The following is a 144,179-nucleotide window of genomic DNA, read 5'->3' on the forward strand; positions in this document are numbered from 1 at the left end:
TTACCTCTTTAAAAAAGTATGCTCCAGTTGGAATTTGATTGTAAGAACAACTTTCAGTAAGACTGGCAGAACAGAATATATATATATATATGTATGTATGTATGTATGTATGTATGTATGTATATGTATATATGTATGTATATGTATATGTATGTATATGTATGTAAACAATTTAATTTTAGTTCCCAAATCCCTAAATTTAGTAGAACATTAACTCTAGCCTCCTTTTAATGCATCAAATGTAAATTTTGTAGCTTAATGACCAAAATAAGGGACTTCTACTATGGCTCTCCTGTGATAAGTTATGATTGTTTCTTAAATATCTGACTATAATTAAGTTGAACAAACAAATTGTTTTAAAGCAAAAGGTCTATTCAATTATTTCTGTATGCAATAAGCAAATTATCAGATATTGAGATGGTTTTAAAAACAATGAGGTACATTTTACAATATATTTATAATCACTGTTGGTTGGTGGGGTTTTTTGGGGGGGGATAATGATAGTAACAGCAGCAGTAGGAGAGTTCCAATCTCAAGATAGACTGCAGGAGAATAATAGCTTTGTCAGCATTCCTCATTTTGGATATTTGCTCTTTTAGTAATCCTGTTCCTCCTGGTCTTGTAAGCTCTTCAATATAGCATTCCTGGCTAGATTTCATCCTAAACTGGGCCCTGCTCAAACTTGTTTTAAAATATCAAAACAAGGCGAAAAAGATATCATCAAGATCTATTGTGTTCAAAATCCAAGAAAAGGAAGCTTTCATTTAGCAATGATATCCCAGATTCCACTTCACAATTAAAGGATCATGAAATAACCTATCATATCAAAGGAGCAAGGAACATGGAAGGCTGCTTTACATTGCATGCAATTTAGCCCACTAAGGTCTCTGAAACACTTGATCTGATTAAGCAGAAAGTTTAAAAGATATGCTCAAGTTCTGAGGTAAAGTCCACCCCCCCAATAGTTTAAGAAATCCTGCTGTCTACATGACCTTTCATCCTATACCAGTGATGGCGAACCTTTCAGGGACCGAGAAGAGAACATGCAAACCCAGAAGAGGAGCTGCCCAGGAGGCATGCGTGGGCCAGAAAATGAACTTCTGGTTTCTGGCATGCATGCTAGTCTTCCTGTTACTGGCACGCAAGCTCACACAACAATCAGCTGGCTGAGGCGCATGTTCACGCTGGAAAATGGAAGACCAGCTCGTCCAGTTTCCGGTACTACAGTACGCACAAAGACCAGCTGATCATCGTGTGCGCATGCATGGCAGAAACCCAGAAAAGGAATGGGCAACGCCGCATGTGCCAGGCGACATGGCTCCATGTGCCCCTTCGGGCACACGAGCCATAGGCTTGCCATCATGGTCCTAAACAGTACAAATCCTATCAACTGAGAGAAGCAGAAAATAATTGGAACTAAGTAAGTGTTAAATGTGAATGTCTTATCCTGGTGTTTGGAGGCTGTGAGGGTCTGGATGGGAAACAATAGGCTTCAGCTGAATCCTTGCAAGACTAAGTAGCTCTGGGTTTTCAGGCTCCCTAGTTTCCAAAACTATGCCATTTTTTGTGCTGAGGTGGCATTGCAATAGACATGGTAGGCAGTCAGGGGCACGTCTCCTGCTCAGTCATGGCTAGGAGGGCCTTGGTACACTTGTGTGCCAGTTGCACATTCTTGGATCAGCAGGTCATACTCACCATCATTCATGCCCTTTATCTTCAATTTGGTCTAGTGTAATATACTCCACGTGGAGTTGCCCTTGAAGAGCTTCAGAATGTAATGGTACAGGCAGTTGTGTGCTTCTATAATAGTACTGCAAGCTGCATTGGCTGCTACTTTGCTTCCAGGTCCTATTCAAGGTACTGGTTTAACCTTTAAAGCTTTACATAACAGGGAATCTCCTCTCCCCAATTACATTTGCCCACCTTATTAGATCTGGCGGGGCAAGTTGTGCATACCATCAGCTAGTGATGTACATTTGGTGAGTTCCAGGCAAAGGGCCTTCTCTATCAGGGTGTCTTATGGAACATTCTTCTCCATGAGTTAATTCCATCTCACTTGACATTCTTGAAGGCCCTCAAGACTTGGTTATGTCACCAGGCCTAGGGACTCCCACAACTGGACACATTCCCAATGTTTCATTGCTGAGGCAGACACCTTCATTCTATTGCCTGTGTATTTTACCGGTTTATAGTTATCTTCGATACTGATTTTTTATACTGTTATATATATCAGATTGCTGTATGCCACCCTGAACAACTTTGTGAGATAGACATTTGAGTATAATGAGCTCTTTTTAAAAAGGTATTATATTGCACAAAGAGGGACAGGTGTCAGTAAGGAGGGGAGGGATAGCTGAGTGATCCAAATGGTTAGATGCCTACAGGTAATTCTTTGGGTTCTAAGAAAACATGTGTTGTGCAATTTATTGTGAATATGGACATGGCTCGGCAGTACTAATCTGGAAGTGAAGAAACTAGCAGATTATGGGAGCACTGAAAATCCATTGTTATAGAAAACTGTGTTATTCTGAAATACTATTCACGTAGTTTTGTTAGCTCTATCTTTAAACCTGGTGATGGCATAGCAACCTGCATCCACCCAAGGAAGTGAGGTTTCAGGAATATTAAAACCGGGGAAGGCCTACAATACATAAATCACGCAGAAAGGTTTCAAGATTCATTATAGTACTGAACCTATTGCTCTCCTGAGGGTTAATTAATCTGGTTGATGAAAGACATAAACATACACAGAGAACAACAAAAGGCAAAAGGAATACAGTGTACCTAAGTTGATTGGGGAATGGACCTACTATACCTAAATGGAAAACAATTTGGGACTGGATTTTTTTTTGGGGGGAGATAGATCAACAACAGGAGTTTATGATCTGGGGAATAAGATACAATTATTGGGAAAATTATGACTAAGAAAGTTTAGGTTTTTCTTTTTAGTTCTGACTCCATCCAGATTACTAAATTTCTTGCTCTGCATTCAAGAAACAACTTATTTGTAGTTTACATGAGCTCAGACTCCCTCCAATTTCTCCCCTTGCCTTTCAAAAATACCACAGGTGACAAGGGAAGACATTTGAAAAGCACTGTTTCAAAATATATTATATAAATGAGGAATAGTTTTTTAGGCTTTGGACGACAGCATTATTGCAATACAAAAATAAAATTACAATAGCAAACAAAACTGAATTTTGAGAGTTGCATAGGAAAAAGACACTGCAGCCCTGGGAGTATAAAGATGGGGTGATTCAGAGATTCCAAACCAGTCTGAACACTTAAGTACAGAGTCGGGGCAAAAATTTCACCTACTGACATTGTTATAAAATGCTTTAATAAATAGTTGTTCATCTGAAAACTACAGAAGAACATGTCAAACAAAAATGTACTGCACAGAACTTTCTGCAAAGCATTCCTGCTTCATGTATAAAAAGGTGTTCCAAAATGGCCAAGACATTGAAATATTTGCTTCTTCGCAATTACAGGATAACCCCACTTAACATAGGGTTTTATCAGTAATTAAAATAAAGGTATAGCTCATTTTTTAAAATAATAAAGCCTTTTTTAAAAAAGAACCCCACAAATGATGCATAAGCCTTCTATTAGGAATAACAATTTCTCCTGAGATTTTCCATCACATAAGATGGAACCAGATGTTACAACCAACGTAAAGCTGAGTGAGAAGAGCAGGCCTCTATTCTCTCCACATGCATCTAGCGACCCCAAACACATGACATGATGCTGCTGTGCTGTGGGTTTACCTGCCTCCACAAGTAGCAGCTAATGAATGACACAGAGGCAGGAAACTCAATTCAGTGGCATCACCCCATCTAACTCCAAGAAACACTAGTTATCAGGGATAAAGGAAAGAATCCCAGAGCTAATTGATAATTGCCAGGTTTCTGCTGCACCACCAGATCCAGCACATTTGCCAACACGTTTTCAGCGTGAATAAGCATAACAAACAAGAAGAGAAGATATTGTTCCCTTCATTAGGCCTGTATTTAAAAAAATGCAAAAAAGCAATACCACATGTAATAGAGACATTCACAAGAAAAAGAATATTGCCCTGTCATCTTTATGCTGTACAGGATACTTACTCTCTGTGTTCTTGAGGATGCGAGGAAACACCTTGGATCTATTTACATGTGAAATGGTTGCGATACATTGAAAAAAAGTACAAAAGTGACCAACAGTTTCCCAACATTAATTATAGTAACATCATTTTCTAATATGAACATAATACCAAAATAAGGTTTTGTATCTTTTTTTTAGAAACTGCCATAAAACTTCCCTTTCTGCACATAAATTAAAAAGGAATGACATTTAAAAAGATCAAAAATATTTTTTAAGTTATTAACTCAAATATACAGAAGTGATTCATTTAAATATGTACATATTTACAAAAATGCACTTGCACAATCTGAAAATAAACTGTTATCAGTCTGAGAGAACCAAATATCTTCTTGTGGTAAACTTAGATGGGCATGGCAGTCTTTGACAGTTGCTATTGAGACAGAAAGAATGATAGTTCAGGCACTTGGTATGTGCTTCAATACTGCATTTCTAAGGGTAATTAAACCAATTGACAGATTAAATTAAAAAAGGCCACTTATTCTAACCATCCCAGTTTGAAAGATCTCTATAGATTTTCTTCTGTTCACAGAATAAGGCAATCTTTTTTCAAGGGGACAAACTTGTAGAAGTATAGAGAGAAGTTTTTAGTAAATATTAACAAGGAAGACACTTCTTGTTTTCTTCCTTAAGTTCAGCAACTGTCCTCACCAGGAGGATTCCCAGCCACTGTTGTAACAATTTAAAAAAAAAAAAATCCCCTCCATTTGTAAACATGTTAAGCTTTCTGTGAGAAAGCCTTTGAATTGAAATACAAACTTCTCTCCTCTGCCTTACAAGTAGATTCTAAGTAAAATTTACAAAAATAGCAACTATCAAGATTACTCTATCACTGACAGTCAGTGAATAATTTATACAAGGTTAAAAGAACAAAATAAAGTTTTATTATTTTAATTTTTTTATTCAAATAAAGTAACTATGAATAGTTGACTTCAGACAGTAAGTGTCTTTTATGCACAATGGAGAGGCCAATTTCTCCATTGTTTGTTTTAAACGTAAGCAATGTAGTCATGGTCCAAACACAGATTTAGTCTCTTTCCACCTTCAAGATTTTTTGTGTTCACATTTTTTACAGATCTGTTGTCCATTTGGTTGTCTGAGAGTGTTCTTAACCGGACTATTCTCTAATGAGTCCATTGCTACCTTTGTTGTCAAAGGTTTAGAAAGTTTGTAGAGAGGAATTTGTCCTTTCCATAACCTCTTTTTCTTCTCCTCCTCTTCCTCCTCTGCCTCATACTCTGTGTACTCCTCTACCCCATCGTAAGTTCTTTTTGAGGAGATATAAAATTTTCTGTTCATAATGAATGCCGTATGAACTGTAAGGTCTATCTATAGGATTCCAATAGGGTTTAGAGGTGCCCACTGATTATTTGTATCCTCTTCACTGGATGGGCGGTTTCTTCTCTCTCTTTTCTTCTCTTTCGTGTCCACCACACACAAATTATTATTGGCAGGTTATCCATACAATACTAAAAACTACACACAGGATTGGAAACCAGATAATCTAGAAAGCAAAGCAAACACAACTTAGAAAGGGAATCCTGAAACGATTTGCAGTGCAAATGAAATCTCCAAAAGGCAGAATAAACACCATTTGCAGTGAGCCATGCAATCAATGAATTGTTTTGCAAACTAATGAGTCAGGACCCAGGAAGCAACTATCATATTTATACTGAATTTTTAATAAGGGCTGCTTTGAAATGCATTAAATGTCTGCTTCAATTATCAACAGTCACAAAATATCTATCTATCATTATCCGAGAAAATATAAGTAGATGAGCACATAGAACTCTTAATAGTCAAGATGTTATTTAAAAAAGGAAATCTGTATTATAACTATGTATCTAATTTGTTTGTCATTTGAAATACCTGTGCCAGTCATTTATGACACAGTGAGTTAAGCACATTTGGACATAGAAGAACAGTCTTTCAATGCAAATATTGGGATTATTTTTGAACCAACTCCCCCTCCCCCCCCCCAAAAGAAGAGTGGTTGGAATGTTATTCCTGTCACTGCTCCGTGCAGAACTGTAGTGAAATAGTCATGATTTGTGAAGGGGGCATCTCCACTTCTACAACATAACACAATCATAAATTTAAAGTGGAAAGTTATCTGGATAGACATGTGGAAAAGGCATTTATTTTAGTACTTACCACATTTCCTATTTAGAATTGATTCCTTCTTTCTATGGGCAAGTATAGAAGGAATAGGGTAACGCATTTCAATAAAAAAGGAAAGACAGAATTTTACTTACATTTTTAACTTAAGCATCGCTATTATAGAACATTAAAAAAATCAAACCAAACCTCAGTGCTTAAAAGATGTTCAAACAAAAATGAAACACAATAGTCTATTTCTATTTTACATTCTAAGCAAACTACTATGGGTTTTTTTTTTTTAAACATGACTGACAATTTGGTTAAGGGAAGGGATTGCTAAGTGAAACCATGATTATGCTTACAACCTTACTTCAATTTTCTTTTGCCTTACTGACCTGCAAAGGTTGTAAATGCAAAGCTTAGTCATAAAATTACTTTTTCATTACCACGGTAACTGCAAACAGTAGCTAAAGAAGTAGTACCTATACTATGAAATCAGTATATTCTGAGATAGGCACTCTGTCTCAAATGCATATTTCATCTTACCTGATGAAGAAGAATTCCCAACTACTATGGTCTCTATTTTGACTTCTGTTACTGCAAGCATAACTGTGCTGTTTTGCCGTCTTGTAATTGCATTTACTATAGTATTGGCAGCATTCTGTATGAGACTATTATCCGTCTCGTCCTGATGCAAGATGAAAGACTAGGAAGAAAAGGCAACAGGAAAACTTACATTTAAAAGTAACTAATTTATTGAGATTGATGATGGGGAACTTGAGAATTCCAGTTGACTGTTGTGGCATGAAGATTGGTTTCAAGCTAATATGAAAAGAAGATAAAAAGTAAGGTTTCCTTCTCTATGAGGTCCGACTTTGGGCACAATGCTTATTCAGTTGTTTGGCCAAGGGAATCAGTGTTGTCTGAAGACATTTTCATAGTCATGTGGCCAGCATGACTATACACCAAAGGCTGTTACCTTCCTAACAAAGAAGTATTTATTAATCAAGCATTCTTTCAAACTGCTAGGTGGGCAGTTTATAATATGAAACTATTATACTGATATAACTCTTATAATATAATACTTAAGTATATTCTTATGCTAATAGTCATCTTCCTTCCCTCCTCCCTCCCTTCCTTTCTATAGTAGCCTAATTGATTCCTCAATCCATTGACTCAACTGCTTACATACTGAAGATATCTTATTATTTACAGCAAACTAAACTGAATTAACATTTAAAAGTTTTTGATGTATTATCTAGCTAGATAGTTGCATTAATGTTATAATCTGATACATATACTACATAAACTTTCTTCAATTTGTATCATAGATGCAACCATAGTTGGGCAACTTAGCTAAGAATGATCAGCCAAAATTATTCAGTCAAAACAATGTCATCAAGCAGTCTTCAGTCCCTTCAAACCACTTTCTTAGTTTCTAGGCTGAACTCATCTTATTACCTTTCTGGTATTCAAGGCACTTTAGTTCAGCCAGACAAGATAAATCTTATTTATACAGCTGCCTATCTTGCAAATGTTATTCCGGTCAGTTAACAGTATTTTAAAAGGCATAATAAATGAAAAATTTTAAAAAACAGCAAAAGAAAAGGATAGGCAATATATAACCGAGAAACTAAACAACCAATCCAACTAGGCTCAATTAGCTTACCAATCCCTATGTCTGAAAAAATAGCTAGGGCTCAACAGCTTTCAAAATGGCTAATAGGGTCAAAGTTAGCCTAATATCATGTCCTATGGTGTCCCACAGGGCTGGCTCAACAGAAAAAAAATGTGCTTCATGAGTTGTATACATGCTATTATCTTATCAATAAGGCCTGGAACATATCCCTCCTGCAGATTGGGATAGGCAGAGACAACTGGAAAAAGGCTGTATGCCATGAACACTTTATAGATGGCAACCAGCACTCTGAATTGCACTAAGAAGCCTACTAGAAGCCAATGCTGTTTGCATAGTGAAAATATAACATATATCGCTGATTGCTTATGCTTCTGATTCTGGACCAACTCCACTCTTGGACGTTCTTCAAGAACACCTCCATGTAGATCACACTGCAGTAATTCATATGGGAGGTGACCAAAGCATGAGTGACTATGTGCAGTGCTTCTCCAGAGATCATCCATCAGCATGATTAATGCAGTCCCACACTGGGGACTGAAACCTGAAAGAGGTCTAAATAATCCACTTCCTCAAGATTGTGCTCTGAAGCTGCAGCACAACCATCCTAGGAACAATTTTCTCTAAAAAGGGAAGAGATGGGATGAATGTGGGCAAATGGCATGGTTTTTGGTTTTTGGAAAGGAAGTGAATCACCCACTTCTAGTCTTGTACACTGACTAACCTAATTTTAAGAGTAAAACAGTGGAAAGGTCAGTCTACCATTGAAATTTATTAATTAAAAGCAAATCAAACTCCTTCCGTATTGCTCGAGGAGTAAGTAGAAATATAATTTAACAGAGAAACACCCAGCTGTTTATAAGTACCCCATGATATAAAGAACCTTGCATTTCCATTGTCTTAGCCATGAAAGGACCACGTTTTGATATACTAACTTCTTTGTATCATTTTATTATTCCAATTTTGGTATCAAATTCTATCTATCTATTACAGGTAGTCCTCGACTTGTGACCTGTTGCTTAGCGACTATTCCAAGTTACAATAGATCTCCCCATGTCTACTTAACTATATATGCCCGATCATCCTATGGTGAAATCTAGAATAATTTTTATAAATTCTAAAAATACTTTTATCTTTTGGCCTTGAACAAAGGTATATCAAGTAGGTTAGCACCAAAATTAATTAAAAACAGGTGACAAATAATTAAAAATAGCAAACAGTCATGCTGAAAGCAAATCTAACACCCACACATTCTCTGCATTTTCTTCATCTCTTAAACTGAATCACACTCCATTTCCATTTGCATTAAGTCACACATCTGTCTTTAATAACTGAATGAACATTCACTTTATATGGACCTGAAGGGATTATTTCTCTTTCACTGAAGAAAGAGACAAACCCTTTCTCCTTCTGGGTCATATCAACACTTACGTTCTTTCTTTGTTCAACATTCTGCCCTTTTCTTGGACAGATTCACTCATAATAAGCCAGTTCTCAATAATAATCAGCTCATTATCCAAATCTTGGGTAGTTATTACTATATTACTAAGCAAAATACAGCATTACCCAGAAGGGACAGTTATTTAAACTTAACAAAAATGTAATACTTACAACAGCGACTTCCACTGCATTCTCTATGGAGGATAGGTCACACAACACTAACAATATTTTTTCACTAGAAACAGATCTAGTTGCTGGTAAATATCTTATTTCAGAGCATACATTTTCAACAGTAGTGCCCTAAGAGAAGAAAATGTAACAACCGGAAATAAAAAATTAAAGTGCATATTTATTTTATAGAAAATTTAAACTATTAAACAAAAAGGAAATCAGTGTTATAACTTAACAACATATGGAAAGTTCTTATGTTATAATCTGTATAAGTAATATTAGAAACACTATTCTCATATTCAGCAATCTCACTGGACTGCTATATACTTGACTGGAGATATGCAAGGAGATAGTGCATGACAAATTTTGACAAATGTATTTTTTTCCCCTATCTCTAAAGCAAAAAGAAGAGATAGTGGCCAGAAATGAGGTTCTGGTAGTCATCTGCAAAAGATGCACCCTTTTCCCTTCTCCCAGAAAACAAAACATTAATGCTTAAAGATGCTGGCTAAGAAAGCAGGAGATGGTGAGTTCTAATCTAGAAAATTGGCTGGGTGTCTTTGGGCTAGTCATTTTCTCTCACAGGGTTGTTGTAGGGTAAAAAGGAAGAAGGAGTATTGTGTTGACCATTGTATTAATACATCTTGTTAATAAAAGTGGGTTAAAAATCAAATCAGACCAGATCAAATCATAAATAAAGAAGTGTGGATGGTGGAGAATCTGAAAATAAAGTTTGGTGAACTGGAGGCAAAGCATAATCCTTATAACTAATTCTCTTAAGATAAATACTTTCCAAATAATATGGGTAGTCCTCGACTTACAACAGTTCATTTAGTGACCATTCAGAAATACAAACAGCACTGAAAAATGTGACTTATGACCATTTTTCACTCTTATGACCATTGCAGCATCCCATGGTCATATGATTTACATTTGAATGCTTGACAATTGACTCACATTTATGATGGGTGCAATGTCATATGAGTCATGTGATCCCCTTTTGTGACCTTGTGATAAGCAAAGTCAATGGGAAAGCCAGATTCACTTAACAACCATGTTACTAATTTAAGAACTGCAGTGATTCACTTAACAAATATAAGAAAAGTAAAATGGAGCAAACTTAACAAATTTCTCACTTAACAACATAAATGTTGGGTTCAGTTGAGGACTATCTATAGTGTGAATGCCATTACTTCTAATAAACAGCAGAGTAATATGAAATCTACATTTTCAACAAAGGGTAAGAATGAAGATAGCTGGCAAAGTTTCTATCACAAAGAAAATTAATATGAAACAGAGTAAATTCCTAGTTTGGTAACCAATTTCAACTTCTATCCTTTGAAGACGCTTTTAAAAACAAGAACAAGCTACAAAAGCTAGGATTTTGTCATCTAATTCAAGTGGACATAGTTTATCACCAAGACTAATAAAAGAAAGGTGACGATTCTAGATGATTCCTTCTGACACATATACTATCCTCTAGGTGCCCAAATCCAAAATGCAAAAGAGCACATTATATCTACCAATTACACATTTTTCTTACTCATCCACGTTGAGTACAGAAAAGGCAACACTTCCAGCATGTCAAAAGTGACATCACGGCTTTGAGGAATATTAAGTATTAGGGAAAAAAATATAGGATATCATAAGATGAGAGATTCATGACTTGAAAATGGAAAAAACACTTGGGTGTGGGTCAAGTAATGAGAGTTTTAGGCTGCATTAGAAGAAAGACTACCGTATTTTTCAGAGTATAAGACGCACCGGAATATAAGACGCACCAAAATTTTGAAGAGGCAAATTAAAAAAAAAAAAAGCTTCTGCACTCTGTAGACCTCCCCAAAATGGCCCATTTTTTGTCAAAAAAAAGGGCATGAATAGCCCTTAGGAGGTTTACAGAGTGCTCCTGGAGGCTGGGGAACAAGCAAAAAACAAGCCTGTTTTTCATGAAAACAGCACTTTTTGTCAAAAAAGGGCACCCATAGCCTTTAGGCGGCTTATAGAGTGCTCCTGGGGGCTGGGCAAAAATTCTGCCTTCCCTAGCCCCCCAGGAACACTCTACAAGCCTCCAAAAGGCTATGCGTGGCCATTTTGATGAAGGGAGCGGAGTTTCAGGAAGCCAAAAATGCTGTATTCAGTGTATGAGATGCACCCAGATTTTCACCCTCTTTTTTGAGGGAAAAAGGTGCATCTTATACTCCAAAAAATATGGTATATCAAAGATACATAAAAGTATCTTAGTCATAAAACATAAAACACCTTATTCTCTTCTATTCTAGTTTGTTGAGATCAAACCCAGAATACTATGTACAATCCAGGGTACTGCATTTCCGGTATACTGATGGGTCAATACATGTTCAGAGGATGGTGAGAGACATGTCATTATACTCTATAAGGGCAAGTTGAAGGAATTTAGAATGTTACATTTGGAGAAAAGAAGATTGTGAAAAGACATTTTATCAATGTTTAGGTACATTAAAAATGGCATAAGATCATAGTCAGGAAATTGTTTCCATTTTCACAGAATCAATCAGGATGTTGACTAAATGGATCAAAATAGGTATGTATAAAAAATACCTGAATTCTCATTTATATAATTTTTTTCCACTTAAGGATTCCAATTCTTCAACAAAGAAAATATTTTCAAGAAATGCAGAGAAGAAATGTACCAGTCACAGAGTTTTGTCCTCTACTCTCTTGAGTATCACAAGAAATTCCTCTAAGAAGAATTCAATTATTAAGAAACAATTTGATATTCCACCCAAAATGTACTAATTGACCATGGTGGCTATGAATGGGAAAATGTGAAGATCAGAACAAATTAAGTGTGATGGGGATAGGATCCAAAATCTTTGTAAAATTTGGCCTGCTTCCAAAATTGTTGCATTTCCTTTCCAAGTGATACAGATGGAATGGTAGCACAAGGAAGCTACACCAGCTGACCAAATAGAACCCATCCTGCCAAAAAGCTCATTCCACAAAAGGCCAAATAATAGGCAAATTCTGAAAAAGATATGCAAGTAAGGTCATTCCCAATAGACTTTTGGAAATTTTGAAGTCCCAATATATTCCAGGAAGAATATATAAATAATTTACTCAATACTTGTAGCAGAAGCAAACTTGGAACCAATTATAATAATATTTTACTATTTTTCCACACATCTACCTATTTTTTATATCAAAAGCTGGTGACAATCTTAAATAAGACACATGGAATCCTTCACAATTAGAAAAAATGATTTTATACAAGACAGCTGATTTTTAGTAACATTCCACATAACCAGACAGGAATAGTTTCCTAAGAAAAAGATCAGTACACAATACCAACAGACTTCAAAATAAAATGAAACTTTCTCTCTCACTGCCTTCAAAGCAGAGGACAAAAAACAGAAATGGTAAAAGTGCTACATACAATAACAATTAGAGTTTTGCTAGCAACATGATCAATTACAAAACAGTAGGATGTGTGAAACATTAGCAAAATTTAAACAAAACTTAAATGTCTTACCTGGGGTACTTTATCTCTGTTAAAAATCAGAGTAATTCTTGCACAGCTGTTGTCCAAGTGGCCCGAATTAGGGAAGCACTTGATGTTAACAAGTAGAGGTTCTGATTCACTGCATTCTCCCCAGTCAATGCAAGGTGGTTGGAAACATTTGATGTATGAATTTTCTTGGCATTCTTGGCCTCTAGGACATTGGTAACTAGAACGGTCCCCATGTTTGGTAAGCAAACAAGATTTCCTTCCACACCATACCTAGAATTTAATACAGACCTATTGATTTCAATGGACTATAAAAGGAAACACTAAAGGAGATTTACAATTAATTCCTATCACTGTCTGTTCATGCCATTCAATTCTTGTTTCTTATCTACATGTAGTCCTCAGTTAATAATGCTAACTGGAATTGAAATGGTGTACAAGTAGGCTGGTGACATGTGGCTTCCACACAGTTGGGGTAGCTGCTACTAGGCAGGAGAGGGTGCACGAGTGGTAGGTGAAGTATGGTGTGCTGCTGGGCAAATGACTGTATGTGGGTGGCTGAAAAATGCAGGGTGAGTGTGGTGGGGCTGGCTGCTGCTGGGAAGGGAAGATGTGTGGGTGGTCAGTGTGGCATTAGTACAGTGGGGCTGTAGCTGGGCAAGGGAGTGTGTGTAGGTGGATGGCAAGGCAGTGCTGGAGGCGACTGCTGCCAGTTGGGGGAGAGTGCAAGTGACTTGCCAGAATCACCTGCAACTTTGCCTGCTGGTTTCCCCATTGCTTGTGGGAAGCTTGCAGGGAAAGTTAAAAATGATGGTCATGTGACTGCATGATGTTGCAATTTTTGTAAGTGGGAGACAGTTGCCAAGTGTCCGAACACAATCACGGCTGCAGGGTTGCTGGAATAGCTGGTCACAAGTACCACTTGTTCAGTGCCATTGTAACTTTGAATGATTACTGAATGAATAGTTGTTAAACGAGGACTACCTATATATGAAACTAGAGGCTATTCTTTGTGATGCTAGACATGGACAGCTAGTGGACAGCTAGAAAAAAATCCTTGGAATTTTGTTTTTATATATGACAACTATAGAGAGATTACTATATGCTCAAAAGTAGAAAGATCTTACATTACCCACAATAAAGGAATGGTTAGAGAAAATGATGGAACTTGCAGAGATGGCTAAACTGACTTCTATCACAGAAAACAGTGTCTATATTTATGGCTGACTTGAACCCCCTTATAGATTTTTTTCAGGAAACTAAGAAATGCAGTTATGACTAGTGAATTTGATGACTAGAAAAAGATAGATGTGGTATTTTTTGTAATCACAGAGATAACTTTGTGGGCATTGTTATATTTGCTACAAAGGAAATTGGAAAGTCCTTCCTTCCATCTTCTCTCTCTCTCTCTCCCTCCCTCTCTCTTCTGTATTAGTTTGCATTAGTTTTTAAGTTCTCTTTAAATTTTTTAATAATACAAAATAGGACTACTTGTATGTCCAATTTGGCCATTCACAATTATTAGTACTACAATATTATGATTTAAGGACCCAAACAGATGGGACAAAAGTATGGTTCTGCACCCAGATAGGGCATATTCTTATTCTCACATCTGAAGTAGGGCTGCAGCCTACTCTTCCTTATTTGCTTGCCCAGTCCTAGCTATGATGGCACCTTGATGTAGTTTTAGGAATGTAGCAATCCTTCTACTAACCCTGTTTAGGTGCAAAACCATTTCGTCTCAGCTTGAGGGAGGATCCACAATGCCAAGTAAGCTGCTGCTATACTTCTGGCAGTCACATATTTTTGCTGTTTGGGTGGTAAGCTGAAATTCTCTTTTATCTTGTGTCCATCTAGTTTGCTCCCATTTTACTTGTAATACCCACTGAAATTGACAGGCAAGAAGTGCCACAGTTTATCATTCTTTTCTGATAGTTCCTGTAGGAGATGCCTGTCCCATATAGCTTACTTTTTCCTAAACAATGTTGCTGGTGACAGAATATGATTTAGAGGCTTGCACTGTGGTCCAAGAGCCATGAATTTTAAGATCTGAGTTTTAAAGTATTGTTTTATCAGCCCTAGCCACAAATCTCTGGGCATTGGAAATGTTCTCACTCTAAAAACATTCAGAGGAAGGTTGCCATAAAGATCAATACATTCATTTGTCATTGTTTAAAGTGGGAGAAGAAACCACTGCAAATTTACCTTGGTACAATCAATGTGTCCATCCAGACAATGGCAACTGTTGCATTCTTCATCCCATCTACTCCTGTGAGGAAAGGACTTTCCTTTAAACCAGCAAGATTTTCCAGAGCCTATAACTAAGAAGAAAAAAGGGAAGGAAAGGCAGCAATTTAAGAACAGGTAAATTTAACCAAGGAAGAAAATGTCAAGTTCAAGTTTGCAGATAGTGTCTGGCAATCACTGATATGCAAGTTGTAAACTTCAATATCTAATTTCTTACTTTAGTTTACAGCTTTAAATTACCTTCTTGGCATCTTGTTCCAGCTCGTCCAGCAGGACAAGTACACCTGTAACCATTTATTTCATCAATGCAAGTAGCACCATATGCACAAGGAGAGGACTGGCATTCATCAATATCTAAAGAAAAGGAAAATTCAAGGGATTTAGAAAAAACAAGTGCTCAATGTATGAGTGGCTACTGATATTAGCAACTTTTACTAGAATTTATTCAGATATTGTATTAGTAGCCGTTTCCCAAAATTATGGCTTTGAGATGCATTGAATTAGACTGAGTCGCATGACCATTAGTTATAGTGTCTGAAGATGATGGGTGCCATACTCCTCTATATATAGAGATCTGATGCTAGGAAACCTTTATTTTTTTAAAATGCCTCTTACATTTTCTTTGAGACTATCTTACTAAAGCAGAAAATATGAAAGTGAGTTTTACTTGTTAACCATCTCCTCCACATGGAAGCCAACTATTTCTATTTCTAAATAGAGAAAATCCAACCTCTGTAAGAAAATCAGTAGGGTTTCAATTATGGCAAAGAACGAATCTAACCTGCTTTCTTTTGAAACCAGTGCTTTTGAATATATATATAAATAATGGAATATATAAATTTATAAATTATCAATATTGTCTCGAGTGAGCAATATTTACTCAGACTCTGGGACTTAAAAAGCTAATTAAGAAAAATCAGAATTATTTTCAGCTGTAAAGAAAGCTCAGAGACTTTTTGTTCAAACACAAATAAAAACAGTTTGCCAGCAATTCTTATATAATGCAGTAATATTGCTGAGCATTCCAGAAAAAGAGCATTCTGTTCAAAATGTAATATCTCTCCAAATGGATCAAACTGTAATGTAATATCAAAATGTAATATCTCTCCAAATGGATCAAACTGTAACTATAGTCACTATAGTCACAGAGGCTGGTCATCTGTGAATGCATAGCTATAGAATACATAGAACTCTGTTTGGATCCACTTGGAATTAAGATTTATGTCTGTGCCTTTTAGCAGAGTTAGCAAACATTGACCTAGATATCTCCAAATACAGTCTACCATTTGTGCCTCATAGGAAATCTAGAGTAAATGAGTCTAAAAATCTTAGAACTTAGTTTTGTCTGATTTGAGACAAAACAAGTATCTTATGCCTTAGAAAGCTTAAGTTTAAAACAAAAGTAAAACATGTTTGCTGGGGATAGGTTAAGAGGCAACCTTTCCAGTCTAAAAAAAGAAAGGGATTCAAAAATATTAGCACTGCCCACTCTAATTTATTATGTTACTGGCCACATTCATGTTACTCCCTGACATGGTAGGAGGAAACAGCTGACAAATAAGATTAATGAATGATATTTGCCAGATACAGGCTTGAACCCAACATTGGCTTTACCTGATGCTACCACCTAGTCATCTAGAACTTCTTAGAACTCAAAATTCTAAATTACTTGGTGGTGCAGATCTTGTAAATCAGAGGTTCCCAAGCTGTGGGCCGCGGCCTGTTGACCACCCAGCTGCGTGAGTGGCTGGCCAATGAGCACACGTTCCCCCCACTCGCATTAGCATATGCGTGTAAAGGTGCCTGTACCTCTGCCTCAGACCCAAAAAGGTTGGGGAACTCTGCTGTAAATCATGGATCTGCTACCTTGAGTGGGGACCCCAAAGGAGTACACAGTTGTGAAGTTTGTTGGTGCCATTAAGAGCTCTCCCTACGCCTTACTAAATTTAACAGGGTGTAATTATTTTTACATTTAATCAATTTTTTTAAAAAAATTCTAACATTTTTAATTTTTATATGTTTTATATTTTGATGCTTTGTTGTGCACCACCCACAGTCCCTCTTTGCGGGAGATGGGCAACTCAGAATGTAAAATACAAATAAGTCAAATTTTTAAAAAACCACTAGAATTAAAACAAAAAGACCAGATACCTCCTCACCAGCAAATCAACACCCAGATAACAGGGATTAACAACCACGCAAACAATCACGCAGTAAACAATACCCTAATCAAGAAACAACCAATTCAGGCTAACAACAAGCAGTAAACAAAAAGAAACTGTCAAGGAGAAAACAATACCCCCATCAATGTTGACAAGGAAAGCTATTGTATAAAAACAAGAGAAAAAAACCCACTCCCTTCTAGCACTGAAAGTGTTCCCTTACTTAAGTAATCCCAAAGGTGCTGTTCAAAAGTCAACTGAACTTTGTTTTTTTCCTTGAAAATGCTTTGATGCTCATCCAAGAAGCTTCTTCAGTTCTCGGATCAAAATTGAAACATTTTCAAGAAGAATTAAGTCCAGTTGCCTCTTGAAGAGCATCCTAGGGGCAACCATGATCTGGGTGACTGAGAATCTCCATAGACATCTAGTCAGATAATGAATTTTCTGCAACAGAGCACCAAGAATTCCACAGTTCAAACCTGAGCTACTATATTCTCTTCTATTGTTAATATACTATGCTTGCAAGAAATCACAAGTAAAATGATGTGCTAATAGTCATACTTGGTGTAAAATACAGTGCAGCAATTTAAAGTAATAATTCACGATTGGTGTAATACTAAAATATCAGGGCTTCTCAAGACCTTAGTAAGGCCATAAACAAGTTTTTAGAGTGGAAGCTAGCTTGAGAAAAGCACTTTGGCTGAGAGAACAAAAGATGGTGAGTAGGTGAGAAGCTTTGGACATATGTGTCAGGGCTTTCCAGGGTGATTGTTCTAAACATAAGCAAGACAAAGTGTGCTTATTCAGTGAAGGGAATCTGTCCCTGAACTCCTTGTATTTGAAATAAAGCAGCATTCAAAGCTCGTAGTCCCAAAACAAGGGAGAAACCTTTTAAGAGATGTGTATCCCAATATAAACACAGAAATGACAACAGAGAGAAAATTGTAATTAGTAAAAAAATTAAAATGGAAAGATTTGAACTGCAAATAACAAATGGAACTGTCCATCACTGAAAAATAATTTAAAAGAAATAGAATTTAAATAAAGGACAGGACAAAATTCCTACCATCTTGGTTCTGGAATATTCTGAATGATCTCTGCAGAGGTTCATAACCCATGTATAAATCATAAATATCACAATGAAGAAATATATAGAGAAATATACAGTAATAATAAACAAATATACTACAGGACACCCTTAAGTTGAGTTGAATATAGAAATTCTCTTTTAAAGTTCCTGACTGGATATACTAGTATTATACATTTGTTTGGAAGTAGCAGATAATTTAAATACAATTTAAACCACATTATTTATAATTCCATTTATAAAATATATATTATAATTTATAAAAGGTTATTTATAAAATGATATCTAATAACAAAGAGAGCACCATTTTTGTAAGACAAACATCAGCATCAATGATTAATTCAATTAGTTTTTGCTTCATTATTTGAGGTACAGCTGACTAAAACTTACTCAATGCTTGGTTGAGGATAAGACATGACAACAGTGTGAATTTTTCACTCCTTTTCCTATACTGATACTTACTGATTCTGCAGTCAGGACCAGCAAACCCAGGTGCACATTCACAGCGAAACCAATTCACACCATCAACACAGATGCCTCCATTGTAACTGTAAAAATGATAAATCTATCATCGCAATGAAGGCTGTCAACAGTTTTTCAAGCTGAGAGAACATTAGTTCTTGTATAAAATAATGTGCTGAAATTTAAATTTATTTCTATCCATAATCACTGTATTACTTAGTCAACATGGCAAAATTCAAGTAGTGTAGTTAATTTATAATGTATGATTATTTAATAAAACATTTCTGTTTTCTTAATTTGTTAATTTAAGTTAACGGAATCTTAAATCACACTGAGCAAATGACTTCTATTAACAGAAGCAGTAGGTAAAGAATTTTAATAATGGGTAATAACAAACTTGATTTAAACTCCCCAAATTCTATTAAAATGGGTAATTACATACATTTTATAGGAATATATATATATATATATATATATATATATATATATATATATATATATATATATATATATATATATATTATTATTTCAAATGTAAGAGACATTTTAGCAATGTGACTATATAATTCAAAGGAAACTAATCCAGTCACATTGTTTAGATTTTACTTCAAAGAAGGATATGAAGTTTTAGAATTTTATGACTTAAGAAACAGGACATTTTGAATGCAATTATATTAAGTTGCATAATTTCCTAAATTCTGTAATCTCAAGGAACTGAGATAGGCATGAGAAAGCCTTTTAAGAACTATTCATTTTGTGGTTGCCAAGAATTGACAATGGCATACAATCAAGAGTACTGACCCATGAAGCGGACCATTGGGAAACTTTAATAATGAAGATGCAATTAAGAAGTATTTTCTCAAAAATACTAAAATAATGTGATAATTAAAATCTGGAATGAAGAGTCCCTTAAAGATTTCCTATTCAACAGAAAGGTTAAGCCAGTGTTTTTCAACCTTTTTGTGCAAAGGCACACTTTTTTCATGAAAAAAAATCATGAGGCACACCACCATTAGAAAATGTTAAAAAAATTTAACTCTGTGCCTATATTGACTATATATAAAGTGTTTTTCCCACGGCACACCTTACACTATGTCACGGCACACTAGTGTGCCGCGGCACAGTGGTTGAAAAACACTGGGTTAAGCGACTGGGGAAAGAAGCAAAGTCAAGCCCAATATTCAAGGGGTCATATTCCCAAGATATGAACAAGAGTTACCTTTTTCCTATTTGCTCTCCTACTCTAAATATGGATATCAAATAACGAGATCTAAATAATTCTATTTTAAATTGGATTATTCAAGTAATTGTCTTTTGAGCTAATTTGTCTACACAAAACTTTGCAGCTATCAATCTGATACAACAGATTTCTTAGGAGCAGAAATTAGTTAGTAAATAAGTATAGAGAAGTGCATTTGGTAAACCCAGCACAGTTGCTTAAAATCGATGAGAAGATTTTGAAACAAGATCATTTATTTTTATTGCTGTATTAGGGTATTTTTAAGAAGAATTATCATACTCACCATGGGTGTGGATTGCAATCATTAATATCTAAAAAAGAAAAAAGTGAAATAATTACTCATCTGAAGTATATAAACAGTATTCAATGTAGACTATAACTTAGCTATTCCATCTAATTTTTGTACATATTTCTCTATAGTTTCTCTATAGTATGTACAAAAACTTTCCCCCAACAACATACAATAGTAATGGCAACTTTATACATATAGCGCAATTTGTTTTTATATGTAGTCACAGTAGTATCAATTCTAAAGCTACAAGAAAGTGTTCTGGTGAAATAACACTAGTGCATTGTTAAATATGTAAACAGGAAACTCTTTTTCATGTTGGAACTTGAAAGTGGATGATGGGAGTTAAACCCTTGCTGCTAGATTTATATTCCAATTTTTCTCTGGGAGGTCTAAGTGGATTGTCTCTTCATCACAAGAGGTGAAATTAGTTGACTTGGGAGTTTGTTACTGGTTCAAAGTTAGTTTCATAGTTAAAGAGGTTATTGAGCCTTGATCTGCTCAGTCTCAGGCCAATATATGAGCTTATGTAAAACATATTTCTTCCCAAGCCTCATTCTTTGCCTCTAGTTGGCCAAGTATCAGAATTTAGGAAAAATAGTTATAGAAGTTAAACAAAGTGAGATCATAAACATTTTAATATTATTATTAAATAATGATAATAAAAATAATGATCTATTTAAAAATAGATTTTCCAACCCTACTTTATAGATACAGTACATGAAGAAATCCAAGTTTGTTTTTGATCTTAGAACTCTGGTCACAAAGACATTGAGATGACTTCTAGAGGTTTTAAAGTAATTATTCCACAACTGGGGTTCTTTTCTTATGAGCCTCTTCCCAGCATGTCTAATTAACATAGTAGACAGAAATGATGAGGTACGACAAAATGACGAAGCGTTGACTTGGGGAAGCAGATCTAAATGTACATCAGACTATTCACACCATTAATGTAGGGATATTCTCTGTGTTGCTATCCAATAAATAACTGGCAGAGATAATCGTACTTTTAAACCTTTACCCTTGCACCAATTAGCATAACAAAATGTTATGCCACAATGAAGAACCACAGGACAATGCAATTCATAAAGAAGTAAACTCTCTCTTATCTACTGTTTACATTGAATAATGCTAACAATCATCACTGCTCATACTTTATAGCACAAAAAACCATAATTTAAACACAGTTTATTCAAATATTTTCAATGCAAAAATTGGAAGATTTTGATCAAATGTAAAATTTTAAGCAAGTTTTGTCTTGAATCAAAAACTGAAGCTCAATCACACCTAAGAAACCTAGTACTATGTATAAGAATGCTAGTAAACTGCTATAATATTCAACTACAATTTTTTGATAAAATATTTAATTTAATATGTAAATAATGTTTAGTACAAAAGTCCACTCTTAAGCAGCTAGCATAATAAATTATCTTGGGTATGCTACAAGGCTAATGACATCATATTAATACAACAATAATTACACTTACTCTGGGTACATGTGCGTCCTTCCCAACCTTCTTTACAAATGCAAGAAAAGGAATCTCCACTGCCAACACAAGTTCCGCCATTCAAACAAGGATTAGGAATACAGCTGCTGTTTTTAGCTGTAATAGAAGTTTTTTAAAAAGGTTTTTTTCTAACCATAGGGACTTTCAGTCATAACATTAACTGACACGTCAAATAAAAATCTACATCATTACAATCATTTTGCTCTAGACTGTGAAGTGGATTAGCACAGTACTTAAAAATAATTAGCAAATAATCCAAGTGCAACATCAGATGCCACACCAAGCTTCTATCAAAAATCATTTATATTTTGTTTAATAGCTATTATCAAACCAGCCAGGCAGACTCCTTTCAATTGGCGTCCAGAGTTTGATCAAAGTCCTTGTTAGCACCATAGATTGGATTTTTGATAAAATTTCAGTTTTTCAATCTTACAAAGCAAACTTCCAACATATTATCTAAAGCTAGCAATCCTTCTAATATGACTTCCAGGAGCTCTGGGAAGTCAAATAAATAAATAACTACTTTAAGTTTTCTTAGTTTTAATTTATAACCCAATAAATATTGATGGATATAATGCACATAAACTAAAGCTCTTTGGGTCTTCAATCATTTTTAAGAATAAATGCAGAACCCAAGACCAAAATATTTCAGAGCCAATATTCTAAACTATTCAAAATATTTTAATTTTGCCAATTTATCGACTAGTAACTTGACCATTATTTCTGCCTATCTACAGTATACTGAGTAACTTTATTCACATTGTCATTATTTCAACATAGCTCCAACACTGTTATTGTAAAATGTAGGTGGGCATTTTTTTTTATTGCCAAAGAGATGCATTTACATAGAAGGGAAAGACAATGTTGTGACAGAGATGGAGCTCCATCATGCAGAATGGTTGTTTTTAGCTTCCACAGAATATGTGTGTGTGTGTGTAGCGTTTTGTTTTTTAAAAACTGCTAGACCCTATTTTTGAAGAAGGAAGAAACAGACTACTTATATTAGCTTCTCAGCCAAGTCATTCTCTCAATTTAGAGACAATGTAAGTAGATAAAGCACTTACCAATATTGCAAGTGCTTCCTTTCCATTCTGGAGGACAAGAGCATCGAAAAGTGTCACCATCATCGTAACATGTTCCTCCATTTGTACAAGTGTTTGCATCACACTGGTACTTACCTAAAATATCACAAAAGCAAATTAAAGCAGCCTATCAAATACACTATATAATTCATTGTTATAGAAGGTAGGGATATTCTTTGTTACATGGGATTATGTACACTATTAGCCCTATTATAATTCAACTTACTTTCTATTTCAGGTGTGCAGTGCTTCACACTGAAAGACAAGAACACCTCTCTTCTTGGGATAATTTTGCAACTATGTAGGGCAGCTGCATAATCCCAGGAAAATGTGAAGCTGTTTTAAGGAGCTGCAGAGAGGTGCTATTCAAGTGCTCCTACCTCATATGAAGCACCATTTTGTTTTACCTGATGTGAGGCACTATATTGCTGCATTGCCCTTTCTAAATAAAGTAATCTGTGAAAATTTCAAATGGCATTTTATAAATATTAATTTTAAATGGTTACTAGATAGAAAGTATAATTTATAATTTGATATTTTATTATACTCTTCCCTATACCCAGATAATTTCAGTTGTTAGACTTAATCTTACATTTCTTTTTTCATCACTTTTTTTTTTTGCAATTCTTTATAAGTTTTCTTTTCAACTTTTGAATATTTTAAGCAGTAAGCCACCCACTTACTTGAATGACATGTTTTCCCCTTCCAGCCATTTTTGCATGCACAATAGAAGTCATTCTCTAAATCAATGCACTGGCCCCCATTGTGACATGGATTTGGTGAGCAGTCATTAAAATCTGTGAAATGAATCAAGAATTGAACACAAAAATGTCTGTGAAAAGAAGAATCTTCATAAACAACAATTCATTAAGACAAACTTAATCTAGTCTCATTAGTCTGGATTTAAATACTATAGATCCCTGGATAACTTTGAATAAATTAATATGGGTCCCTATGATGCAAGTCCAAATTCTGTTAATTAAATTGCAATCAACAAACAACAACTGCTGGGTTAGCACAGTATGTTAAGTTAAAACCAAACTGAAATATTTTATTACTTAACTCGATAGAGAATCAGTGTAAAGGTACTGGATGAGAGCAAAAGGACCAATTTCAAATCTCCACTATCCATATGGCAATTCAAGGCCAATCGCTCTATCCAACAAACGCCAATCTCACAAAATAAATCACTTATTATAGAAAAGACTGAATGAAGATTCGCAACAAAATGCTATCATTATTACTGACACAAAATTTATTTGAAATTTGTATTTGAGAATTGTTGATTTGAGACAGGTATATTAGTCACAAACTGATCAGAACAAGAACATAACCATCCAAAATTCAAGATGTTCTTAACCTGAGATTTTAAAATATAAAATTCTGTCTGATTGCTTTTCAAGATAATATTGACTGTCTCAGATTAACTAGAAATTTTTGTCAACTTTGATGATTCTTTTAATTCTGGTTGACTTTTAATGATCTTTAACTTTAATAAATGTTTTTAAAATATGTTGATACATGATTATTATTAGGATATATAATCATATATTTATTATAATAGAATAATAGAGGGATGATTTTTCTTCTTAAAAATGCACACTTGTCTAATTTTTATAGTCTTTAAATCCTTCTTTGTATTTCTTCCCCCAGTTCCATTCTTCTGAATTTTTAAATATAAACTAAATTAGTTATAATATATCTTGACATGTGATTGAGAATTAAGAATAGAAAGCCAAATTTCTTTTTTCATTATCCTTAAAAACTACAAGTGACAAAAATATTTCAATGGCTAACTTAAACATATTAATATTTAGCTATACTCACTAATGTCACACAATTTTCCTTCCCAGCCATTCCGACAGAAGCATCTGAAATCATTGACTTCATCTATGCAGGTTCCACCATTCTTGCAGGGTTTCTCAAGACAGTCATTAATATCTAAAATATAATAATACAGAATTACTAGATTGCTAGATTACTATCTGTTTGTTCTACTCCAGTGAAATAAATTGGATGTGATTACTATTTTTTTTTGTTCAAAAAGCTACCATGTAACAAGTGTTTATTTAAATAGTCTAAAATCTAGCTACATTTAAGATGTTATCTGAGTGGGCTCTTGCTTTGTGAAGTTTTTATTACTTTGTGGGATTTTCCATAATCTAAAAATGTCAAGTTCGTTGCAGAACACAAATCACAATTATAAATGCTATTTATGTCTCTTAAAGGTTTTACTATAAAACTTAATTTTATCAAATATGGCCAAGTGTAAAATGGCAGGTTGTGGGCCAGGAAACCAGACACCAGGCTGCTCTGTTTCTTATTTTCTCTCTGAGCTCTCTTCACTCAGCAGTGATTTTATCATTGCTTCTATAAAGCCAAGACAAGCTGGAAATTCTTGGCAAAAATCAATCTAAAGATTCTGATTCATTCATAAACACTGGAGACCGTATATATTGAATAGTATAGATCTACAAATTTGTGTGCCTGTACATCTTTATCCATGCAATGTACATTTCACTACAAAGTGCTTTTTTTGAACAAAACTTTGATATCACTGAGAAAGAGAAAGAGTAAATTTGTAAATCTTGTAAATTTGCCAAACAGTAACAATCTAGTCATTATACAATAGATCCTTAAACAGTTCACCAATGAATAACTATAATTTAGTATTTGTAAAACAGAGAAGCTGTTTCTGCAAAGACACCTGCCCATCACCCTATTGAGAGTAAATGGCTACTACTCATAGAAATAGTCATGATCACACTCTAAGTCTTCAATTAACTTAGATCTCTAAATCCTATTATGTACCTATGGAATCACTTTAAACAGTTAAGAAATCATGTTTTATAAATTAAACCCAAATACGTGAGCCTTGTTTTTAATAATATATGTATATATATTACATACTTTCATGACAGTACGCTCCGGTAAAGCCCTTTTCGCAGGCACAAGTAAAATTTCCTCTTGGTTGACTGATGCAGCGTCCATGAGGTCCACATACACTGGATGAGATTAAACGAATGCCATTCTGAGTAGCATTTGTGAAGACTTCTATTGTACAGCTGTCTATTACTAAGAATAAGAGAAAATTATGCACATAAGCTACCCTCTAGGATAGAAGGCCCCCATAAACCTGTGGTTTCTTAATTCTGGCACAGTATCTAATATTTAAGTTGCACTAATATTTAGCAGAAAACCAACCAAAACTTCTCTTTGTAACACAACATTGCATGGATTAGGAAGTAGATATATTCTAAATATTACTTGCTAGTACTTAGTATATGACATATAATGGTCTTATAAAATACTAATTGGCTACCAATTATCATATGAAAGAACTTCTAACTGGATTAGAATTTTATCTCTGTATGATCTTTTAAATCTGCTCAAAATAGTTCCCAGTTCTCTGAATCAGATTTAGAGAGACAAAAAGAGGCTATAGAAAGATAGAAAACGTGATCCACTTCTACCGTCTGCTTCACTGGCACTCAAAACAGAATTCAATCTACTGCTGGGAAGCACGTTTGATAATGCAAACAAGGTAAGAACAAGTGTATAAGAAGTTTATCTCAGTTTTATCTTTAAAAATGACCAACAGATCCTCTATGGATAAGTAAAATAATTCATGTTCATCTCCATATATTTACTTTCTATGGAAGAAATGAGGCTTGTTGTTTTCCTTTCTTACAGTATTGATTTTTTTTAAAAAAAAATCAGATTTACATGCATTTAAGTTTGTTCTTCATATTTTTAAAATCTGTAATACCAATTAAGAAAAATCACTGAACATGATTTTTCTCTGAAAGAATCCTATTATTATTTCACAGGACAGACAGTACCTTTACAAGAGTTATTTTTACAGTGATCCTTGAGGTGAGAACAGTTCTTTCCATCGTAATCATCAGAGCAAGCACAATAATAGTCTTCTCCCAGATCATAACACTGTGCTCCATTTTGGCAAGGGTTAGGCTTACAGAGATCTATATCAATCTACAAAAGATTTAAACCGTATTGTTAGTTTTGTAACAATATTCCACAAGATAGTTACTCTCATTTTTATAGATGAGTTATGGGCTTAAAAAAGTGAGAGAAGTGATATGTCACTAAAATTAAATTCTAATTTATGTCAAGTATTCAACCTTTAGTTGAATATTCTGATATCTGGAGCTCAAAGTGACTTAAATGGGGCTCTCCCTTCATTTTATTGGCACAATAAACATGTGAATTAAGTTTGGCAGAGTGTGAGGGAGTGAATTTCCATGGCTAAAGGCAGTCTTGAATCTGTATCTTTCGAATCCTAATCCAGTTTATTAATCATTAAAGCACACTGGCTGAATGCATTACTCTGCTAAGAATTTAAATTCAATAATTAATATTACCATATTTTTCATAGTATAAGACGCACCAAGATTTTGAAGAGGCAAATTAAAAAAACAAGTTTTTGCACTCTGCAGGCCTCCAAAAAAGGGCCCGTGTTTTGCAAAAACGGACCTGTTTTTTGTCAAACAAAGGGCATGCATAGCCTTTAGGAGGCTTATAGAATGCTCCTGGGGGCTGGGAGCAAATTTGAGCAAAAAATGGCCCGTTTTTTGCTCATTTCTGCCCTTCCCAGCCCCCAGGAGCACTCTATAAGCCTCCTACAGGCTCTACATGGCCATTTTGGTGAAGGGCACGGGGTTTCAGGAGGCAAAAAATGTTGTATTCAATGTATAAGATGCACCCAGATTTTCACCCACTTTTTTGAGGGAAAAAGGTGTGTCTTATACTCTGAAAAATAGGTTAATCTATTTCTCTGTCATACAATCTCTAATACACCTGCTTTTTTCTATACATCAAACTAAGCCTAAATTCTAAAATGTAGATAGAGACTAATTCTTAACTGAAAGACTTCTAGAATTTCAGGTAAAATGCATCTCTTTTAAGTTTTATTTGGTACTGAGTTAAGTATGGCTTAAATGCTATGCATTTGAAACCACTACAAAGCTAATTTGTTTTTATAAAATCTGTAGTTCTGTGGAGTTTGTGGGACAATTTGCAGAAATTCATTTGCATCCTATTTTCTTTCTTTCTTTCTTTCTTTCTTTCTTTCTTTCTTTCTTCTTTCTTTCTTTCTTTCTTTCTTTCTTATTTATTAGACTTATATATCGCTTCATAGGGCTTTCAGCCCTCTCTAAGCGGTTTACAGATTTTTAGCAAATTGAGTCAGCAAATTGCCCCCACAGTCTAGGTCCTCATTTCACCCACCTCGGAAGGATGGAAGGCTGAGTCAACCTTGAGCCGATGAGATTTGAACCGCTGAACTGCAGATAACAGTCAGCTGAAGTGGCCTGCAGTGCTGCACCCTAACCACTGCGCCACCTCGGCTCCTTATGCAGCAGCTAGTATGTTTTCCAAGGAAAAGGGTAATTTGATTGCTTTTCAATCTGTTTCCTCAAAAGAACTGCTAGGATTATTTTTTGCAGAAACTATTGTTTTCAAACTGCTTTGGGATTCTGTGGATGAAAAAGGTGTGGAGATTATTATAGGGGGTGGTTCTTCTTTGAAAGTATTTGATTTCCTAGCTAACCATTTTAATTACTCTGCCAAACAGATGTAAATTTGAAATTTATTTTGATGACGAGAGCTGGGCAAGCCCTTTCACTCAATTGACAGTTAATCAAGCTTTGAGGTGGAAATATATTACTTATAACATGAGAAGCAAGTTTGTTTAATTGCATTAAAGGTATAATTAAAGCATCTTGAAGGTGATTTGTTACTATCATGATGAAGGTGGCAAATTTTTAAAATCCTGTAACTACAAAAAAATATTGAATTACACTTATAAAACATTATAAGGAACTGTAATCTTAATATAGTTCTTTATGTCAACTACAAATGTTTTAAAGAAGCAGCTATTTGCATTAAGCTTTTCCACAAATGTCACCTGTTAATCAAACTCATAAAAGCACAACAGAACTGTATTACAGCATTAAAACAGTTAAATAGTCAGATAAGGGACTATTTCTTTTCACTAAAAGATGTGGGAACTGGGATCAACCTTAGCTACATGGGACAAAGTCTTCCAATCTGATGGATACCAGTTATTTAGGCATACTTGAAAAAACTGGACTCTAAAAATGAAGGTGCCCTCTTCTACAGATCTGTTTGTTCCATTCATCCATAACAACAAACATTCAAGTTGCCCTAGAATTTAGACCATCCAAGCATTCTAACAAGTCTAAAGTATCCTTCACCTCACAGAATTCTCCTGAGAAGCCATGAGGACAAAGACAATGGAATCCATTGATGAGGTTAGTACAGTGACCTGCATTCTGACATGGGTTGTTCATGCAGTCATCAACTTTTTTTTCACAGTTCTTGCCTATGAAAGCAGGAGGGCATATGCAATGATAGCCATTCACGTCATCCTGCATGGACAAATTGAAAAAAAAATATTATAATCATTTCTAGAAGATACTAGAATTTTTTTAATTTTACCTCAATAATTTCTTTCTGAAGTACTTCAGAACTCTTCCTTATAGTCTTTACTTACATTTTGAGGATAATACAATCGTCAAAATGTAAACAATCCTTTTATTTACAGAAAGGGGCAATTAAGAGTCAGACAGTATCCCACACTACTGCTTTTGGTATACCTAGTCCATATTATCAAAAACTTGGATTTAATGTATCCTTTTATCTCCTTGATTTTACTGGATGGATTTATTTATTTATATGACTCCTATGGATGTCTATCTGATGCAGGTAGCCATTGCTTAACAAATATTTGTTCAGTAACTGTTTGAAACTATGATGGTGCTGAACAAAGGCACTTGCAACTTGCGTCCTACTGCAGTGCCTGCTGCTGAGACATGATAGCAACTGGGTGGTCCTCTCCCAATAACTGATGGGATTCAGTTATCAACAGCAATTGAGACTGTGATGTCACTTAGTAATGGAAATTCAGGTCCCAATTACTGTCACAATTCAAGCACTACCTATGTACATTACTGAAAGTATATTCTTGAATGGCTGCCAGCTATCCATTTGAATCTTGAACTTTGTACTGTATTGTCCATACATGAACAATTGCTACAGTGTTATTTGTCTACAAAGATATAAAGAATTAAAAGGGTGAGGTTAAGACAAATGCTGTCAAGATCCAATTATGATCCTCCTGATAAATGTTAAATTTAAAAGGTTGCTCAAATTATCATAAAAGAACACAAAATTACCTTGCAAGTCCCTCCATTTTGGCACTGCTCATGACAATAATTAACATCTATGGATAAAATAGGAAAATCATTAAAATAATGGAAAAATAATGGAAACTGAGTGAAGCGTAATTAATGATATCTGTTGATTTCAAATATTCAAACTGATGTTTTCCAGAGGAAAGGAAATAAGATTGTTATAAGTGATGCAAATTTGAAAAAGCTCAAATCATAAAGCCAAGCAATGTTTAAAACAAATTGTCCCATGTGAGTAATTTCTCAGAAACTTTCAGTTAGTTCATTCCACAATTCAAAAGCTAAGGCTTTAGATGCAAGGAAGTATGTGATAAAAAGTGTCACCGTAAAGACGTGTAGAAAGGTTAGGTTTGGAAATGAAATATAAGCATTAATTTAAGATTGTCTGCTTTTAGTCTATAAATAAGAGACCCTTAGGGTCAAGTGTATACACTAAATATTAAATACTGACTGATATGACAATTTACTCCTTTCCATCCTGGAATGCAGTCACAATAATATCCACCAATAAGATTTTTGCAAGAATGAGCATTAAGACAGGGTTTCCCTTCACACTCATTAGCATCTGTGAAAGAAGAGAAGAAAAGCAGAGAGTGAAGAACAAACTCAGAAAGAGCCTGCCCTTGCACCAAAGCAAAGCTTCCATGCTTTCCAAATATCAGCTGCATTTCTTTCACTACTTTGATACTGTTTGCTGATATTTGCATTATGCATGCTGCATTCTTTGCCCTAGGAAAGCCTCAGTGACTGTTTAAATAAAATCCAGGGAAATAGCTGTAATAAAAATTATCTGAACATGTTACTTCCAACTTTTTCAAATACCAAACAAAACAAAACCACACCACACCACACCACACACCATACAACATCACTCTTCTGGCAGCTGCATTAGGATTTTTTCAACTAACAACTTAATTGTGGGTTATATGCAGAATAGCCAACAAATGTGGACACAGGGGATAATGTATGGCTATCCAGCCTTTTACAGAAAGGTTAGATATCAGCTTCTATTCTACCTCTTATGCAACTATTCATTGCTTGCTCAACAGAAAATTGTTATCATATCTGAGGCATTAAGATCAGTGCTGTCACTGACCTGGTTCTCCTCTAATGCCATTACCTATTTCCCTAGCAAAACAATAATTGTAGGGTTCTTTTGTTAACTCTAGCCTGAATTATGCATTCAAAAAGAATCTGCCCAAACATCTGCACAGAAAGCTCCATGTTTCTGAGTAATCCTGCAGCATGCACATACTACAATCATGAAATGAGTCAAGCAAATGAAGCAATAAGGAAAACTGAATGGCCATGAAGCAGGAACAAAAACCTTTCTGCACTGAAACACAGTAGCTTAAACATTTATACATGCCTAATTTAGCCACTGTTATTTTGCCTCCCTATAGCAGGCAAGAATTCTACAGATAAGATTTTGATTAAATGTAGTATAATATATGAGTCCTGCATTCAAAAGGTAGTAACATTTTACAACCGGTTTCATAGTGATATGAACAGTAGCTAAGTAATAATTCAGCAAAGATGACTGTAAAAAAAAATCTTTAAAAATATTTTTGAAGTAATAATTTGAGATACTTTTAAATGTTAAGACTTACCAAGATGGCAGGTTGCCCCAATCCACTGCTGTGGACATATACATTCAAACCCATTAATGCGATCGACACAAGTACCACCACTAGCACAAGGGTTAGATGCACATTCATCAATATCTGGGGAGGGAAACAGTTGTTTGAGATAGCTTTAGAACTATAAAGTATCTTTCAAGCAAAGAAAGATACTAATTTAATTTGACATGTCATTCCAGAACTGTCTACAATGGCCAAAACTGGCAATAAAGTAAAATAAAAATAAAGATGTTCAAATCCTAAAACAGGGTGAACATAGTTTAAAAAAAAATCTCAATCAAATAAGAAAAGGAAAAATACTAGCCTGCTCATCCATGTGAGGAGTTCCACACATTTTGCATTTTTCTCTCATCTATTGTGCTTCTCCCCTTCATCATTGCTACTCATTTTCTGGGAAACTATTTTATTACACACATTTTTCTTAAAAAAAAAAAGAAGTTGCATCCAAACATTTTGAATTTATGGGCATATTTAGAATTTTGTGAAGGACTGTATGATGCAACTTCATACCACCATTGGGAAAAGAAATTAACTAATTCAGAAAAAGGCTACATGTTGAGCATTACAGTATTTTCTAGTAAATAAACTGATGATGATCCTTCCTATCAATCCTAACATGACTTATCTCTCTCATTCTTTCTCTCTTGCTAACATTCTTAAGCACTGTATTGTGGCAACATACCATAATAATTTTAAGACATATTTCTGGGTGGAATTTTAGTTAGTTTTAATTAGAAGAATCCAAAAGAAAATCATATGGATAAGGATGACAAAGGGGTGAGTTGTGTGAATTGCAGAAACAGGCACTTCCTTCAAGATATCTCTAAGGGAATGGCAATTGAGTTGCAAGAAATTTTTGAACACCAAAATTAGTTTTTTATCAGCAAGATACAAATATAACTTAGTCAGTACCTACCAATAGCACATGTTGGTCCACTCCATCCTTTAGGACACTGGCATTTAAACCCGGATGAAATTTCATGGCAAATTCCGCCATTAGCACAAGGATTTGAAACACAAGCATGCTCAGCTAAAAGGAAAAAAAATAGTTTTTAAATCCAGGCTGAAACCCTGTTTAGTTTTTCTATAAGAAAAATCACCATTAAATTTTATACATTTAGGACACAAGTGTTAAACTCGCTGCATCACATTGCCATCATGTGACATTTCATGTTTCCCATTCATGGAGCTAGGGTGGGCATGGCTTGCGCGTGACACATATGGCCTGTGGGTCACCAGTTTGACACCCCTGGTTTAGTGTGATCTCATATCTGCCAATTTCATTTTTTCTCAAGTTTCTTGTTTTTCTACCTCACTTTTTTCTTAATCATTGACATATTCAACAGAACTGCTTAAAAATTTTGTGTATGTTCATGAATATTTTGTAGATTGCCAGTTTGCTTCCGGGTCGAATTCAAGGTGTTGGTTATCACTTTTAAAGCCTTTCTGGCACAGCTCCAGGATATCTGAGAAACTGCATCATCCCATTGGGATTAGGCCAGACCACCTGCACTAGCAGAAAAGGTATGCTGCAGACCCCATTAGTAAAGAAATTTTGGCTGGTGAGGTTCAGGAGAAGAACCTTTTCTGCCATGGTTCCTACTATCTCTTCCATCCTACCCCTCCCAAGGTGAGATTTGCATCTTCTGGCCTTCTGAAAGAGCTGGAAGACCTGGCTCTGTCAGATGGCCTGGAGCCCCAATGGAGGAGTGGCATCTTGGTTAATTGATTAGACAGACCCTCTACTACTTCCCCTCCACGTACTTTGCTCCCTTCTTCCGATCTTGGTTAATTGAATTTCAACTGAATTATATGTGTGGTATGTATTGTTTTAAGGTTTTATATAGGATTTTAATTATACAACTGTAAGCTGCCTAGAGTTGCCTTGGCGAGATAGATGGCATAGACGTTTAATAATAAACAATAATTATTTTCCTATTGTTTTCATACTGTATATATTGTTAAGATGAACATACTTTCCAACATTTCTCAATTATAGCTTTAGTGTATTTCCCATCATTATTTTGTACAACTTGCGGGATTATTTAAGACATAAATGTCAGTTATAAAAAGCAAATTTTATCTTGCAAGTATAAGCTATAAATTTTTGAAGTATAGATGTTGATAAAAGACAGTGAAGAGAACAGAAATTCATTTATTCCTAATGCAGACAGGGAAAAGGAATAAGCCATACATTCCAAATTTTTCCAAGACTCACTAATTAATAAAATTTCTGGAGTAGAAAATGTATTATTAACTTTATGTACCAATTTCACAGTTCTTTCCTGAGTAACCATCTTGGCAAGCACAGCTATATTCATCTGGTTCTGTATTCATGCAGGTTCCACCATTCACACATGGATGATGATTTCCACAGTAGTTTAAATCTAGACAGAAAGGAAGAATTAAAATAAAATAATAAATAAGGTACAAAATTTCATATGAAGGTCTTTTCAAATATAATGTTAAAATACTTTGGTAGCTCTAACATACATATATTCATATCTATATTTTCTTTAATGCATCTGATTTCATGTAAGCGATTGCATATACTATTATTTTTGTAACATTTATGATGGCAAATATAGAAAAATCCATCAAGCTACAGAACTACGTTACAGGACCTGACACAAACAATATTCTGCTGAATGCTCTTATGTAAACATCTTTACATAAACAAGTGCTACTAGGTTTTTGTTAATCTTGAAGTTTTAAAATATTTATTACAAATAGAAGTGCAATACCTTTGTTGCAGAGTAGGCCGCCCCAGTTTGTTTCACATTTGCATTCCCATGGGATGTTGCAACTCCCATGAGCACAGCCTGGGTAGCGGACACATTCATCGCAGAATTGCCCATCCCAACCATAATTACACCTAGACATAAATGCAAATTAAAGGTTAGCAATATATTGATTAGCTACAATGTTCATACAATTTTAAGCTGCAAATTTGCATTCAATCATTTTCTATAAGCAGTTTTTAACAACAACGAAGCATCCAGCCAACATGGATTGCCATAATCTAAAAAACATGCATATCTCTTACTATACCTGACATAATGAATATGTCAATGAGAAGTTACAAAACTACAAAGGTTTTTTTTTTTGTATCAATGGCCCTTCTTATATAAATTAAGAATATTCTGGGTTGCTGACAGCCTGCCTGATTTATAATTTCAGCATTCATCAGGAGTCAAGTTTTGCTTACTAATGTTTAGGTTTCCTTCGAATACTAAGTACAAATTATTTTTTTAAAAACCATCTGTACTTTATCATCTTGATTATTTTAAAATACTTGGGAATGTGCCATTGTTTTAATGTGTATCTAAGAGATTGTCGTAAAACATTTTCAATGCTGAATGCAACTCATTTCCCTCTCAATTTCTGATCCTTGAAAGTCCTTCCACAGATCAGACATTCATGATGTCCACTATCAATTATATTATTTATTTATTAAATTTGCTGGCTGCCTATCTTACTACAGGTTAACTCTGGGTGGCTTATAATATTAGAAAAGATAAAACTATAGGAAACAACACCAATAAAATATATAAAACTATAAATTATTAACTAATTTATATCATTTTATAAGTATTGATTCCAAAGCTATATACACAGTGAAAGTAATCTATAGCTGATAATAAGAATACATTATTTTATATCAGACTGGAGGCATTTAGATTCACCAGGAAACAGTATTTTTAATTAAGCACTAGAAGCACACTTACTTGTTTTTACTGACATTCAAATGATCTACCTGTCCATATAAGTTTGATTTACATTCTGTTCTGTTCCAAAGCAGTATATACAATTCACTTATTTTTCTCCCAAACAATAATCTTGTGAGGTAGGTTGGAGTGAGAAAAAAGGATTGGCCTAAAGTAACTTAGTGAGTCTCCATGGCTAAGGAAACTGGATCTCCTTCTGCTATCTAACTCTTTAACTGCCAAACCATTGTTTATATGCATTTTTATGGGGATTTAGCAATTTTGTGGGGAAGATGCTTAATTGCTAGACAAAGCTCTGAATTTGAGAAATTGTTTCTATTTTTCAAATGATGATACTTTTCAAAATTGTATTGCAAGCAACTAGCAATAAATTAGGCACATATTTTTATATTTTCAAATATAGACATTGTTGTCAATTATACAAATTAAAATAGTGTTATATACCATCTGTCTGCTCAAATAGAGCATTTAGGACAGCCTTCAGATAAAATAAAATGAAATAAAATTTAGAGCAACGGAGAAAACTAATAGAATAGAACAGAATAGGAATAACAGAGTTGGAAGGGACCTTGGAGGTCTTCTAGTCCAACCCTGTGCTTAGGAAGGAAACTGTACACCACTACTGGTGAGAACTTATGAGCAACTTTGTTCTCACTCTTGTATTCAAGTGCAGTGTTTCATTTACATATATAGAGCAAGCAAATTAATACACCTAGAGCTAAAAACTAAATGAGCTGAGGTGGCGCAGTGGTTAAATGCAGCACTGCAGTTCAGCAGTTTGGCTGTTCAAATCCCACCAGGCTCAAGGTTGACTCAGCCTTCCATCCTTCCGAGGTGGGTAAAATGAGGACCCAGATTGTTGTTGGGGGCAATATGCTGACTCTGTAAACCGCTTAGAGAGGGCTGAAAGCCCTATGAAGCGGTATATAAGCCTAACTATTGCTATTGCTAAATATTTCCAAGTAATCTCAATATTTTGATCTTTTTTGTTTGCATCTCGAGTTACAACCTACTTCATAGGAATCACTACCATAAGCTATCTTGTCTTAATTAAGCTTATCTTAATTTTTAACTCAATAGCTTTGCTACTTGATAATGTGATTAAAAAACTGAAAGCTTTTGTCAACTGCTTTTTATCTAGCTTCTTATCTAATAAATGTGAGGTCCTTGAATGAAAACTGAATTGAGAATGAACAAGATGTGAATCCTCTCTCTCTTAAGATACATGTATAGTGCAATATGAACTATCTTTATAATCTACATGATGTGGAATAAAAAAACCCCAGTTCTTTATACATTTACGTGGTTCCTGCAGAAATCTAGAAAGTGTTCTATAATCTAATACATATCAGCATGAACTTCATACTGAGAGTAGTATTCCCCCCCTTTTTGAAAGAGAGATAGTGAGTCCTCTCCCCAGAATCTACCATTTGATCAAGATATGCTGGACAATAATAATCTCCAACCCTCCCATTGGGAGAAAATTATGGGGAAAAAACCTGAGCTGCAATTATGGAGAATCTTGGAGGAAGTAGTTTTCAGTGCCATAGAATGCAATAGCCTTCTGAACCATATTCAAAGGTTACAATGGCCAACTGAATTATAATATTTCTCCCCCTTCCTGAAATCACAATTCTGGGTTGGGGCTGGTGAAGGAGATTGAATCGTAGACTTCTTAATGTAGAGTCCTGCAGGGCTTGATGCTCTCCCACTTTTAATTTAGCATCTAAATGACATTAGTGAGATTCTCCAGTAGCATGGGGTAACGTTACATCGGTAGACAGATGATATTCAATGTTGTATTTTGACCCCTCATTGAGTAGTTGATGCTTTTGAAATATTGCTCAGGCACTGGGAGGTTGTCTGAGTCTGGATGGAATCAGGTAGAGACTCAATCCAAGGAAGATGTTTTCAATGAGGTTCCATTATTAACTCTAAGCAGAGTTCTACTGCCTCAGGCAGCGCTGGTTTGCAGTTTAGGGAGAGCAGGCACAGCTGTGGTCAAGAGGTTATTTGCAAGATCCATCTTTTATGCATTCAACAGTAAATTCTGTTGGAACAACCATCATTGTTCACTGTAAGCCTGTTACTTATTGATTTGGCTGTTGTAATGCACTTGACATGGGGCTAGACTTCCAAAGAATGAACTAAAATGAAGCCACTCAGTTAATAATAGGTTCATCTCAAAATATCCACATAAGAATTCTAGTCTAAGAACTGTACCTGTTGATAGTTAGCTTCCAGATGCAATTCACAGAATGGCTGCAAAGTCCTTATCCTTATAAGATATCTACAGGGTTTGCATGTCTAAGGGAGCACCTTTGTCCTGCCTGTTAAGATCAAGTTGGGTAGGCTTGTTGTATTTCCATTTATTAGAAATTGTTATCTTAAGGGCAACAGAAGCACTCCTTTTAAGTTGTCATCCCACTCCTATGAAACAGCACCTTCTGCCCAATTGTGTAATTTGCCCCTTCCCTCTGGTTTCTAGGAAACTGGTGAAAACTTTGTTGTTCTATCAAGCCAGGGAAGCTGGTTTGCTATAATTGTCTTTCAGTCATGAGCTTGGATTCTTCAAAATTGTTAAATGTTTTTATTCCTGATTCCATAGGAATGTTTCTAGTTATTTTTTAACATTGCATGATTTGAATCTGAATTACATATTGGGGAGTTCTATGCCACTCAGAGTAAGTAAGTAAATAAACAAGCTTACTTGCACTCCCCAGGTACACTGCATCCTCCACGGATTAAATTACATCCTTGCTTACATACAGCTATGAAAAGAAAGAATTAAATATCAGTTAGAACCAACTCTTTAGAAAAAGTGATTACTGTAATTAAATGATACTACCATTTTATGCACTGATAGTTTTAAGAAAAAGTTTACGTTTTAGCTAAAACTATCAGTCACAATGATCATATCCATAACCTCCTGTATACAAAAAACCAAATAGTTTTTTGTGATTTTTCCTGTCTAAAAATATCTATTTCAGGAAACACAAAAAGATACAGAGGAAACATAAAGCATTATAAAAGTATCCTGTCCAAAGGCTATTCTTACAAGATATAAATATAATATCTCAGATGCTCTGCCAACATTCTAATTTTGGAATGGATGCACATTAAGTTCTTTAAAATGATGAACAGAACAAAATAGAATAACACCGTTGGAAGAGACCTTGGAGGTCTTCTAGTCCAACCTCCCATCAAGAAGGAGATCCTATACCATTGCAGACAAATATTTTCTTAGTGTTTTAACTGTGCACCATAGACAAATAAAACAACTGCATTATGGTCAGCTTTCAAAACACAAGCTCACTCTTGTCAAAAGCAGTTTCTAGAATAGTCTAATTTCTTAATATACTTGAAAGATGGTAATACTTGAGTTTATCTGGATAAGAAAGCAAATCACAGGTAAACCCCACTTAAATATAAGTTCTGTGAATAGTGATCATTATAGCTTGCCGATTATGATAAACAATGTATATTCTTGAATATTTCAAAAGAAATGTTGAATAAAAAACATTTTAATAAATAATGAGCTTCACTGAAGTTGGTTCAAGAGCTTCTATGGTTAAAACATTTTGTGATTATGTGCTTTTTAAAGACTTACTGATTCAATAGAGTATCTCTAATAGACAAAATCATATTAGCTATTTTAGAGGAGGCATAATTCAATGATGAACATTATTTTGCTTGCAGAAGTTATAAAGTTCAGCTCCTGTCTTTTATCCACTTAGAAAGGACTCCAAAACTTAAGAGTCAAGTGTTAATTGGAATAGACAACATATGGATTAAAGGTCCTGCCTAATTCAAATATGGCATCAGCATAAAGTACTAGGCTAATAATAGTGCACTGATATTCTATGCTGGAGAAGAACAACTATTTATTTATTTATGATCTTCAAATGCTGCAGTAGATGGCTTGATGATATGAACTTTGTTATCAGTTATGTATGCCAAAGGCTTAATACATCTACTCTAGGGATGGGGGGTAACATACATGTGTGTATAAATAAAAAACAAAGGTAATAGTGCCACTTAAAATGAAAAGTTTGCATCACAAGTGTATCTAATACAAAATTAGGCTTGGGGAGTAGTCAAAATTCTTAGTGTAGCCACTTCTCTTTTGCCATAAAAACACATCACAATTCCAATATAACTGTTGCATTATAAACATGAGAAATACAGTACCTTGTTTACATTCATCACCTATCCAGCCTTCCATACAAGCCTTATTTCCATTTTGGTCACATGTGTAATGGCCCACAAAGTCATCACGCGGGCCACAAAATTTATTGCACTGTGGTCCATAATAGTTTTCATCACACTTCACTCTTATTTGTGCTTCAAAATGAGCAACATGGCCATTCAACTGTAGTGTTGTCCATCTATCTTCTGGGTTGATCATACCAGCAGATGATACTCTGTCAATTAATAATTTGTCATCTAAAAATGGAAAGATGAAGAATTTAAATAAACACTTTAATATAGAGCATGTTAGCAAAGGAGAGCAATATAGTTGCAAAAGGGAAAAAATGTGGCCAGAAGTCCAGAAAATGTTAGCACACCCATTTAAGAATGTACAGTAAAGCCTTTCTAGGTTTCTACTTGTTTTAGAAAGCAAATTATTCTTAAAAATGAAGGAAATCATGTTGTTAAGGGTGCAGGGAAGCTGCTGCTGGTTAGAAAGGGATTCCTATTTTCAGAAAAGAAAAAGGTCACACACGAAAAACAAATAAATAAAGTAACCAATGGCAAATGAAATACAGTACAAGATTCCTGCATACCCCCAATACAGAAGGGTAAAATTGTGGTTCAATCTTCTCTTGTTGCACTAGTGTTTTGCCTGTCATCCCATATTTTTCAATAAATTGGGAAGATTGTAGAATTTATGTTGGGGTTTAAAACAAAGTACTATAGAGTTCAGTACTTGCATTGAATTCCCATTGCTTTTTATACAGAAATTAGCAATGTAAAGGCCTGGGGGAGGGGGAATCTTGTGGAAAAAGTATCTCTACTACATTATGAAATATTTCCTCAAGTTTCCTCAATGCTTCTTCAAGTTACCTCAAAGCTTCCAGAGATTTATTTGGCGTATTGTACTATTCTTTTGAGTTTGAGATCCCTGATGTCTGCTATTATATTTTTTATTTCCTGGGAAGAAATGTATTTAGATTTTTTTATTCAAACACCAAAGACAAGTTAGCATATTTATGTCTTCAAATATCTAAGATACTAAAAGAAATCATTAGCCAAAAATATTATGAACTATATGGAAGCTTACAGGTGACTTTATAAATATATACAAAAGATAAAGGTCAAATATTATAATAACTCTATTACTATAGAGCTGTGATGGTAAACCTATGGCGGAGCCATTTGTCAGGGCATGAGAGATGTTGCCCTGTCAGCTGGCCAGCGATCATGTTCTTTTGAGGCCATTTTTCGCCCTCCGAAGGGTTCCCTGAAGCCTCCAAAGTGTGAAAAACCGTCCATACAGGCAAACAGGAAGTTCGAGAACAGACTTACTGTTTGCTCATAGGACCATTTTTCGCCCTCTGGAGCCTTCAAGTCTCCGGAGGTCGAAAATCAGCCCTACGGACAAATCGGAAGGCTTCCCTGAAGACTCCAGAGGGCAAAAAAATGGCCCTACGGACAAACCGAAAGTCACTTCCAGTTTGCTCATAGGGCTGTTTTTCATTCTCTGGAGCCTTCAGGGAAGCCTCCTGAAGGCCCCTGAAGGCTCCGGAGGTCAAACATCTGCCCTATGGGGAACTCGGAAGTCACTTCTAGTTTGCTCGTAGGGCCGGTTTTTGCCCTCCGGAGCCTTCAGGGAAGCCTTCCGGTTTGTCCATAGGGCTGATTTTCGACCTCCGGAGACTTCAGGGGCCTTCAGGAGGCTTCTCTGAAGGGGGCAAAAACTGGCCCTACGAACAAACCGGAAGTGACTTCCGGGTTCCCCGTATGGCCAATTTTCGACCTCCAGAGCCTTCAGGGAATAGCAATAGCAATAGCAGTAGACTTATATACCGCTTCATAGGCCTTTCAGGCCTCTCTAAGCGGTTTACAGAGAGTCAGCATATTGCCCCCAACAATCTGGGTCCTCATTTTACCCACCTCGGAAGGATGGAAGGCTGAGTCAACCCTGAGCCGGTGAGATTTGAACCGCTGACCTGCTGATCTAGCAGTAGCCTGCAGTGCTGCATTTAACCTCTGCGCCACCTTGGCCCTCTCTTCAGGAGGGAAGTCTCCTGAAGTTGAAAATCAGCCCTAAGGACAAACCGGAAGTCACCATTCCCAAACTTGCAGGTTCCCCGTAGGTCTGTTTTTTGCCCTCCCCCTCCCCAGCTCCTAGAAAGCCTCTGGAGCCTGGGGAAGGTGAAAAAACCATGGCAAAAGCAGGGGGGGTTGTCACTGATCATGCGCATGCATGCACACTGGGGGAGGCGTACGCTCATAGCATTATGGGTGTGGGTGGCTCACGACCCCAGTGTGCTCCCCCCACTTTTGGCAGGCAGCCAAAAAAGGTTTGCCATCACTGCTATAGAGTAATGATTCAGATGTGATATCAGTAGTTATAACAGCTCAGAAGAGTACTACCAGAATTACTGTTGAGTATATATTTTTCATATACTTTTTGCATATTTCAGAATCTATCTGTATATATCTCTGAGAATACAAAATACAGGTTAGACTGATTATGTCTCTTAATCCTCATATTAATTAATATTCCTAATTTAACATTCAGTGTACAGAAGGAATATATAAACATTTTTTTCTGTTTTAATTTTATCTGTTGTTGTAAATTCAAAATGTTTCCTACAAAATGTCTATTTCCTCATAACTGTCAGCTCTGAGAGTTCAAATTCTTTAAGAATATACTCACCAGCTTTTGTTTCATTATCCCAGTCCCAGGCTTCTATTATTAATGTGAATGACCTCTGAAACAAAGCATACAAATCAGTTACTGGAAAGGCTAAATCAATATCAGAATCCTGTGAAAGTGACATACAAGAAGAATCAGATTTAACATTAGCATCATGTATTCCAAACCAACTGCTTGTTTCTTCCAGAAAGATTTAATTCATTTATGCAGTGATCTGACCTGTTGCAAAGCAAATTTAAAAGACTTAGTCAAGAAATATCTGGTGGCAGATAATACTTGCTATTCAAAAATCCAATCACTACTATCAAAGGTACTATTTAAGAAAATTTCCCCAAGATTGTACTTGTATAATTGGTTTTTTAAATAACTAATTATAAATGTAATTTTAAAATAATTGTAAAGTAATTCTAGGTTAAACAAAATGTTAGATTGTAGAAAGGAGGCTTTACTAGAGTAGGTAAGTTCTCAATGTTTTGCATATGTAATCTATACCTAACCAGATATTTTAGGATTGTTCAAGCTTCAACGATGTTTTGGAAGAAATAATCTGGAAAATACTAGAACATCTCTCTCTTATTCATGAAAAAAACTCCTCTATTTTGGGGATTCTGAAAATAAAAAAGAATCTGAAGAAAAAAAAGATTCCATTGCTTTTAGGAATCCCTTCATTAAAAATAACTCAATTCTTAAAACGATGGCACATTATTTTTCAGTTATATAGTAGCCTGTAACAAGTTGGTTTATTGGAGAACTGGGTAGCTGAATTCTTTCAGGAAGAGGCAGGACTTAAACTTTGCAGACTCAGTTCCATTGGATGACACATGAGGATAACCCATGCATGGATGCTGTCTCTACCAACATAGGAGAAAGGGATTTTTCAGTTCTGAAGCTGAGGGAGGGAAACAATAACATTTTTCTAGCTTTATTGATTGATTGTTGTATTTATAATTTAGATCCCCCAAATCATTAGCGATTTTGGGTGACAAATATTAAAAAGATTGTTAAGCAGCTGCTATCTGAATAATAACCACAAAGCAAATAAAACCAATTCTGCCTGTCTCAAGTATTTTATTCATATTAATTGGAATTACAATATAATAGCAAACTCCTTGCACTTTCAATGCTGTGTATGAGGGCACCATTTCTGTTTGAAGAAGTAATCCCACAGGAACACTCATTTAAAGTTTTTCAAACTCAAATATAAACTCTTCATTATTCTAATTTGTCTACAATGTTGATGACTTAAGAGGAGAAAATTGTCCAGGAATATAAGAAAAAAAAACCACCACAGAAAAAAGAAAACCACCACTACATACTCTTTAGAATATATAGACTATACTTTAAAGAAAAATGTTGTCAAAAGTCAATGAGAAGACTTGATTAAGTAAATTGGGGTAGGCTCAGGTCTAAAAATCCTTTTTTTTCTGTTTTGAAATTAGAGAAATAAAAGATTAAAGTTTGCCATAGTCTACCTTCAATTCTTTTTGTTGGCTAAAAATAATCTCCAATTAAAAGATCCTAGTTTGTATGGAATGACCTGAGCAGACTTGGGATAAAATTAGATTTTGATTGCTTTGTGGCAAGAGAAAAAGTCCCAACTGACCAAGCTGGGCACTCAAAGTCAGTGTCTATGAGATCATCTGATGACTACAGAGGATGGAATATTCTGACCTAAAATATAAGAGATTAAATTGAAATCACAAATGAATGAATAATGTGTATTTGAGAAACTAATACAGAAAAGTGCAGGTCAGAAAGTATGAATTTGAAATCATCTGGTGTAAAATGGGGCGTTTTAAATGCACATGGAAATAGAAATAGGTTATATAGCTTGTTGACAGTTACATGTTATGTTCTAGAATGCTCTTTGTAGAAGCTCCCATGATTCCTGCACATGTCTCTCCTAAAGAATATGTAGTCATTACATCCATGCTACATTCCCTTGGGCAAATTAATCTACCACACACCTTCCAACGACTGATAAGATCGCACAGGGTGGGCCTTCTCCAGGTGCCATCAGCCAGACAATGTTGGCTGGCGGCTCCCCGGGGGAGGGCCTTCTCTGTAGCCGCTCCGACCCTATGGAATGAACTACCCCCAGAGATCCGGACCCTACCCACTCTCATGGCCTTCCGAAAGGCTATCAAAACCTGGCTATTCCGGCAGGCCTGGGGCTGTTGACCTCTTGACTGAGGTCCAGCCCCGATTAGACTGGGTGCATGATGTGTTTCTTTTAACCTGTTTTCCTCTGTTTGTTTTTAACTCTTCTTTTTAAAATCTATTTTCTGTAAGCCGCCCGGAGTCCTTCAGGATTGGGTGGCCTATAAATTTAATAAATCCAATCCAAATCCAAAATTCATTCTTCTGAATCCTCATATGCAGATCCCAATTTTTATCAGTTCCTCCTCCTCTGGATGTCACACTTTCAATGATAATGAAGACTCATAGTTGACAGAACAACTGTACTGAAAGAGTGCTGATTAAAGGTTCCAAATAGACTTGGAGGGATTTGTGTGCTGCTACTGGGTACTGCCTATGTCTAGGCTCCATGCCATTGAATATTTTTATCAATGATGAGGCAGCTGAAGGATACATATAAAGGTTGTAGATATTATGAAATTGGGAGGGAAAGCTAACGCACTAGCTGAAAAATTACTACTGGCTTGCAGTAGCACATTTGCAGACGATACCAAGCTGTAGGAATAATCTACCCCCCATAAGATAGGTTCAAGATCCAGAATGATCTTGACAGACTTGAACATGACCCTATCCAACAAAATGAAATCCAGTGGTGATAAAAGTAAGGATCTACCTTAGGGAAGAAAAACAAAATGCATGGTAGAGAATAGATGGCACTAGTAACTGTGAAATGAATCTTGGAGTCCTAGTAGACAATCACTTAAATATGAGTCAGCAGTGTGCTGCAGCAACCAAAAATCTAACACAGTCCTAGGCTGCATTAACAGAGGGATAGAATCAAGATCACAGGAAGCGTTAGCATGACTTTTAAAATTCAGTAAGATCACACTTGGAATATTGCACCCAGTTTTTGTTGCCACGATATATATAAAAAAGATGTGATTCTAGAAAGAGAACAGAGAAAAGCAACAAATATGATTAGGGGACTGGAGACTAAAACATGTGAAGAACAGCTGCAGATTATTGACTCAGATTATTGGGGGCAATCTGCTGACTCTGTAAACTGCTTAGAGAAGGTTGTAAAGCACTGTGAAGCGGTCTACAAGTCTAAATGCTATTGCTATTTGTATTGGATCAAGACAATTGCATTCATGTGTTCTTGTTTTCGAGACTATAATGCAATGCCTGGAATCGACAGGACTCTTAATACATACATACAACCCAAAGTATAGATCCAAAGTGTGTATGTGACACTTTTGTCATAATAAAAAAGGACCAACTATAGAACATATACGAAACTATCAACATCTTCAAAGGAATAAAATTTACTAGGGTAAAAGAAAATAGCTAACATGATAATCCTTTCTGCATATCAACAGCACAGGCAGTAGTGGCAATTAGAAACACAAGTTTATCATAAAATCATCCACACCAACCAAGTGATCCACTAGCAAGGTAACAACCCAACTTCCTACAAGAGAGGCTGTGTAAGAACACAATTTAGAGAGTACAAACACACTGCAGTAACCCTGAATAGTAAAAAAAGGGAAAAGAGCATCTATACAACATTTTCCACCAAAATGGATATCCATGCAACTTCGCCAAAAAGTGCCTAACCACTGAACCCAACACAGCACAACCAACACAAGCTGTGAAAAAGACAACACTACCATTAATCAAAAGTATTCAGAAACCACCAACAGACTATTGCAACACATGGCATCAGCATAGCACACAAACCAACTAAAGTCTCCAAAACATCCCAAGTAAACTAAAAGACCCAGCAACCCAAGAAGAAAAAAGAAAACCGAGGAATCATCTACAAAATAGAGTGTAAGCATTGCAACAGCCACTATATAGGACAAACAGAGAGAAAATTAGCAAAGTGCATCCATGAACAACCTCTGTGCTCCTTGCTCCTGGCCCCAGTATCACGAGTCAATCCAATGCACTCATGGTCTCCACAAGATTAAAGAAGCTACTGGTAGACCTTTTCAGCCCCTTTCTAGGCTTTTCTGGCTGCTGCTGCTGCCGGTGCCACGTGGCTCTCCGTGCTTCTCCAAGCATCCCGCGATGATCCGGATGAATTCTGGTCCATCCGGGGGGCGGTGGAGCCCGCTGCTGCTGTAAAAGATGCCCCCAAGGCAAGCAAATTGGCTGTGAGGCTCCACTGAAGCCTCTATCCCATCCCCAGCAAAGCGGCAATAACACGAGGTCAAACTGGCCGATGTAATGGCGTCCGTCCTCAACAACAGCCCCCTCACGAAAATGCAGGTCTCTTACTGGCAGCCAGGAGCAGCCACACCCGGGGAAGACTTCAGGGAGGCAGATGGGAGCAGGTGAGAGAAGGTAGGGAGGGAATTGAAGCAGGATGGGTCTGGATTGGATTTTGGATATGGAGGAGCCAAAAGCAACAGTCTCTCTTAGGCCAGACAGAGTGAAACTGGGGCCAGAAGCAAGGAGCACAGAGGCGTGGCTTCAATTTAACTCTGTCTCGAGGCCAATTGGACATGACAATACCCAATCCTGGCTCATCCTGCGAATTCCTCCGAAAAATACTCTGTCACTGCTGCCAGCTTCTTTATATCTTGGCAGAGCCTAGTATCCTCAGGGGGAATTTTGACTAGAGGTTGGTGAAGCCAGAGGAGAGTAGTCCTATTAAAAAATGAAGCCGAGGTAGCCGTCTTGATTGCCCAGGCCAAGGCCTTCTTGTCTTCCACCTTCATACCTCCATCAGATCTGAGGGCTGAAGATGTGAGAGCAGCCACCGATGTTGAGGAGCTGTTAAATTGGAGGAGAGGCTCTCAGCCAGCTGCAAAGCAGCTACAAGCCCTGCAAAAACCCCAAACAGCAGATGGTATGAGCTGCTTGAAGAAGACAAGATGAAGAGTTCTGTTTTTCTGCTTAGTTGATTGAGCAGAGAATATAATCACACTTTATGGGCTTGACTGAATTGAAAAACTGAAAGCAGTTGAGCTAAGGAGGCGTGGCCAATGCTCTTAAAAAAACCTCAATTACTGGGCAGATCGACAGAAATTGAACCCAAGCTTGGATTCTCCAAGCAGCATACAGGAGAATTAACAGCATCCTATTTTGTCCAACCAATGGCTTCAAGTTCCAAGCAATGTCAGATATATATTTTATTCCTTAAAATACTGAATTAATTTAACACGAACAACAATAGAAAAACATTCAATGTTTATCGAATTGCTGAATGTTTAAAAGTAGTTAGCTATCATTCTTTTGATGCTGGAACTATAATTCACAGTAAATGACAAAATTCTGACCACTGCATTCTCCACTACATTGGACTGCTCTTTAAGTACCAGCCTAGCACTGGGCACTGAATTTTAAAAGTTACATGAAGAAGCTTCATTTAGAAGATAACCTGATAAAGCATTTGAAAATTAAGCTCAGAGAAAAGGGATAGAAATATTTAAGTTACAAAAGAAAAGACTGAAGGGAGAAACAATGCAGGCAGTCCTTGCTTTAACCTCCATTTGTTCACTGATAGTTTGAAATTATGGTATGATACTAAATGAAGGGACTTATGAATTATCCTTGAAGTTCTGGCTCTTACATCACTCCTGCTATTGCATAAACAAAATTCAGGCTCACCAGCATTTATGTCTGTCTGTCTGTCTGTCTAACAGCTGCCGTCAGTTGCACCTGCCACCACCATCAAATGTCACTGCTGTACCAGCTTGGGCCTTCTTCATGCCACCTTTTGCACATGCTATCAAGGCTGTTCCTATACCCTGGAGATGATCTCTATTCATGCCCCAGTCAGGCCTTCTTCATTTCAGAAGGACTTGGTTATAAGAGTCTTAGTTTGAAGCTAGCACAGCTGCCTGTGGCCTTATTCTGCACATTTGTCCTTTTCAAAGAACTGAATAAATAATTGTTTTGTCAGAAGTAGCATAAGTGTGCTTGAAGATAAATATTATTGATAAACTTACTATCCTTAAATAATAAGATGCAACAATTCTTAACCTCATGTTCCCTTTTGTGTTATTAACTTTTTTCCTGAGAGCATGGAATTCTATTGTGGCGGTGGGGAATAGGTTGTCTTTCATTTACTCCAAAGAGCAGCTGTTTATAAACAAAAAAATTAACAATAGCATTTCATGAAAAGATAATATGCAAATTGTTTGACTGTTTAGACAGAATGTAATGCTTTCAGACTTGCCTCCAGAAGTTGTGAATGCCCCAACACTGTAAGTCTTTAAGATGATGTTGGATAGCCATTTGTCTGAAACGGTATAGGGTTTCCTGCCTAGGCAGGGGGTTGGACTAGAAGACCTCCAAGGTCCCTTCCAACTCTGCTATTGTATTATATTGTATTGATTGTTCATTTTGTTACAGGGGTCAATAATTTCTGTTGTCTACATACTGTTCTTTCCCTTTCTTTTCCCTCTTCTTAATTTATTAACTGCCTCTCTCCAAGTTCTCTTGGCTTCTGTCCAAACCTTTGTTATTTGTCTTGTAGAATATAAGTAAACTACCGTTTCATTAGCAAGACAATGACTAATGAGTCTGTTGGAGGTAACAAGGCTTGTATCATGCTCCTGGTTGGAACTAGGTGAGGCATGTCTCTTGTGCCAATAATGACACAACAGAAATTTGAGGACTCCCTGCAGATAAAAGAATCTTTTATCACTCTCCCCAAGAGATGAAAAACCACCAGATATAGTAGGAAAGTTAGATGACGAGGGAGTTATAATGGCATTATAGTTTTTTGGAGAGCATGCTCCCAAATTTGGCTTGAAAACAAGAATAATGGTGACAGTTTAACAAAAACTTACAAATATTATAGTTTAGTAAGAGCTGTTTAGTTGTATGGTTTATACTACAGGACAGCCAAACAACAAGTTCTGAATGGGCTTGGTGTAATTGCATAACCCATGTATGAATCACAGCAACATAGCCAATTTCCTGCTAGAAGCCATTTTCTTTCTAAATAAATATTTCCAGAAGATAAGAACTGCGGATGGTAATAATGATGAAATGCTATTCAAAAGGATGGGTTGGGGTTGTTGTTGTTTCTAAATGTCAAACCTTTAGGGTCCAATTCAATTATTTTACTTGCTGTAAAGAAAGGCATAAAAATTGACTGCAAAAAAATCTCTTGGAAGATTACATGTAGTCTACCCATTTCTTATTTGTTTTCTTAAACAAAACTTCACTGCTTATATAAAACAATATAACACTTCACAGACCAAATTATTTTTAATTAAAAGGTATATTTATATAAACTCACTTCCAAGACAGCACATATATTCTTTGACTTCTAAAACAATAGAATATTTTAATGTCATTAATTTTATGTCTTCTGGTCTTTACAAACTCTCCCTGAAGCTTAAACTATTAGCCCAGGTGTTTAGTTTCTTCAATGGGTAAGCAGGATACTATAATGAAGATATTCTACCTTGTATCACTGTATACTAAGGGCAGATACTATGCATAATACTAGCCATTTGGAAATCATTTATACAGGCCAAAATAATTGGTCAGATGGCTACTTTTCATTAACAGATATGTCACACTGATTGTATATAAATGTCCCACTAGGGCCTAATTGCAGAGCAACAATGGGCTTAATTTAGCATTAATCTAATTAATCTGTCTTCACACAAAAGAAAGAAAATAATAATCCAGCCTATCAAAAGCATCACTGTAGAAGACGGAGTAAGAATGCAAGTCAAAATATGCAAGAATATGGTAAGAAAATACCCATCCATTCTGACAAGTACAAATTGCCAGGAACAGATGGATTACATTCTCAGGGTTTAGAAGAAACTGGCAGGTGTGTCTCAAAACCAAATCTTTCAGAGCTCCTGGAATACAAGGGAACTACCAGAAGATTGGGAAGGAGAGAAGCGAGCAGCGCATGTGCGAAACATCCTCTCAGTAAACCAGTAGTAAACCGGTTAGGAACCCACCACTGGTAAAGACTCATGGCAATGCTGTACTTCTGCAACAGCAAACAGTTTCAGATATTTGTAAGACAAAGGAAGATAGAAGTTATTATTCAAAACTGGAGGGCATTTATAAACTGGATAAGAGTGTTGATCTACAACAGGATACAGGCATCCATCCCATTTTAGCATTAGAACTAAAAAGTTCTGAGCATGTTCATATAAGGTATACATTTGCATCTGTTGTGTACGCTTGCATCCTAATTACATTTTTGTGAGAACTGAGGAGTGGGTATTGGCAATAGAAAAGAAAAATGAGTCCAAATTCCAATGTTGGTGATGGTTTCTTGCCAATCATATTATCACTAACTAATTTACAGTTGAAGCCCAAATGAAAAATAGAACAGGACCCAGATTGTGGGGCGATATGCTGACTCTGTAAACCGCTTAGAGAGGGCTGAAAGCCCTATGAAGCAGTATATAAGTCTAACTGCTATTGCTATCATTATGATACATATGTTAAAACAAATAGAAAGACAAATGAATTACTTAATTCCTATGGATAATGCCACCACTAATGACAGAGCTCTTTTGGAAAATGCCTCATGTAGCTCAAAACCTCTGATGACAATAATGATTGAACAAACATCAGCACATTTTTGGATATTTCTGCTGAGAAATTTGCAAATAAGCAGCAAGCAAATTCCATTATCAGACCAATTCAGATAGAAAAGAGAAAAAACTGGAATCTCAACACACTACGGCATACCACAAAGCGGTCAATGGAACAAGGCATGTGCTGCTGACATACTAATAGGATCAGAACATATAACAACAGCATTCCACATAATGAATGCTGTTAAATATTTCTTCCATCAACCCTGAAGGTAAAACATTACATCTTCAGAACACAGGTATTATACTCTTTTGAGACTAGCAAAAATAATACCATAAAAAAAGTTGGAGGCCTTGAAACAACAGAATTTTATTGCAAATCTCTAGCTCTGCCCCAAAGGATGATCTTTTGGTACAATTAAAATGTTCCTTTGAAACATTAAAAAAAAAACTGTTATCTAAAGAATTGGCTGAAATTATCCTTTTGGGATGAATCATTGGTTCATCTGACTTTTGATGACAAATTTATTTCTGCCTGGAAAGTACTTTTGCAAAACATGTTTCCTTTTACAGTTTTTCTGCTCAATTTTTAATACTGATCTGAACAGAAGCTATGCAGGTATGTAACCAGGAGGCTTCTATCTGAATATACAAGTAGTTCTCGACTTACAACCATTCTTTGAAGTTGCGTCACTGAAAAAGTGACTTACAATTGGTCCTCATATTTACTACTAGTAAATATTTCCATATTTACTACATAATCCCCAGAATAATGTGGCAACTAGCATGTATTTACAATGGATGTAGCATTTTGGGATCATAATCATTTGCAAACTTCCCAGCCGATGTCTGAAAAAGTCAATGGAGGAAGCCAGATTCAATTAATCATGTAATTCACTTAACTGACAAATCCCTGGAGGGGATGCATCTCTTCATTGTGGGAAATGTTCATTTATTTCTACTCTTTGTTTTCTATTCTTTAGCCAGTTACTTTTCGAGAAGGGGACCTTATCCTTTTATTCCATTGCTGTTAAACTGACTAAGAAGTCTTTGATTAGACTTTATCAAAAGTTTTCTGGAAATCTAAGATAATAATGTCTACTTAACACCAACAGAGAATCAAGCATAATAAAGAGTCATAATTCTATATGCAAACTTATCGTATAAGATCATGGATTGATTGTTGATTAGCAGATTTTAAAATATGGAGATATTAAAGATGGTAGACTAGAACCAGAGGTATTCATATTAAGTTTATCCTCTAAGGAACCCCTATGGCGCAGTGGTTAAATGCAGCACTGCAGGCTACTGCTAGATCAGCAGTAGCCTGCAGGTGGCTACTGCTAGATCAGCAGGTCAGCGGTTCAAATCTCACCGGCTCAGGGTTGACTCAGCCTTCCATCCTTCCGAGGTGGGTAAAATGAGGACCCAGATTGTTGGGGGCAATATGCTGACTCTCTGTAAACCGCTTAGAGAGGCCTGAAAGGCCTATGAAGCGGTATATAAGTCTACTGCTATTGCTACTGCTATTGCTATGGGTGGATTGGTTCAGTTGTTCACTCAGTCCTTCCTACTTAATTCCTGTAAAACTGTTGTGGAAGGACCTAAAGTGGACAGTTCATGCAAGGAGCTGAAGTTGTTCGGTCAAGAGAAATTCCTTTAAGACAATGTGTAGCGCTAATCAGCAGTTATCAGTCAACAGTTCTCAGAAATGTTTAGGTGCAGTCGTGGCCCAGCAACCAGTTACTGAAAACAAAAATTCACATACTTTTTGCCACATACAAATACAGGTTGTCCTTTGTTAACTATACCTTGCTTTAGCAATTGCTGTATGCCACTGAAAAAGTTGAGCTCACCATTTGTGAGCTTCACAGTCAGCTTTCTATGAGCAAAGTCAATAGAAAACCTGGCAGTAAGTCTCAAAGTCATGATTATGCCATGCTGCATTTAATGACTGCTTATAACTTGCTTAATTAAAGCAAAACATATGCTGTGAGTCCAGTGCAGCCATGTGATGTTTCAATTAATGACCATGACACTTAACAATGAAGATGCTACTCCCAATTGCAGTTGTTAACTGAGGACCAGCTCAATGAATAAATAAACTTTTTTAACTCATATATTTAATTGGTTTTTTTATCATAAGCTTTAGAACTTTGTAGAGAATAGATCACATTAAGCCATATTTATGCAGAAATATTGAAAATTCCAAAGACTTCACAAATTTTAAGCATCACTATACTTGACAAATATGATTCAGTTTTGAATAAAACATGTTGATTTATAAAAACAAAAGTATGTTATTAAGAAAATTTGGGTAGTAAGACGTGTATGTTGTTGATGTATTCATTAATATATTAGCAATGAAAGTTATCAACTGCTGCCATAAAAATGATTTTATTTTAGGAGGCAATCCTTCATCCAATGTTTCCTCTAAGCTGCGCAGCTGTGCACGTGGCAACAAACACCGCACAAGAGTTTCCAACTGCCACACAGCAGTTTTTGTGAGACGCCTTCCACGATAATAGGAGAGGAGAGCAAGAGAGAGTGTATCCCTCCTTCCTTCAACCCAACACTCTCGCTGGCATCCCGGTAAGACGAGAGGGACTGCAGAGGGTCTCCTCGAGTCTAGGGCAGCGAGTCATTCAATAGGAAAGTTGCATCTTGGAAGGAATGACCCAGCTTGGCTCCCGCTTTCGATCTGCCGCCCAGCGACCAAACGGAGAAGCGAAGAGGCTGGAGAGACAAGGCAGGAGCCAAGCTGGGTCAAAGAGATGACAATGACATGTCACATCATACAGGAGTGCTCAGTGTCTCTGGTGCTCCTCTCTCAGCTCTTGGGCAAGATGGTGTCCTGCACATCCGTTGTCCCATGCGCTCACTTACACTTCAGGTCACTCCAGTGGTTCCTCCTCCCTTACCAATGGGGAGGCAGGAGCCATTCACCGGCCAGAGTTCAAGTGTTGCTCAAGGTGCTGCAATCCTTAACATGATGGACTCCTGTACGCCTTTTCATCCCTTCCACTGATCCCAGGGGTAATCAGGAAAGTACTGAAGGAGAAGACTTATTGCCCATCATAACAATCTTCTCAGGGGGCTTCCAACAAGCAGTCAATGGGGAAAGCTGTATTAGCTTAACAACTGTGTGATTTGCTTAATGATGGCAAAAAAAAAAAAAAATCAGATGCAACTCACTTAACAAATGCATCACTTTGTGATGGAAAACCCATCACCCATTGTAAATCGAGGGCCTGTAGTATGAACTGAGTGCCAAAACACCCTTAAATTTTACTCACAGCACAAAAATATTACCATTGTTCTTTTGGTTTTAGCACCTCCAGGAAATATGGACATAAAATCAAGGAATCAAACCAGATTGCTACAATAGAGCACAAATAGCTAAGTACTAAATGGTTCAACATGCCCAAGTAACTAGTTCAGATTTTACAAGATGGGGGTTGTTTTCTTATTCTTCTTCCCCCAAAATCTAAACTCTGTAGATAAACTCTGTAGGCCCTCTGTAGATCTGTAATTCAGGCACTTGGCAACCAAGATGTATGTACATCAGTACAGAATCCCTATTTGTGGTCCTCCCACCTGACTTCCAGTAGCCAGAGTCATGGAGAAGATGGCAAGGAAGGTCGTAAATAGTTACGTGATGTCTCACTAAATAACCATACTGCTTAATGATAATTTTTCAAGCCGTAACTGTGGTTATAAGTCAAAGGTTACCCCTTTAGTAATTATAATTCTTTATTGTCAGTGCACAACATATGTATAATGAAATTGGTTAGAAATATCAGAAATGGACACTGATCTCAGTGATTACAGTATATATCAATAGGACTGCAACCTATTTAAAATAGGTTAAGGTGGTATTACACTTTAAAGTAGATATACAGGTAACAGATATACATGTGATTGTCACATAATGGTAACTTGGACTGGAATTTCTGTTGCTAAGCAATGCAACACAATCTCATGTGTGACCTCTGCAGTCATCATTGCTATTACAATCATTACAGTCTCCCCCCCCCCACACACACACTTGCATAGTTATAAGATTGCTTACCCAAGCAAGGGAGCCCCAAGCAATCTCTCTAGGCAATCTCTCCTATGTCTGACCCTACCTACCCAACCATCATAGGGCACAGAGACTGGAGTAGAAAGGATCATAAGAGAGTAAGCAGACACACAATGAGGAATATGCTTCCTTTTTAGCTGCCAGCACCACATCTTTTTTCCAATGAATGCAAATATTATTTCCCTTCCCTTCTTATCTAAGTGAATCAACCAACATCATCTCAAACATGATTGCTAAACCAGGACTACCTATTCCCTTGAAATCAGAGCCTGCTTGAAATCCTGAAAGAATTTTATAAAGGCTGTAAGATGAAAATCTCTCACATTTATAGCTTGAGTTTGAGTTTAAGTTTGAGTTTATTGGGATTTATATGCCGCCCTTTTCCCTGAGGGGACTCAGGGCGGCTTACAACCACAAGGGAGGGGGGTGCAGTATCAAAAACAGAACAGTATGTGAACAAAGAAAAAATAGTAAAAACACAACTTTCATTCAGCAATCAAACACTTGATTAAAGCTTGATTTAATCTTTATTTTTGAAGTGTGTCATAGCATCAAGCCTATATCAAAAGAGCTCTCTGAGATCTTAATAAAGGTAACAGATGTCCAACAACTGAACACAAATCTTTTCATTCTCTGAAAAATAATCTACAAGTAGACATGATTTCAAACAACTACAGGTCTTCCTACAGACTTCCATAGGTCTGGACATTCCTGGAAGTTCCACCAGAAAGCAAAATGAAAGATGGAAGAAGTCATCTCTAGAAAAACAGAATTTAATCACATAATCTATAGATAGATCTCACCACTACTGATGTCAAAATGTATGAGTTTACCATTAGAAAGAATCTACAAAAATTACTCCTAAATTGAAGGTATGAAAACCTTAGCTGTCCAAAAAGAACATCAAGAAAGATCAAAGTTTGCTTATAATATCTAAGCAAAAAATGAACAATATGCTCTAGATATGAGACAAAGAGTTATCTAGCCACAGTACTATAAGATATGTTTGACAAAAACCAAAGAAAACATACCGTTTCCCTGAAAGTAAGACCTCCCCAGATAATAAGCCCAATTGGGCTTTTGAGCGCATACACTTAAATAAGCCCTTCCCCCAAAATAAGCCCTCCCCCAAAATATTTGCAACACAGCAGCAGTCATGAGGTGACCACACTCACCACTTCCTGTACCTCAAAAATAAGACCTCCCCCAAAATAAAACCAAGAACTTATTTTGGGGGGTCAAAAGAAAATAAGACTTATATTTGTGGAAACACGATATTACCAGGAGAATCTAATACCAACTGTAAAGCATTGTGGTGGGAATGTAATGGCTTGAGGATGCATTGCTACATCAGAGCCTGGGCAGCTCAATATCATAAGAATCGACACTGAATACATGTCTTCTGATACTGTGGCCAGATAACTCTATCTTTGTCTCAACTATCCAGAGCACATTATTCCAGGGAGTACTCGAGGATAATGTGAGACCACCTGTCGGAAGATTGAAGCTCATCCAAAAGCAGACCTTACATGACAATGTCTCTTTACATGCCATTAAATCCACTAAGGAATGGCTAGACTGTGTATTCAAGAAACCCCTCAAACATTGCACAGCTGAAAAAATTCTACATAAAGGAGTGGGGAAAAATTCCTCCCTGTTAATATCAGAAATTGGTAGGCAGCTATAAAAAATATCTACTTAAGGTTCTTTTTCTCAAAAGGAACAATACTAGATATTAATGTCAAGGATGTATATTACCTTTACTTTTATATATTGTTTGAATGAATATAAAATATTGGTATTTCCACATATATTAAAAAACAAACTTTACATGTAGTGTACTTTTTCACATGACTGTATAATTTGCCAAAAGCAGAGTGGAATACCTTCAGCTAAAAGTAGTTTTACATTTAGTTATCGTCTTAGAGTTTTATTTATTTCAAAATTCTCTCTATTTAAAATTTGTTAATCTTCAACTATAAATTAGCTGAAATTATTAGATTTTGCTAAAAGATTTTCAATCACATAAGGCGGCATATAACTTCAATGGATAATTACTTTGGCATGTGTAGTTTACATTTTAATTTAGTTTAAAATTGCAATTAATCAACAAGTTATTTCATGTATGTCAAATACCCATATGATTTTCTAGATGAAATTTTAGTGATAAGTTTAGAAACAAAACGTTCAAACACATATGATCATGTACCATAGTGGTTCTCTTTTTGTCAATATTTATGTTCATTTTAATTACATACCAATAGTGTAGAAACCAACAAAAGGACAAAGGAAATAAATACTGTTTTTGGTTACAATTGCCAAAGAGCTTATAATACAAAGATTAAAGAGCTTTCCATTAGTTAAATAATGGCCTTGATAAGCTACATTTTTCTGTATCTGAACAAGCATCCTTTCATCAGGAATTTTGACTGCAGGACTAATTATAAATCTGATTTGTTTTGATTTAACACCCATTGTTCATCTCTTCTAAAGGTATCTGCATTGATAAAATACCAATAAAAATTGCATCTAACCAACTCAAGCCTACTTCAGCAGACCCAACCTTCAGCAATCCCAGAATTTTTGTTAACTCAAGGATGGAAGACATGCTATGATGAAATGTTCAAAGAGAATGACTTATGTCTTTAAATGTACTTAAATTAACCTGTATCTTCTCTATGGGATTTCTCATAATGTCTGATTAAAAAAGCCATTCAGATGTTTATATTTTATAAAATGATTTTATAAGACAGAAAGTTTGTAGTAGTGATTGAGGTACTAGCCTAGAAATTAGGAGACTGACTTTTTCCTGTTTTGTTTGTAAATAAGGTTGCTGGTTTTGCTGTTTTGTTTCTAAATAGATTGCTGGAAGAAAAATGGGTGCCATCATCTTAACCTTTTGGGGGTTTTATGAAGTTATTTGGGTGCACAAAAGGAAGAAACAGTAAGCTAAAGAAACTGGTGACAAGTTACAAAAATCAAGAAAAGGAGTAAGCTAAAGGTCAGTTTATATCAATACTAGTAGCTGGATACCCGTGCTTTGCTATGAAACTATGTTATTGGGCTTAATGAATTGACACTTAAAGCTTGAACACTGAGTAGTTACAATTGGCCTCTCCTCTCCCCTTCTCTCCCTCAGGCTGGCCCCACAGAGGCCTCTCCTATCTTATCCCTTTCTCTCCCTCAGGTTGGCCCCATGAATCCTCTCCTTTTCCCTTCCCTCCCTCAGGTTTGTATCACAGAAGCCTCTCCTATCTTATCCCCTTTCTCTTCCTTTCAGATGGAGAGGGGGAGTAGAATGTTTAAACCACAGTGAGTTCTGGATTTTTTTTACTGCCAGTTCACTCAGGGACACGCTTTGCACACTTGATGTGCACTATGCGTGCGGGAGCAGTAGTAAAAAAATGCTTCTGTGCATGCGCAGAAACAAAAAACAAGATGGCACCACCTGTGGAGCCAATAGAACCAGTACAGTCACATGTCCGCTGAAGTTACTACCGTGTTTCCCTGAAAATATGGCATATCCTGATAATAAGGCCATGCCACATTTTTCTGGTGGGCAAAAATATAAGCCCTCCCCCACTAAAAAGCCTGCTGGACTATCCCCCCCTCCAGCCAGGCAGATCGCCGCTCACCAACCTAGTGGTATCCCAAAGGTGCCAAGCCACGGGAACTGGGGAGAGGGCAAAGGTATTTGCGTTGTTTGGTGCCTTCAGCATACCGCTAGGTTGGTGAGTGGTGCTGTGCCCAGGTGTAGAGGGGGTTGCCGGGCGGCTGCTCTCTTGCGAGCTGGCTCCCAAAGAACCGGGCACAGCTTCAGAGGCAAACGGCTGCAACACAGCAGCCATGAAGCGACCATGCTCACAAGCAGCCACCTGGCAAACCCGCTTTCCAGCCAGGCACAGCACCATTCACTGACCTAGGGGTATCGCCAAGCCGTGTGAGCGCCTGTTTGTAGCTGCTGGGTCCTGTGGTTTGGCGCCTTTGAAATGCGTGAGTGGCGCTCTGCACAGCTGGAGAGGGGGGTTGCGCGAGCGGCTGTTCTGCTCTCGCTTAAGTGCCTCCCAGCCTCATGATGCCCTGGTCCAGTTCTCCTTGCAGAGCCAGGGCACCTCCGCTGCCACAGCCCACTGCCATCCCAGCATGGCTTTTTCGACGGCTTCCAAACAGAGTCTTCCAGCAGTGGCTGCTCTGAGCGTATGCTCTGCCAGCAGCCAGCCCACAACCATAAAGCGTACTCCCAGAGTGGCCACTGCCAGAAGACTCGCTTTGGAAGCTGCTGAAAAAACCATGCTGGGATGGCGGCAGGCGGCAGCAGCAGAGGTGCCCTGGCTCTGCAAGGAGAGCTGGGCCAGGGCATTGTGAGGTGTGCAAGCGGGAGCAGAACTGCTCGTGAAGGCACCAAACCACGGGAGCCAGGTGGCGAACAGACACTCATGTGGCTTGGCGATACCCCTAGGTCAGTGAATGGCACTGTGCCCGGCTGGAAAGGGGGTTTGCCGGGTGGGTGCTTGTGAGCATGTTCACTTCATGGCTGCTGTGTTGTGCTGCTGTGACAGTACAACACCGCTGTTCTTTCCTAAGGCTGTACCCGGCTCTTCCGGAGCCCACTCACAAGAGAGCAGCTGCCTGGCAAACCTAAAACAATAAGCCCTCTCTTGATAAAATAAGGCCCAAGCCATATTTTGTGGGTCAAAAGAAAATAAGACCGTCTTTATTTTCGGGGAAACACATTACCTATTTGGCCGAACCGAACCGTACCGTACCGGTAGGAACCCACTGAAGTCCCAGTCCACAGGCCAGATGAGTCACTCACTGGCCACACCCAAGCCCAAGTGGCAGTTGGAAAAGTTCTTTTCAGGTGGGGAGGGGGAGTAGAATGTCTAACTTCTTAGCATCAGAACATTTTAATAATAATATAAGAAATAATTTGATGGTCATTTTGAAAAATCCTTTCTTAGCGAGCACCTAGAAGCCAAGAGGAACATATGTGCCAAATTTCAAGTTTGTAGGCTTTATCGTTCTGGAGATTTCATGATGATGCATGAGTGATATTTTGCTTTTATATACATACGTTCCCATACATCTCCATACCATTCTGTTTTTGCAAACTGTCCTTGCTTCCACTATTTATTTAATCTATATCCTGCCTTTATTATCTTTATAAACAACACAATAGCTATTAAACACCCTATCCTTATCATTATCTGACTTAATTTAATAATCACCCTAGATATTATTTAAAATATCACAAAATCATATATAGAATGTAAACCTACACTCTTTTTTAAAGAAAAAAAGCTCAAATTAACAATTTTTGATGTTTTAAACATATTTGAATCTCACACCAGACTACAAAGTAAATGCAAACTGAAGCTTGACAAGTCAGAGTTCTAGTCTTCTTTATGTTTACTGAATGTAAATCAACAATTGCCATTATCTGTTTGCAGAATATAGCACAATACAATGATCTATTAGGTTTACCCACATGAATGTTAACTTCCTCAAAGTAGATTTTCAGAAACAGCAGTAACTTCCCAGACAGACTGGTAGAGACAAGCAGCAATAAATGAAGCTTTCCTATTTAGCTTGTAGAGCTTGGATTCATTGAATGAGTTTACCAAAAATATTGCAGAATATAAAGCCTCATGTTACATAACTAAGTTCCATTTCCTGATGAATAAATTAAATTATTGATGTATCTTTTTACTCCAAAAGCATTTTATTAAAATAAATTTGATTTTAAAAAATCTGATTTAAATTTTTAAAAATACATTTTTTGATATATATTTTTAAATCTTCAATTTTAATCCACTCTGGTGATAGGTAATACTGCTGAGAAGTTCAGAAGGAATTAAGAAGGGGAATAGGTTTGTAAGAGAAACAGATTCAAATTGAGAGGTATATGCATATGCTGCAAGGTAATATTGCATGGATAATACATTGTACCTTTTAAAAAGAATATTCAACTTCATTCAATATTGCCTCTATAAAACGTTTCCTATGTTGCTAAGCTTTGGGGAGAGTGACAACTTGGAAAGTGAAATAAGTGGAAAGATTCAGTTGCTCTTCCACCCTGTCCCTATAGGGACAGTGTTAAGCATATTAGTGTTTTTTGTGGAGATGGGGAAGCCTGTAGAGCAGTGATGGGCAACCTTTTTGGCGTGGTGTGTCAAAAATCGGCAAAAAATCAAGCATAACTCGCGTTGTGTGTCACTTCGACAAAAACATAATTTTGCGCAATTTATAGTTTAAACTACAAAAATATATAATTGCAATATAATTGTATTATATAATATGTATTATATAAGGCACGCACGCCTTACCTGTTAAATATCAAGAATATTATAATGATAATATTATAATATAATCTATCGTAAAGGCCAAAAACAGTCTATGCTGCGCCCTGATTGGCTGGAATGCCTGCCAGCTGGCCTGCAAAGCCTCGCTGCCTCCCGAAGAGCTGTCTGCCGCCACTGCCTGCCTTCTGCGAAGCCTGCCTGCCTCCCAACTAGAAGCCCGAGGAGCCCGGGAAGGCCGCCCACCGCCTGTTTCAAGTGCAGCCCAAGGAGCCCGGGAAGGCCGCCTTCGATGCCTCGCTCCCGACGCTGTCTGCATCTACCCGCCGCCTGCCACAACGACCCCGCAAACTTCCGAAGTTTATGGGCCGCCTGAACTTTTCTATGGGCCTTTTCCCTGCAAGCGGACTCACTGACACTCTGCCCACCGGGCCCTGTTACAGTTAGAAGAGCCTGAGCCTCTCACTCAGCTCCTGGCTTGCAAGGCTGGGCCGCCCCACGCTCACCTGGACCTCCCGACGAGGAGAGCCCTTCCCTCACGACCGTGTGGGCTGGACTTGGACGATGACACAGAGAGCCTAGCCCAGGCCGCGCTCCACTCCCGGCCGTCCTGACCATATACGCCGTTTGTCTCTCCGTTTCATGCCGCCGCGGCCTCCGCGCTCCCCTGCCAGCTCTTTTCTGCCGCCTCTGCCAGCTCTTTCCCCCCGCCTGACCTCCGCGCTGCCCTGCCAGCTCTTTTCCGCCGCCTCTGCCAGCTCTTTCCCCCCGCCTGACTTCCGCGCTGCCCTGCCAGCTCTTTTCCGCTGCCTGACAGCCACGAGAGCCTTCCGACGTGACCACCGTGCGCTCTAGGGGGCGAAGTTCGGCCGCCGGGACTCTCCAGGGGTTTGTTTCCTCCAGGCATACTCACCAGCACTTCCAACGAATAGGCCTGGTCCGAGGTCGTCTGCGCATGCGCAGAACTGGGGGGATGAATCGCATGAAATCCTGTGCGTGTCACCCCAAATGGCTACGCGTGTCAGCACTGACACGCATGTCATAGGTTCGCCATCACTGCTGTAGAGAATTCAAAGTACAAGCTTTAGTTGAGTATAATTCATGCTTGCCCTGTAAGTATTCATTCATTTATTTATTTTATTTATTTATGGAGTTTATATGCCGCCCACTCTCAAGAGACTCAGGGCGGCTTACAAATAAAAAAGGAAGGGGGGAACATACAAAAAAATAAAAAAACAACATAAAAATTCCACAACATTCATAACTTAGGATGGGGCTGGATAAATCAACAGCCCCAGGCCTGCCGGAACAGCCAGGTCTTGGTCGCTTTGCGGAAGGCCGGAAGCATAGTAAGGGTCCAGATCTCCACGGGAAGATCGTTCCATAGGGCCGGAGCAGTACAGAGAAGGCCCTCCCCCGGGGGTCACCAGCTGACATTGACCGGCAGATGGAATCCGGAAGAGGCCTAGTCTGTGAGATCTTATGGGTCTCTGGGAGGTAAATGGCAGGAGGCGGTCTCTCAGGTAGCCAGGTCCTATAACATGTAGGGCTTTAAAAGTAACAACTAGCACCTTGAAGCGCGTCCGGAGACCAATGGGAAGCCAGTGCAGCTTGCGCAGGATAGGTGTAGCGTGGGTGTACCTAGGTACGCCCACTATCGCTCGCACGACTGCATTCTGGACTAACTGAAGTCTTTGAACACTCTTCAAGGGCAGCCCCATGTAGAACGCATTACAGTAATCCAGTCTTGAGGTGACGAGGGTGTGAGTGACCATCCGAAGGGCCTCCCGGTCCAGATAGGGTCGCAATTGGTGCACCACGCGAACCTGGGCAAAAGCCCCCCTGGTCACAGTTGACAGATGGTGTTCTAACGTCAGCTGCAGGTCCAGGAGGACACCCAAATTGCGGGCCCTCTCTGAGGGGTGTATAATTTCACCCCCCAGGCTGAGAGATGGAATAGCTGGACCATCCTTGGGAGGGAGTATCAATAGCCACTCAGTTTTGTCGGGATTGAGTGCAAACTTGTTCATTCCCATCCAGACCCTAACAGCCTCCAGGCACTGGCAGATCACTTCTACCGCTTTGCTGAGTTGGCACGGAGCGGACAGATACAGTTGAGTATCATCCGCATATTGGTGGTATTTAATCCTGTGCCGGCGTATGATCTCACCCAGCGGCTTCATGTAGATGTTAAATAGGAGGAGGGACAGGACCGAACCCTGCGGCACCCCATAATTGAGGGGCCTAGGGGTCGATCTCTGCCCTCCAACCAACACCGACCTGTCCGAGAGGTAGGAGAACCACCGTAGGACGGTGGCTCCCACTCCCACCTCTCGCAACCGTTGCAGAAGGATACCATGGTCGATGGTATCGAAGGCCGCTGAGAGGTCAAGAAGCACTAGGATAGAGGAGTGAACCCTATCCATGGCTCACCAGAGATCATCGATCACCGCGACCAAAGCAGTTTCCGTGCTGTAACCAGGCCTAAAACCCGACTGAAAGGAATCCAGATAATCAGTTTCCTCCAAGTCCGTCAGAGTTGAAAGGCCACCACTTTCTCAACAACCTTCCCTACAAAGGGGAGGTTGGAGACTGGACGATAGTTGTTCAAAATGGCTGGTTCCAGAGAAGGTTTCTTCAGGAGGGGTCTCACTACCGCATCCTTTAGAAGGCACGGGAAGGATCCCTCCCGGGAGCCAGCCACGTGTCACCTCCCTGCTGGTTGAGACCAGCCAGGAGGGGCACCAGTCCAGTATACAGGTGGAGGCACTCACCGCTCCCATGGCCTTGTCCACTTCCTCAGGAACGACAAGTTGAAACTCGCTCCATAAAATCCGCTCAAGACCTTCCCCCGGTACCTCGACTGCTACCGTGCAATTGGAGTCCATGTCCGTCCTAATCCAAGCGACTTTATCCATCAGAAACTGGACAAATTCCTCAGCTCTACCCTGTAAAGGGTCGTCCGCATCCCTCCCTTTCAAGAGGGAGCGGGCTATTCTAAACAAGGTTGCTGGGCACGATTCTGCGGATGAAATAAGAGCGGAAAAATGCGCATATTTTGCCGCCCATATTGCCCCGAGATAGGTCCTGATATAGGCTCTCATCAGTGCTCGGTCAGACTCAGAGTTACTAGCCCTCCAGCGGCACTCTAGGTGTCTCTTTTGGCGCTTCATCTCCCGGAGTTCCTCGGTGAACCAAGGAGGCCTCCTGGATCCACTACCTCAGAGAGGCCGTAAAGGCGCAATCCGGTTTAGAGCCCCCACCGCCGCTGTATTCCAAGCAGCGACTAAAGACTCTACCGGACTGTGGACGAGAGCATTAGGTATTTCTCCAAGCGCCGTCTGAAATCCCATAGGGTCCATCAGGCGTCTGGGGCGGAACCACCTAATCGGTTCCCCCTCCCTATAGTGGGGGATTGGTTTCCGAAAGTCAAGCCTCAGTAGGAAGTGATCAGACCATGACAAGGGCAAGATCTTAATGCCCTTCAAATCTAGATCACGTCTCCACTGCTCCGAGAGAAATACGAGGTCAAGCACGTGACCCGCTGAGTGAGTCGGACCCCGGATTACTTGGGTCAAATCCATGGCTGTCATGGAAGCTATGAACTCCTGCGCCCCATCAGAGTGTTCACCGAGCAAAGGCAGGTTGAAATCCCCCAGCACCATAAGCCTGGGGAACTCTACCGCCAGCTTGGCTACTGACTCGAGGAACGAGGGGAGGGCTGTTGCAACGCTGTTGGGAGGCAGGTACGTTAACAACAAGCCCACTTGACCCTCAAGGTCCAACTTCACCAACAGGGACTCACACTCAACAAGCTCTGGAGCAGGGATCCTACGAGGAACTAATGACCTTCGGATGATGACAGCCACTCCCCCACCCCTTCCTAAAGTCGCGGCTGATGGAGCACCTGAAACCCTTCTGGGTACATTTCAGTGAGGGGGACTCCTCCCTCCGGGCCCAGCCAGGTTTCAGTAATACATGCCAGGTCCGCCCCCTCATCTAATATTAGGTCCTGGACGGGGAGCTTTGTGAACCACAGACCTGGCATTTAGCAACAACAGCCTGAGACCAGGGCCCTGACAACTCTCGCCATCTGGTCCTGGAGTGGAACTAACAATCCCCACTATAGGCAGTAAATAATTAAAATTAAGGGGCACAAGCATCCAGAGTCATACCATACACACATCATCCATAAAAATTGCGTAAGGCAAGCCTGATCAAGGAATTTGTGAAGGTATGGGGGGTGAGGGTCCAGAGTCAAAGATAGATGGGATAGTTGTAGATGTAGGTGGGGGGGCATAGATGCCAGATTAGAACAGGAGACAGTCCAAAGCCTCACCCGCCGATTCTCGCCATTAGTCTGAAGGGGCACAGTCCCAAGGCGGCGTAGGTGAAACAGGGCAACCTTCAGAACAATGGTAGGAGGGGTAGGAGGAGAGTGGGGGAAAAGGGTCCAAAAGTCCAAAGTTCGGAAATGACTGGTGTGGTAGCTGGCCTGGCCTAGGGTGCGGTCATAAAAGGTCTTCCTGTGGGGCAGCAGATGATGGATAATGGATAGCAGAAGCAAGGGGCGGGAGGGGGGAAGTCTGGGGGGGGGCTGGGAAGGCTGTTGCAGCAGCAGCAGCACAGGCCGACCACCCAATCATGGTAGACATGGTCTAGTTGGTAAAACCACACACCACTCCTCCTCAAAGCCCCCAACGCAGCATGTTAACTCAAACCAAGGCTGTGACCAGGTCTGTGGCCCAGCAAGGGGATCAAAATTTGCATGCCGTCCTGGTCGCACACCACCTTAGCGCTGTGTCATATATAGTATGTGGGAACTGACTTTATTGGAGCTTGCATAATTTAGTTTCAAATTATGGTATTTTTTGGAGAAGTTGCACTCCCCCCCTAAAAGAGGGTGAAAATTTGGGTGTGTCTTATACTCCGAATGAAGCCCTGCCCACCCACCAACCCCCATCCTTCAGCCTCCGTCATGTTTTAGACCTGTTCCAGGCTGAAGGGTTTGCAACAGACCATCGCCCCCTCTGTGGCTTGTATTTTTTGGCCTCTGTGCCTTGCATTTTCAGCCTCTGAATGCTCCGTTTGAGATCTGTCCAAGGCTGCAGGGATCGCCAGAGAACATCGCCGCCTCCTTGCATCGTGATTTTGGCCTCTGCACATCCAATTTTAGGCCTCCGCACATTGCATTTTCAGGCAGTGATTGGGGGCAATCTGCTTTGGTGATCTCCGCAGCCTTGGACGGGTCTCAAAAGTAGAGTTTGGATGCCGAAAACACAAGACACGGAGCCCAAAATGGAACAGCTGCTGCCTTGTCTTACCACTTCAGCACTTCACCACCTTTACTCACTGGAACTCCCTCTGATGATCAGCTGTGCTTTTCAAGCTGCATATCAGTCCCAACGAGGTTGATACACGAGTGCTCACAACTAGCGAGGTAATGTGCTGAAGCTGATCAGACTAAGGATGCTAGCCACATGAATACCTGGTAGGCAGAATTCCCCCCTTCTTTTCCTCCCCAAAAACTAAGCTGCATCTTATGCTCCGGAGCATCTTATACTCCTGAAAAATATTGTAATGTACTTTCAATAGATTAGTCCTATATGCAATATTAATCCAATTATGTCTGATTTAGAATGATAAAGTCCAGGCCAGGCATGTCCAAAGTCCAGCCCCGGGTCCAATTGCAGCCCGTTTTCAAATTTCGAGCAGCCCACAGCCTCTTCTCCCCACTGGCTCAGCCTGTCACTCATCCCCGCCAGCCGGCGTTTTTTCCTTCACCACACATTAATGTTAATGGTTCAAAGCATGTCAGGCTGAATGATCAGCCCCACACATTTTCACCTCACCAAATCTGCCCCCCCTTGCAAAAAGTTTGGACAACCCTGGTCTAGGTGAAAAAAGCTGAATCCCTTTCATGTTACTGCTTGCTAGCAGTCTTCCAACAGATCTCATTTCCACTTTCTGAGAGAATGGAGTGATCTTGGCACACTAGAGTGTAAGGACTTTGCTATCTGGCAGCAGTGAAAAAAATATATAAAGAAGTTGTAGGAGATGACTACACTGAGCCCAAGGAAGGGCTCAAATGCGTCATCAGTCTCAAGTCCCTTCATGCTCACAAGAGATCTAAGTCCAACCCACCTTGAATTCCATCTACTGCCTCTTTGCTTTAACTGCTAGTCGTTCAGATTCTTGTAGAGAGCATAAGCTTGCACTAAACCTTTTTATTCATTTGAACTGCCTGAACTTCCCTGATTTTCCCATGCTTGACAGAAGTAACTTCCAAGTACTATATAAACAAATTTAATAATTCATCACCACCTATAAGGTTAAGCACATCCCTGTCAGGTGTGAAAGATCAGACCCAATCTTTTTAGTTGGGAAGATTTCTATGCATAGGCATGATTAACAAATTAGTTAATTTGTATGAACTTGATCTTTTACATCTGACACTCAGTGCCATTAAACTTACCTATTTACTTCTGTTTAGAGATGTGGTAAATAAGATGTGTTATATATAGATATCAAATGCTTTGGAGCCTCCAAAGCCTGACCATATTCTTTTCTGTATTTCAAATCAACCAGCATAGCTTTGGCATAATTCAAGTGTTTTGTGATATCCATTGAGTAAGAAGCACTGAATTGGGAAGCACTTTATGAGTCATCCATCTCCCTTCTCAAGACAAAAATACCTATTTGAAAACTTCCAACGGGAAGGGGAAATCATCCACATTTCTGAAAAACCTGGGGTTTTGATCTTATCTTGAATTCCTCCAAGTTTGCTTTTCATATGAATGGAATATGACAAAGAAGCTGACTGTTACAAGTAATCCAAACATTGTGATTAGGCAATTGTTTAAGAACTTATGAATTGATTGCTATTATTTTTCCAGGCAACTTTTCAACTTTTCAATCAGTAAGGAGAGTTGCATTTTAGTTACCAATAGATTAGATTTGGATTGGTGATATGGAAATAGAATGTTGATTGGAAACTAGTAGTTAACTAAATGGCTAGATAGAAGATGATTGTTTTGTTTGCAAATAATATTATTCGATTCTAACTACCAGCAAGAATGAGTTGTTGCATTTTAAGAGCACCTGTCATTTCAGATTTATCATGGCAGTGTCTTTTATCAGGCATCCACTCACCTACAGCCCACCATGTCCCTCACCTTGTTGTGTCACTGCCACATCATTAGTCATCCCATTAAAGTGAATGTGACTGTCGGTGAGTCAATAGTGGGTCAGAGGAGGAGCCGCTATGGGACAGAAATGACAGTTGCTCTTTAAAAATTATGATTTAAATCGTCTTGATTTAAATCAAGTCTTTTTACTAGATGATTTTTACAAGATGATTTAAATCAAATCCACCCTGCATATCACTAAACTTGATATTGCTCTTGACTGCTTAAAAGAATTGATGAAGGAAATGCATTATAAGGGTCCTTAGGGGGCAGTTTCAGTCAGTGGTTATAGGATCTTGTGGCTATAAATTTATGAAATGCCATAGGGCTTAATATATCTCCCTTGTTGATTAACATAAGTTGCTGGAAAAACTCATCTGATCATTTGAATGAGAATCATCAGCATGCTTCAGGGCATACAGGTGATATTGGAAGTTTTGCCCTAGTGCCTAGAGCCTATTAAGATCTGGATAGAATTAAATAAGCTGTAATTAAACTCAAGAAATATGTGATTACCTCCAGTCCAATGAGGAATTAAATTCCACATTTTGTTTCTTGAGCAGAAGACACTATTCTTCAGGAAGCTGCAACAGTAATTTGGGGATCCTACTGGTTTTATGGTTCTTGTTTAAAGGAGGTGGAAACTGGTCAAGGGGTCTTTATTCAGCTCTGGCAAGGGCACCAGCTGTGGATCTCCAGTTATAAATGAACATTACATTTATAGGCCTTCAAGATGCAAAAAGCTCCATGTGACTTGGAATCAACATCTCTCCAGGACCCATTTTTTCAGACCCATGTATTGCAATTGAATATGGACAGGTTCTTAAATGTCTGGCGTTTTTCAGAGATTAAAAACCTGAGGTGAGAAGGTAATGCCTTTCTATAATAGTACCAATTTGTGGAAAGTAGCAATAGCAATAGCAGTTAGACTTATATACTGCTTCATAGGGCTTTCAGCCCTCTCTAAGCGGTTTACAGAGTCAGCATATTGCCCCCAACAACAATCCGGGTTCTCATTTTACCCACCTCGGAAGGATGGAAGGCTGAGTCAACCCTGAGCCGGTGAGATTTGAACAGCCAAACTGCAGAACTACAGTCAGCTGAAGTAGCCTGCAGTGCTGCATTTAACCACTGCGCCACCTCGGCTCTTTAGTCTTCCTTTGCATATTAGATCCCCCCACCCCCGGGGAAATCTGTAAGAAAGCAATGAAGACAGAATTATTCCAAAGAGCCTTTAGTAGGCATCATGATGCATTTGTATGTATTTTGATAGAGATTTTAGTAATGACTGTTTTTTTAGCATTTTAATACACAAATTGGAAATTAAGAGATAAAATTTATGGTAAACAGAATGGTTGATGTACGTTACTATTTTAACTGCTGGGCATTCATGTGGATTCACTTCATGTAATTGTAATAAATAAGAGGGGGTTCAAAATATCAAAAGGCTTTAGAACCTGTAAAAAGGAAGAATTAGATTCAAACATTATACCACTACTAATGTGGTTTCTTTGGTTTTTTGTTTAGTATGCTTCCAGTATTTTGGTCTTTAAAACATATTTTGTGGTTTCCTGTGTTGTATCACCCAGCCATTTATGGTCTGTTTATCATTAAAAAAAATCATGATGTAATGCAATATCTGAACTTGACTACAATTTGGTATTTACTGTTGATACTTAAAACTACTTAAGAATGTTCAAAATTCTCTTTCCTTACACATGAAATTTATCTAAAGAAAAGGCATTTGGAGAGCAAAATTTTATGTTTCTGGCCAGACAATATCCACTTCCTCCAGAGACTTCAGTTTCTTAGCAACCTCATCAAGCAAACCTACATTTGCAATTTTTATCGGTCTTCTGTGACACACATATTCATACATACATAACTTTTTTATATGATGAATTATGGACTCAAAATGCTAAGTTCCCTCATCCTGCAAACTAATATATCAAATGCTAGATTGTTACAGATATTCCCTATTTTGTGTTTGCAACCTATAGTAGTATTTTATGTATCACAAGTATGCTTTCAATATCGAAGTGTCCCGCATGAAGAAGCTATCAAATTTTCAAATAGAACCAAAATGTATTATGTTACTGAATTATCAATACATAGTTTGGGTATAAATGCAAACACAGTAAATGTATATGAATATGTGATCATTCAATGCTAAGAAATATAGTAGCCTTTTATTGCTGCAACCCAATACATACATCAGTTTATAGTCCTCTATATGTAAAAAAATAATATTGTGCAACTTTAAGCATCATGTAACTTTAAGTGCCCATCATTTTCTCTTAATCCATTCTACTCCATAGAGTTATTACTGGAGAGAAGAATATTATGTAAACCTAATTGAGTTATTGAATGAAAAATTCAATATAAAACTAAAAAAAAAAACTTTAGAAGTAACGATAATTCGTTATATAAAAGTTCTAAAGTTAAAAAACTTTAGAAGTAACGATAATTCGTATATATATATATATATATATATATATATATATATATATATATATATATATATATATATATATATATATATATATAACCTAGGAAGGAAAAAAAAGCTCCAATTACTGGTGATCAAGAGATATAACCAATATCTAGGCTGGAATACTGCAATGTGCTCTACATGGGGCTGCCCTTGAAGAGTATTCGGCGACTTCAGCTGGTCCAGAATGCAGCCGCGCGAGCGATCGTGGGTGCACCTCGTTTCACCCATGTAACACCTATCCTCCGCGAGCTGCACTGGCTGCCTGTTGATCTCCGGGTGCGCTTCAAGGTGCTAGTTGTCACCTACAAAGCCCTTCATGGTATTGGATCTGGGTACTTGAGAGACCGCCTACTGCCAATTACCTCCACTAGGCCAATAAGATCCCATAGATTAGGCCTCCTCCGAATTCCATCAGCCGGCCAATGTCGGCTGGCAACTACCCGGAGGAGAGCCTTCTCGGTGGCTGCTCCGACCCTCTGGAACGAACTCCCTGTGGAGATACGTACCCTCACCACCCTCCAGACCTTCCGCGTAGCCCTTAAGTCCTGGCTGTCCCGACAGGCCTGGGGCTAAAGATTTCAACCCCACTCGAATAGTATGACTGTTGTGCTTTTAATGATGTATTGTTTTTATGTTTGTAACTTGTTTGTCCTCCCTCCCCCTGAATTGTGAGCCGCCCTGAGTCCCCTCAGGGAAAAGGGCGGCATACAAATAAAGTATCTATCTATCTTATCTATTTTATGTCAAAAAAGTATTAGCGTATCACGTTAAAAAATATTAACACACGGACACAGATCTGGCTAGTCACTTGTGCAGCCCAATTCCAAATAGACCATGACCCGGTAGTGACTATGGCCCGGGGGTTGGGGACCCCTACATTAAGACAATGGTCTTGCTATAGTGGCAAAGAAGTAGATGTATAAGCACATACCTAAATTAGGTAAAGTACACGAACATAAACATAATGTAGAACATATCAAAATCTAAGATTACATATAATAATTTAAAAAAATAATCTCAACCATTATAAGCTAATTTATACTGATTTCTTAAACACAATAGTTTTTAATTAAATTGAAAGTTCTGTAGATATCAATAGAACATTGCTACTTTCCCTACTCTTTTACAGAATCCATGCTAGAATGAATGGGAATAGAAAAGGGGATTAATCAGTAAATAACCAAACTCTGGCTTCCTTTCATTTACAAAAACATCTATTGGATAACACACCTTTCTTCAAACAGAGAGAGTGAAGTAGGCAATCAGAACCAGGTTTTCCATTATTCTGTGCCATTAAATTGTTTTCAACTTCTTGTAGCAACATAGTTTTTCTCCATGTCAATCTCCCCTAACCTGATCCTTCAGTTTTTCCAATGGTGCATTCTTTACCACTATAACTAAAGCAATCTATGTTTTTGATGGTTCTCCTTTTCTCTTTCCTTCTACCTTATTCATTTGCATAATGTGTCCAAAGTAGGGTAATTTGAGCCAGGTCATTTTTTCCCCAGTGAGAGCTCTGTGTGGATTTGTTTAATGATCTGTTTGTTTTCTTGGCTATGTTATTCTCAGGAGTTTCTTCAACACCAAAATTCAAAGGCATCAACACACTTCCGATTCTGCTTTTTCAAAATCCAAGTGTCACTTCCATAGAGTCCTACAGTTAATACCATGATTTTGCGATTCTGATTTTTGTTGGGTATGAAGTGACAGTCTGTGGCATATTTCATGACAGTCTGTTCCTTTACTTTTGAAGATTGATACTAAAAGACAAACTTACAATTCTATCTTAAAACTTCCATATTATCAGCTGAATTCTTACATCAAATATGTAACTTAAAAGTTCTAAGAGGAAAAATAGTATTAATACTATGAAATCTATTATTAGTATTATTGCTTCTATTTTGCTGCAAGTTTCATTAATTCAATTTGAAATAAAGTCATTTTAACAAATCAGTTTGATTACAATACTCTATACTTTTTAAATGTTAAAAAGATATTACGGGTATTCCTATAATATCTGTAGTGTTAGGCCAAGCAACTTGATCTTTGAATCAAGTAATCACTTCCACTTACTCAAGGGCCTTAATTTTTGGGTTTATCAAAACTTTACAAGGATACAAGGTAGTCCTAATAAGAGGTTATTTTGTTAATTCATATGAAATAATAGTCTTTAAAGCAAATCTGTTTTGAAGACATCATTTATAAGCTAGACAACTGACCAAATCTTAACCAGACTCACAAATCCTCTCTCTTGCTTGACTTCATGATGCCTTAGGTTTTTGGTTGGTATGTTTAATTCCTGAACAGCAGCCTTTTACTATCTACCCAATAAAGTCTATATCCTCCCCATCTCACATAATAATGCATAGATTTACTATTTCAATTAAGAGCCAGTTTTTGAGCAAGTTAAGAGTGCTTCAATGTAACCAAACAAATCTAACATACTCTTTAATCATGAGTAGTGACAGATACAATTTTGACAGGTTGAGTTGAGCTATCTCCTATGAGTGCAAATGTACATAACTCATTGCCATGATATGTTGTGAAGCAGTTTCAGACACATTCCGACATGCTCCGGAATGGCTTCTGAACAATGTTTAGTTTATCTAGAAGTTGGTATATGTTTTAAAAATATTATTTTGCTTTGAGATAGTTAAACTTCACACAACATACACCAATCTTTCATTGCAAATTAATGTCTTAATAGGACCAATGTTTTACAAATGTTGCTTAAATATATATTCATCTTTGTAATTGTTCACCATCCTGACCACTTTTCCAAGATATTTTTTTACCCATTTTATTCAAATAGATTCTATCAGTTTACTTTAGATTTACCCTATCAGTCTTATGCTGAATTGAAACTTGAATTTGCTGTAATAAAAAATAAACTTTTTAAAAAGCATGGGAAGGCAAAGTCTGAGCAAAATTATCATTTGAATATAGACAATCGAGTACAGTAATTAAAACTATGTAAATAATAGGTTGTTTTAATTGCATTTGGATCATGGCCCAATACAATAGTTTAGTACATTAATATTATTCTTACTTACAGTCTTTTTACTAATAAAACATAACAGTCTGAAAAGACTAAGATTCTTTCATTTTCATATACAAAGCTGGTTGTATATAATTGGTTTAGTAGACAAATCCAAATTCTAATTCCAGTTGTACCACCATGGACATAACCAAATTTGTCAGTAATTTGTATTGAGCAACAATTTGATCAGATTTTATTTCTCTAAAAATGGCTGCAAAATAATCCGAAAAATACAGGTAAAAATATTCTTTCTTCCAAAACTACAGCAACATTATCACAGTTGGAGTAAAAGTGCTGAAGTTATCATTAGTCTAGAAAGTTGAAAATGTGCTATCAAGTTGGTGCTGCCCTTTTTTAACCACATATTTTCTCCATTCCGATTTGTACATCATCTGATTCTTCATGTATTTCAATCATGCACCCATCATTATTGTAACTGAGTCCATCCATCTTGCGGTAGTTGTCTTCTTCTTTGTTTTCCTTCCATAGTGTATCCAAAGTAGAAAAAATTGAATGTGGTCATGTATGCATCAAGTGAAAATTCTGAACTGATTTCTTCAATAATCCATTTGATTTTTTTGGTTGTCCATACTATTCGTAATGGTCTTCTCAAATATCGAACATCAACATTCTTTCTATCCTAGTTGTTATTCCTACCTTACTAAAAGCATTATATGCAGTCTATTATGACACACACACACACAAAAATGTAACTCCTTCATACACAGCTGTGATAATAAACTCTCTCATGTGTCTTACAGATTTTAAGAAAATGTTTGATTTATCTTATTTAATAAATTTATATAATCACCCATCTATCAAAATAATTGTGATGTTGACAGCAATTTAAACAGTTTTACAGCAATTTAAACAAGTGTAAAAAAAACCTATGGTAAATTACATTACAGGACAGATCTCTACTGCATTCTACACATATCCTAACAAATGTAAATGTTCACTCATGTAAAAATACTATTAGTTGATAAAAACTCAGCATCACCTTAAGTGAGAAATTTAAGTCTAGTCAGACATTCTTAAATAAGGTGAGAATTAAAACTACACACATGGTATAATTGAAGATATATGCTTAACTGAATAATCCCAAGAAGATAACTATGCTGTGTCCGACCCATTTTCTTAATTGCAATATTATGCATACAAAAGATGAATAGCCCATTTACATTTTATTACTCATCAGTGTAGGAAAAAATCTAAGATTAGACTTATGTTAATCACCATAAAAGACAATAATTTGTAGTATTTTATCAAGAAAAGTTGTGGATAGTTGCATAGAAAGGTCTTATCTTCAGTACTATGGGAAGCATTTTCCCATTTTACTCTGCACAGTGAAAGATTCACATTTTCATTTCCACTGCCTTTCCTCAAGTTAATTTGACAATTTGCAGACTGTTTATCCTGTGGCACTGTGGCTTGAGTAATATGGTTTTGTTAAAACATATGTTACCCTTCAGGCAAGTATGGCTGCTTCTCATCTTTCTTATACCGTTACTAGCATACCCCCAGTCATCAGATATGGTCTGCTGTACCATTATTTTTGAAGAGTAATTTCAAAGAATCCTATAAAGACACACACACACAGACAGACAGACAGACAGACACACACACACACACACACACACACACAAGGAACTCAACAGTTGTTTCAGTTAGCCCCTTATAATCTATCACATGGGAATATTTAAAAACTAAAAAGATTACATGTGAAAACCTGAAATATTCTTGTAGATCATCTTGCTATTAATTTAAAATGTTCCTTTTTGAAATGTGATAAAGCCAGGAGAAACATTTATAGATCCTAGTCTTATTACTTCAACTTATTAAAGTTGACTTTTTCCCAACTTCAAACACTTGCACAATGATTTAAACAAAGTATTAATAATGCAAAGTCAACAGGTTGAAAAGATGCTTAGTCAGCTCTTGAAGTGAAGCAATACATCAAATGAAAGGGCCTTACAAATATTAAAAAGATTAGAGCATATATTATCATTAAAGCATACATGAAGTGCTTTAGTCAAAATTAAGTGCTGAAGATAAAATATGACCTTTTCAAAATGTGACTAAAAACTAAGCCAATTTAGTCGGAAGACTGTTTTGGCATCCAAATCTGTAGAAAGCAGTGGTTCTCAACCTGTGGGTCGGGACCTCTTTGGGGGTCGAACGACCCTTTCACAGGGGTCACCTAAGACCATCGGAAATAAATATTTTTGATGGTCTTAGGAACCGAGACACCAATTTTATGGTTGGGGGTCACCACAACGTGAGGAACTGTATTAAAGGGTCGCGGCATTGGGAAGGTTGAGAACCACTGGTATAAAGGCAAAAGAATGTACTGAGCAATGACTGACTAGTTTCTATTCCCTCAAATAAACATGTTATGTTATAATATTTAGACCTTAAATATCAAGTATTAGTATAAGCAATTACTTTCAGGTAGCAAAAATCACCAGTTGCTAATAAAAACTGCTCAGCCTTTAGACCAAGAAACAGCTTTCTAAAATTCGTAACAATTTGTATGGATAGAATGTAAGGTATTTCATCAATAAAGGATTATTCACAATTACACAACTATATTCCATACAGAGTATACTCAAAGCAGAGTTTTACTGTTCCAATTTAATCCTGAAAAACTTCCAAGTCCAAAATCTCACCAAGACATCTATCTCCCACAAATTTTGCATTTATAATCCTTTTCTTAGTAAATGCAATGAAAAGAATATTTCAATGAAAGGAAATATTTTAAGAATGGAATAGTTTTTATTATATCATTCAAGTAACTTTTAAGAAGACAACTATGAAAATATGAATTCCTAGCTTCTAATAGCAACAAAATAGATTCAACAGTGAATGCAATAAGTACAGTCAGATATCAAAGTGACCATCACAAGGCACTGCAACTTGCTAAACAAACTCCATTTAAAACTAAAAACAGGTGGATTGTATTGTATTTGGTACTCTCTATAGAATCTTTGTTTTTGCTATCTATTATTTCAAGCCATTATTTCAAGCCATTCCTACACACCAATAGAAGCTATTTAAAAAGTACAAATAACAAATATTCTTATACACCTGCTGTATTAGTAGAATTCAGCATCTGAATTTAGGAAATATATTTTCCTTTTAGAGAAATCCATTCCATCAGTTATCTTTTGTTAACCAACCTAATTCTTTTGTGACAACTCTTTTTTGTTAAGCACTTCCCATTTGTTCCCTGTGGTACATATAATACTGTATTCTGTTTTGCAAACAATCATACATCTAGACGTACTCTGGTAAACAGCCAAAGATTAAAGTACATTATTTACTGCCATACAAGCACTCCAGCAGAAATCACATGCAGCTGCTCTTGGGGGGGGGGAGTGAAAATATGATCCTACAGTTGTTGCACATTTGATCTGCATGCTTTGGAAGTGCTGTAAAAATTCACAAGGACAACTCCACACTGGCAGTTTTATATGCTACCCATTGAGATTATATCAAAATCAGTTAAGAATGTGCTTTCTATACACAAGCTGCAAGCCCAAATCATTCTTCAGCTCAACATAAATCTTTTTAATAGGTGTTAAGTGTAATATGTATATGTTTCAATAAGTCCAGCCACTGTAGTTTGGAATCATGGTTTTTAGAATGAGTAACTTGTACTACTACTCCATCCTATCATGATGAAAGTCATGAGTGAATTTTAAAGCCATCACTCAGCTTAACAAGTGAATAAGCCAGTCACTTATTTGTCATAACAAATAGAAAAAGAGAAAAAATGGAAGAGGAAGAAAGAGGGGATGGAGATTTTTTTTTATAAAACTAGAATTTGAAGTGAGAAATGAATTCCTAAACAAATTATAAATTCTTCGTCTCTTGGTCTCTTACCACTTTGCAGTAAATGTACCACTTCACATGTACCCAACACAGACTTTATACCACGAATCGAATTCTGGTATAAATTAAAATTCGTCTGGAGAAATTACGGATTTCCTAATAGTGAGGAGAGTTGGAATAAAATAAAATAAAAACCACGAAGAAGAGAAAGAGGAATGCTATGGAAAACCAGGAGCGGCTTTCCAGCTGTTTCATCCCCATTAAGCCCGAGGAGACGACAGAAGCAGCAGCGAGGCTCCTACGCGCTTCGCCCTTAAACGCTCTTAAGTCCAACGGTCGCTGTTGAAGCGCGCGCCAGGCGGGTGAGTATTCTCGCCACGCCTCCTCCCTACCCGCCAGGTCTAGTCCCAGGAGCCAAGTCGCTCGCGCCTTTCGCGAGCAGCAGCACGCGCCCCGCGCTTTCCCGTAGCTCGGGGCTAAGAGCAGCTGCTTGCTTTGCAGCGGCGGCAGCCACCGCCTCCTTCCACGCCCCGCCGGCACAATTCCCTTCTTTTGCGCAACACGCCCTGTGATACACGTTAAGTATTTCTTAAAAAAAAAAAAAAGGCAAAATAAATTAAAATAAAATAAACCCCGAAGGCGCAGCCACGCGGAAAACTAGCTACACGCGCCCTCTGCTGGAAAGACGCCTTTTGCAAATCCAAGAAGTGTTCAGGAAACTGGAGGTGTATATAATACAAATGTATTTTAACAGAGGGTTGGGCAAGCAGCACTTTTCGCTGGAGAGAAAAGATGGAGAACCCGAGAATATGCAAGCCGTAAATATCTTCCTCTATGGGGAGAATCCAAAGCAACAACAAACAGGTTTGACGCAGAGGTCAACTACTCGCACCTGGACATGCTAAGAGACGCTATCACACACCGGGCTTCTACTTCTCCCCTCCCCCCGCCACTCCTGGCAGCTGCTCCCACCAAGTGTAGACACGCCCCTACGAGATGCCTCTAGGTGCGCCGTTTTCAATTTTTTTCAAAGTAATCCCCTCTTTCACAGGTAGAGTTTTATTGTCCCCATCCACTGGCTCGTGGAAACTAAAGCTTCATTACCCCGCGCCACACAAATTCGCGCGAGGTTCCCACACATCCGCAATACAAAGCGTGCGTGGCTGGGTTTCGTGGGTATTAGAGGGGAAACTTGCAGTTTTATCATGAAAGGGGAGAGATTGCAATACTGCCCTTTTTCCAATCTGAATTTGGTTGCCTTCTTCCCCCCCCCCCCCAATTCCGCGTGCTGGGGAAGAGCAGGAAGGAAAAGAAAGGCGCCCGTTAGACACACTATCCTCCACAAACCAGAAAGGGCGTAAGAAAAACCCAACTCAAGTTACAGTTCTGCTGTTACCCACAAAGTAAAGAGTCAAAAGCAGCGGCAAGACGGCCCATTTAGCAGCTACTTACAAAACACAGCTGCAGAACCACGGTTGCTTATTAGAGAAACAGACCAGGAACGAGGGGAAAAATGGAACTTACCGGCCAAGCAAACTGAAAAGGTATAACAATCCTCCCCATGTCGTGGTTTTTACCCTGATGAAAATTTCGGCTGTTCAGATAAAAAGTATTTCCCCCAAGAACAGGAGTAGATCCGGAGCCGTAGCTGCATGTCCCAATAGGCGTGATTTTAGCCTGGTATTCCTTCAGACAGACTTTCACGTAAGTATCACACTCATCCCGAGTACAGTCCACGTTCGTTGGGGGTTTCGTGCCATCACAACATTCCCCATTCGACAATTCGCCGTTTACATTCTTTACCGAGTTAATCTGCAGCTCGAAATAGCCCGTGGACTGGGAGACCTAAAAATAAAGAGGCAAAAAGGGAGAACCTCATTAACTGTAGTGTCGGGGGGGGGGGGGAGTGCCAAGCGGCCACTCCAGAGTTTCCAACGACAAAGTAGCCTTCTGATAAAAACTATTAAAACTATACGCACTATTCAAAGGGGCATCGGAGAGAGGAAACAGTGCCGCAATTCCGGCTTATCGCAGGAATAGGAAGGCTGGTTGCAAGCCGCGCAAAAGACCTGCAGAACACTCCATTGGCAGCTCAAATAGGCACTTCGAAATTATTTTGATGCCAGCCGAATAGGAACTCCCCCACGTTTAAAAGTAACTGGAAGCCATGCAAACCGTGTTATTGCTTTTTATATCAACGCGTTCGGGAAATGGATTAAAAACAACGCCGAGGGTTGCTCCGCGCAAACGTGCAATGCAAGTTTGCCCCCGCGTTTCTTCCAAAGCAAACATACATACACATTGGAAGCCTCGAGTTGTTAAGGGAGCTTGCAAGATAGACATCAGGAGACCCGTAAAGGTTTCCAACCTCCCCCGAAGCAAAATCGGGTTTTTTTTTTGTTAGTTTCACAAAACAGAATGTATATCTCCCTCCCCCCTTTTAAAAGGAAGGAGCCACAAGGTACTCCAATCTCACCACTGGGTTTAAGTGGCAAGGTAAAACAAACCGCACAAAAGTCGTCCCCGATCGTTTTCCGCCCAAAGCTACCCTTCCCCGCTCTTCCCTTTGGAACAATCATCACCACCACCCCAAGCCAAACCTGCCGAAAACGCAGGCGGTTCTTTTACCTGCGTCCATAAAGTTAGGAGCAGCCACAGCCTGAGCGCCGCAGCAAAAAGAGCCCAGTGCCGCCCGCCACAATCCAGCATGCCTGCTGCTCCGAGCCGAACGCCTTTGGATCAGGGAAGACAGGCAAGGACTCGACAAGCCATCGACCAGCCGCTGCTCGGCGCATCGGCGGCAAGAAGGGCAGGAAGGCTCTCCGCCGGGTGCAAGCTGAAAGCTCTCCCGAGCCTTAATCGCCCCCTCCCCCGATGCTTAGCCTAACAGCCTGGGACCCGCGGAGGCGCAAGCCAGCGCTCGCCAGCCGGGATCCACCTAGACGAGAGCACTCCGCAACAGAAAAGGGAACGGTCTGCCAGCAGCAGCGGCGGCCGTCCCTCGCAACTCCGCTCGCTCCTCTGTGCGCCTCTGCTGTGCGAACACCCAACAAGTAGGTGCCAGAGTGACAGCTTCATCGCCCATTAGTCAGCAGCGCCTCTGCCTTCATATTAATGAGGGGGAAGGGCCCAGAGCAGCAGCGGACGGGTGTGGCCACGCGACTCCTTCAAGGGCGGGGAGGGGGGGGGGAAGAGAAAAGCGAAATGAAAAAACGCCGGAGCGTGCGCAGCCGTCGGAGGTTTTTCCAACCTGTCATTTATCTCCCGCCCGGCGAGGGCCCTGCGGCGGGGAGTTGCGCAAGCGGTCTGTTGCGCGTGGGCAAGGCCCTGCCCAGTACGTGCGCGGCGCTGTGGGGGTAGGAAGGGACGTGTGCCTTCTTGCCCCGTAACGTGTGCTAGACTTCGCTTCGCTGCCAGTAAAGGAGTGGTATCTCTTGTGCTCAGCAAACGTGGTATGCCTTGGGATGGCTGTTTACGGTTATACCTGTCTGTGCGCGTTTACTCCCAAGATAAATTTCTCTGAATTTAATCTAATTTGGAGTGCTTTTTCGATTTCCCTCATCCCGGAAACCATGCCCCATTCTTCGATCCTACAGTATCCAAAGGAATCGAGGGAAAATATGCTCAGGCAGTTTACTACTAGCGTTTGGAACCGAAACATAAAGGCCCGTAAAAGAAGTTTTGTGATGCTCATTTGTGGATAAATGTTCCATAGATAAGGAGAATGCATGTTTATTTTCAGTTAGGGAGCAGAGACCAAAATAATGGAATGCAGTATTCCTAAATTACAAGTCTCAATCAATGCCCATGTTAGCTGGAGGGAAATCTGAGAATTTTAACTTCATCTATAGTAGGTACCAGATTGAGTGAGTTAAATCTGTCTTATCTTCCAAAAGGAATAATGAATAAATGCCAATGAGAGACTTTTTGTTCAACATACTTGGCTATGATTTATGGAAGCTAGTCTGAAATAGACAAAATCATAAACCACACTGGTTGAATTTGTACAGCACAACCAGAAACTAACCAATACCATTTTAGCCTAGCATATTTTAGCAGGTTGCTAAACCTGCAAGTTTTGGTTCTTAGCATGTGACCATTTCATGAAGATTATTATTGTTCTAGCCTTGATTCTTTCTCTGCAGAGCTCAAGATTGGTTCAAAAATTATGCAGAACCATAAATGGTTTGCTTTGTTGTAGAATAAGCCACGTAGGGCTTGAAAGGTGGCAACCAGCACCTTGAATCGGACCTGGCAAACTGGCAGCCAATGCAGCTCTCTCAGGAAAGATGAGACATGAGCTTCAAGGCTGCCTGCATTTTGAACCAATTGAAGCTTCTGGATACTTTTCAAGGTCATCCTCATGTAGGACTTGTTGCATTTGTGGCTAACTGAGCAATAAAAAAACCAGCTAATGATTCTGTTACTGTTGTCAGATGGAGATGAAATGAAATTCCATTTTCTGAATGCACTCTATAAAAGCCTTGTCCAAGTAGCATCTTCCATACGTTTTTGGACTCCAATTCCAGTTTCCCAATCTGAACCTATTTGGAAGGCACCAGAATGAGACAATTTAACAAGTAAAATCAAAACCAAGTCCCACAATGGCCATTTCCATTATGGGCCTTAAAGTTTCTTCATTGCATTACACAACTATCACTGAACCATATGTCTGTCTTCATTTTACAAATTATTTTAATTATTTAACCTAATAATGGTTGGATGACTCTAGAAGATGTTATAAATTGCTACTAGGGAAATGACTGTTGTCTACAAGTTACTGAGCCACAAGCCATTTAATCATAATTTAATCTAGCATGTTGTATAAACCTAGCCTATCAAGATTAATGGTTTATAAACTGATTTGTGTGAACCAGACTTCTGATTAGCTAGATTTAGCTAGATAGACTATGATTTAGCCTTTTTGAATCTAAACTAATAATGTTTGGGCTGATGCTTAAGGCACTTTTTCACATAAATGCTTAATATGCTTCTTCAGTTTTGATTTGGAGCAGTACATAAACTCAATCAATAAAACAGATGTTGCATGTTAAATTGATGTGAAAAATAAGATCTACCAAAAAATAGCATATTATCTCAACAGAAATGTTCAGAGTGCCAGCCAACTAACAATGGTATCCTTTAAAATACCACTAGTTGTGTTGGATGGGGGTTATGAGAGTTTGTTTAATACAGCTGGAGGGCATCAGATTGTAAAGGCTCTATGAGCTAGTAAATTTTCAGTACCTTATTCCCTGTACTGCTTTCCCCAACTCCTTCCCTATCATTTTTCTTTAACCTTAATGTGTTAATAGTTCTTCTGACTGGCCATTGGGTGCTCAATTCTCTTGACATTGGAGGAAAGACAGGTATAATATGCATTGCTATACATCTTAAGCCTTCCCAAACTATGTTGATAAATTATTGATACTTTTTGTTTCAGCTTTTTTTTGTTGTATGGAAATTTATATTGTTACAAGGCTGACTGGATTCCCAAATTGCACTATTTCATGCTTTACTAGGTAAACCCCAATGTAGTTGCCATAAACCAATCACCTGCATGACTCTGTAGGAAGTTAAAACCCACCCCTCTCCTAGAAAAATGAAATATCCTGGGAAATATTGAAAAGGCAGAATATTATATTTCCCTGGATCAGAAATGGAGAAACATGTTTTAAGGCAGGAAACAGACTCAATCTTAATAGCCCCCACCTTTGTCAATTGGCCATTAAAATGCCCGAGCCAGTCTATTCTACATAACAAAGATCTCCCCCTTCAGCTCCAGGATGATGGGATTAAGGCAAGAGAGTATTAGCCCTTTACCCATCTCACCACAGGACACCTGGGAAGAAGCAATGCTAAACCAAACTTGGACTCAAAGCGCAGCCTACAGAGTTGCTCCTGCATGGCCTCATGGGAGTCTGACAACCAATCAGAATACAAGCTCAAGTTCAAAGCGTAGAGAGGACATAAAACCAGGGACTTTCAGCATCTCTGTCTCTTTTTCTTCTTCACCCAACATCTGGAAGCATTTGATCACTTTTCTGTTCAGGAGCTCATCATGTGATCCTGTCCACCATTAAACCATCTTTCCAAGAAGCCTCCATGTTTCCAGTGTCTTTTTCCCCACTTGGAACTGAACCCAGAAGGACATTTCTTCCAACAACCCCAATTTGGTCTAGTGGCTAGAAACCAGGAAACCGAATTCTCATCTTGCCTTATCCATGAAAGCCAGCTGGGTGGCTTTGGGCCAGTCCCTCTCTCTGTCTCTCAGCCAATCTTACCTCACAGGGATGTTGTGGGGAAAATAGAAGGAGAGAAGAGTATTAGGTATGTTCACTGGCTTAAGTTATTTATAAAAATAATAAAGGCAATACAAAAACCAACATTAAAAAAATGCAGCCCAATCTTCTTGCAGTTCAAGATGATCACATCATGACTGTAAATCACCTGTAGCAAACCATTCTTTTCCAGCTGTTCTGTGAGTGCTGAAGGTATCGGAGTTGATTGATGTCAGCTGCTTGAACATCCACATAGTTATATGGTGTATTCAGCAGCTTGTAAGCCTAAAAAAACCCCTCCCTTTCCTTTATCATTAACCCTTTCATCCTACTGCTCTATTAGAGAAGCTTGTTGGGAACAAATAACCAAGAAGTCAATGGACTGTAATCACCCTGCTGGGCTTGGAAACATTTCATAAAGCAAGCCCCCTGCCCCCCCTTTTCAGAAATCCAGCCTGATTCCTCAGCTGCCAACCGGCACACCACTCTTCTGCTATTCATGGTCAGCATATAGCTGAGCTACAGTACCTCCTTCAGCTGACACAAGAGCAGCTGCTAAATGGGAGCCAGCTGGCCAGCTGCTCACCCCAGCTCAGCTGCTTCTGCTGCACTTCATCTGTCCCATTACCCCTTATGTCTCCTGTCTTTTATCTTCTTACTGTGATGGGCCTACTTGCATAGTTGCTGATCCTCACTTTGGAGTGTAGGAACCTTCCCTATCAAAGTGGGTTGGGGAAAGGCAAGAGGAGAACCAGGATCTGAGCTCACTAAAGACATACTTTAAACCATGGTTTGCCAATTAAGTAAAAGGCAAAAGAGGTCTGAGAAGCCAGATCACAAGACAAAATAGTTGGGCTTACAGCAGAAAACAATAGGTTAGAATGGTTTAGAAATCACAATGGCTACATTCACGCATTGCATGTAGTGTAGCTTGTAAACCAAATCAATGATTTAGTTTCTCTAACATAACAAGATGTATTATGATCAGTACTGCTATATTATCTGCTCCTGTGACTAATTGGGAGACAGTCAATACTTTGAAATGATGGTGTGTTTTTAGTAAGTGTCTTTGCTAGTTAATTAACTACATCTTTACTATTGAGCAGAAAGTGTTTTTTTAAAAAAAACTACTTTATCCCTTCATTCATGCAACTACCAGACAGCCAGGAGTTCATGCCTTCCAAACACTGCCTACCTACAACACTTATTCCTCGTCTTCCAGGCCCAGCTTACTTTTCAGCCTTCCCAAATAGCAAAGAATGTCACAGAAATCCCTGAATACATGTATCATTTGTTCCTCCAACTACAATCTTGTGCCCTTTAATAAAATCTTAGCTAAGGAGTGTACAATACTTGTCTATCCTACCATTGTGTTGCCTCTTCTTGTGCCAGGATGGAATGGATTCCCCAGCATCTATGCCATCCATGGCTGGTGGGGGTGGGTGGGAAATTGGAGGTGTTATCATTCATGATCATCCCTCTTCTCTAAGGACCTGTCATCTCATTTGTAGATGCCAACAGGTCAAATACCACTCATACAGGAGCTTTAGCTGGCATATGCCCAGAAATAGCATATCAAACATTGATGCCATTGGATACTTCATAAACCTCTGGGTTAGTTCAAAAGCCTATTAGAGCTCAAAACCTTTGTTCAGAACTTAGGCTGTTATGTGTAGAATACCACATCAATTTTTATCAAGTTGAGTTTCCTGTGTACTACCAGCTAGTGAGAAGTTGAACAGGTTGTAAAAATTCATACGTAGTATGCATAATAAATGGCCTGGAGGTGGGCTGCATACCTGCTGGCCTGCATCAGTGGTAGGTTTCAAATTTTTTTAGAACTTCTTCTGTAGGTGTGGCCTACTTTGTGGGAGTGGCTTGCTGGTCATGTGACCGGGTGGGAGTGGCTTGCCGGCCATGTGACTCTGGCATTGAAGCATGCAAGTCTTAAAGCTGTCAAGTTACAAGACCCTTGCACCCCTAACCCTTTGGGGAAAAAATCCAAGGGGTGTTCAAACTTGACAGCTTTAAGACTTGTGGACTTCAACTCCCAGAATTCCTCCTCTTGCTCTTCATCTTGAAGAAGGGCATGGGGAGGGAGCTGGAACCGGTTCTACACGGCACTGTAGATTTGTGGAACCTCTTCTATAGAAGAGGTTAGAACTGGCAGGAACCCACCCCTGGCCTGCATGCTACTAGAGTGGGGATAGACACCATCCCAGTAACTAATTGTGGTGAAGGAATTCTAGTCTTCAACCTCACACAGAGCTAACATTTATGGTGGCAGAACATGGTCTTCTTACTACTGACTTTGGCAGGTTCAGTTCCTCACTGCCACCCTATCAAAATAGAAGGCTCTGAATGCCTCTAGGGACCTGGGAAACATTCTGAACCTTGATTTTCTATAATTGGAAATGCTATGGACATTGATGCAAGACTTTGAACAATGGAATGGTCATTGTTTCACTGCCACTTGCTGTATTATACCTGTGGTCTAGAAGAAGGCTATAATTAGATATTGTACTATGGCCATTGGGAAATATTTGAGTGAGTAAAAAGAAAAAAAACTGGTGCTAACAGTTAATGTTGACTGTTTTCTCTTTGCAGTATAGTTCACATGGAGAAATAATATATCAGTGAGTAGTCCACTGGCCATGTCTGGTGAACCTCATGTCAAAAGAAGCTTTGTGGCAAGAAATTCATGCTATTCCCTTTTCATTCGTTGGGTTTATGTGGGTCCATTATCTACACATTCAGTACAGTTAACTGACAGAAAACAATTAGCCTCCTGGAAGATGTGTATGATTTCCAGTCTTGGCTATATGTTCATGATTGCAAATATACAGTATGCTGTGGGTTGCTAGCATTAATACCCTCTTTCTTCTTGTAACAGGTATGGGACATATGTCTTTCTGCACCTTGCCTTTTTCATTAGAGACCATAGAATCATAGTAAAGTAGAATAAAATATGGATTAAAAATATAAGAATGAAAACATGGCATAAAAAGTATAGTTAGAAACTTGCTTAAAAGAAATGCCATTATTCTCTAACGACAAGATGTTCTAGTCAACGTCCCTATGTCAAAAGTCCAAACCACAAGGTTCAATTAAAGTTCGTTAATGACACGTAATCCATACCTGTAACAAAAGGAGAAGTAAGACCCCATCTCCTTATAAGGCTTTCTCCTCAAGGTAACCAATAAGAAATGAGTTAAGTGTTTCCGTGTTAAGCTGCCTTTGAGAATGTATAAGAACGCGTGCTTCGATAATGAAGGTTGTTCAGAACTTGCAATGCTAGCCATGGGCTAGCTTTCTGAACCTGGCTGCCAAATAAACCTTTCCTGTATCCTGAGAAGTCTAAAGCCTGTCATTTTCTGCAACACAATAGGCTTGGAAGGGACCTTGGAGGTCTTCTAGTAGTTCCATCCCCTGGCCAAGACAGCTATCTTCAGACCTCTCAAGAGTAAATGTCTGAACAACCTTTGTTTGAAAACCTCCAGTATTAAAGCATCCACAGTTTCAGGAAACAGCTAGCTTCATAGCTTATTTCAAGTTTGGATCTCTTGATAAAGTTTCTATCTATTGTTTTTTTGCTCTGCTGTTGGTACTATTGAGAATAAATCCACATATTTCCCTCTGTGACAGAATTTCAATTACCGTATCTTTTCCTTTTAGTCTTGTGTTTTTTAGGTTTAACTGTTCTTCATAGCATTTAATCTCTCGTCTTTGTTGCATACTTTTTTCAATATCATTACTGCAGTGATTGTTCAAAGGAGTAGTGTAACCTTAGATCACTAGGTGAATGCAGGAGAGAATGAAGAGAGAAAAATCAAGCATAGATGATTCCTTGGTTAATTACTGACTATAACTTAAGATATCTATAACCATGGATAACTGCCATACTGAAAATATTGGACAGCTTTGTCATCAAACATATATATCCAGGATGAAAACAAGTTATTGTGTCATAATATTTCTGTTCAGATTGTCCCTAAATCCAATGCATGTAAAGAAGCAACTATCAACGAATATGCTAGTAAGCACATATCCTTTCAGGGCTTCCTATCTCTCTTTCTCTCCCCTTGCTCCCCTATCTCCCCCCTTTTCCTCTTCTTCCATCTTCTATCTTCTTTTATCAATGGATTCAGGTATACATCTGAATGTGTGTAGATAAGTCAGCCCTTGGTCATCTACCTGATTAGCCAATGGATGGTTCCCCTTAATTCTACTTATCCAAGACATATACATTTAGAGCCAAGTATTTCTGGTGTTTTTGAACTTTGGTGTTGGAGAAGATTCTGAGAATATCTAGGACAGCCAAGAAAGCAAACAAATGGATCATTGCACAAATCAACCCAGAGTTTCACTTGAGACACAAATGGCTAAACTGAAATCCTCCTTTGGACACAAAATGCAAGACCCAAGTCTCTGGAGGAGGCTGTAATGCTGGGAAAGGTGGAAAAGAAAGAAAACAAGAGGTTGACTAGTAGCAAGGTGGACTCATTTACAGAGATTAGTGGTGATGGAAGATCAGACCAGCTTAGGGCTAGGTTGTCATAGAGGCTATGTGGTCACTAGAAGTTAAAATGATTTGATGGCACAATTAATTTCTGACAGGCAACTGCTGTTGGTTTGGCAATTGTATGAAGTTATGTTGGTCTCCCCCTTCATTTATTTATTTAAACATATTTGTATCCTGCTGCAATCAAAACCAATCTCTGATGGCATACCTTTTTTTAAAAGTAAAGGAGGGCAGACTAAGTGGCCTTCAGTCACCTGGTCAATGGCAGAGATGAATATATATGTTGTCCATAAAAAAGAGGTAATAGCTTCTTAGGGTTATGGCACTCTTGGCCAAAACTTAAGTTCATAGCCTGTAGAACTGATCTAACTGGTCTCTGGAGGGCCCACTTGACTGCAGAGCTGTACCAAATTTCTTTCAATAGCTCAAACTCTTTTGAAGTCAGTTTTACGTTTCCCTCAACTTTTTGATTAAACTGTCATAACATGCTCTGATTGAGGTCACCCTTGAAAATTACTTTTAAAAAATTGGAAACCATTCAATGTATGATCAGTATATTGCTAAAGTGCTTTTTGTCAGGTAATGAGGATTTAATAGCTGCCAGCTGATATAAGGTTGTAAACTGTAAGCTGATGCAGTGAGGATGATTCAGCAATACAGGTATCGCCTCTTTAAGACTCTGGTGGAGTCCACACATGTGATTTACTGGTGTCTATTTAAGGGAGGCCATGAGAAGACATGTCTCTCTCTCCTAGGGTATCTCTCTCATCGTGTATCTCATTTCTCTCCTTGTGTCCGTAGCTGAGTGGTAAGGGATTTATTTACCTGTATATGGTTGTATAAAAACCATTATTAATTGTCTAAAGGCTCTGTGTGCTTTGTGATGTGTTTTTACTCCTGGGTTTTCTCATAATAATAGTCATGCTGCCAAAACTATTGGTAGCACATCTGGCTAGTGCACAAGGAATTACACTGCATAGAGATGTCCCCACAGGGAAGTGCAAGTGGGGCAAATGACAACATGTATATAGGTAAGTCATCAATGAAATGAGATTTGTATGCTTGTTTTTTATCCAATATCAGGGCAATATTACATAATTGTGTATTTTTGTATTTGATGTCATCATATTACCATTTTGGCATCATCTTTGCTTGTTCTAGACAATATTGCCTTCTGATCTGCTTCTGAACATAATTCCAAGTGCTGTTACTTAGCTACACAGGTTTACATGACTTTAAATCTAGATATCTGCCCAGGGGATAAATCTTTTGCCCGCATCAATTTGCCTTATACTTTAAGATCATCTTTGCATTGACTAGTTTTGCTGCTATTGCTGTAACTCTGCTACTATTACAACTAGTGCCCTCAAACTATTACTAGCTCTTATTTTATCTGGGAAGGAGGCTGATGACTCTAGTATCTTTTGCCTTAACTTTGCAAGATGCTCAATTTACTTGTTTATGTAAGTTCCTACTGGCTGGGTTAACATCTAGTATGCTATTATGATTTCTAAAATTGATTAATTGATTTATTTGGTGTGATATATGATCCCAGCCTCTATTTGAGAACTATAGAGTGACTTCATTCAGATACATTGCTGTTATTTTTTTTAATATTGAAAGAATCCACCTATTGTGGTTCAATAGTACATACACATAGCTTGTTCAAAGCATGGTTTAATAAAACATTTTAACTAAAGTCATTAGCTTTATATATAGCACAGTAGATGAACCCGGCGAGTATTTGTGAAACCCATAACTAAAGAAAAACAAATTGAATAATTACCATGAAATAGATTGAAAACATCTTAAGTTTTACAAACTTCCCACATGAATTTCTGTTAATTATGAAATGCAAGAATGTGGTTATGTATAAAGATGATGCATATCCATTCTGCAAACCAATAGATTATGATGCTGAAATTATTAATATGAATGCAACTCTTCACCTGTGAGCGAATTGCTTTGATGTAAGTGAACTTGTACCTGAAAAAAATATGTCTAAAATTGTGGAGTTCTGTGCTTGATCTATTACATTAAACTATCCCTAGGAGATTAATAACAATGCAGTAGAAGTGTTTGTACAAGGCTAGAATTCTTGGGAAATGTCACTATGTAGTAAGAGAAAACAGTGTGCAGCACCGTGGAAGAAACAGTCTGCTGATAGCAAGAAAGAGATTGTTTCACCTGCCAAACACTAAGTATACTGAAAAAGCATTGTAAATCTCTGGCACAAACCCAAATGAAAAGCTAATAACTTGCAGTAGAGGGAACCATTCAGTGATTCATACGACGTTAATTTCCAGAGTGCCTGGGGCTTTTGCCAAAGGCAAGCTGTGCTTGGATATTGAGCTTCCACATCCAGATACAGAACTACTTGGCTCTCAATGGCAAGCATCTGTCAGTCTCTGTGTGTGCAGCTGCAATTTACTGCAATGTTTCCTTCTCCAGTAAATTTTCATAGGTGCTTAGAGAGACTCACAACAGTTGTTATATCACTGAGATAAAGTGCTACTTTGGAACTTTTAAGGCAAGAGTCCCATGAAAGCAAATTTTCTTTTTCCAAAATAAGGTGAAAGTAAAGATCTTCAAGTTTCTCTCGCCTCCAAATAACTACAGTACATAAAGACTTCTATTTTTTTTACTAGCAATATTGTGAATATAATTTTCTGTTGTCTTTTCTCTCTTCTTCACTTCCCAGTTTAGCCTAAAACAGTGATGGCGAACCTTTTTTTCCTCGGGTGCCAAAAGCGCATGTGCATGCCCACACCCATAATTAAATATCCTCTCCCCCCCCCGTGTTGTGCCCACTTGTGCACTTGTGTGACCCCACCCCCTCTGCCCCCTGTGCATGTGCACATGGCTTACTTGGAGCCTGGGGAGGGCAAAAATGATCTCCCCCCCGAGGGCCTCCGGAGGCTGGAAATGGCCCATTTTCCAACTTCCAGTGGGCCATTTTCACCCTCCCCAGGCTTTAGGAAAGCCTCCCGAAGCCTGGGGAGGATGAAAAACAGCCCAATGAGCCTACTGGAAGTTCATTTCCAAACTTCCAGTGGGCTCGTTGGGCCCCTTTTTACCATCCACAGGCTCCTGAGGCTTTCCTGAAGCCTGGGGAGGGCAAAAATGGCCTCCCTGCTCCTTCTGGAAGCCTGAAAATCAGCTAGCCAGCGCACGCATGCGCACTTGAGCTGACATAGGACAACTACTTGCATGACCTCAGATTTGGCTCCACGTGCCACCTATGGCACGCATTACCATAGGTTCGCCATCACGGTCCTTGGCTTTCTTACTGCTCTCCTGCAAAACCTCCATTGATTAAGTTGGAGGAAAATCCATAATACATGAAAAATCTGTGTTTGCTGAATAATGTTATGGAATTTTTAGCAACAAACTACAATGATGGCCACTTAATGACCTTGAAAGAATCAGGCAAACACTAGAGAAGGTTATTAATATCTGTTTGGTTGTATTTCATTTTTAATTGACTTTTTTCTCCTGTAGCTCCAAATTTACTTACAATTTAGATTGTCCAATTTCAAGCAGCCAATTTATACTCTTTTAGTGAAACAGAAATTCTTAAAGCATTAGTACTGAGAAACCTCATTTGGAGCCAAGTGATTGGACCAAAAGACTGAGGGAAACTGGGAGCCAGGAGGGAAAGGAGGTGATATTAAAGAAAAATCCCCCAGGCTGTGGACCAATCAGGCTGTCGCAAACCCGGTTATAGCCCCTCCCACTTACGCTACAGAGAATAGACATTCAGGTAAGGACCAACGTTCTTTCTCAATGGCATGGTTAGGTCCCCTGTTACAAAATGTGGCCCTGTGTTTATTTGTGTAGCCTCAGAGTATGTTTGATACTTTGTAAGCATCAATTGGGCAAAACAGTGCATCCTAGAGCAATAATTTTTGAATCAACATACTTTAAATAAGCTAACATATAGAATACGTCCAAAATCTGGGACTGTAATAAAATGTGTGAACTGCCTTGGGGGAAAAGGAGAAGAGATGCTGTTTTAGAAAAGAACGGAAGAAGTCCATAGTAGCTTAGCAGGAAAAGAAAAAATAACAGGAAGGTCCTGCTTTAATGGTTCAAGCAGGAAAGTTCATGCCTTCAGATTTTGCAAGATTCTATTAGTATAATCTTATGATAAAGTAGAATTCATTCCATCTAGTCCTGTTTCCTATTTGTTTATTTTGGGGGAGAGGGCTGATAGGGACCCATGACTCTCATGGGACTGAAAGTTGGCAAAGTTGTATCTGTTTCACTGCCCCCATGCCTTCTGCCTACACTTCGCAGAAACCCATAGATCACGTGGCACAAGGAAAGATGAGATGGGCACATTCCTACCTTCTTTCCCACCTCCTTCTGGCCCCTATACCCAATCAGCTGGCAGCAAGAACAGTTGGACAAGCAGACATTGGATGCTTTGGAACTGAGGCTAAAAATTGAAATTTCTTGAATAATAGTGGCTGGTGAGAGAAGAATGAGGGAGCGACCTGGATTCCTGCAGGCAAAGTAGGGATGGCTGAGAGAGGCCAGTGGTCAATGCACGAGCCTGCCTTCTCCTTGATAGGATGGAATAAAAAATGGGGGTAAAATTTTCCTCGTGGTCCAAAGCTCCCTGTGTTCCCCTCCCCACAGCAAAATGGCAGGTAGTTCCACAGATCAGCTGGGGGGGGGGAGAGGCAGCAGTGGTAGCAGCAGCCTCACCAGAGCTTCTGTGAGGACTGTGAGGTGAGAACAAATGGTGGGGGCCTATATTATACGTGGAAGGAGGAATGACAAGGGAGTAACTGGGATTTTTGCTGGCACGGAAGGGCTGGTTGAGAAGTGCCAAAAATGGGCATGGAGGAGAGGGAGCCCTTGGGCACATATTACAATGGAGACAGTGGATACCATTTTCCTTGTGGTTCACTTCTCCCTTTGTTTCCCTACCCCCACCCTCCAGCAAAGTGGCAGAGAGTTCTGTGGGTAAGCCAAGGAGAAAGCTTCACTGGGGCATTCTTGAGGGTCATGAAGGGGGAAGAAACAGTTTGGGAAATGAACAGTTTGCAGGGAAGAATAATTGCTTAGGAGAAGGGTTAACCACCCTCCTATACTATAAATGTTTTGCAACAAATGCCCCATATCCTTGAGATCCTTTGGGAAATGAAAGCATGGTAACACACAAAGTAAAATATGGATCCAGTCTGGTACAGCAAATCTAGGGATAACAATGAGGGTTTTTTTTCCTACCTGTCATTATACTGAGAAAAAAGAAACAATTGAGATTGCAGTAGGGTGTAACTAAAAGTGGGGGATATGTACTATCCCCCACTTTTGGGGGGGCTATATGGCCAAAAGCTGGCTGAGTGACTTTGGACCAGTCTCATTCCAACACCCCTTACAGGGTTATTGTTGTGGGGGAAATAGTCTCATGTGCATACACTGCTTTATAACCTAGTTATAAAAATAATAAAGATGGGATAGAAATAAATATAAATAAATACATAATAAAATACTGTATAGCTCAATAGTTCTAGAAAATATTAATTGGTTAATGTTGAATGTTGAATGTTGATTTTATTTATATAATATAGTTGTACATCCTGGACAACTCATATTTTTATTTTAATTCTTCCATTTTATTCTATTTTATGGAAATATTAGAAACACATACACATACACCTGAATACAAAAATACCAAAGATAAACAGTGAAATACACAATGACATATTAGAAATACTTAATGAATTTTTCAAAAGTCATTAAAACAGAAAAAAAGCCAAAATAAGACAACAAAGAGAATTTTTTTAAAAAAAATTACATTAAACATCTCAATATAAATAATAAATATATAAAAACTGGGTTACAAAAAAGACCTTATTGTATTATCAAATTAAAGAAGTATCAAATAATGCAACTTTGTTACTCTAAACTATCATGAAATCTGTACCAAAGCAAAACATACTCCATTTTCTGATTAGTAGGAAATATGGCTTTTTTCAAGAATCAAATTAACATTTTGAAGCAAGAACACCTAAAGTATTCAATTAGAGATCTGTCACTGTCAGTATTCAAAATAAATCTCACTGAATAAAACTGATGCACTTTATTTTGCAGTTCTAAGGCATATAAACTGTTGTTCCTATGTTTTGTCACAAAGCTTTTACAGCAGAAACAATAATATTACATAATATTATATTATATTAGTCTTTAAGTGAGCCAAATATTTCCATGAAACTTACTCCCTGCTTAATATTTGTAGAACTACAACTTTTTTTAAATCTTAAAAACTTGGATGTAATGCAATCTATGTATAGACGTATCATATACCTAAAATAATTCATAATCTAAATATAAATAAATGTGAAAAGTAACATTGTTGATCCTTTTATCAGGTACCGGTAGGTCAGAAAAGCTATTGAGAGAAAATTAAGACAATAATGCTACAATTTACTTTTGGAAGAAAACAATATTTTTGTATATTTAAAATTCATCCCTTAGTTTCAAAAGATAAAGGCTCACACTCTTCAATCTTAATTTCTCTGATTTGTCTCACTAATTAAAAGTTGCAGTTAATCATTTACAATTTCAGCTTGTATTTCTTTCATCCATGATATAATCTTATCAACTTCAGACTATTTTCAAGGGACAAATGATGACAATATGTTTCTCTCAGACACCTAGAGTTTGGATAAAATTATCAAGGAGATATTGTTTCAAACAATATGTGTGTTTTATGTGAACACACATAAAAACCTAGGGGAATTTTTGATCACACTATCACAGCTGCTATCTTGATCATATCTTGTGGATCCCCTGCATTGTTCAAATATTTCTGGCCTTGCTTTTATTTCTTACGGCTTTTCTTACCCTGAGACTGTGACCTGGAGTGGGTCCTAACTCTGATTCAATTTTACTCTTGCAATCTATAAATGTTTTTAAAAGTAAACAGCTAGCTGGTAGGCTGGAGTCTCCTGAAACCATTTTATCTACCTTCTGATGAGTTTAAGAGCTTGGGGTTAGTCTGCTTTTCCTTGATTTGAGAACAAATTGATTTCTTTACTATGTGTTATGCACATAAAACAATAAGGATTGTTTTGTGTGCTGTATGTAATTTTGTCTCTTAAATTAGCTTGACATTTTGTCTAATTTCATCCTATTACATTTGGCCAATTTCTCTCACTTACCAATAACATTTTGACATCTTATCTGTTATCTGGTTCCATTATGATGAAGATTTATTAATGAGCGCTTCTGAGTATAATTTGAAAATTAGTTATATATCCACTTAATTTCATAGGATACATTGCTAAACATTTTACTGGAAAGAGGTGCATCTCCTGAATTAAAAAATAATAATTAAAGAAATTCTCCTGGAAAAAGTCTAGCATGGCTTCAAAAGTCATGATCAGTTACCAGGTTGCAAAACAAGCTCTTTATGTTGTGGCTCTAGAACAGGGGTGTCAAACTCGATTTTATTGAGGGCTGCATCAGGGTTGTGTTTGACCTTGGGGGTTGGGTGGGTGTGGCCAGGGTGGGCGTGGCCAGCTCGACATCATGCATGTGGGGCAGAGATGGGTTGCTTCTGGTTCGGCCCAGATTGGGCAAACTGGTAATAGGGATGGCAGGAGGCTCCACCCACCTACCTGGATGCTTCTGCGCATGCAGAACACTTCTGCGCATGCTTTTGTGGGAGCGCACCCAAACCAGTAGTAAAAATATTAGCAACCCACCACTGAGGGCACCCCTCCCAGGCTCCGTTTTCAGCTGTGACTCTTGCAGTGCCTCCTGCAATGAAAACAGAGTTCAGGAGGACCTCGTACGACCCTCCCTAGCTCTGTGTTTGCTGCCAGAGGCACCATGGGCCAGTCCTTCATTGTTTCTAGGGGAGCCCTGTGGGCCAGATCTAAGTACCCTGTGGGCCTCATGCGGCCCACAGGCCTTGAGTTTAACACTGCTGCTCTAGAATCCCCTAAGTTATTCAGATCAGACTGACCAGTCTGCAAATCCTGGAATTCTTCATTTTCCTTTTATAAAATAGGGATAACACATGCCCTTATCATGTGTCACTTCACCAGATTTCTGGCATTTCTTAAAGATTATAAAGTTTTAGTCAAACAACTAATTTGTTTAGTATCTGACAGCCTTACAAGATAGCTAGATCAAGGGTCAAGTGGGTCTGCTGCTAACGTACCTGCCTCCTAACTGCGTTGCAGCAGCCCTCCCCTCGCTCCTCGAGTCGATAGCCGAGCTGGCAGTTGAGTTCCCCAGACTTATGGTTCTGGGGGATTTCAATTTGCCTTCGCTCGGTGAACACTCTGATGGAGCGCAGGAGTTCATGGCTTCCATGAGGACCAACCCACTCAGCGGGTCACACGCTTGACCTCGTATTCCTCTCGGAGCAGTGGAATTGTGATCTTGGTCTGAGGGGTAGCGAGATCTTGCCCCTGTCATGGTCAGACCACTACCTATTGAGGCTTGACTTTCGGAGACCAAACCCCCACTGTAGGGAGGAGGAACCGACCAGGTGGTTCCGCCCCAGGCGACTTATGGACCCTTTGGGGTTCCAGACAGAGCTTGGGGTTATTCCTGATACTCTCGCCCGCAGTCCGGCGGAGACTCTGGTTGCTGCCTGGAATTTGGCAGCAACGAAGTCTCTTAACCGGATTGCGCCTCTACGGCCGCTCCGAGGCAGTGGATCCCGGAGGGTTCCTTGGTTTACTGAGGAACTCCGGGAGATGAAGCACCAAAGGAGACGCCTAGAGCACTTATGGAGGTCCAGTAAATCCGAATCGAACCGAGCACTTTTGACAACCTACACCAGAGATTACGTTTGGGCAATTAGGACGGCTAAGAGAACACATATTGCCTCTCTGGTTGCGTCTGCTGAGTCGCGCCCAGCCGCCCTGTTTAGGATAACCCATTCCCTCCTAAATAGGAGGGATACGGGCGATCCGCTGCAGGGCAGGGCTGAGGACTACGTCCAATTCCTCGCAGACAAGGTTGCTCGGTTCCGGGCGGACCTGGACTCCAACCCTGCAGAACCAGCTGAGGCACTAAGGGATGATCTGGTAAGCCATCGCTGGATTGAGTTTCAAGCTGTTACCCCTGAGGATGTGGACAAGGCGATGAGAGCTGTAGGTGCCTCCACATGTGTGCTGGACCTGTGCCCCTCCTGGCTGGTTGTAAACAGCAGTGAGGTGTCACAAGGCTGGATCCAGGCGGTTGTTACCGCCTCTCTACGGGAGGGGGTCTTTCCCCCCGCTTTAAAGGCGGCGGTGGTGAGACCTCTCCTGAAGAAACCATCCTTGGATCCAGCTGTTTTAAATAACTATCGTCCAGTCTCCAACCTCCCCTTTGTGGGGAAGCTTGTTGAGAAGGTGGTGGCCTTTCAGCTCCAGCGGTCCTTGGAGGAAGCCAGTTATCTCGATCCATTCCAGTCTGGCTTCAGACCTGGCTGCAGCACAGAAACCGCTTTGGTCGCGTTGACCGATGATCTTTGGAGAGCCAGGGATGGAGGCCATGCCTCCATCCTGGTGCTCCTTGACCTCTCGGCGGCTTTCGATACCATCGACCATCCTTCTGCGACGACTGCGGGAGGTGGGGGTGGGAGGCGCTGTTTTACAGTGGTTCTCCTCTTACCTCTCGGACAGGTCGCAGTCGGTGTTAGTTGGGGAGCAGAGATCGACCCCTAGGCCCCTAACGTATGGGGTGCCACAGGGTTCGGTCCTGTCCCCCCTTCTTTTCAACATCTACATGAAACCGCTGGGTGAGATCATTCGACGGCACGGGATAAAATACCATCAATATGCGGACGATACTCAGTTGTATCTGTCCGCCCCGTGCCAACTCAATGAAGCAATGGATGTGATGAGCCAGGGTCTGGAGGCTGTTAAAGACTGGATGGGGGTCAACAAGCTTGTGCTCAATCCAGAAAAGACCGAGTGGCTGTTGTGTTTCCCTCCCGTGAATTGGCCAAGTGTTCCATCTCTCAGGCTGGGGGGTCAAATTATACGCCCCTCAGACAGGGTTCGCAACTTGGGAGTCCTCCTGGACCCACAGCTGACCTTCGAACATCATTTGTCAGCTGTGACCAGGGGGGCATTTGCCCAGGTTCGCCTGGTACACCAGTTGCGTCCCTACCTGAACCGGGAGGCCCTCACAACAGTCACTCGTGCCCTTGTGACCTCTAGGCTGGAATACTGCAATGTGCTCTACATGGGGCTGCCCTTGAAGAGCATTCGGCGACTTCAGCTAGTCCAGAATGCGGCCGTGCGAGCGATTGTGGGTGCACCTCGCTTCACCCACGTAACACCTATCCTCCGCGAGCTGCACTGGCTACCTGTTGATCTCCGGGTGCGCTTCAAGGTGCTACTTATCACCTATAAAGCCCTTCATGGTAGTGGGCCTGGGTACTTGAGAGACCGCCTACTGCCAATTACCTCCACTAGACCGATACGATCGCATCGATTAGGCCTCCTCCGAATTCCATCTTCCAGCCAGTGCAGACTGGCAACTACCTGGAGGAGAGCCTTCTTGGTGGCTGCTCCGACCCTTTGGAACGAACTCCCTGTGGAGATTCGGACCCTCACCACCCTCCAGTCCTTCCGCGCCGCTTTAAAGATCTGGCTGTCCCGGCTGGCCTGGGGTTAAGATTGTAGCCCCACCCAAACTGTGTGACTGTTGTGCTCTTTTTTTAACATGTTGTATTGTCTACTGTTTGTCTCCCCCCCCCCCTTTTTGAATTGTGAGCCGCCCTGAGTCCCCCCAGGGAAAAGGGCGGCATACAAATAAAGAAAAAAAAATATTCCAGTCGAAGACTAAACATTACTGAATGGCCTCCAGTAATAGCATCTTACAAGGGAAGACACTTGTTGTGTCTTCCCTTGAATTCCTCTTACAACCCAGGGAATTGGGAGGAACTAGTCTGAGTTTTTTTCTTATAGCTTCCTGCCTCCCTGGCTGAATGTATATTTCTTCTGTTGCTGTTCTAAAAGCCCCATCTATCTTCTCCAAGGTCATATGGTTCTCTACAATACTCTAGGATACAATTCCTCTGCAAGGAATTTATATTTGCAAATAAAGAGACATTACCTAGGTTTCTGTCAGTCTCTAGCTTGAATCCTACCTCTGGATAACATTTCTTTTAAATTGCATCACTTTTAAATTTGAGTACATAACTGCTGGAGGTGCATTAATTCTCTTCATACGTTTCCAAGATAGTTTCTTTCCACCAAAATTGCCCTGAATTGTCTCTGCCTCTTTTAATTTTAACTATTCTTTGCTCTTTTTGGGCACATTCTACAACTATATCTTTTTCCATTTTCCATTTATATGCCTAATGTAATCTCTTTCTCATAGTAGTTTGCAGAAATCATTTTCTTACATGTATTTTTTCTCATTTACAAGCTCTTTCACGTTCTCATTCCACCAAGCATTATTTTTCTTGTATTTCCCATTAGCGTAACTCCACACACTTCTATGGTGCTATACAATAGATTGCTTTTCACTTTGTATCAAACAAATTCTGCATCTTCTTTCTACCGTGCCCTACCAAAAATGATCTGTTCAAATTCAAAACACTCATCACCCTTCTATCTTTTGCCAATTCCTTCAGTCCTTCAGCATCATAAAAATACCCAAATCAATTGTGCTTTTAGATTTATTTATTACTAGCTGAATACCCGTGCTCCGCTATGAAACTATGTGATTTGAGCTTGATAAATTGACACTTACAGCTTGAAAATAATAGTTACAATCAGCCTCTCCTCTCCCCTTCTCTCCCTCAGCCTTGCCCCACAGAAACTTCTCCTATCTTATCCCCTTCTCTTCCTCAGGCTCATCTCCAAACTCCATGCCCAAGTGGCAGTTTGAACAGAGATCTTTTCAGTGGGGATGGGGGAGTAGAATGCCTTAGCATCAGAGCATGTTAATAATAGTATAAGAAATACTAATGATCTGATGGTCATTTCAAAAAATTCTTTCTGAGCGAGCACCTAGAAGCCAAATGGAACATACGGGCCACATTTCAAGTTTGTAGGCTTTAAGGTTTTGGAGATTTGGTGATGTGGCATGAGTGGTTTTCGCTTTTATATATATATAGATTTCCTACTATTATTATGAATAGAAAACTACATATTTGAAATCAACAGATTACTTTCTAAACAAATATTCTCATTCTCTTCTAATTCATTCTGGGATTTCTGAATGCCCCCTCCCTTTTTGCACTTTTTCTTCTTGTTCCCTTTAATTCATTCACATCATCCAGAAGAATAATCCCCCCCCCCCCCCGATTGCATTATTTCAGAATGTTGCCAACTGTACAAGGTATTATAAGATATTAAAGATAGAGGAAGCTTAATCTACCTGATTTGAAATTGTATTTTGCAGCTTGCTTAGTTTGGATGAAGGAGTGAGTGATGCTGAGAAACAGGAGGTTGTTAGAATTAGAAGGGCATGCTTTAAGATTTGGCTGGCATGGCTATTTATTTAAAGTTAATGTAGATTTCAAAAATCATTTTACTACACATGCCATATAGAGAGTATGGGATAGATGTAAACTTAGGATGTCTCAGAAAATACCTTTGCGGCTGTCACTACAAGAATATTATACAAGATAATTACGCATAAAAGGTTAACATGTGGTGTATTGGAATTCTTCCAAGAAAATTTTAAAATAAAATCAAAAGAGATCTGATATCAGAAGGATACATAGTACATGTCAGTGGTTTTCCTATGTACAAGTATTAGAAAGACTCAAAATAGATAAAAGGGCTTTTGGTTTTGAGCAAAGTAAGATGGAATTCAAAATGCAATGTTGAAACAAAAGATGAACAAGTGAAAGTATGATAAAATGGGTTAAAAACCTTGGGTATGGGAGTCTATGTAGACGGAAGGATTGAAATACACATTGGGTTGCAATCTTAAAAGAGAAATTTTACAAAATTGTGTACCAATTTTGGTATTTATCACCAGAAAAATGGTCTAAAAAGAATCTTAAATATATGCTGAGAATGTGAACAAGAGGTAATGTTTTTTCATGCTTGCTGGACATTAAAAAAACTTTAAAAATAGATTCAAATACCTACAGTAATTCAGAAGAGATTTTAAAATATACAATAATATACAATCAAAACCAGAGACAATCCCTTTGGTACTGATGGATAAACAGTTGGAAAAAACCTATGGAACTTTGTTTATGAGCATGATTTTAAAACTGGAGTGGTAGGAACATTGGAAAGATATAGGGAATCATAAAATGTTAGCATGTAAAAGACTATATCTATTAGGTTACAGAGTACCCTAATATAGTATATATTAAATGCCCATTGACTTATAATGGGCATTTAATGTTGTCCATGAAACACAAGCCAGAAATTATCATCTGAGAATGTTGAGTGCTGCTGCAGAGAACCTGGCAACATTGTATGTTGGAGCAGATTTAGTATCTCAACACACCAGCATGAAGTAAAATTGTCCTAGCTAATACTAGTACAAAAATTGATACCAGTGCAAGTGTAGTATGAGCACTGGAGAAGCACATGCCCTGTTATTTTTATGCATCTAGAGATGCAAGGACATTTGGGTTCTTAAAAGTAAATATTGACCTAATGGCACATAATCAATTGCTAATTCATAATTATATCAAAACTTTTACTTCCTTGCATGCATTCATTATTTCCACGTTTGATTATTTGATCACCTACCTTCATTTTAATGTAATATCATAACTGCATAATATATATTTTTGTCTTTTGGTTGTCAGATCATGCTTTTTACATTTAGCTTCTGTTACATTCCAAGTCATAATTTCCTATCATTGAATTATCATTGGATGGGCCTTTAGATATTGACCTTCACCACTCATCATGGCTTTAGTCAATCATGATTTTTGCATAATGCTTTTTAGTAAGACAGAGGAGGTAGAGACTAGGTTACCAGTCTTAATTAAACTGGTGACACATGCATCGTTCTTTGGTAATGGTACAGACAGCACAGTCAATGTCCAGTTTTGCTTCAACTACAATCTGCATCTGTGCAAGTTAAGGTCTACTACCTAGGAACAGTGGCTGCATCTCACCACATAGGACCCAGATGCTGTAGCCTAGATTAAATTATTTACATATTTTGCTTCTAAGTAGCAAAATTTTAACAGTACTGGTAGTTGCTATGGTAAGGATTTTCTGGGTTGTCTAGCATTACATGAACAAAAAGTTCAACAAAAAGGATGAAACTTGAATATACTCTCTTCTGTGCCTATTTATATTTTAAAATGTAATATGAGTGTTTGTGTGTGTTTGTGTGTATACATAAATACATAGCAATAGCAATAGCAGTTAGACTTATATACCGCTTCATAGGGCTTTCAGTCCTCTCTAAGCAGTTTACAAAGTCAGCATATTGCCCCCAACAATCCGGGTCCTCATTTTACCCACCTCCTCATTTTACCCACCTCGGAAGGATGGAAGGCTGAGTCAACCCTGAGCTGGTGAGATTTGAACCGCCGAACTGCCGAACTAGCAGTCAGCAGTCAGTACTGCACTCTAACCACTGCGCCACCTCGGCTCTCTATGTATATATGTATAGATACATACATATCTATACATATGTGTGTGTGTTAATACAAATGCATATACATATACCTGAATCCTTAACAACTATTGAACAAACATTATTATGAATCTGAAATAAATTGGAATATATATCCTGAATGGCAAAAATTTAGATCTGCATCACTCAAGGGCAGGAGGTAAAAACAATTTCCCTTTCCATATAACCCTGTTTCAAAACACAATTCACCTAGGGCTTTCTATTATCTCTCCATATAAAAAGGGTAGAATAATGGTGATAGGATCATTACATAGTCAAAAGAAATCATTTTCTATTTTTAAACATTCCCAGAAATGGAACTGAGAAAGATCCAGTTAAAGCAGTACAAAAAAGTGTACTTTGAATGTAGGTAGGATTGGCAACAATCATGCTTTAGTTTAGGAGAATTAGAGGGAAAACATTTCTGATGTGTGTGGAATATTGGCTAAGTTTTGGGAAGGAGGTGGTGGAATGAAAGAGAGATGCTGGTGTCCTGAATAGAAGCATTCCTTCTTACAGCACTGCCCCACTTGCAATCTATTTTTGTGGCTGTAGCTTTATAAATAATTCCAAGAAGAAACTAGAATGTACAGGAATATGGGTTACAGCAAAACAACAATCTTTTTTTAGCCGTACCTAGAGTCCAATCCACTATAATGTGCAGGATCTACTACTGAAGGAATCCTCTAGTGAAGTCTCTAATGCTGGTAAAGGTGGCATGAAAAAGAAGAGCAAGATGGATTGACTCCCATTACAGTGAAAATGAATGCACTGTTGAAAGTCTTAAGGATAAGGTTAGGGATAGTTCACCATGGAGAAAACTCCTATGGTCACTAGGAGATAAAAAGTTCTAATGACACTTAATGGATCAATTTGTGAAGAAGAATTCATTATATTTTGTGACTGCCATTTCCCCTGACAACTTTGTTTCATTTATAAACTCCATAAATATTCCTTCATCAAAGGCATAGACTATAAATATGCTGAGCGGTACAAGGCCTAGGACAGAGCTATGTGGCATTCCACCAACTATTTACATCCAAGTTAAATTGGTACTGTATTCTACCATTTTATGAAGGAGAATATTATGAAGTATTATGTTGAAAGTTTTGCTGAGGTCCAGCTATGCTATGTCTACGGCATTCTCTTAATTAAATTAATAACAGTCAAGTAAACAATAACATTAGTCTAGCACAATGTATTTGTACAAACCCATGTTGACTCTTGTTAACTGTAGCATGTCTGAGTATTCACAAACATGCTACTGATCTTGCTCAATATAGACATCTATCAGAATTTGTGCAGAAAAATCAAATCCAGAAAACACACACAGATAATTGATTCAGCTGGATCCATTGACTTCTTTATATACATAATAACAGATGAATAAATGCACAATAACACTAGTAAATTCTTTCAACATAGTAGAAGTTACAAGCAGAACACAAGCAGGAGAGAACAATTAGTTTCATTTCAGAGTTCAGAGCAGACAGAGCAGTTTTAGTTTTGATTCTCAGCTCAGACTCAGATCTGTTTAAGCTCCCATTGGCTGAATTAGTTGCTATGCCTATTCATTGGCTGATCTTGTTACCATGTCACTCCAAGTCATGAATATTCTAACAACACCATGATGATAGTTGTTTCCCAGGTACTCCATTTCCCCCCTGAATTTGAAGACAGAAATAATATTTGTTTGTATCCAATATTTTGATGTCATCAGTTCTGCAGGAGTTCTTCAAGAACTCTGGGAATAGTTCTGGGATCATCTGTGGTAGGTCCTTCAGTACCCTGGGATACAATCCATCTAACTCTGAAGATTTGAATTCATTTAATTAGTTAAATTCTTTCTTAATTTTCTTTTAATCTAAGTGGCAGTTCTCTCCTTTCCCAAGTTGCACAACAATGATTAGTCAGGTTTCTATTTCCTTTCTCATGAAAATAGGACCTAACAAGGAGATAAATTCTGTCTTTTCACAATAATCTTTTGCTGTTTTACCATCTTTTTCTACAATGGATTACACTTCTTTTGGCTTTCCTTTTGTTTTCAACATATCTAAATAATCATTTTTTTTTGTTATTTTTGGTGCTATGTCTCAGACTTCAATTCATTCTGAGCTTTAGGTTTTCTGGTGGAATCCATGAAGTTTCTGAAGATAACTTTGGATTCTTCTTTGGTTGTGATATTCTTGCATTTCCTGTATGTGTCTTTTTTCACACATCAGTATTTTAGATGAATGTTCATCTGTACACACCACTTGTCAACTCGCGAAGCCTTCCCGACCTGCTCTTCAATTGCCATAGGCAGGGGGATGGGGAATTGAGCCTCGCAGCTGTATTGAGGAGTTTGCACCTCAATCAAAACACAACACATTCCAGTCAGCAAATGTCAAGGACATCTCCACGGAGATCCACAATGGCCAGAAGGAGGGATTTCTACAACCTGCGAAATTGCTTCCTTGGGGAACGTGACTGATGACACACCTGGGGGGAGGGGGAAACAAGGTCAGAGCCAAGGCGTGAATCAGAGTTGGCTTCACTTGGATCGTACCGACATGATACTTCTAATAAATAACTGCATTTATTTTGAACCTCGGCTTGAGATTCATCATTTAATTGGGGCATTGGTCAGAACCCTGACACCAATCTCATTAGACTTCTCCAATTTCCTTTATCATGAGGATTGTTTCATAATCTTCCATGCATCCATGCTTACTTCATAATCTTCCCCATCTTTCAGGATTCCAAGTCATTAGAACTAATTTATTTTCACATCGAGTTCATGAAAATCTCTTCTACTCAAGTCCAGTATGCAAGTCTGATTGTTCTTCCTCTTCTGGATATTACAAATTCAAGGATAATACAATAACTTTCCCCCAAGGAATAAATTATTTTCACTTTTTCAACAAAATAGTCCTTGGTAATGATTAAATTCAGAATAGCAGATCTACTGTTATTGTGAGTGAGAGAAGAATTTGTTGAAATCTCTAACATTTGTCAGAATTAGATTCCAGCAGGTGTCAGAATAATTAAAATCCCCACTGATCACTATTGCACACATCTTTGAAAAATTTGGATTAGAACCTCAGTGGCTGCTTGGTGAAGGATGCAGTAGGAGACATGCTGCTATCAAGCCAGCCCAACTGCTAAGACATAGAAAGAGGTTGCAACAGACAGGTGAGAAAAGCCAAAATAGCTACCATACTTCAGCTATGCTTAAAAAACAATTTGTCCAAGGAATGGTCAAGCAATATATCAGCAAAGCCAACATTCACTGCAAGGTTAAGAGGCAAGGTTTGCTGCTCAAGACCACAACAGATCCTCTACCATTACAGTAGGAGAAGAGGGTTTAGGTAGATAGCTCTTAGGCTTTAGTGTCTCTGCATAGGAAATAAGGGTTTTTGTGTGGTATCAAGCTTTACTGCTCACATTTGATCCAAACATTTGCTTTCGGCTCTTTTAAACTGCTTAACACAAGTGCCCTGTCTCAACACTTTTGTTTAGTGTTGGATCATACAGGTCCTGACACCACCACTCCTGGTGCACTGAAATCAAAATGTTACCTTCCTAGGAACAAAGCACTGGCAGCAGGATTCCCTGAAGGAAAAGAAAACGTCCCAAGATCAAAAGGCCCCCTTCGGGCAAAGGATGATTCAATTTGTGCAAAAAGTTTCAACAACACATACTTTCTTGGAGAGGAAGAGACTGTGGAAAAAGTGGAAACAGATAGTGGTTTGAGTGCAGAGGTGTTCGTAAGCGGGGGAGAGGTGTCAAAAATGTTGTGGGGCTGAATGACAATGTATTTGTCACATAAGTTAAAAGAGAAGTAAGTTTCAATTGCATGATTATGGGCACCATCTTGATTTTATTTACCTCCCCCCTCTAGATTTCCTTGGTTTGTAGGCTGAGAACATTGCATAGCTTAAGGAGAAACTATATCTTTCAGGAAGAGTAAGATAAATTGGTAATGACCTTGTTCAAGAGGCAAAACTGCTACTTTTTAAATTATTTTTACCCCAAATGCTATAAGTTGCATTAAAATCAGGCTTTCATATTTGCTTGGATGATTCTTTTTTGTTTCAACACTCAGTTTATTGATCTGATATTAGATAGATTCAAGAAATGTGGTCCTTCATATATCTTTCTATCCATAGTTCTTTTCAGCACAAGGAGCCTGTGATTACAGAGGGACAATTAAAAAATGCTGTCACTTTTCAGCACCTCAAAGCTGGCACTTATGAAATGGCTTGATGTCAAGATCCAACCCATTAAAAGAAGCCATTTACATTTAATATGATATCTGAGAATATTCTCATCAAGAGAAAGGATGTAAACAGTCCTGTGCCTAAAAGGCTTTTAACTGCAACTATCCTCTGTAACAGAATTACACAGGCAGTAGTTTCCATTTTAATAGCATTCTGCTCCTTGGTGACCTTGTTTTGATCATGGGCTAATAATTCGTAGGCCACGAGTAATGCACCATTCAGTTTATTCCAGGAAAAGAGAGAGAGGCTAGAAGCCTCTTCCTTTCTCTAAAAAAAATAACTTTGTATAAAAAGTCCTTTTTCAATCTTCTTTGTGAAGTGCCTTTTGCATTTCCTAGGCATACAATATCAAGGATCCAGTCCAGCGACAGAAACAATTGTTGGAGATATAGTGAAGCTTATTAGGAAAAAACCAAGCGTGGAAAAGTCTGAACCTTCCTATTACTGTATAAAGTAAGGGCATATCAATGGTGACAGTCAACGTGCTTTAATGAGCTGAACCCCATATAGCTCCTTCTCTGATTGAATCATATTGTTGGTAGGACTAGCTTGGTGAGTCTGTTAATATTGTGGAAGGCATTTCTATTTTGGAAAGTATTTGTTCTGCAGTAACAGAGCCCCTGCTTGGCATACAAATGCTCACAGGTTCGGTTTCTGATAATGTTGGCAGTCCATGTAGATAATAAAAGTATAAAATAAGCTGCTTCTAATCTAGATCGGAATCTCCAGTTTTATTGACCTCAAATGCATAGAATAGGTAGAATAATGATATCCTTAGGAAAGGGTGCTATTTAGAACAGAGATCACTCCTATAACTGTTCAGAGCTTTAAATGCCTTACGGCCGTAATGGCAAACCTATGGCACGTGCGCCAGAGGTGGCACTCAGAGCCCTCTTTGTGGGCATGTGCGGCATCACCAGCTGCTTTTATAGGTTTTGTCACAGCTGGTCTGAAGATCAGCTGGTCGGCGCTCATGCACGTGCCAGAACCTAGAACCCAGAAGAGAGCAGCTGGCCAATGCACATGCATGTGATGTAACCCGGAAGAGCAGCTGGCCACTGCGGGTATGCACACCAGTCAGCTACTCTCTTCTGGGTTCCGGTGTTCCAGCGCGTGCTCCAGTTTTGGCACTTGGTGCCGAAAATGTTAGTCATCACTGCCTTAGAACAACGTTTTTTCACCTTGGCAAGTATAGCAGGCATGCTAGGAAAAGAATTCTGGGAGTTGAAGTCTACACATCTTTAAGTTGCCACGGTTGAGAAACACAACCTTCAAATATTACTGAATAGCACTTAAGGGATGATTCCTATTGTCAAGTTTAAAAGAAGGTAAGGTGTTTATTCCAATTCCAGACGCAGCCCTTCCACTCCCTAGCTCCAGGGGAACTTGTCCTGAAGAGATGCATTTTAGAAATACAATTATCAGATCAACAGAAACATAATCCACCATTCTGTGTTTTGCTGAATACAAATGTGCATGTTTTGTTGCAATTACTGTAGAACTACCTTGTGAGCAAACTGGCCACAACTTGCACTCCCTGGACTTCTAAAAAAAATGTGATGGCATTTTTTGCTGAAGAGTTATATACAAGAGGCTTACAAACTGATGTAAAAATTGAATGGGCCAGACCAATGAAATGGATTTGGATTGAGAATTAAGGCCTCTGCTCAAGATGTACTGTACATATGTAATAAATGCATTTTTGCACATATATAAAATTATGTGGAAACAAATAGAACAGACTCACAAATACCTGCCATTTTTTTAGAAATCTGCTTGAAACTTCCATTCCTAACTATGAATTAAAGTGAACTCTCCAATATGACACAATCGTACAATGATTTAGGTGGCAACAAAGCAATATAACAGACTGAAGAGAACACAGGAAAAGCCAATATGTCCCTTTCTCCTGGAGCAGGTGTTCTGTTTTGGCACAATCTTTTCAATACGGGAATTCTGCTTAATCAGTAAAGGTGTTTCACATAACCACGTGTCATAAATTCTGTTAGCTATAACTCCCTGTTCTGATTTTTCCCTTCCAAATCAACTTCAAACGCTGCCATCCCACCCTAGCATGCACCCTGTGAAACTGATTCTCAGTTTGATAAATGCCATTTCATGGTTATCTTCTGGTTCTGCTAAGCATTCCACCCATCTGTACTCAGTTCCATAAGCAGCACTGTCACCAGCAATGAAATGACATGAATACCAGTCTATCATCGCCAGTATGATTGCTGGAAAACATTAATTAGCCCTCATTTGCATTTGTCACTGACACTTTTGTAGAGACAAATCTGTCATGGGAAAGGCACTTTCACAAACAATTGCTGTTTATGTGATAAGTGGAAGTTCCTCCAGCTTTAGTTAGTTAGAGAGTTGGACTTAACGGTTTGCAACTATGTGGACAAACTTTCACTCCCTTCACCTGTTCTGAGCAATCACCAATAGCTTATCCCAGGTTATTGCAGTGGGCACTTCCCCCACCACCACCACCATCCTGCCATTTTATAAATTGCTTTCAGATATCTTCTTCAGTCCACTTTGCCAAACATGAATCATTTTTTTTCAATCTAGCAAAAAAAAAAAGTCAATCTAATCATGTAGCACCCTACAGGTTCTAATATGAACAGAATAATCAAACACACACCAGGAAGAAATAGATCCCAAGGGGAGAAAGATAGACTCTGCCAGGATTGTGAAAATAGTTATCTTCTGTAGATCTGGATAACTCAAACTGCCTAGGGGAGCTTCATCTGGGAAAGTGATTGAAAATGAAAAATGTAAGACAATTGGCAAATAATGAACAAAAGCCCAGTTTGAACTTCCTATTATTTCCAGGATACTACAGTGGGGAAAAAATAGATATTGCATTTAAAGGCGAAGACTGTTCATTAATCTCATGTCAGAATTGCACACATCCTTTTCTTCCGTAAATATACAGTAGTAGCAGAGGTTTAAAAGCAGAAAAATGCTCTTGCCAAATGAAATATAATAGCTATTTCCTTTTGCTAACCAATTTTCTTCCCAAAATGCCCTCACTGCTTGTCTCAAGTAGAGTTTGAATATACATTTACATTTATATGTTTCCAAAACTCATTGGGAGGTACCGAAGATAAAGAGCATCACAGTAATCTCTTCTGAATGAGATGTTTGAAGAAAAATTATAATAGTTACCCACAGGAGTCTATTAAATTACTATATGGTTAGCTTTCCAGATAGCAGGTATGATAAGAGTGAACAAGCCCAATTCTGAAGATTGCTTGACAAGAACAAAAACTCCCTGCCCCATTTTATCAACCAGACAAACTCCCAAATCCTCACCTAAGAACATGATATGGAGAGATCTGCAAAAATAGAAAGAAGATTCCTAAAATTAAACAAAGCTGACAAATATCTAGATGGCTTCCTAGTTAACATGTTGGACTGGGACTTGTGGAAGTACTGTGAACTTCTACAGAGAAAGCAGGAAATAAAAGTCATTGAAAAATACCCTGTTTCCCTGAAAATAAGACCAGCCTGGATAATAAGCCCAATCAGGGAGGGTGGTGGTGGTCAAAAGAAAATAAGACCCTGTCTTATTTTCAGGGAAACACGTTAGTAACAAATAAAACAGGATACAGTGGCTCAATGGCTGAACCTGTTGATCAGAAGGTTGGCAGTTCAGCGGTTCGAATCCCTAGTGCCGCGTAATGGAGTGAAGTCCCGTTACTTGTCCCAGATTCTGCCAACCTAGCAGTTTGAAAGCACATAAGCAATGGAAGTAGAAAAATAGGGACCACCTTTGGTGGGAAGGTAACAGCGCTCCATGCGCCTTCGGTATTTAGTCATGCTGGCCATATGACCACAGAGACATCTTCGGACAGCGCTGGCTCTTCAGCTTAGAAATGGAGATGAGCACCGCCTTTACCTTAACAAATAAAAAATTGGGAAGTCTCAGTTAAGAATGGCACTCTTGCATTAGAGAATTGATAGGAATGGATGCAAGCGAGCTGAATTCTTCTGTTTTCCAGGAAATCCAGATATAAAGCCGCTCTTTGCAACTGTCTTTCTAGGAATCAGTCTGGATCATAACACCAACACATACAAGTATAGCTAGAGTTTTCCCTTGAAGGCAGGCATATCAGTGAAAGTGTAGCTGCAGGCGCTTGAATCTGCACAAAAACATTAAAAATATACAAATCAGAAGTCCCTGGAATAGAAGGGTTTTTACAAGGGACGTGTACATACATACATTAGGCTCTAAAAGCCTAATATGGACAGTCTTTACCATTTGTTTAAAGGGCTGATAATTTATGTTTTTTCACATCTTAGTAGGGAAGACTTCTTTCTTTTTGTTTATGCCGTCACTTTTTAATGTGCTATTTGTACATTTCAGACTGGCTAAAAAGCAATATGCCTGAGAGAGAACGTTGGATAGATGAAGAACAGGCAGCAGACAATTGTTTATCTCCATGAAACAACCGCACATTCATAATGCATAGCAGGGGAGGCATAGAGGATTGCTGGCAGGTGGGCTGAAACAAGAAGTTAAATACATCTCTACACAAATGCTGGTTTTCTAAACAAGTAAACATGCATATGATGACTCATCCACATGTGCGCACAATTATTCTGCTTTCTTAAACATGTGACAACAATGGTCTCGGGCCTGGAGAGGTTAAGCAGGCAAATACCTCCAAGAAGAACATGTGGTTGGCTTGATGGGGATTATTGTGAAGATTATTGATGTTATAAATGTAAGTGAGAAATCATTTTCTTCCATTCAATTGTGTCTGAGTCTCAGAGACTGCCTGGAAGAAGTCCCTGCAGTTTTCTTGGCAAGGTTTTTCAGAAGTGGTTTGTCATTGCCTCCTTCCTAGGCTTGGGAGTAAGTGACAGGCCCAAAGTCACCCATTTGCTTCATGACTCTGTGAACTTTCAGTTTTTAGCCTGATGCCTTAAGCACTATCCCACTACCCTGTTTTCCCCAAAATAAGACCTCCCTGGATAATAAGTCCTCCCAAAAATATTGCAACACAGCAGCAGCCATGAGGTGACTATGCTCGCCGGCTCCTGCACCTCAAAAATAAAACTTCCCCAAAAATAAGACAAAGTGCTTATTTCGGGAGTCAAAGAAAATAAGACCCTGTCTTATTTTTGGGGAAACACGGTTTTATTTAAAAATTGTTTTTCAAATAACCCACATTTAGCTTAATTTGTGCCAAAAAAAACAATCTTAGCATAATGTGTAAAACCAATAGCACTTCAAACGTTAGAAAAGTATTCTTTTACAAGCAAAACAATCCTTATTTACTCAATCAATTTCTATAAAACTTGCTATGCTCTGATTCAATTTATTCATATCCATTGTCCAGAACAAAATACAGAACTTGTGATATGGTCTGTGGTTTAACTAATGTGGCAAAAATTGGAAGTATTTCTAGGGGCATCAGAAATGCAATTTACTATAATGTTTTACAACCATATTGTATTGCTTAGTTGTACAGCAAAATTTCTGCAGCAAACATGCTTTGATGTGGAATTAGAATGTGTTGCCTGCCTATTACTGACATGGTTCCTTATATGGTAAACTGGGCAATCTGGGCAATCTGTGAAGGGTGATAACTTTCTGAAACATGCATTGCAAAATATACATGCAGTAAGAAAATACCCATGTAATTGTCCCATTCCTTCAAATTAAAAATCTGTAATGTGTGTAAACCATCCCTGCTGTCTGTTCTAGTCAAGCCAGAAGCAGGACAAAACTTAGAAGCACTCTCGTTGAGCAGATGTAGCAATGAGACACAGGCAGCGTGTTTTAGATAACAGATGCTGATTCAGCAGGCAGCTGTTTCTTTGATCTTGGCTACAGCCCAAAGGGCTGGCATGCTGAGTATTTCAGCTCAGCTTGTCAGCTGAAGACAACCAACAATGGACTCTTGAAGCCAACATCCTTAGCTCTTTAGATTGTATGATTACAATGGGCTTATTACCTATTAGGCAGTATTTTAGAAACAAAAAGACCTAACAGAAAGGCCAGGATGGGTTATTTCTTGTTCTTACACTAGGCAATGCCTGAACCATATCTTGGGTAGCCTGGAAAAATATGGGACCCTATTTAACCTCTACAAAATATGGCTGAAGTCATTTGGTAGCTCTTAGTATCATTGCATTCAAACCACATTAAGAATTGGAGCAAATATGGAGACAACCAGCTTTGGTAGCAAGTCATCATATCCCAACTCAACCTTCCTCACCAGATGATGCTTTGAGAAACATTTTGAGTTCCTGAGTTCCTAAAGTGGGATGTAAAATAAAATAATAAATACAAATAAAAAATAAGCCAATGTGCACTAATTAAATGATGTTTAAAACTTCTATGTGATCCCTCTACATGAAATTGAAATTCAAATTTAAATATGGCAAGACCATAAAGAAGATTTTTTTTTCCTTAAAAAAAAAAATCCCTTACTGGGAGAACTGCTGACTTTTTACTTTGTTCATCAACCCCAGTTGAAACTGTTTTTATTTTCCAGTGTATCACCAAGGAGCTCATTGCTGAATTAGGTTTTTTTGTTGCTGTCAGAAATGATGAAAGCATTGTTTTGTACCAAAAAGTAGAAGTGTCAGTTTGGGCATATTGAAGCTATAGCTAAAAAGCGACTCGTGCATTTGATTTAAAAAGGATTTAAATCTCTTTGCCACTAGCAAAAGTGGCGATCCCTGCTAGTCCCTCTCCGCACCCCTTGAGAGACCCAGAAGGATGGGGTGTTCTCTTCTCCTGACATCTGTAGTTGTTTTCCTTATCCCAAATATATGAGTGGACTGATTACAGATGGGGTCAGCAGAGCTACTTTTCTCCAGACTTTTTACAAGAAAAGATTGCACTTTGCCTAATATGGCCTGCTTGATGTACCCTTTGCTTACAACTGTAATTTTAAACAGAAGGTTCATGCTTTCTACCTCCCTCTTTCTACAAGCTGGCTCATTTCATCAAGAAGAAAATGGGACATTAACTCTTTCTTGAGTTGTTTGGTTCTTAAATGATTACAATAGCATGAGCTGCAGTTTTTCCATTCTTTTCTGCAGTTTGCAGATAAATGGGTGTAATCCAGAGTCAATGTCCTTGCTGCTTTTAAAGTACCGGTTAAAAGGTGTTTTTATTTACGGTGCTTTGACTTTTGAGTATAATTTTGATATGAATTCAAATCACATATGATTAGTTTTAGAGCAGCAAAAGATTGTAGGCAAATTGTTGAGTCTACAGACACTGAAAGAAAGAGCTGGCTCGCTTCCTGAGTGACTGAACTTATGAGAGGGAGAGCAGAGCCACGTCTGTAAGTTCGGAGCCTGATGCCCACATACTTATTGGCCACTAGCCGATAACCCAGTGTTGCCTTGGCATTTATTTATAGGGGGGAAATGTGCGGACCAGTGTTGGGTTGCAGGTGGTACACCCCGGTAGGGGGGAACCGGAGCCTGCCCGGAGCACTGGGTACCATTCCTGTACGATGCTCCGAAGGGCCAACCTTCCCACCCGAGCTCTTTACCTGTCCTTTAAAGCCTTTGGATCTTACGCGCACACGAGTGGCATGTACAGTGCCTGCGCAACACTCCACCAAGCAGCTGGGGTGTCGCGGAGGCTTGTGGAGGCGTCACTGGTAGGTATGCATGTGCGCACCACGTGCATGTGCACGTGCACTGCACATGTCCATGTGGGCGACGCCAGGCCCATTCCAACCATACTGGTTGGAACGGGATCCGGAACCCATCACTGGTCTGGACCAAATGTAATTTCTAATGTTGGATTTTCTCCCTTACGAGAGGGAGCCCCCTTGTAGAGTACTGTGAAGCCATTACCATGACAACTCCATTGCACTGAACAGTAGAAATCATTTTATGGCACTACAGTAGAAGCCATTTTAAGACACAACAGGCTGTATCTTAACAGAACACACACCCCAAGGTCTTTTAGGGGTGTCTTACCCCCCCCCCCCCACACACACAGTATTTGTTTCCAGAGAGTAAGTCATCTGTGTACCAAGTTTGGTTGAAACTGTTCAAGGCATTCCAGAGTTATGCTGCAACATACACACCCACAGCTGTTTTTATGCAGATAGATAGATGAGTGTTCATGGGAAGAGGGGAATAACAATACACGTGCACTTAAATGAGTTTATGCACTTGCATCAGATGTCATAACGCAAGTACATTAAGGTGTTAATAGTATGATGATAGCAAGTCGCATTTGTCATTATGTCATTATAGATTTTAATAGGTGCCTATGCTATTGTCCATGTTCCCATAGCAGTCACACATATATCATTGAGCAAAAACAACCTTACTGACTAGCAAGCTACATCAAGCTTTTTAGTATGAATCAAAATTCAGACAAAACACAAAGCTCAAACTGGACTACAGCCCAAACTATAATGTCAATTGGATATGCAGCCCAAACTATAATGTCAATTGGATATGCAGAATTTTACAATATATGGGGATATTACAGTATGTGCATATTGTGAACGATGTGCTTAAAACACTCAGAAGCTTGACAAAGAAAACAAGCCCGTGGCAGAGCATGTGTTTTGGACAGGTCCATGTTCCCATCTCTGGCATTAGCTTCCTCCCTTCTTGGGAGATTTCATGCAACAGAGCTGTGGAAAGCTGCTCTTTAAGACCTGGAGAGCGACTGTCATTCAGAGATGGACAGTTAAATAGTTGCACTGTTCAATGGGTGGTTTCCTGGTTTCCTTGGGTAGAAAAAAACAGTACGGCTCAGGGGAGAAAAAAAGTGCCCTGCGGGGGGAGGGGGTATGGGAAGAGACAGAAAAGAAAGCGGGGGGGGGGGAGACAGCCACAACTAGCAATTTCAAATAAATTACCTAAAACAAAAAACCCTGAAGCTCTTGCTATGTATTCTGATGTTGCTAAGATCATCACTGCTGAATACGGTTTCCAACTTTTTCTTGGGGGAGGGGGCTGTTATGCAGTCTACTTTCCACTTTTTTCCCCTTGTGCATAAAATTTGCTGCATTCCAGAAAGTCATCTTTCGCACCAAACATGTAACACAGAGACAATAGTTTTCTGCTTGACCCTTCCTGTGCCGACTGCACAGCACAGGAAACTGACTGTTAGCTTCAGCCGCTATGATCTCGGTGCTTTGTCTGCTGTTAGAATCCTGTAGGAAAAACGGCAGAAAACTTTTGCTTCTCCCAGTGGATTTCTTGCATGAGTCTTCCTGGAACCAGCAGAGATCATTGAGAGGTCAGTGCTGAGTGCTGCACCATACAAAAATGATTACCTATCATCAGAAGGCTTGAGAGCTTCTGAAAGCAGGTAAGGAAAGAATAATGAATGTGTCAATCACATTTTTCTAAGAGGACTGGGTTCAGACATCCCATATTGCATAATCATATTCTAATAGGATGACCAAAAAGGCCGAACAGCCTGCGCGTACGTCCTTATTTTCTTGAAGGGAAGAGAAGGAGCCGGCCCTTATAAACAGGAACATGCTTGTCTTGCTTTTGGAGGGAGTGACAATTTGATAGGGGGAGGGAAGACTGTGTCAGTGAAGATGCCAAAAACCAAGTATGCACAGCTATGGCAAAAGAGCCACAGTGCCACTACACTGTGGGAGAATTTAGGCATAGGGAGTGATGGTGCAGCCAGATGAATCCAGGGTAGAGACCATTGTCAGCCATGGAGCAGTTGTGGAACCAGAGAGCAGTAGCCCAGCTAATATGAGCTGCTGGCCAGAGACAGACCAGTTGCTGGATTGGAGAAGCAAGGAAGTGCCAATAGCCCATATTCTGGCAGTTTTCATCTCTCCCCATCCCCACCCATATTATTCCACAGTCATCTAGACAAACCCATCAGAGGCACTAGAAATGCCTGCATATGATCAAAGATAGTGAGCACTACCCAAAGGATGCTAAGAGCCGAGGTGGCGCGGTGGTTAGGGTGCAGTACTGGGTTCCACCACAAAACCGCGTTCGACTAAAGGGCGCTCGACGAAACCGCGTAGCTGACGTCATCACAGCGCGACAACAGCGCGGAGAAAAAAGCACGCTGTAAACACTAAACCTAAAATTAACCCCTAAACCTAAACCTAACCCCCCTAAACCTAATCCTAAACCTAACCCTAAACCTAACCCTTAACCTAACCCTAAACCTAACCCTAAACCTAACCCTTAACCTAACGCTAAACCTAATCCTAACCCTTAACCTAACCCTAAACCTAACCCTAACCCTTAACTTAACCCTAACCCTAACCCTAACTCTTAACCTAACCCTAAACCTAACCCTTACCTTAACTTGAATCGGCTTGCTTTCAAAGCGCTATTTAAAGCGCCCTTCTTTCTCCGCGCTCGCTGTTGTCGCCCTGTTGATGACGTCAGTGATGCGGTTTAATCGGGCGCGCTTTAGTCGAGCGTGGTTTTGTCGTGCCACGGCAGTACTGCAGGCCACTTTAGCTGAATGTGATCTGCAGTTCAGCGGTTCAAATCTCACTGGCTCAAGGTCGACTCAGCCTTCCATCCTTCTGAGGTGGGTGAAATGAGGACCCGGACTGTGGGGGCAAGTTGCTCACTCAATTTGCTAAAAAATTTGTAAACCGCTTAGAGAGGGCTGAAAGCCCTATGAAGTGGTATATAAGTCTAATAAATAAATAAATAAGGTTTCAGGGGTTGCCATTGCCAAAATTATAGCAGGGGAGGTTGGCATTACTTAGGATTGGGGTGAGGGAAGGAAAAGGGCCATGATCTGTTCTCTATCCCATAGCTGAAACATTAGGCAGGCAGGCTAAGCTACTGATGAAGTAGCCTAGCCCTCAGGAACTAGTTGATTGCAAAAATGGAAGGAAAAATGACAAAGAGAAAGATAATAGGAGAAGTGGAAGATAAAAACTGATAACAAACAATAAGTGCAAAAGTGAAGTAGATTACAATAAAAATGGGAAATGGAACAGTAGGAAATTGGGAAATAAGTATAGCACTATAAGAGCTAAGTGAGATAAGATAGCAAAACAAAGACAGACCAATTCTCTTCTATCTACTACTAACATTTTTCCACAGTGGGAGGGTGTCCCTGGTGCTTACAAAAGAAAAGATGTCCACTACAATCATGCATTAGTAACATGCATGGGTGAAATTAGTAACATGCAGGGGTGAAATTCAGCAGGTTTTGACAGGTTCTGGAGAACCAGTAGTGGAAATTTTGAGTAGTTCGGTGAACTGGCAAATACCACCTCTGGCTGGTCCCTGAGTGGGGTGGGAATGGGGGATTTTGCAGTATCCTTCTCCTGCCACGTCCACCAAGCCATTCCTGCAGAACCCATAGTAAAAATTTTTGAATTTCATCACTGGTTAAAAGGTGCCATGATTGTGGGCCAGCTTGATTTTTTGGGGTACAGCCCTAATCTGCAGACATCCTTGGAAGAAGACAAGGTATATGCTGAGCTGACACACGTATGTATCTTTCTGTTAAAAGCAACTAAAGAAAAATGTTTTCTGAATGGCTTTTGAATCAGCAGGGTTCCAGGATTCTATAGCTACACACAGCCTCAATAGAATTTCCATTTTTTTTTTAGGTGAACTTTGTTGAGTTATTTCACTATCCTTCTGTGAATTTTACTTTAGGTACACCTGAATACATTATGGCTCTCACTTGTGTGTAAAAGTCTTTCTCTGGATAACTGTTGGAAACATGAGAGGCTACATGCTGTTAAGTATTTCATTAAAGCCTGGAATACTATAGACTTTTTTGTTCATTTCCACACCCCAAGTTCCTATGCTTGGGTGCAAATATACAAGATCTGAACAGGTAAGGCCTGTGAGTCAAACTTCTAAAATAAAATGTGTGCTGCATTTCAATTCAGTTGTGTGTTTAGAACAGATCTGGTATTGAGCCCATATCTGCAAGTTTTATTACATGTATGTTCTCACACACACACACACACACACATATACTGTATAACACATTAGACTACTCATTAGCTAGTTTTAATGTTGATGGATTTCAGTGTTTAGATATTTCAAGTAAATGACCATTTACACTTTACAGTTTGTAAATAGTTTACAATTTACAGTTTGTAAATAGGAAGCTGTGTCAAAAGCATGTGAAGTTTGCTTAGGCACCAAATATAACTTTAGAAGCGTGCATCTTAAATTATAATTATGAGTGGCCTGATCTTGCAGTGTGCTCTCTTTCTTAGATAATAATATTAATTAAATTTGGCATTCATTGCAAGGATTTTCTGAGGTCTAAAGTGTCTGTTGATATAGCTGCACTACGTGCTTCATGACTGTATCTTTTTATAACAACAATTATATGGATGCCTGCAGAATAATTTGTTTAGCTGTTGAGGGCCATGATGATGAAGCCAAGAGTCCCCAAAGAGGATCTCCATCAACGTATTTATTTTATTCTGCAGTATTGTGTCAGTGAGTCTGCCTAAATATAGCTCCTAGAAGAGCATTAAGTTTCCTGTTACACAGCCTTCCTCCAATTTACCTTACAGTAAATGGAGGGGAGGTGGTGTAGAGAAGGAAATCAATGAACTCTCCATTATTCTCTGCTTCTTACTGTGGCTAAGTAGACAATCCCATTGTATTGCTGACCCTTTCCTTAGACATTTCTTTCATTTCCTCTGAAGTTTTTTTTTTTTAAAAACCCACATTGTGATTACTGTTGAAGCCTTTAAAATAATGTGATTTTTATTTTATATTTTATTTTACTTTTAAGATAATATTTTTGCCAGGATAGAGCCCCAAATCTAGTGTCAAGTCAAGAAAAGAAAATTCATGCATAGAAACCTTGAAATGTGGAGGCAGATATTAATGTGGGAGGGGTTTCCTCTCACTGGAAGATCAAAGGTGGAAGTACTTCAAAATGGATGGAGTCTGATGGAACTGCAAAGATGAAACCATTAGTTCTACTTAGTGACTAGCTCCCCTTACAAAAACAATATATAAATCTGTTACATCTAAGGTATTTTGTTTTTAAAGCATTTCCAAGGAGTATCTTGTTTGCAGTGCAAATTAAATTACAAAGCCAGATAAATTCTACAAAACAAATATATTGACGTTTGAAAACATTGATGCAAGGAAGGTGTGAAAACAAGTAGACCTCCATCCAGACTGAGGTTTCTCTCAGCTTCAGATTAAAGCTCTTCTCATCAAAACACTCTTTGCTCTCAAAGGCCAGACAAAAGAATGAGTACAGTACCATGGATTTAAAAGTCTTCATGTAAATGGCATGTTTTCCTTCCATTTACAATGCTCTAAAATTCAGGTCTTTGGATTCTGGTTGGATAAGAAGTCTACTAAAATGGAAATGGGAACCTAGGCAGCTTCCTTATGCTAAGAACATAAAAATGCTAAGCTGCAAAGTGAAGGTCCCTTTTGCAGCTTAATACAACATGTGAACCCAGCCTTTGAGGCTTATAAACCATGGCTTTGGAGCCAGCCAAACACGATTCATTTAATAAACCATAATGGAGCAAACCATGAGTAAAAACAAAAGTTCTTAAATTGTAGAGTAGGACCAGTGGTGGGTTGCAGGCGGTACGCCCCAGTACGGGTGTACCGGTGCCTGCTGGGAGCACTGGGTACCATTCTGGTACAGTGCTCCGGAGGGCCCACCTGCCCGCCCGAGCTCCTTACCTATATTTGAGCTCTTTGGCACTTCCGTGCATGTGCACAAGACATACCGCGCCTGTGTGACGCTCTACCAAGCAACTGGAGTGTCGCAGAGGTAAGACACATTCGTGCATTGTGCGCGCGTGCTACACACATGCATGTGGGAGACGCCGTGCCCCATTGCACCATATTGGTTGCACCAGGATCCGGAACCCATCACTGAGTAGGACACTCAAGGGATTCTGAACACATGGGAGATGGGATTGCATTTTTTAAAAAGAAAACTTGATCAGACCAGCACAGGCAAAGCAGAAATGCCATCAACTCACTCTGATTTTGCTTTGCGCTTTGCCTTCACAACTGACAATAGGTAATTACAATGTCACATAATTTGACAACTTCTGTGATACATAAATTAAAATATATTTATTAAAAATAAGCAGAATACTTACTGCTTACCTCTCATCATTAATTTGATTCATTGGTTGGTTCCACAAAACGCAAAGCAATAAACACCTCTTTTTGGGAAGAGGTTTGAATGAAACTGGTTGTGGGTCTTACTCGGCTTGTTCTGCTTAGTTTAAGATTGGCAACTTTGAAGGCTCAAGATTCTCGAGAATTTCAGTTCACTCAATGAAATGTTATTGTTTAAAATGAGAGATAGAGAGATGCCGAAACAATCCTTTTGCACGAGTTTTACAGAGAACAGAAATGAGAAAAAAGCAAATTTATAGAGTAACTTTCAGTTGCTGATGAACAATGGCAGCTATGAAATAAAATACTTGGTCAGGTGTGATGCAACAGATGAGGAAACTAAAATAGTACAGCTAAGCATTCTTGCTTGAGGCTCTGTTACACACAGTTTCTCACAACATGCAACGTCAGTTCTGTAGTGCACTGTTTGGAAAATGCAACCCCTTTCTTGGTAATGGCTTTGGTTTCCATAGTGTTTAAATGCATTATAAAAAAAACTAGCACGAAAATATAAAGCACCTCCAGCATAATGTGTAGACCAAGTATTCTTGAAAGCCCTTTGAAATCAAAATACTGTAGAATGGATACATCGTGCAATAATTGCTGTCTTAAAAGAGCCACCTAGTCTCAAGTTCTGTCCTTAGTCAACACAGTGCCATGAATCCCTAAATAAGGATGGCGGTGGGAGAGAAGAATTTCCCGAAAAAGGATTTAGGAAACACCGATGAACTAATAGAATCTGGCCAGTTTGATAGCCATGGGGAGTATATGCACTCATGAAATGTAGATTACCCATTTCTAATCTCAAGGTACAAACTATGCTGAGAAGGATCTATGCAGTAGGAAATACTGGTACATTTTTAATTATGATAGTTTTCAATTAGATAAGATGTAGATAAGAATGGTTTTCAACTTGGAACCTACTTTCACACATTGCCCTGAGCTATAATTTGTTTAATCATAGTTTATTGAATAAGCAACAGGTAACTGAGTTCACCCAGTCATCAGTCAAGATTTGCAAGCCACAATGGCTGAGTTATAGAATTGGTCAAAGCCAAACAAACCATATTGTATGTGCCATCATATGAAGTGTGAATAGAGACAAGGTTTTCAAAAGATTGCTGACATGCAGCTTCAACGAAGTCTTCTGAACAATGCAGCTGATAGAATTGCTGTCCTTTCTGTGAAACAGGAACTGGTTATAAGATTAGGAAGAACAGTGCAGATAGAATATACTGATTATTGCTCTTTAACTTGTTCATAAGAGACCCAAAGTCAGGAATCAGCAATAGGGTGGTCGTGTTTGACTTCAGGTTAGTGAAGATGATTAGAATAAAAATGGGCTGAATTCCAAAAGGATTCCTTCCAATGGGTATTATAGTGACAGATGTAGGAAATGTTTGCACATTGAGGAAAACATTCTTGCTTCATGTCTTTTGGTTTAGCCGGATATAAATAGAATGAATGAAAGAATGGCTATTAGTCATCATTTATTCAAATTACCCAATGTTGTGGTTTATTTGCTTATACAACTTAAATGCCATACAGCTCCAATTGACTCTGGACTTCTTATAACATTAAAACAAAAGAACCAAATTCTACCCCTCCTTTCTCCTCTCATTCTTTCTCTCTTTCTCTCTCTCCTCTCTCTAATCAAGACAGAGAATCCAGTCATCAGGCTACTCACCATGTGTGTCAATCAAAACAGACATTCAACCAACTCATCTAAAGTCTGGGAAATAAGCCAAATCTTTAAGATTTTCTGGAATACCCCCTGGGGGTGGAGTGTTGAGTCATATGGATGTTTGAGGGAAGCTTATTCTAGAGGGCAGGTACCATAATTGAGAAGAAAAGCAGTCTTAGCAGATTTCTTAATCAAAAGGATCCAGAATGCACCAAGATAAGTTCACACTTAGATTATTGGCAAAAAACAAAACAAAACACCAAGTAGTTGACTAGTTTGTTCAGTATAGAGGGGTGTCCAGAGGATGGTGAAAAACGTCAATATGGCAATCATGACAGTGTGATTGAAATACCACCCAATGTGGCACTTTTTAATGTGATACGTACAAAAAGAGGCAGAGTTTCACTTGCTACATCGGCTGCCATTTTGGCTTTGTAGATCATAACCTTCAGAGTGTGTTTCTGTGTGTGTTATGCAGATGCATGCACACATCAGAAAGGACATTGTATGAGCAGCATCTGCAGAATCCTGATAATTTTGCCATAATGACAAAAGCAAAGTATATGAAAACATACCTTTTGTGCCTGCCTGCCTATGATCGATCGATCTATCTATCTATCTATCTATCTATCTATCTATCTATCTATCTATCTATCTATCTATCTATCTATATAATGTTGCATTTGTGCTGATAAATAAATAAAGGGAGACTAGTATAGATCTATTTCAAGCTATTTAGCTCTCATCAGCTAGCCATACCCTTGCTGGGAATCGAACCTGTGCTCTATTGCCTCTTAGGCAGATGTGTTAACCATTGAGCTACAGAGCTCGACTCCTTATCAGCCAGGCCAGGGTGAAAGGTATATATTTAAAGTCACAACCCCTGGTATGCACAAATATAACAAATGTAACAAAAAGGCAACAGTAAAAAAATATTGGGTTTCTGTCTGGATGGTCTCTTGTGACGAGCCGAAGGACAGAGAATGGAAGTGTGACTTCCTCCCATATTTGGGCATACCAGGGGTTGTGACTTTAAATATATACCTTTCACCCTGGCCTGGCTGATAAGGAGTCGAGCTCTGTAGCTCAATGGTTAACACATCTGCCTAAGAGGCAATAGAGCACAGGTTCAATTCCCAGCAAGGGTATGGCTAGCTGATGAGAGCTAAATAGCTTGAAATAGATCTATACTAGCCTCCCTTTATTTATTTATCAGCACAAATATAACAAATGTAACAAAAAGGCAACAGTAAAAAAACATTGGGTTTCTGTCTGGATGGTCTCTTGTGACGAGCCGAAGAACAGAGAATGGAAGTGTGACCTTCCTCCCATATTTGGGCATACCAAGGGTTGTGACTTTAAATATATATATACATACATACATACATACATACATACATACATATACACATACACATACACATACACATACACATACACATACACATACACATACATATATATATATATATATAGTGATAAAGTTAAAGGAGGAGAACCTTGTGGCTTAGTGGTTAACACAACTGCTTAATATGTAATACAGCACAGGTTCAAATCCCAGCAAGGGTATGGCTAGCTGATGAGAGCTAAATAGCTTGAAATAGATCTATACTAGCCTCCCTTTATTTATTTATCAGCACAAATATAACAAATGTAACAAAAAGGCAACAGTAAAAAAACATTGGGTTTCTGTCTGGATGGTCTCTTGTGACGAGCCGAAGAACAGAGAATGGAAGTGTGACCTTCCTCCCATATTTGGGCATACCAAGGGTTGTGACTTTAAATATATATATACATACATACATACATACATACATACATACACATACACATACACATACACATACACATACACATACACATACATATATATATATATATAGTGATAAAGTTAAAGGAGGAGAACCTTGTGGCTTAGTGGTTAACACAACTGCTTAATATGTAATACAGCACAGGTTCAAATCCCAGCAAGGGTATGGCTAGCTGATGAGAGCTAAATAGCTTGAAATAGATCTATACTAGTTTCCCTTTATTTATTTGTCAGCACAAATGCAACACACACACACACACACACACACACACACACATGCACAATGCCCCAACATGTAAAGTTCACTCATTTATTGTTTACTTACTTACAATAAGTGAAATGTGTTGGCTTAATCCAGGCTCTGACAAGCTAGATAAATCCCAAAAGAGCTAACTATGGCCAACGACTTGGATGGCTTTAAAAAGATGTTAGAGAAAAAATATAGTTATAAACCACAGTGAGTCACAATGGTTGTATAACTCTGCTTCCCTTTCTGTTCCCAAAAAAGAATCTTGCATATTCTTAGAGTTTTTTGGGGCGGGACAAAATATTTTTCTTTCAAAACACTTGCTGAGAAACTGACTATAAAGAACTAATTCATTTCCTGACCTTGGTTTAAAACAAATGTAGGCTGTCCAATACAGCAGGTGCACAGAGGTTCATAGACTGTATGTTGTGTGTGTTTATGTGTGAGAGAGATGAACTGAACTCTTTTTCTTCCTAGAAACTGGCCGTTAAGTTAGATAAACAAAGAGGCTCCTCATTAGCCTACTTTATGGTGCAAAAGTGGTAATGAGTCCTGGTAAAACAAAGTTATTGTTGAGCAAAGGAGACTGGAGTCTAAATAAAGCACTCCAGCCAATTTCTGGCAATGCCACAAGCTTTTTGTTGATTGTAAAGTAGACAAGAATGTAACAGGTGAAGCTGTTGCCCATAGATCTGTGCCAGGAAGTTGTTAGCTTGCCCGCTTTTATTGGCACATTTAATACTGTGCCATACAAGGATTGCCTTTGCCCAGAAATGGAAAAACAAATTAATTCCAAGCGAAGATGAAATAATAAGAAAGGTTATGGATTGTGCTGAAATGGACAAACTAACTAAAGAAATCCAGGGAAAAGAAGAATCAGAATTCTATCAGATATGGGATAAGTGGTATAGGTGGATGGAGAAAAGAAACAAGAATCAATGAAGGAATATAACAAAACTCAAAAAAATAATAGTTATGAGTAAAATAAGAGGGTTAAGAATGGTGAAATTCAAATGAAATACAATAGAAGGGGAAATAATAAAAGGTGAGCGGTATCGATTGATAATTGCTATTAGAAAAAACAGGAAGCTCCTGTTCGTATTGTATTGTGTAAATGTGGTGTACGTCTAAGTTTTGTGTGTATGTATTTTACATGTTTGTTAATAAAAAAAAATACTATGCCATAATGTTCCCAGAGAAGCTGTTGTCCAGTGGAGAAATGATTGTGCAATACAAAAAAAGAGCAGATTCACACATACCCTACAGCAGTGTTTCTCAACCTTGACAACTTTAAGATGTATGGACTTCATCTCCCAGAATTCTCTAGTGAAGGGAGTCACTGGCTGGGAAATTCTGGGAGTTCAAGTTCTCCCATCTTAAAGTTGCCAGCGTTGAGAAAGGGCATCCCAAATGTTAGTATATGGAAGAATCTTAGCATTTCACTATACATTTGTGTTTTTTTGTGGGGGAGGGGAAAGTGGAAAGCATTTCCCCCCCATCACATTAAGTATGAATAGTCAGAGCTAAGACAAGGTGTAGTCCCTAGTTTATTTATTTAGTTTGTTTATTATAGGTGCACATCTGCAACGGACTCTGTGTAGATTACAAACAGATAAAACCATACTGATAGCCCAGACTAAAATAATCTCAGAAACCAGTGGTGGGAGTCAATTTTTTTTACTACCGGTTCTGTGGGTGTGACTTGGTGGGCTTGGCTTGGCGGGCATGGCTTGGCGGGTGTGGCAGGGGAAGGATACTGTAAATCTCCATTCACTCCCCACTCCAGGGGAAGGTTGCTGCAAAATCCCCATTTCTTCCCGATCAGCTGGGACTCAGGAGGCAGAGAATAGATGGGGGCGTGGCCAGTCAGAGGTAGTGTTACCAGTTCTCTGAATTACTGAAAATTTTCACTACTGGTTCTTCAGAACTGGTCAGAACCTGATGAATGCCACCTCTGTCAGAAACAAAGAAAGCAATGCAATACTTCACCAGTCCCAGGTCTGTAACCAAGCCAGGTTTTAAGAGTTTTCTGGAACATTAGCAGAGTGGGTGGAGTTCTTATCTTTGGGGTTAATGCTGTTCTAGAGGGTGGGGGCCATGAGGGTTGAAGGAAGAAATGGTCTCTTTACCTAGCCACTACAAGTCACAGTACCAGAATAATTATTTTGACATCTGAGACAATCCATCCCAGAATGGTACCTTTCTGGTGATAAAACATTCAACCATTATGAAATAATTGACACTGGCTTGCCTTTAAGCAGTCATCTTAGAATGCTTGAAGTGGCACTTCACTCTACCTGATGTTTACCATTTGGGGGATTTCCACACTTTGCAGAAGCCAATGGAAGGAGAATGTGCTATTCAGGATAAAAAGAGTATTAGTGCATTTGGGCTTTGTTGTTGGAGAATGCTGTGGACAGCTAAGAAAACAAATAAATGGATCATAGGGTAGATCAATCCAGAATCTTACTCAAGGCACAAACGACCAAATTATTACATTTAGGTCATGTTAAAATTCATTCATTCAGATTAACATAGTTGGAAGGGATCTTGTAGGTCATCTAGTCCAACCCTTTGCCCAAGCAGGAGACCCTATACCATTTCTGACAAATGGCAGTCCAAACTCTTCTGGAAAGCCTCCAGTGATAAAGCTCCCACAACCTCTGAAGGCAAGCTGTTCCATTGGTTGATTGTTCTCACTGTCAGAAAATTTCTCCTTATTTCTAGGTTGAATCTCTCCTTGTTCGGTTTCTATCCATTATTCCTTATTTGGCCTTTGGGTGCCTTGGAAAATAGCTTGATCCCTTCCTCGCTGTGGCAGCACCTCAAATATTGGAAGACTGCTATGATGTGTCCCCTGGTCTTTCCCTTCACTAACTCTAGGGAAGAGTTTCTGTAACCGTTGCCCAGTTCCTGTAACTGTTCTTCATATGTATGTTTTAGTCTCCAGTCCCCTAATCATCCTGGTTGGTCTTCTCTGCACTATTTCTAGAGTCTCAACATCTTTTTTTATAGTGTGGTGACCAAAACTGGATGCATATTCTAGGTGTGGTCTTACTAAGGCTTTATAGAGTGGTATTCACTTGATCTTGATTGTATCCCTCTCTCAATGCAGTTTAGGATTTCATTGGCTTTTTTAACTGCTGCTGCACACTGCTGGCTCATATTTAGCTGGTCGTCCACTAAGACTCCAAGATCCCTCTTATAGTTACTGCTTTTAAGCCTGGTTTCACCTAGTCTATTTGGTTGTTCTTGCCTAAGTGTAAGACTTTACTTTTCTCTACATTGAATTTCATTTTGTTAGATAGGGCCCAGTGTTCAAATCTGTCAAGATCTATCTGGATCTTGAGGCTATCTTTAGGGTGTTAGCTATATATTATACAAAGACGGAACTTCCTTGAGACGTACACAGGGCAGGGAAAGGAAAAAGATGATGGACAGTAACAAGGAGGATGGACCCTATTACAGAAAATCTGAAAGACCAGATTTGGGGCAAATGATGCTAGAGGAGACCCATTAATATTGTTGCTAAGAGTTGATACTATTTTGATGACATATAATCAATCAAAGAGAAATAACAAATTTAGCTAAGGAGCACTGTCAGTTACCTTCCCTGCAACCCCAACTTGAAGTTAAGGTTCATTTTATTTAATTTATAAGCTGCCTTTATTCCCTTCCTCACAGAAAGAATGGAATGTTACACTAATTGATGTCATTCCCTTATATTTCTATATTCTGCTGTACTACTCTCTGTACTAGTGTTTCTCAAGTTTGACAGATATAAGCTGTGTGGACTCCCCATGCTGGCTGTGGAATGCTGGAAATTGAAATCCTACAGTTTAAAACTGCCAAGGATGAGAAGCACTGTTCTATATAAGGATTATTGTTGAGATGCCAGGGGCTATGGCTGTTTTGTAAGTTACAACATGATGGCAGGAAAACAGGCATTTCAGTCTCGGGCATGCTGGGCTCTCCATCAAAGTCAGCAGAAAGTATGTGCCTAACCTAAGGAACTGCATTTTGGCAATATGTAGTATATTATCTTAAAGAAAACTTCCTTTTTTATATCACTGAATAATTTCTGGATCCCTCCTATCTCTAATCAGCCAGCCAGCCAGCCAGCCAGCCAACCAACCAACCAACCAACCAACCAACCAACCAACCAACCAACCAACCAACCAACTAACTAAATAAATCAAATTAGAAATATTAGTTAAATTCTAAATTCATTCTTCTAAATATTTGTTTGTCTGGATTCATGTATTTTATTTAAGTTGACAGGTCTGTATATGAGATAGCACATTTGATTACAGAAATATCACATAGTATAGATTATGTATTATCTAGTGATTGAAGATATGGCACCATGGCTTAGGCTCAGCTCTGTTTTCAGCAATGAAAACATATTCAATTTTAAAAACAACTCTCTCGGCTTTAGCTTTATGTATTAGTATGGGGATAGAGCCTTGGGGCTAGAGATGTAAAAAGAGTATAACGTACGCAAGCTAATGTTGAAACTGTTAATTTAAAAATATGGTGTAAATGCTTAGTGGAAAGAGAATGTAACACTGATAAAAGGGTGCAGAATTTTATGAAGAAGGTTGCAGGTTGAATCCAAGAATATTTTTTGCTGCTTCTTAGGTTTGGATGTACATTCATGATACAGGAGAGAAGTCAAACTCTACAGAACGGCCCCTCATAGATAATTTCCCCCAAAACTTTGCAATATAGATACATAAAAAAGAAAGCTTGGGAGGGGTGAGGATGTAAGCACATGCTCAACGAATGATTCACCTGAAAGGGCTGGTGACATATAGGACAGATAGACAATAAACTTTGTCTGTCCGAGCAATTCTTGGCATGAATTCACAGGAATGCAAACTGGGGTGGAAGATTGGGCTGTTTTCTGAAGAACGTGTTTGAGCAGGAAGCAGAAGGCATGTCTGCTCCTTGGTCCTGGTGACTAAGAATATTTCAAAGAAATTCAGAGGAAATACAGGGGTTGGTGTTTTAGGAATTGTGGGATATAGTTTTGGAATGTGGGATATAGTTTTGGAATTAATGCCAGACATGGCTTAATTTCTTAAAATACCAGGTAACACACAAACATTTGGGGACTTGGAATGGCCCCCACAGGTGGAATAGAATAATTTATTTATGCATTGCCATCAAAGTTCATATTTTCTGTTAACTAAACCAAGAACAAAAAAAGTGCCAGATCTGAAGAGCTTACAGCAACGTGAATAATGTTATAGGTCTGCTTTTTACAATGGTATATATTACAATTTCCAACTGTACTGTATTAGGTGAACATAGTTATATTATGAGCAACTTTGTGAAAAATGAACCTTGAAAAATGGAGTATAAATATCTTGATAGATATTTAAAAATATAAACAGAGAGATAAATCATATGGTAAAAGAGCAAGAAAGTTGGAGCCATCAAATATATTACTGGATTGAAAATGAACCTCTTTCAATTTTATGGAAAATAAATGGCTATTTTAAAAAAAATGATAATCCCAAATGTGCTTCTAAAAAGGCAACTGGACTTCCTTATTTTTTTTTCTTTGAAAAGGTTTCACTTCTCATCCAAGAAGCTTCTTCAGTTCTGGCTGAATGGTGGGGAAACCATTCAGCCAGAATTGAAGAGCTTCTTAGATGAAAAGTGAAATGTCTTCAAAGAACCCCCCCCCCCAAAAAAAAAAGAAAGTCCAGTTGTCTTTTGAAAAGCACATATGGGATAACCATGACCTGGGTGATTGAGAATCTCCATAGATACCCAAAGGATAATACTGTATTTAGTGTAAGTGTTGCAAGTGAGATATGAGATTCATATGGTACTTTCTTGAGCTTGACAGCTAAAGGTGATGAATTAAAACTTCTGCAATCATCTTTTTAGCTCTCTCATAGTCTTTAATTTGTGTCCCCAGGTGAGGAATTTCTCCTGTGAGGCTTTTACAGATCATGGTGCCAGAGAGATGAGAAGTTATACAGTGATGAAGTGATGGATAAGAGAAAATAACTCCAAAATCATTTGCAACCTTGCAACAATACCCCATTCCCCCAGCACTTCCAAATTAATCCCAAAGTACCTTAAAAGTGAGCCGAGAATGATGAATACCTTTTCTAGAAGAAAAACTTTGGAAAACAAATTTTGGCTCGTGTTCAATAGTTCTTGAGAATTCGTATGACAAATCAGCCCTTTCATTACTGATTAAAACAATAGATTAAAGCTAACAGTCATAGATTGGGGTAGGATAGGGGGCAATTAGAAGCATCATATCAGAAACACCTAAAGAGTAATTAAGTTTATCAGATAATTCTGGATAATTTATTTTTTATATGGGACTCATCTCAACTCTTGCTATGATTGCAAGAAATATATGGGCTAAGTTGAGAAATTCAAATAAAATAAAGTCTGTAGTTTCTTTTGGTCCCATACATCCTTGATTTACTTCAAATACAGCACTTAAGAGAGTAAACATGATGAAAAGCATTCATCATATAAGATGTGCATAACTTGGTAAAGTAACTTGGATCCAATCACCTTGTACAGCTTGATTTACAAAGGAGAATCTGCAAATGCCAGTAAAATGGAAGGAGATCAACTATTGGAATCCTTTTCTAAAGTCTGAACTTTACTGTCAACATCAAAAAGCAGCAAAGTACACAATGCTCAATTCTAGAATACCGTTATGGCGAATCTAAGATTATGGAGTCCTTGGTACTTTCTGAGTTTGGTTATTTTCTTGCAGGTGTTTCATTACCCAGTTTAGGTCATATCATTTAGCTGGGTAATGAAATGTCTAAAAACAAAGAATCAAGCTCAGGAAGCACAGTTTAGCAGACTCCACAGTTCATTCATGAACTAGTGGAACTTTATGATTATACTATAAAGATACAGAAATCTCTGTATGAAGAAAGATATAAAACATAATTTCATTCTAAAGAACAGATTTCACCTCATCTCTTTCAATACTACGGCAATTTACTGTTTTAATAAGATTAATGCACTGTAATGCTAATGCAAGAAAGAAGCTCTGAAGATATCTGTGACTTATTTGGATTTGCAGCAAGCAAATTAATCCTTTTACTAATTAAATGATATTTATATTGTCTAAACTTCAAGAAGGACAGAAACAGTTTTTATAGCACTAGAATCCAGACCTGGAATATGCCCTCGGTATTTAACACCTCACATTTTAGATTGATTCTTCAGCTAGAGATTAAATGCACAAACAAATTAATATTTTAATTTGAAAGTCTACAGGAAACCAAATTGTGTCTGTGAATGGAGATCAGGTTGGATTTTAATGAGCATTACAAAATAAAGTTGGCATTTTGACAGCTGTAAGAAAAGCCTATAAACATCTTAACAGTTTAATTTTACAAGAGAGATGGAAAAATTAGCTGGGAGTTGTTTTTAAAAAAGAAACCTATAATTAAAACATTTTCAGGAGAGACGGAATATACAGTATATCAAACCTTTAGAAAATCCCACCTTTCTGAGGTATTCATTAATACAGGTTCAGGTAATGCTGTTTTTATGTATGTGTGATAAAAGCATTTTAAAATGACAGGAATTTGCATTGGCTCATCTGATTGGGTGTTATATTCATCTGCATACAGATGGTCAATGGATGTGCTAAGTACTGTATCACTTTATGATACTGAATACCTTGGTTTGAGCCTTTATCTGATGCTACTGCAGGTGCAGTGGATCAGAATGCCTCTGGATTACCTACAAAAGGCTGGTAAACATTTGTGAGCTAGAATAAAAGGAGTTGGTTCAAAGAGAAGAAGAAAGGCAGCTTTAACTTGCCCAGATGGCATCATTTGATTCAAATTCTTACTAAATCAGTCACAATACACCCCAAACAAGTATATATCCATATTCATACAATGTAGACTGAGCCAATGGTACTTTCATATGCTATACGTATGTGTGTGTGAAAAAAGAGGCACCTTAACTCTAGAAAAACAATGTGCAAATGAAAAAGAACATGTGCTGTCTTTCATAAAACCAAACTGTCCTGCCATTTTCCCCCTTTTTGCCTATGACCGTTAAGCCAATTATAAATGACACATGAGATTCCAGTACTTATAGCACATGACCAATGATGCTCAGGACCCAACTCTTCCACTTACTCTTCCTTCCCAAACTTGGACACAGAGATTAATGGTATCACATAGATTAGCCATGAGCAAGGATTAGAAACGGAGAACAGATTTTTGTCTCTTTTTTGACCAGGGTTGCTCTTCTTCATCACTTAGGTTCCATAGGATATTAATCAGCTGCAGTGGTATGTGGGAATGACCTTGGAAGACAGGAGGAAGACCTGGTGCATAGACTGGGTTTTCCTTGTGGCTCCCAAGGTCATTCCCACATACAATCACATCTTTACAGAAGCCCTAGGGTGTTTTGGGGGATGCAAGGGTCTTGAGAATGAGCTGCTCTTCATACATAAGATAAATATGATACATTGTAGGAATGATTCTCATGATATTAGGGTATTAATCTGAATTTTGACACATATAATGTATTTTGGCAGAAATATTAAAAGTTTGAGAGAAGCTACAGGGTGTCTCAGATTATTTATTTGTTTCAGAATAGTTTGGCTTTAGGAATTCTAGTTCCCTACTCAGCAGACCACTACTGCAATGGCCACAGGATGGCTAAGTAACACTAATTGTCCTACATACAATCTTCAATTTAAAAACTTTGTCAACTGATTTTCAGGATTGATCCAAGAGCCAAGCACTTGGATAAACCATGGCTTGCCACTTGGCAGCAGGATAATTTAAATCTCTTATTTTTCCAAACCTGTTTTTATTCTTCTGTTTGTTAAATAAATGTTGCTACAAATCAAGGCCAACAGCCTTGTAAGCAAGATGGAGTTTTAGAACAACAGCAGCCTTGTCAGGAAGAGCCAATAAAGTGAGCCAGACCAAACACTGATTTTTTTTAAAAAAAGAAAGAAAAGAAAAACTAGAACAAATGTTGAGAGAAGTGTATCATCATCCAATCCATATATTCACCCAATTTTTTCTTTCAGATCAGATATTCAAGCTAAGCACATTCAGAAAAAAATGTTGAGGTATATGGGGAGGGGCCGGGTTCACAAAACCAGAACTCATTCAGATTGGAGGGGAGATTACAAATCTTGATATATAACAGTGGCATAGATTGACTCTCCAGTGTCACCTGAGGTCCCAGCTCTAGAACATCATAAACTACTGGGACAAATTCCTGACTAAAATAATCTATAGATACTTCTTCTAATCACAACCCCAACTAGAATTTGGCCTACTGATGGTCAAAAGCCTCAGTTTCCAAATTTGTGCATGAGAGACATTGGGTGGACAATTCTGCCAAATTTCTCCAGGCAAAGACAAATTCAACACTTAGTCATCAGTCAGGCTTTGCTTTGGTGATGACTGAACCATTACTACTAAGGGCTTATATACCAAGTGATCCATGCCCAGACTAGAATGGCAGCCACTTTTGGAGAGGAGACATGATGCTCTTCTATAAGACAATGTCATTAGGTGAGGCCTCTGTAACAGCACCTGCCTTGTGGGACAGCCTATCCCCCAGCATGTGGACGACCCCAATGTTGCTGATGTTTAGACCTGACTTTTCAGTCTGTCTGTAATAATTCTTATTGAATTATTATGATTATACTTATTTTGATTTTTCTTGGAATTGTATTAATTTTTAATCCTACATTTCCTAAATTCATATCTTGTGAGATGGGTGACTATATAAATAACCAGCCGATAACACGACATTGCCTGAGCATTTATTTATAGGGGGGAAATGACCGGACCAAATGTAATTTCTAATGTTGGATTTTCCCTTTTACCAGAAGGAGCCCCTTGTGGAGTACTGTGAAGCTGTTACCATGGGAACTCCACTGTGCTGTACAGTAGAAGCTACCGTATATACTCGAGTATAGGCCGACCCGAATATAAGCCGAGGCACCTAATTTTACCACAAAAAACTGGAAAAGTTATTGACTCGAGTATAAGCCTAGGGTGGGAAATGCAGCAGCTACCGGTAAATTTCAAAAATAAAAATAGATACCAATAATGTTTTTGAATATTTATTTCAAAGAAAAACAGTAAACTAGCGGTGTATTCAATGAAATACTTCACTCACCTCATGATGCTGATGTCCCGCTGTGATGATGATGTCCCGTGCAGCCGCGGGAGCGATGTCCCGCCTCCTATGACACACGGCACAGTGATTCCTATCATTGGATCACTGTACCAGAGGAGGTGGGACATCGCTATGTGGCTGCTTGCCATAACAAGGAGGAGGTGGGACATCGTTGCAGAGCGGCAGGAGGGTGAGGAAGGGGAATCGTAAGACAGCCCTGCATTACATTAGAACGTGAGGAGGGGGGATAGTGCGGTGCGCGCTGCGCGGCAAACTGACACAGAGGGAGGGGAAACTCACAGGGGCGCCGGGCCATTCACGAGCGTCACCCAGCGGCATGGCCCCACCCCTTTTTCTCCTCCATTTCAGGCAATTTTTTCACTGACTCGAGTATAAGCCGAGGCGGCTTTTTTCAGCCCAAAAAGTGGGCTGAAAAACTTGGCTTATACTTGAGTATATATGGTATTTTAAGGCACAACAGGTTGTATCTTAACAGAACACACACACACACACACACACACACAGGGGTTTTAGGGATATTTTACCCCCACAATATTTGTTTCCAGAGAGTAAGTCATCTGTGTACCAAGTTGAAATTGCTCGAGGCATTCCAGAGTTATGCTGGAACACACACACACACACACACACACACACACACACACACACACACAGCTGTTTATATATATAATTTCTAATAATTTCTAAAACAAATAGTCTTACACCAGATTGAAGGAAAAACTGTGGGGAAAAATTGAATAATTTTGCCGCTAGGCACCACTCTGATTCATAAAGCAGCTGGGTTGAGTTTTGAGATTCATTTGCAATATGGAGAGTTAACAGATGCAAATAAGAGTTAGAAAAACCTAGTTGCGGGCAAGGAAATAATGTAAGACTCTTGCCTCCACTTTTACTGTTATGTGATTTCAAAAATTCTATCTCCCTAATCTGAAGAACTTGCTCAGCTACTCAGCTCATCACCCTATGAGTCTTCCCAAATCCAGAGACTGCCTTCAACCAGGGAAGTGGTGGGTTCTAGATCCCATTGCAACCAATACAGTTGTAACGGGGCCCAGCATCTTCCACATGAACGTGCACAGTGTGCGCATGCATTTTATCATCCAGTGATGCCTCCGCAAGCCTCCGCAACACTCCAGCTGCTCGGTGGAGCATCGCGCAGGAGCTGTATGTGCCATGCACATACATGGATGTGCCGAAGGGTTTAAAGACAGGTGAGGAGCTCAGGCAGGCAGGACCCTGGAGCACTGTACTGGAAAAGTATCTGGTGCTCTGGGCTGGCTCTGGTATGCCCGTACAGGGGCGTACTGTCTGCAACCCACCACTGAACCAGGGCCTTCTTCAAATTCTCTTATTTTGGGCCATGAGATAATGTGGGACACCTCTAGAAGCAGCCTATTTCATGTTTTTAGATGGGTAAAAACTGTGCTGGGGAAATATACCTAATGGGTAAGACTAAGATGTTCATTTGGGGCATATCTGTGATGCAACTTTTTCCCAGTTTAGAACAACCAAAATGTTGTTTTTGTTTTACAGAAAAGTCTATCAGTGATTTAAAGGACCAATGTGTCTAGCTCAAAATTCTAGAGCTAGATCAGGTCAGTGCAAGCCGTGGTCCCATTCCCCTCCTTCCTGAGCCAACATGAAGGGACCCCGGCTCAAGCTGACCTGAGTCTAGCGCTAAGGAGTCTCCTGCACAGCGTGGCCCTTCTCCACAGCGCAGCCAGGTATTCACTTCTCAGTGGTGGCAGAGGAAGGAGTCGCTGTCCCCGCCGCCGTGATCCTGGGGTATTTTGCTTGCATGCGCAAGAAAGAGATGAAAGAGAAAAGGGGAGGAAGAGAGAGAGATAGAGAGAAATGAAAGAGAGCTGGAAGGAGAGAATGGGAGAGAGATAAAAGAAAGGGAAACAAATTAGAGAGAGAAGGGGGAGAGGGAGAGAGAAATGAAAGAGAGCTGAAGGGAGAGAATGAGAGAGAGAGAAAAGAAAGGGAAACAAATCAGCGCTAAAATCCACCCTTGTCCTCCCTCCCTTCCTCTCCACAACCTTCCCCCGAAAGCTTTTTCCCAAATAATACCAGCAGCCATTTCACCTCCACCAAAGTAGATAAATACACACACGCATGCACACCACACACACACACACACACACACACACACACACACACCAAACAAAAAAATAAAATAAAAAATGGCAGAAATGGAGAAAGAAGTGAGACCTCCAGAAAATAAAAGAAGCAGGAAGCCGGCTCATCCCGTAAAAAGGGAAATCAATGAAGAGATGAAGGTACGTCTCTGCGCTCCCCCTTTATTATCATTTTATCGCAAGCAAGAAGGGAAGAAAAAGGGAAGAGAGGTAGCGGCGGTGCCGTTGAGTCACAGGAAGAACAAGCGCCCTCTACTATGAGGCAGGAGAACTGCGTGCCTCACCTACCTCGTGACTTTTAGGCTTTTAAACCTCGCTTAACTCTGCTTGAGCGATCATAAAATGCCTAAAAAGTCAGACTAGATGAGGCATGCAGTTCTCCTGCCTCATAGTAGAGGATGCTTTTTTAGAGGCTTTTTAAAACAGTTAGGCAGTCATTCACGGTGAGGCAGCAGCTAGTTAGCCTCACCTCAGCTCTCGCCTTTTTCCTTTTACATTTTTTTTCTTTTCATGATGAGAGCGGTGAGGCAGATCACTGCACATCACTAAGTGTGGGTATGCTCTGTCCTGCAAATTAAAGAATGTCATCTTCCAGGACCCTAAATTGTACCCATTCTTTTGCAGTTCTTAACCTCTGAAATAATCTCTCCTTACAGATTCATGTGGCTCTCACCCTTATGTTGGTCAAAGAGTTGAAGGTTGTTCCCTTGATTTTGTTTTGATCTGTTCTGGATTTGCTTTTAGTCTTCTTGTTGGTTATCCTTATTTGTTGTTTTTTAGTGATAAACCATCCACAGACATTTTAAAATATAGAATAAAAACAAGGTCACAAGCACAATTTAATAATATATCTAGTATCTCCCAGAAAATCACTATCTCCCAAGGTATACAAAGAATTCATATAATAACTGGCAGCAGTTTCCAAAAAGTGGGCAGACATTAAGCAGGTAAATACATCCTTGGAAATCTGATGTCCAGTCTTTCAGCAGCCCAAGGGAAAATGGACTTGCAGGGCAGTATAAAGTGACCAATAAGAACAGGCAGACCTCAACTGTCCAAGATTGTAAATGAAGCACCAGAGATCATTCGTGCAGCCAAGAAAAAAAAATACTTTGCTCTTATGGTAGGCTGAAGTTGAGATGAAAACGTCATAATTATTGAGGCATTTTTGTGCTATGAATAGCAGGGGGCGAGGACACATGCTTGAATGTGAAATGACCAACTCGATACACAGAGATTGCCTTAGAAGTCATGGGATATAGGAAGTTAGCACCTACCCCTCTCCTAGAAGAATGAAATATCCTGGGAAATATTGAAAAGGCAGAATATTATAGTTCCCTGGATCAGAAATGGAGAAGTGTGTTTTTAGGCAGGAAGCAGACTCACTCTTAATAGCCCCCACCTTTGTCAATGGGCCATTAAAATGCCTGAACCAGTCTATTCTACATAACAAAGACCTACCTCCTTCAGGCAGACCCATCTGTAACAGAAACTCATCACATGTCATCTGGGAACTCAACCAAGCTTGGGACTTTAAAAGACACACAACCTACAAAGTTAGCTAAGAGGCTCCTGCCCCTGGGAGTCTGACCACCAATCAGAATACATTTCTTACACAGGAACAGGAAACAGAGAGGTGGGACCAAGCAGAGTATAAAAAAACCCAGGAACTCTCAGCAAGCCCCCTATTCTCTCTCTTTCTTCTTCACCCAACATCTGGAAGCATGTGGTCCCCCTTTTCTGTTCAGGAGCTCAAGCCATGTGATCCTGTCCACCATTAAACCAGCTTTCCAAGCACCCACCAGGTTTCCAGTGTCTTTTTCCCCACTTGGAACTGAACCCAAAAGGACATTTCTTCCAATAGTAACATATACATGCATTACAGCAGATGTTTTTTTTTCTGTGAAGACCTGAATGGATTCCTTGGGACTGGGGAAATCACTCTCAGAAAGCCTTTTTCTCAGTCCTTTGTGGGGAGTTATACGCCCCTTAATCCCTTGCAAACAGTTCCCCCCTCCCCTCCCCCATTACTATGGTACTGTGGGATCAGGAAGGGTTGGTCTTGTTAATTGACATTCAAAATTCTCACCAGGTTTTTCCTTTTTTTAGAATAAGTCCCATGGCCTGAAAAGATTTGAAAACCTCTAGGGAAGACAAACTTTCTCCTGTGCAGGGATCTGAGGCAAGAATCAAGCATTGTGCTGCCTGAAACAGAAGAGCAGATACTTTCAGGTATAATGAAAACGTATTCAGTTCATTTCCAGTCAGCGTTAGTTCCTCCCACATTCATTCTTCAGAATAGTTACATTTATTTCCACCTTAACTGAAGAAATCTTTTTTAATACATAGAAAAATAAAGTATATCGATGAATATGTATTTTAGAATGAATGCTCTTGTCGAACATCTAACTTTAAATGCATTTCATATTTAAGTGCTCATTTCCAAGTAAATTTCTTGAAAACACAGGCAGGTTATTAACAAAGGGAGAAATGAAATATGCTTTTTTAAAGATAAGGCCGGAGGTTTAATTTTGTAAAAACCAAAAACTACATTACAAAATTTAGAGTTTTTGAAGAGCAGGCTTGCGTTTTTCCAAGTATTCCTAAATACGGATGGAAAGAAAAGCTACTCTTATATTTTTTTATTTGAAATCAGGATTGCATCATTCTGCTTAGAAGTAGGACCAGCTCTGAGCTCCTTCCGGTTACTGAAAAACAAAAACTTGAACCAAGCTAATAATTTCAAAAAGGAAAAGAAATATTAGGGGGGAGGAATGATACCAACAAATAGGGTCCCCCCGACAATAAAGAGCATAATTGTATGATGAGAGAGACGTCTGCCCCCCTGCCCCTACTTTATGACTTCACAAATCACCTCCAGCTTGCAGATTCTGCATCCCTTCTCTGCCAAGTTCATCTGGAAGTCCATGGGTAGCTCTGGCTCTTGTCTGCCCTGTCACACCCCCTCAACTCTTCACATAAGCAGGTGGAACAGCTGCAGCTTTACAAGGAGACAGCCAGTTGGAACTCATCCTTTTCCATACAAAATTGGCAGAGCAGCCGCTCCCTGTTCAAAGCAATTGAAGGAGGAGGTCAAAAAAGGAAACCCTTTCCCAAACAACTGGCCAAGGCTTGATTACCGAAAGTGGTGGTGGTGCCCCACATGCTAAAGGGGTCAGGACAAAAAGGCTAGCAGCCTTTTCAATGATTGGAACTCCAGGTTGATCCCAGTGCTCTTTGGGAGAGGGAAGGAACACAGCTTATGAAAATCCTCATGAGGCTGAAAAGAAGCTCTCAGAAGAGATTTAATGGGAGTCCTAATGGGAGCAGGCAGAGGCTGGGGTAGTAGGTAACTTCTTTTGCAACAGCCCCACCTGTATCAATAATGGAGAGTGGGGTGACCTTACTCAGCTAATAATTTTCTCTTTTTTTCTCCTCCATTATTTGTAGTACATCTTCTATATATACCTTCTTTCCTTCCTTCTGAAAACAAGCAAATGGCTTTCACCCACTGGTTTGCACCGGTTCAGGCAAACCGGTAGTGGAGATTGGGACTGGGTTGCCGAACCGGTAGGACAGCAGGCTGGCCACGCCCCTGAACGGGTTCCCCCAGTCCCTGCTGCCATGGCCAGCTTGTTTTTTAGTCATTTTTTCAATTCAGTCAACTGCGCACGCATGCACAAAGCGAACCGGCAGCAATGCCGGCAGCAACCCACCCCTGCTTTCACCCATCCATCCAGATGCAATCTGTTCCACACTGATAAATATTTTGTGCCCTGTGTTTGGTAAATCTATGGTTCTTGGTGTGGTGATCATTCCAAATGTTTAATGAGTCGTTATATTCTTCTTTGCAACAACATGGAGCTGCCCAGAGTCACTTTTCAGAGTGAGATGGGCAGCATATAAATTTAATAAATAAATGGATCTGTACCATCCCTATCCTACTGAATTTTAGAAGGGTCATTAAAACTTGGCTGTGTAAGCAGATCTTAGATCAGAGGTTTCCCAAGAGGCCACATGAGAAACTGGGACCATTGTGGAGGGCCAAACCAATAGGCTTCTTGTTGTTCTTTGGTTCAGAGATCTCATTTGCTCCCATCATGGTTGGAGTTGAGTTCCTTCTTGGTGACTTTGGCTGGCTGCTGGAGGAAGAAGCACAGAGCCTCTTCTCTCCTCACCTCACCTTGCTCAGATCAGACTGGCCCAGCCACCACTCTTCTGCCACCATACCTGCGCTCCCACTAGTTCCCAACTATGCTTGGCCTGCTTTACCTGCAAGGCCTTGCTTCAACCAAGGTAGTGGTGGGTGGCTGAGCCCATGTCCCTTCAAGCGATGACCTCTGTCACCTCCTCATGCTTTTCCAAGCTAGGGATGAGCACTGTGCAGGTAGAGAAAAGCACTTTCTCTCCTCCTCCTCCTTCCATAGCCACCAGATGACTGAAGGAATGTATGGCAACAGCACAGAGCCAGACCCAAGTCCATGTTTTCTCCTGCGCCCGGCAGTGCACTTATTTACATTTGATTTCTAATTTCTGATTGACCTCATGTGTGATGGGCAAGGACAGCCAAAGAGCTGGGGGGTGCAAAATACTGAGGTTTGTCTTAGATATGGCATATGCTCTTATCTTTCAGAAAAGGAACCACTTTGGTTTAGTGGTTAAGGCACCAGGCTAGAAACCAGGAGACTGTGAGTTCTAGTCCCACTGCAGAGACAAAGCCAATTGGATGACCTTTGGTCAATCACTCTTTGTGGCAAATCACTTCTGAAATCTTGCCACGAAAACTACAGGGAATTATGAACTATGAATTTTAATTATGATAACAGGAAAAGTGTATTAGCAATGTAGGTATGAGTTGGAAAACCATATTAGGCAACTGCTGTTAATAAACAACTTCCAAGACATAAAATGTGCAGACCTTCAAGATCTCCAAATCTTTTCGCAGGGAAGTTGGTGGGAAAAAATATTCTCAAGGGGAGTGAAGATTTAAACTCCTTCAAAGTAAAGAGGTATATACCCTTATCATCTTCTGTCAATCTCAAGTTTAAATTTTGCCCTTCATCTTACTGGTTCACAGTTTCCTGATTTTTTGTTGTTGCTGGAGAACACTGAAGCAAAATAGCAGTTCAACAGTTCTGCTTTTTCTTTATTATTTGTTTTTCTGCCTTCACTGAGCAGCTGGCATGTTGAATCTATTTCCTTTTATTTTGAACATATCTAAAGAAGGCCTCTCACTTAGTATCCTCCAGCAGTTTTGAATCTTTTGGAACTTTTGCTTTCCTGCAATGATTCCCAGCTATGATTGTACATTTCTTTTGTGCTATAGGCCTCTCTCCTGTATGTGTACTATTTTATTTTCAAGTCTTCAATATTTTTTTTAAGTACAGGTTGTCATTAACATACTATCACAACTGGGACCAGCATTTCTACTGCTAAAGAAGATGGTTGTTAAGTGAGTTGCTCCCAATTTTGTGATGTTTTTCCCCACAGTCATTAAGTGAACCACTGAGTTGTTAAGTAAATCTGGCTTCCCTCATTGACTTTGCCTGTTGGAAACCAGCTGGGAAGGTTGTAAATGGTGATTACATGACCCCAGGATGCTACATAAATACATGCTGGTTGTCAAGGACACAATTTTTGATCATACAACTGTGGGGATGCTGCCCGACTGTAACTGTGAGGAATGGTTGTAGGTCACTTTTGTTAGTGCCGTTGTAACTTTCAATGATCACTAAATGAAAAGTTGAGGCTTCTTTTGTGTCCTCTGTTACTTTATCTCACAATAATGGGCTTATGAGCATCCTTAACTGGGGGTTAACAATCTTAACTGTGGGTTATTTTGGGGCGTAGGGCTTATGAACATCCTGAAAAATCATGCTAGGGTTTATTTTCCAGTTGGGTGTTATTTTTGGGGAAACAAGTAGTAACATCAAGGCTGCAGATTCATGTGAGATCACAGGTTTCCTTAGAACTTCCACAGACCTTGAGCATCTCTTCCATTTAATGTCACCTGTGTTAGGACCTTATTTATCAAATTTCCTGTCTTGAGTGATGCATTCATCTATGCTTAGTTTTTGTTTCTGTAATGTTGAGAAGTCCGTGTCACTTATGCTTGCTTTCCCCTAGTAACTCCCAAGAGGATATCTAGTATAATTGCCTGGTTCTGGCTTTGAAGGGGAAAAGGTGCTTCAGAACATGTGGGGGCATGCACACAGCCTCTGTCGGAAACTCCTTA

The 144,179-nt window shown here is 39.0% G+C and overlaps 1 protein-coding gene across 2 annotated transcripts; it reads right to left on the minus strand.

The window, feature by feature from the left end:
- Positions 1–5,346: 5,346 nt before the first annotated feature.
- On the minus strand, positions 5,347–81,189 carry JAG2 (jagged canonical Notch ligand 2). Of its 2 annotated transcripts, XM_032211301.1 has the most exons (26): positions 80,773–81,189; positions 79,669–79,989; positions 42,535–42,589; positions 39,840–40,094; positions 38,359–38,419; positions 34,665–34,795; positions 34,188–34,307; positions 32,837–32,950; positions 31,891–32,004; positions 30,732–30,845; positions 30,266–30,312; positions 29,285–29,458; positions 26,891–27,041; positions 25,959–26,123; positions 24,876–24,989; positions 23,732–23,845; positions 23,031–23,144; positions 21,946–22,062; positions 20,453–20,480; positions 18,930–19,015; positions 15,459–15,572; positions 15,177–15,292; positions 12,996–13,244; positions 9,488–9,616; positions 6,787–6,946; positions 5,347–5,644 (listed from the first exon to the last, which is right to left on the minus strand). In XM_032211301.1, the coding sequence occupies exons 1-26, from the start codon at positions 80,851–80,853 to the stop codon at positions 5,610–5,612; spliced, it is 3,279 nt and encodes a 1,092-aa protein (XP_032067192.1). In that variant the 5' UTR covers positions 80,854–81,189; the 3' UTR covers positions 5,347–5,609. The 2 variants fall into 2 exon arrangements, with proteins under 2 accessions (XP_032067192.1, XP_032067272.1); XM_032211381.1 differs by lacking the exon at positions 30,732–30,845.
- Positions 81,190–144,179: the final 62,990 nt, after the last annotated feature.

The sequence above is a fragment of the Thamnophis elegans genome, chromosome 1 (genome assembly GCF_009769535.1).
Source record: "Thamnophis elegans isolate rThaEle1 chromosome 1, rThaEle1.pri, whole genome shotgun sequence".
Taxonomy (NCBI): domain Eukaryota; kingdom Metazoa; phylum Chordata; class Lepidosauria; order Squamata; family Colubridae; genus Thamnophis; species Thamnophis elegans.

What these genes read in the sequence shown, in the direction of transcription:
- JAG2 (XM_032211301.1), bottom strand. Translation starts at nt 80,853, where the DNA reads ATGCTGGATTGTGGCGGGCGGCACTGGGCTCTTTTTGCTGCGGCGCTC. An exon ending in AGGAAAATTGTGTGACATTA is followed by an intron (nt 23,846 to 24,875) that starts GTGAGTATAGCT and finishes TTCATTTCACAG; the next exon opens with ATTTTAATGACTGCTCACCA. An exon ending in ATGCAGTGGAAGTCGCTGTT is followed by an intron (nt 6,947 to 9,487) that starts GTAAGTATTACA and finishes TTTTCTTCCTAG; the next exon opens with TCTTTCATCTTGCATCAGGA.